Here is a 121,103-nt window from a genome sequence, read left to right on the forward strand (position 1 = left end):
CCTGACTGATGGACTGGCAGGAGCCTGTGGGAAGAGGTAATAGCTCAGTTTAGTTGAACTAAGTTGTGTTCTTTGCCAGCTCTGTAAAATTATGTTGGGTCCCAGCCACAAACTTTCCAGCCCTTAGACCTAGAGCTGAGGGAGAAGAAGTACGTGCAGCATTCTGATCCAGCCCTATCCCAGTGCCAGGTTAATGGGCCTAATCTAGACAGTTAGTTTTACATTGGTGAAACTGAGAGTTGCTCTGGAGAACCAGAGACATGGTCTCTTCATTTAGAGTAGTGCAAATGCATTGAATTCACTGGGCATCGTCTGGTTGCATACATAAAGGAGCCTTCCTGGAGGAACTCTGGGTAAGTCATTGAGGTCACTCTAGGTTTGCACTGGGACAGCTCTGAGCCTGAGACATCCTGGAGTCACAGCTGGGTACGTGAGATTAGAACTGATGGACCACAGGGGGGAAGCCCAGCAGCTGTAGCACTGTGCTGGCCAGGGGCAGCCTTTGTACATCTTGCAGAGGATGCTTGCACTTGCAGAAAGAAGTTCTTTTCCATAGTTTCATAGTTTCTAGGGTGGGAAGGGACCTGAGCAGATCATCTAGTCTGACCCCCTGCCATAGCAGGAAAGAATACTGGGGTCAAATGACCCCAGCAAGATGTTCATCTAACCTCCTCTTAAAGACCCCCAAGGTAAGAGCCTGCACCACTTCTCTTGGAAGCTGGTTCCAGATCCTAGCCACCCTGACTGTGAAGTAGCGCCTCCTGATATCTAACCTAAATCTACCCTCTGCCAGCTTGTGACCGTTATTCCTGGTCACTTCTGGCAGAGCTCAGGGGAACAGTGACTCCCGCAATGCCTGCTGATCCCCCCTGACTAGTTTATAACAGGGCACAAGATACCCCCTCAGCCTTCTCTTTTGGAGGCTGAACAGGTTCAGGTCCCGTAGCCTCTCCTCATAGGGCCTGCCCTGTTGTCCCCTGATCATGCGAGTGGCCCTCCTCTGGACCCTCTCCATGCTGTCCACATCCCTCTTGAAGTGTGGCGCCCAGAACTGGACACAATACTCCAGCTGTGGCCTGACCAGTGCCGCATAGAGGTGGGGGATCACCTCCTTGGACCTGCTTGAGAAGCGTCCGTGGATGCATGACAAGGTCCGGTTGGCCTTCCTGACTGCATCCCCACACTGCCAGCACATGTTCATCTTGGAGTCAATGATGACCCCCAGATCCCTTTCCACCTCCGTGCTGACAAGAGGGGAGTTCCCTTACCTGTAGGTATGGTGCTGGTTGTTCCTCCCGAGGTGCATCACCTTGCACTTGTCTGTGTTGAAACCCATCCTATTCTCGTCCACCCACCCTTGTAACCTGTCTAGGTTTGATTGTAGCCTGCTGCATCCTTCCAGTGTGCCCACGTCCCCCACATCTTAGTGTCATCAGTGACTTTTCCAGTATCATGTTGACTCCTCTGAGTAACTGGAGTGAGTCCCATACTGAAATGTAGTGCTTTGCTGAACTGGTGGCTATTTATTGTTCTTAAGGCTTCTGACTTTTCATTGCAAAGAACAACGGTGGGAAGCAAAGCCACTTTGCCCCATGGAACTGCTTCTTAAACCAAATCTTCCTCTGATGCCAATGTGAGTTGATAGAGGGACCTGGTCCCTTGCACAGGGACACCTTTCCATACATCACTGCTCTTGACTCACGGGCAGAGAACTTTGCCAGTTCTTTGTGGATTTCTCTAAAACTTCAGCACCACTGGCCTGCATGAAATACTGAATGGTTTTACCTTGCCCACTGCTTGGGAAGTGGCACAGCAGAGTGCATTTCTGTGGGCACAAACAATGGAAAACTCTGCTTACTCTCTTGGCAATAATGCCAGCTTTTCAGTAAGCATTTTCCATGGGCTTTGCCAGGTGTTGGCAAGTTACTCTGAGTCTCCACATACAAGTCCTTAATATATGTGCAAATCATTCAATGTAGGCAGGTTTGAAGGGAAAGAAGTCCTGGAGGGGACTGAATACTAAGGAGATTCAGGAATGAAAGGAAAAAGTGCAGTTGGCTAACAAATGATGAGTCCAGTATAAACACCTGCCATTATACTTAACAACTAATAAAGCCAGCTGACTTAGCCAGAGGTCATGAAGAAGAAAAACAGGCTGAGGGATGGCACTGGAATATTGCCTTTTCTTTTCTCTGGCTCATAGATAGTTTCCCATTACATCTGACTTGTCCTGGGCAGATTGGCTGTTTCAGGAGATAAATGCTGTTCGTTATTAAAGAGCACTGTTCCTGGCACCCTAAGTTCAAAGGGCACTATACGGAGAATGAAAAATGCAAACCTTCTCCCCTGGAGCTTATGACCTGAATCCAGCTTGGCAACAAATGTAATAAATCACACCCATTTCTGGTTGAAAAGATAAAAATGCACATTATGGCTTAGTTCATAATGATAACAGCACAGCTATATGACCTGCCATGACAGGGGCGGTTGTGCTAGAACGCTAGTAAAGACATGGCAACAGCCCACAGAAGGAGGCCAATCTTAGGAACTAAATGGTTTAATAAAACAACCCATAGTTCCAAGCATATCACAACAGATGACACCAAGGTGAGGGGAGTAGCAGATATGCTGGAGGATAGGGCTAGGATTCAAAGGGACCTCAACAAATTGGAGAATTGGACCAAAAGAAATGAGATTCAGTAAGGACAAGTGCAAAGTCCTGCACTTAGGACAGAACAATTCCATACAAAAACATGCCATGTATAGGCTGGGGGCTGACTGGCTAAGCAGCAGCTCTGTAAAAAAGGTGTTACAGTAGACAATAAGCTAAATACAAGCCAGCAGTGTGCTCTTGTTACCAAGAATGATAATGGCATCCTGGGCTGCTGCACTGGTAGAAGCATTGCCAGCAAATTGAGGGAAGCAATTATTCCCCACTGGAGAGGCCACATCTGGAGTACTGTGTCCCATTTTGGGCCCCCCCACTACAGAAAGCATGTGGACAAATTGGAGAGAGTCCAGTGGAGAGCAATGGAAATGATTAGGGGGTTGGGGCACATGACTGGTGAGGAAAGGGTGAGGGACTTGGTCTTATTTAGTCTACAGAGGAGAAGACTGAGAGGGGACTTAATAGCAGGCTTCAACTCCCTGCAGGGAGGTTGCAAAGAGGACGGAACTGGACTGTTCTCAGTGGTGGTAGCTGGCAGAACAAGAGCAACCATCTCAGCTTGCAGCAAGGGAAGTTTAGGTTGGATATTAGGAAAAAGTTTATCATGAGAAGGGTAGTAAACCACTGGAACAGGCTACCCAGAGAGGTGGGGAACCTCCATCTTTGGAAGTTTTTAAGGCTTGGCTAGACAAAGCCTTGGCTGGGGTAATTTAGGTGGAGATGGTCCTTCTTTGAGCAGGGGGTTGGACTAGATGACCTCCAGAGACCTCTAGATAACTTCTTTCAACCCTAATTTTCTATGATTCTGCCTGAATGGACAACATTTCCTTTGAACAAAGGAACAGATGTTGGCTTCAATCACCAATTTGCTGTGTGACACAAGTCTCTCATGGCCCAGCTTTTTGAGAACCGGTCCACAGGTCTGATGCAGTAAAAGAGTCAGTAGTCTCCATTTCAGATTCCCTGGTTTGAAGGCGAATGATAATTGCCAGTGGCTCTGAGAAGGACAAAGTGGTTAAATTCCTTCATCACTTTCTGTCCTGAAGTATGCATTTCTCATGGAACATGCTCAATTCTCCACCTAGAGAAGGGGTGAGAAAAGCTTTAATGTCTTGACAAAGCTTCATTCAGCATTGGCCAATTGGACACTGCTTCCTCCCACTGCCCACACCTGCTGGTGACAAGAGATACTATGTTCCTTGCAGCAATCTCACTAATTATAGAAAATGGGAACAGCAATAAAACATGAAACAGAGAGAACAAAATGCCAGGCACGCCTTAATAACATGCTTGCCTTTGGAAAATATCCAGGCAGTTGAAGAGGTCAACTCAAACAGGCTTCCAGGAGTTATAAAAAATGTGAAACTTTCCATATTGGGGAAACAAATGTCAGGGCATTCTTGAGAGGGGGAAAGTAAATGACTATTATTCAAATAATCAGCATTTCCAGGAGGCCTTTTCTTCTCTAATAATGGACAAGGACTAAACAGTGCACTGACATCATTGCCGTAGAGCACAGAGGAGCTGCATATGTTGGCAGACAGAAAAATAATACAAAGGGGCCTAGAGATGACAGAAATGTGGTCAGCAAATAAAATGGCAGCTTGGAAATCAATGTAGGCTATTATTTCTGGTGGAGTAATATCAAATGGTCTTTTCAATGAGAGAGAGGAAGCAAGGGAGCAATCATGTTTATTTGTCTTATGGGATCACTTGTGAACCTTACATGTATGTCTGATTCCTTCAGAAAGCCATTCCCCTCTGTTCATTGGGTTTTTATAGGTTTAGAGTTCCCAACCCCTGGTTCTTCTCTTTCTGGAATGGAGGTTCCTATGGGTATAAAGTTGGGGATCTGGTGGCAGACTAAGGAAAAAACAAAGTCTGGCCCTTGCTTAGGGAGGCTGAGCTCTTGAACAATCTGTCTGATAGAGAAATGGAGCACACCTTCTTGTTGAATAGTTCCCCTGGGTCACCTGAGAGGGAGTGGAGGATACTGTCTAGGGGCAGGACTTTCTTTGTTTCCCTGCTATTCCTGCTGCTGCTTTGTCTGTAACATCTACGGTGCCCGTTTTAATATGTACTATGTTGCACCTGAGGACCTGGACTGGCATTGTACTATAGAGCAGGTGCATGGCCTTGTGGAGGGAAAAGAGGAGGCATGTGGGAGTCAGGACAGAAGACAGACTGACAAGCCACAAGCTGGCCCTGATTACTTGGGTGGGCTTTCCTAATTTCATTCAAGTGGGTCAGACAATGACAAGGAAAGGTTGCTAGTACTGCCCAGGGCTTGGTGTAGGGGGCTCTTCCTGTAAAATGCTGCAGTGAGTTTTTGGATCAGAGGCAGCAGGGGCTTAAAGAGCACAGGTGAAAGGAGGCAGGGATGTTATCAGAAAACAATTAGTAATGTAAAAGCAGTAATGGCAGAGCAGTTCCCAGAATCCTGCAGTGTCTGCTGACCTCCCAGCTGACCACAGGCAGGATTGCATCAGGCCTTACCGCATGTTACTTCACATCCCCAGACTGATGCAATCTCCCAGTTTCTCACAGTCCGTGCTGCCTCTCTCCCCATCTGCCCCTCAAGAGTCTAGCATTACAAGTCAGCTGCTGCTAGGTGCTAGATAACTATTTGCCTGGAGGGACCACCAACTCTGTCTGGCCATTCTTCAGAATCTGCCCTTCTGTTGGCAAAGCTTCTGGGGAGCCCTCTTCAGCAAGCAGTCATACATTTCACTCCAGAAGTCCTCTGGGTACTTCTCTGTTAAGCATCCCCAGCCAGGCACATGCAAACCTTCATCTTCCCAGTTGCCAGTACTTCTCTAGTCTCCTGGTTAGAGTAAGTGAAGGCAGAGGCTTTGGTTTCTGATAACTGGCTTTTTCCCTCATTCTTCCCACGATCTGTTTGAAGGATTGCATACTTGTGATGTACAGTGAGTCAGAGATGGCACCAGTCATCTCAGAATCCAGCTGCCTGGGATGGCTTTTGAACCCTAGCCTTGCACACCTCCTTACCAGGGAACTCTTGGCCTTGTTCTTTTTCCTGCCCCGGTGCCAAGAGATGGTAGCATAGAAAAAAACCTATCACCTTGTAGGCCAAAAGACCTTGTATGCAGGGGAGACACACAGCTGGCTCCAGTCTGTCCATGGTTTATTGAGCTTGCAAATGAGCTAAGATGCAACTGGTGTGAGGAACTGGTGTCAGACAGCATAGCTTGGAAGTAACACCAAGGACAACAATCAAACAGAAAACAGGAGAAGATGACCTAGGAGGCTGAAAGTCTCTTGACCTGTTTGGTAAATGATCTGTGTTTATCACTCATCTGGTCTGGAACTTCTGAGCCTAGAACCTTACTGGTCCAGAGCAGATTGTGCTTATCAGGGAATATTGGCCTTTTGTGGCTGGCTGAAGAATGACAATGATAAAGGAGAATCCTCTTTTTTCAAAATTTCCTGCTATTATTATTATTGTTATTAATATTGGAAAGCACAATCCCACTGCTCTCTTGAAAATGGAATCTGCATTTTTTTTTTGGCCTGAAACTTCCATCATGATACTGCTCTTCTGGAAAATAAAAATTGTTTGTAGCTTGCCAGCTTATACTGATGACGGTGTTTGAGACTAATTTTCTGATTTGTGCACTCAGCTGTGTCCCTTTTGTCCTGTGCTTATACAATTAAATCTTAGCTGGTGACCAGCATAGATGGCTTTCCTGAAAAGATGTGAAACTGAGCACCACAGCTTCTGAAATTTGTCTTGTGGGACCTTTACTTTCTAGAGATGATGACTTGGTATCTTCTCTCACCTAGATCTGAGGACAAGTGCTTAAAAAAATCACTTGGCCTGTGGGATTCATACTGGCCACTGAGGTCTTCTGGCCTTGAACTGGAGGTAGCAAGTGCTTGAAAAGTTGGCCCTGAGCATCCCTGTAGGTCACAGGAATACCAGTTTTCAGATGCTGCCCCTAGCCATGATCTGAAGGGGTTACCTTAGTTTCACAGTTTCATAGTTTCTAGGGTCAGAAGGGACCTGAGTACATCATCTAGTTGGACCCCCTGCCATGGCAGGAAAGATTACTGGGGTCAAATGACCCCAGCAAGGTGTTCATCTAACCTCCTCTTAAAGACCCCCAGGGTAGGAGCCAGCACCACTTCTCTTGGAAGTTGGTTCCAGATCCTAGCCGCCCTGACTGTGAAGTAGCGCCTCCTGATGTCTAGCCTAAATCTACCCTCTGCCAGCTTGTGACTGTTATTCCTGGTCACTCCTGGCAGTGCTCGGGGGAACAGGGACTTCCCCAGTGCCTGCTGGTCCCCCCTGACTAGTTTGTAACAGGCCACTAGATCCCCCCTCAGCCTTCTCTTGTGGAGGCTGAACAGGTTCAGGTCCCGTAGCCTTTCCTCGTAGGGCCTGCCCTGCTGCCCCCTGATCATGCGAGTGGCCTCCTCTGGACCCTCTCCATGTTGTCCACATCCCTCTTGAAGTGCGGCGCCCAGAACTGGACGCAGTACTCGAGCTGCAGCCTGACCAGTGCCACATAGAGGGGGAGGATCACCTCCTTGGTCCTGCTCAGATTGGGAAATATTTTTAGGTTCTGTTGCCTTGCTACTGGATGAATAAGAGTGGGCTCAGCACTGTTTCCTTTGGAGTTGTGGTTCTGTTACTGAATTCATTCTTTTTATTCCCATGTGAGAAAGGATCCACTCTCTAGGGAAGCAAGTGGCTTTTTTTTCTTTTCTTTTCTTAATTTGTATCCGCAGCCGAATTAGCCAAAAATTATTTCAAATCCAAGTGTCCAGAACCATAAGTGGCCCTACTACTGGCAAACATCCTCCACCTGCACCTGGGGCTTCAGATGTTGCCAAAATCTTTAGTGGGCATCCTACTTGCAGGCCTAAGCAAGGGAGGAGACTCCCATTTCCATAAACTGGGCTTAAAGCTGCTGCACCTTGGCGGGTACTGAAGCACACCGGAAGAGCAGTTCTCTTGGGGTGCAATGCAGGAAAACTGCCTTCTTGGACACAGATACATGATATTTTCCCTGCCATGTTAAGAAGCCACTGTGCTTGTCCTGAGCCTTCAAGAGGCCAAGAAGTAGCGTTTGCTCTCATGTCCCCAACAAATATTTTCACAGCCATTACAGGTCCTCCCTTCCTCCTCTTTCCACACCAATAGGAAGAAACACATACCAAACATGTACCAAACATCCACTAACCCACCTCCCTACCTACATCCCGGTGTTCTAGCTGTCTCATACTAGTATCTAAAACCTAGCACCCCATGATCCCCTCCCTCTATTGGCTCACAAGCTATTTAAAAGGCTACTACCCTACTGTACACTGCAGTTCTCTTGGGCATCTTGTATTCTGACAGGATGTCATTGATTCTGACAAGCCTGGTAGATCTCCAAATTTCTGTTCTGTTTCACTTCTCCTTTGGAATTTCTTTATCCCTGTGGCTTCCCCTGGTAATTCCAGTCCCCAGCAAGATGGTAAGTTTCGATTGGGAAAGTTTCTCTTTCTTAGTCTCTGTTCTTTCTTTCCTTTTCCTTTTTCTTTCTCTGACTCAGTTGCAGCTGGTGCCACTGACATGCCATTTGCTGCCAAAATTATGTACAAAATTAAACAGGGCAGAAATCAGCCTGAATAGACAAGTGTGCTGTAGTAACTGGAGCTCAAACACAGTCAGGACTCCTGGGTTCTAGCTAGAACTGGTCATCGGATTTCCCTCTCTCTCTGATGGACAGAGAAACAATTTCAGTGAATTTAAAATATTCCATTTGATTAAATTCTGTGGGACCTCGTTAAATTTTGGCCTGTACTATCTGAGCACCAGTTCTGAGCATCCTGTTCTGAGATGTTCTTGCTGTTGTTTTTCTCTATGACCTTGGGCCCGTATCGCTTAGAACCTCATTTCCACACACCTGACCCTAGGAAGGCTGAGTACTCACATCTCCCTCTTTGATTTTAGTGGGCGCTAGTGTTGATGCTTGCATCTGTCCCCCACACTGGGTCACATGCACTTGCAAGTTACCTGAGGCTGGGTAGAGTCTAGCCACACTCTCATGCCCTGTGTCTGATTCCAGATTTAGGCCTCTTGCTTCCTGCTCTTCCTAGGGACATGGGTTACTTCTCTTTGACTGCCTCAGACCCTGAAACAAGGGTTTGAAACCTGATGCTCCATGGCCATTGGCTTTTTGGGCTTCTAGTTTATCCCATCAGGGAGGTGGGGAAGCAATGGGCAGACCGAGAGCACTGTGGTGAGCAAATACAAATCTGCTGATTGGGGTGTCAGAGAGAAGGAAGGACCTGTCCACCATAGGAAGCCCAGTGCATTCAGCAGCTCTCAGAGAGTTTGATCTGCTGATGTGCTTTCACCAGCCCCACAGTTAGCATGAGGCAAGATCCCCACACCTTTGGGTGTCTTTTCTCCTAAGGTGAACCCTTGTCTCAGGCAAACAACCAAGTGGGGTTTGAACAGCAGGTATAAAAGGCTGGTTTTTTTATTTCTCAGGAGGCTTTCTATGTGCTGACTGGCAGGTAGAGGACCATGCGCCAACATGCACTGCTAAGTCCTCAATCTCTCCTCACTTTTTCCTTAGGAGCAAGATTAACACAGGCAGAGTTGCTCCCATGAGTGCTCAGAACCAGCCTGCCAGCGTTTGATGTGGCCCTTTGGATGTGACTAAACCAGCTAGGAGGAGATCTGGCCACAGACACGGTTGCCCTTGAAGTGGTTCTGCTGCTCTGCATATGCAGCACTGATCAGAGGCAGCTCTATTCACCTGCTCCTCATCAGCATGGCACTCAACACCCTGCTGGCTTGCACAAAGCTGGCAGCCTCCTCGTGTTGTACCCGTCTGAGATAATGACAGGTTGTCCTTGGAAGGCACTCTCTCCAGCTGACCCAGGAGAAAGCAATCACTCTTCCTGAGTTGCTGACACCTACAAGCCAGTGGTTGTTAACTTTCTTCAGAGGGATAGCTGTAGCCATAGCATGTACCCCTGCCCAAGGAAGCCTGGGTCCTTCTGTTTGAGGCTGGCCAGAAGGGCCCTTTCCTGCTGACTATGCAGTGAGTTATGCAGGAGCTAAGAGGCAGAATGGTGTGCATGGAAGACAGGGATACAGTGGCTGTCTCAGAGATGTGAAAAGTGAAATCCACTCCCATGCAGAAAGACCACACCAGGCCTCCTAGACCTCCAGAATGGGTAGAAATGGAACATAAACTTCACACTGGTGCTCTGTACAAGCAAGAATTGCACCCTGTAGGGTAAGGTGAGACCTAGTTCAGGTCTTCCCTCCCCAGTGAACTTGTCTGGCCTCTGCTGTCCTGGCCCAAAGTGCAATGGGTGGCCTTCAAAGGAGTGGTGCAGGAAAAATGGTCTGCACAGCAATCAGCAGTTTTAGCACAGCTCCATTTGAGGCTCATGCTTCCCAGCTAAACCAGTCTTAAACCCACACCCTGTGGGCAAGTGGGGAAATTGAGGCACAGAGCTAGAGGGGCATTCCTTGAATGGCTCAGAGAGCCCATGGTAGAAGCAAGGAAAGTATTCTTGGTCTCTTGGCAGGTCATACAGAACTCCAGTGGCCAAACTAGTCTACCTGTAGGCTTTAGCTAAGTTACATCCATCTTTGAAGCTATCCCCACAATAATTCCCTTCCAGTATCTGAGAGACTTGATGATCATTATTAAAGCAGAGTTAGGGCAGCATGCGGTGTCATTCATCTTCCATACCAGCCCATAGCCATATTACGAATGACCCAGCCCAGTCTCTCTCCCAGGAGATAATCCGGTGAGGCACAGTGACTGATGAATAGCCTGTAAAACTTCACTGGTGGCTGAGAGGAAGAATCTGCTATAATCTTACTGGGCAAGGAACCAAGTTGTTTAAATTTCTCTGGTGCTTGCAATTAATTTTTAAAGGAGGCCTGGGTTGCAGCCAGTGGCCAAGAGGGCTCATTTTCCATCTGCGCCTGGCAAAGAGGTTGCAGCTTCTCATGGGAAGATCTGGCCAGCTTGTTTCCATCACTGCAAGGAGATTCACTTGAAGGCTATTCAGGAACTACAGGAGATTTCTCATGTGGCTGGTTGCCAACCCTGGCCTGCTCCTTCCCTCGAGTGAACAGCCATGTGATCCCAAGTGCTGCACTTCCATAGCAGGAGGCAGCTCCTATGCTAAAGAACTGTGCATCTAAAGAGATAATACTTCTTATCCTCATTTAATTTGGGGAAACTGAGGCATGGACAGCAGTGGACTTGCCCAGATGTCACAGAGGAATTCTGTCACAGAACAGAGGATAAAACCCAGATCTCTAGAGTCCCAGACTGCTGCTTTTAGTCCTGTGGGCTCATTCCAGACTGCATTGTGCATTACCTGACTTCATTGTATATGTCCCACCATCTGTTAGTGTGAACATGAAACAATGTCCTGAAGAGGAGAACAAACCCTAAAGAGGTCCAAACTGTTTCTTTCCTTGAGCTTCCCCATCCCACATGGTTGCCCCTGGCTCTGTATCTCAGATTGCAAGTAGCTGAGGATGGAAACTGGGGGCTTCCACAGCTAAGGAAATGCATGATGGTGGCCTCTTGGCTAGCAGGCAACAGGGGGATCCAGACACCTTCAGAGCTGAAAGTGTGAGGTGTTACCATGGGAGCAAGAGCTCAGACTCTGGGTTTGTACCAGGTCATCTCTGGATGGGGCATGGAAAGGTATCCATAACAGTGGGTTACACATGCAGGTCTATGGTGTGAATTTAGGGGCTAATTTCCCTAGTAAGGGCCAACATCCAATTTAGGCCCTCTGTGAACTGGGTCTCATCCAGTACCTAGGACACACACCAATCTATGTTATCCTAAGCTTCTGCAATTCCCAGCTGAGGTCTGCTCTTCAAACAAGCACCTTTGGAAGACTCCCCAGGCTTTTGGAGCACATTTGTCCTAGTTTCTGATTTATACTTGTGACCAGTGTGGAGACTGGAGCCAAAACTGCACGAAACTCAGCAGTTCTGAAAAAGCCTCAGGCACGGAGGAGACTTCAGCGAGTCTCGGAGCAAGCAACCACAAAGCCGAGGCCACGTAGGAAGGAGGGGTCTGCAGAGCAGCTGTGACACATGCATCTCCAGGAAAAAATAGATCTCTGCCTTATGCAGGGGGTTGGGTCTTGTCAGGGCTGATGAGATGGAGGCTGGTCAAAGAGTGGATATGCTGAGAAAATAACCACCAAAGAGAGCATGTCTGTTTGTAAGCAAGGGCTGGTACTGAGTAAGGGCTGCTAAAGCTCCCTCCCTTTGCAGCCCGGCCTTGGGATTTAGCATTGCTGCCTCCCATGCCCTGTAGAGAAACAGTGTCACCTAGCGAGTAACTCAGGGGACTGGCAACCAAAAAGCCAAGTTTTCTGGCTGAGGTGTGACCTCAGCCGGTCACCAAGCCTAGCGCCCTCCTCCTGGCTGGACAAGGTTCTTTGGGTAAATGGGATATCTTTTATTAGACCAACTAAACAGTTGGAAAATTGTTCTTTACAAGCTTTCCGGTACAAACACCCTGCTTCCTGGCTACTAACTTGGTCCAGAGATGCTCTATGTAATGTTGAGTCCAAGGAGGACTGGTTAACAGCTGCGTAAGATCCCTCATTCTTGCAAACATCAGGCACTGCATATTGAGCACCATCTAGTGGCATTTTCCCTAGATAGCATCCCTCCCAGGCTGAGGGCATTGGACCAGGCTTCCTAGAAAAGCAATGAGATCTCCATCGCTGGATGAGTTTAAGAGCAGGTTCGGCTGTCACGAATGAGGGCAGCAGACGGACTAGCAAGCCCTCACTTGGCCCTGCTTATCCTAATGGACATGGTTGTGCTGCCCAATTACTCCCACCTTGCCCCAGTGACCTGCCTCGGTAACCGAGTGTATATAAGCAGCAGCCATGAGGTGCTTGGTAGATGTGTAACTGCATAGATAGCTGTTTGTAGCATTGTTATGCTGAGCCGTGTTTCTGTCTGAATCCCTGTTTTGTTCCACCCCCATGTGATTCCCCTCTTCATGGTCTACCTGTTTGTGACTCCAGTGTAGACTCCTGAGGTTAAGCCCTGGCTGTCTGTAGCCCAGACCTTTGCGTGAACCAGCACTGTGATTCTGCTTTAAGATGTCTTCTTGTTGTTTCTAACGGTAAGTATCTGTGGTGTTCAATGTACAATGGGGGAAATCCATCCTTGTGGAGTTGGGCTACATAATGATCCACTTACATCCTTGCTCCAAGGTGTATATGTTCTGCCACTGAAGGTCAGATCCACTAGGACCCTACTTTTTGCTATAGGCTGTGCCCTCCTGCTTGCCATATACACAAGTTTCCAGGTCTGCTAGTAGCCCAGCAGACTGGATGGAGTCATATGTTTGATGCCCCTGTTCTATTTAACTGAAACAAAGCTGTGTCTTCTTGCATCAGTTGAGGTGCTGGCTCCTTCTCTCAGATATAGCTGTTGTGTAGTTTATCTTAGGGATGTATCAGGGTCTTTGGAGTTTGATGTTAGTACAATAGGAATCAGATGCCAGAGATGGAAACTCCAGTATCAGTGCTCAAACCCTTTAATCATCTGCAGCTTGTTTCCATGAAAACTGCAGTTTCCAGGCTACCACAAGAAGGCACCATCCACCCATCAGACAGCCTCCCTGTATCCACATGACATAACCCTCCTGTCTCTGGTAATCCATAGTGTTCCTGGCTTCCACCTCAGCTGTGGCTTGAAAAAGAAAGGAGGATAACTCTTTCCTTTGTGTTTTGCACTTAAATGATTCTGTATCCTTCTGAACAGCAACAAAACCTAACCAGCACCAGCAGGTACTCAGTGTGTCGGAAGGAAGAGGTAGCTCTGAAAGGTATTCTCTTGGCAAGACATGCAGGAGTAGAAACACAAATGCTATAGGTGATGAGAGAGCTTCTGGAGGAATGGCCAGAACATGTTGCAAAGGGATATGAGAGTCCTGCAAAAAAGCTTCACTGAATGCTAGTGACTTAAGTCTTCATGAAAACCCCCATCTGAGACAGGTGCACACTACTCTATTTCGCAGACGGGCCAAACTGAGGCCAGGAAGGGGGTCAAGTTGCAAGAAGAATCAAAGGAAATGGCAGACACTAAGTAACTGTGTGTTTTGTAATGATCCTGTGGCATGGAACAGCGCAGCTAGCTCTGGTCCCCCAGGCTTGTGTCAATTGGATTGTAGTCCAGCTCCTGAGAGCAGATGGAGCAAAAGTGCACTCCCTAGATCTGGCAGCAGAGGTCAGTGTTTCTTAAAGCAAGTGCCTTTGAGAGAGAAAGGGCTCCTTAGGGACCAAAGCGCCTTGACTGATTGGCTGGAGATGATGAATTATAGCCAAGGATATGTGCAAGCCAGAAAATCAGGTGGTCATCAGAACAAAATGTTACGAGTTAGTGATAGCTCTTGGGCAGTGACACTGAGGTGGGAGGGGCTGCCCTGAGAGACTGAATCTTACCATGTCTTGTGGGACTGTAATGCTCAATGGGTGGGGAGAATCTGAATGCCATGGAGCTCAGTTGGTCTCCATGCAGTAGGCTCTCTGGAAGTACTGGGTACATGGCTGCAGCAAGTGGCAGAGGAAGGGAGTTTGTATTTTGGTATATAATGACAGGATGTGGTGCTGATTAACCTGTCTCAGAGAGAGGCTGCACAAGCCTCTGCAGGTCTCGACCCTGGAGTTCATCTGGCCGAATACCCCTTTTATCAGATGAGCCCCTCCAGGTGGAAGGAGTGGAGACGAGGCAAATCCACCAGGCCAGTGCCAGCTCCTTTACATGGCTCCTAGCAGTATGCTGGGTTGATGGGCACTTGGCACGGCCGGAGTGTTATATTGCAAGGGAAGGCTGTTGATGAGTGCAGCCAAAGGACCCCTGAAAGTGAGTTCTAGGGCACAGACACTCTGCAGCAAGATCAGTTCATTCAAGGGTGACCCTGGTTTCTTTGAAAACTGATGCTGTGCGTCCTGATAAGGTTCTATTGATCACATCCCGCTGACTGAAGATTGATACTAGGCTGCTGGCCTTGCACAGGTCACAGCTCAGCATGCATTTTTTATTATATGTAAATCAGATATGCTTTGTTTATTAGCCTCTCTCTCCTCCCTCCCCTGCAGCTAGGTGAGTCTTCACTCTCTAGTAATCAATACCTGTGAATACCTCTGACAGCCAGCTGAGGGTCTGGCCCTTGGCTTCTTTTGTTGGACTGGATGTTGCATGATTAAATAGCAAGGATTTGAGCCCAGAGTCAGTAGCAGGAGGTAGCTTTCCCTTCTGATGCAATGAAAATAGCTGGGGAGGTATCCTTTTGCCTCATGAAAAGGTGGCTTGCAGGTACTAAAGCCAGAGAGCTGAGATATTTGAAAACAGAAAATATGGGGCACATGATACATAGGTGCAAATCTGTATAGATGTGTGGAAACTTATGGAGCTAAAGGTGAAACTCCCTCACAGGGGGGTAGCAAGTAACCTATGACTGTGGTGCTAAGGCGGGGCAGAAGAGATACTCCTACCCCAGCTGAATATTACACAGGCAGAGGGTAGTCTTTAGCTTGGCAGCTCCAACCAACCCTGTTGTGCAACTGGGGCAGTACCACAGCATGAGAGCAGGAGCAGGTGAGGACTCTGGCTGTACCTGAAGTCACTATTCTGTGTGCGGTGTCTTGTGAACCAAGTAAAACTTGTGTATTCAGATATAATTAAGACTGGGACATCCATGTTAAATGAGGGAGAGTGCTTCAGTGGATGTTTTCAAACAAGCCAATGAAAATGGTAATGAAAGGAGCAGGGATCTACAATATCTACAATAACATTCTGATTGAGCTTCATCTCTGGGTTCAGCAAATCAAACTGGAGTTGGAAGTGTGCCATTAGGATGGTGATTCTTGCTATGCAGATAGATGCTGTGTATAATTAAGCCATTCTTTCCATAACCTATCTCCTGTTGTCATGACAGAATAATTTGGGATTCATTTTCCTCCTATCTCCCATGGATAAAATATTTCTCTTGTAATTTCCTCCTATTCCCTGCCTTCCTGCTGCTAGTTGCTGGAGAATACACCTAGGACCAAGAGCTTTTTTCTATGGGCACAAGGAACTGATTGCAGGAGCCTCCTGCCTATGAATCTGCTGGAAGCTCCTGTCACTATGGCGTTCATGACTCTGGCTTGGATTGATTGTGCAGTGGTCTGAGTCTAAAGCAGGGTGAGTGAGCCTCTGCTTGCTGCTGTGTGATGCTAGGCTCTGGCACATTAGAAATACATGCAACTACACAACAAGCATCTCAGGAAGGATGCTGCTTGCATCCCTGACTTTGGTCTGTCTCACAGGACGGTGCTTGATAGAAGCTATGGATGGGTGTCCAAAAGCCTTGGTAGCATGTCAGGCATTCAGTAGTTTTTCACAGGGCATCTGCAAACCAGTCTTCCCATTACCACATTTCTGCTCTGTTCAGCAGCATCAAGGTAACAAGTCTGACAGTGTGAATTGAGTTTTTGTGTCTTTCTCCCCCTCCACACCCTAGCTGCCAGAATCCATTGCTCTGCAATAGAGCTGAAATAATAAATGTGTGTGATCTTCTACCCAGTTCTAGGGGCAAACATGCTTGAACAGGGAACCACATTTTCGCTAGAGTTGACTTCTTCCTAGAAATGTGTTCAGGCAACTGCTGCTGGAAATTGGAGACACCTAAAGCTTCCATGAGATGTGCAGTCTTGTGGCTTCTCCCTACCATCTCCCTGCACAAGGACACAGAAAACATGCACTCTCTCAGCCTTGCTTTGAGTATCTAAGGGTAGATTTTCTAGCTGGGCTGCTTGACTATAATTCATTGTCCTCCTTTCTACTTAGTAGGAAAGAAGACACTCAGTCATCTGAAGTTTCAGGGTCAAGGCTTTAAATGCATTAGCAGGGATGGTTAGCTCAGAATGAAATTGCAGTCTAATTCCAACCTACCAGAGTTCAAAAGTTGCCTGCCTGCCATGGTTTATTTTTTCATTGCTAAATGCGGTTCCTCTGTGCATGTAAAGGTTTTTAAGAACATCAGTCTGACAGCAAGTGAGGTTGTGTCTAGCTGCTGACGTCTTTCTAGGGAGAGCGACGTTGTTTTTTTCTCTCTGAAAATCCTCTAAATGCAAACAATTCATAGAACGGAGCCCACTAAAAATAGCTGTAGACTTCCACAGTCGGGGCTTCCACTAGCAACCTGCCCCATGGCAATGAACTCGGAAGAAGAGAGAAATAGGAATGGATGGTTCTCATTTTGCAGGACTGGACTTCTGATAAATGCAACAGCAATGAGGATCTGATTTTATTTCGTCAGAGTTCACAGCTCCCATTGTGGTTAGTCAGAATGCGGATTCATAGCATCTGAGAGTGCCAGCCCCTTATGCCCTTGTTCAGCAATGAATTCAGCTCTGAACTGGTTATATGTTCAGTTTGGCAGTGATAGTATCAGCCAGTGAAGCATCATCTATTTTCTTCTTATGTGTGCATGTTGTGGCTGGTCCAAGTAACGCACAGCAGGGTGGATTGGTAGGTAACAATGAAAACTGTCTATTCATTGGCAGGGTCCAAATCAATATCTCTTTCTCATTGCCACTTACCCAAGTGGTGTTTTAGGATTTTATGTCTAATGTAAGAGGGATGGGAAAAACAACGAATGCTTCTTTACCTCAATAATGCCTGCAAGGTCCAGCTGCAATGGAGAGAAGGTAGCTCCATTTCGGAATCTAAAACTCCTAGCTATCAGTACACATCAATCACTTAATTGACGTCAGTATTTGCCATGCAGCACCCACCAACACCATTCACTTTTGGGCCTGAAACAACCATGAGATGGTGATAGTTTTAGGTTATTATTACCAAGTTAGCTGGGGCTTGACTAATCCAAAACCACCTTCTATTGCTGTTCACTCCAGATACTCAGTCATCTTATATGTCTGAACACAAAAGGATCAGCAACAATCAGACCTGCTCATTAATTCAAAGCCCATTCAAGTTGTTGGAAAGACGCACATTGATTTCAGGAGGCTATGAATCGGGCCCTAAAGAACATAGTGAATGCTTACAAAAGCAATGCACCATCCCCTCTCCCCTCAGTAGCTTTCATAAAACCTGACGTGACCCAAACCACCACGTGTATTTCACAAATACTGTTTTTTGTGCCGTGTATACCGGTATTGCACATGTATGCATCATCCTGCTGCACGTAATGGTTCATTCTTCTAGAGCTTGGCCTTTATTTTCTGAAGGGTCAGATCTTGTGTCTGTAGATGCTACAGACATTTGATTTTTTTTTTTTAAGTCTAGTCCTGGAATGCTATATTGAGAATTGGCAGTTCTATTTTCGATGATGTATTTCTCTCACCTTCAGCAGTGTAAATGGGGTTAGTATCTGGCTCCTTGCAGTGGGGAATATTTGTTCAATTTAGGGGTCATCATGAGAAACAGAAATAATTCAGTGAAAAATGTTGCTTGTTCATGGTTTTGAAATGGAAAGCTGTCCCCATTAACACCTCATGGAACTGGCCCATTTCCACCTGAGTTTCTCCCTTTTCATGTGAAGAGGCAACATGAATTCTCAGTGCTTCCACAGTAACAATTTATAAATCAAGAGAGCTGCTATTGGGAGCATGTGTTTTATTTGTCTTTAAAAATCATATTCTTCTCCCAAATGGGAAAGGCCAATCTAACACACAGGTGCAAGAAACCCTCCTGAGTCAGCAAGAGCAGCTGCCTCTGACTTTGCCCCCTGCACACGTCTGCATAATGGAACATTGATTTATCGAATAAAGGTGAAGAAATTAATTGGAAGCAACCAAGCAACTGGCAAAACAGAAAGCTCTGGAGAATGGGGACAAAGCAAGATGGGCAGTGAAGCATTACCGTCTGTGAGTGAATCTTTCTCCTCTTCTCCTATAATGCTTCAATTTAGTTTCATGCTGAAAGCTGGTTGCTGATAGACACTGTGCCATTCTAACCTAGAAATGGAGCAAGGCAGGGAGCATCCCTTTTTGTCCCCACCTGATTCTTCCTCCCCTATCTGCGGGTCTATATAACACCTTAAAAAGAGAGTTCTGGCTGTTTGAGAGCCCACTCTATTCCCTCGCATACCAGTGTGATTTGGGAATACCTGCACAGAGATCGGGGGAGGTAAATGAGTGTAAAAGTACATCTGCAACCAGAATTGTTCCAGGCAATCCAGCAGCAGGAAACCCACATGCCTCTGCCATTGTGGCTCTGCTGGAGCACTTGCTATTCTCTCCTGCTTCTCTCTATCAGCAGGGAGGCTTCAGTCGGGTCGAGTAATGCCGCCACTTGGGAAGAACAGAGGGTGGCGGGGAAAGAAAGGGAAGAGACGAGAAAGTCCATATGGGAGATAACATGACGACATGCCTGTTCTGGCACTGCCAGAATGAATGAATTGGCACTGCTGGAGGGGAGAGAAGTCTGTGCCTGTATGAGACAGGGCAGTATCCAAGCTGTGCTTAATGCATCTTTTCATGATTGACAACATTCCTGCCATTTTGCTTCTGACTTATGCCTGCAGCAAAACTGGCCCAGCTGGGGGGAGTGGAGCTCAGCCTTCCTGTGCTTGCAGTGGGATGTGGCTGGCCAGTTCCCTTAGGCAGCCAGAGTGCTACAGTGCAGCCTCCCACCCAGAAAGATGCCAAATACAGCAGTGGATGAGCTCACCCCTCTTCTGGGCACACACCAGAAGCCCCCTGGCTCTCCAGCAATGCGGCCGCTGGTGTTGGCACTGCTTTGCAAAACCAGGATGCTCTGATTAACTAGCTATGCTGGGAACTCTGTAGCTCTGAGCACGTGAAGGGCAGTGCCTGGCTGGGGGAGAAAAGCCAAGGCGGTTGATATAACTCCTCTTCCTTGAAAGGCCAAGCTGGCCTTTCTTGTGTCCCCCTTCCATGGAAGCAGGGTGGGGGATCCAATCCCCCTGCAAGCAGAGCTGCTGCTCCTCCTTCCCACGGTGGCAGGGCAGCCAGAGCAGCAAGTGGGGTGAGACCCCCACGCCAGCAGCCACCTGGCTCAGACACCAACTGTGAAAAGCCCCAGCCTTAGCTTAACCTGCCTAATATCTGACTCCCCAGGTACCTCTCCACTATTTACCAGCTACATTCATTCCCCTTCCCCGAGCCCATCCCTCTCCCACTGACTACTGTTCACTGACTGCCTATCTTGCATGCAGACCAGCCTCTGCCTTTTATATTATCCATCCCTGCCAGAAAGAGCACACCGCGGCTGCAGATGCTTCCTCAGCCTGACGAAGGGGACTTGTATCTGAAAGAAGAATTTTTCCAAGGATTTGAGTTGGTCTAATAAAAGAGATCAGATTTACCCAAAGCACCTCATCTACCTGTGTCCTTAGACCAACCCCTCTATGCCCTACACCCCCGGCCTGGCTTAGGCAGCGCTGTCCGTGCCAAGACGGTCCCTCTCTGGGGGGGCCTGGGCTGGGAGGGCTTGGACCAGAGGTGGAAAAGACAGCCAGTAGGGCAGAAGTGTGAGATATCAGAAAGGCCACCTTCAGTGTGCTCAGGGGCATTGGTAAGATGGGAGCCCAGGAAGGGTGGTTTCCTGGAGGGAGCGATCCGAGCACCTGCCCCCTCCCTCCCTGCCTGCCCGCAGCCCCTCCTCTGCAGTGGGCTCGGGAGGAGGAGGCGGGTGCTTGCGGGGCTATAAAAGCGGCGCAGGCGGGCGCGGGCCCCTCTCCGCCGCCACCATGAGCTACAGCAGCGACCTGCTCTACTCGGCCACCTCCTACAAGCGGGACAGCTCCCGCCTGGCCGCCGGCCCCGGCCGCGCCTTCCCCGGCGGCTCTGGCCCGCGGGCCGCGAGCTACCGCGCCCCGCCGGGCCGGCGCCTGCAGCTGGAGCAGCTGGAGCTGCTGTCGCAGTCCAGCGCGCTGAGCAACGAGCTCAAGATCGTGCGCACCAACGAGAAGGAGCAGCTACAGGGCCTCAACGACCGCTTCGTCACCTACATCGAGAAGGTGCACCAGCTGGAGCAGCACAACCGGCTGCTGGAGGCCGAGGTGGCCCTGCTGCGCCAGCGCCAGGCCGAGCCGTGCCGCCTGCAGCAGCTGTACGAGCAGGAGCTGCGCGACCTGCGCGGGCGCGTGGAGGAGCTGCGGCGCGCGGGGGACCAGGCGCAGCTGGAGGCGCAGGGGCTGGCGCAGGGGCTGGCGCGGCTGCGGGAGCAGTGCCAGGACGAGGCGCGGCTGCGGGACGAGGCGGAGCGCGCCCTGCGCGACTGCAGGAAGGAGGCGGACCGCGCCGCGCTCGCGCGCCTCGAGCTGGAGAAGAAGGTGGAGGCGCTGCTGGACGAGATCGCCTTCCTGCGCCGCGTGCACGACGAGGAGGTGGCCGAGCTGCAGGCCGAGCTGCAGGACGCGCAGGTACAGCCGGCCCGAGCTGCAGGTGGCCCCCCGCCCTCGCAGGCGCGCGGGCCCTTGTTCCTCTCTGCCTCGCGGGTGCCTGTGTCTTCCCCCTCCCTCTGCCTTTGCAGGCTGCCCCTCTCCGCTTGGCAGGTGCCGGTACCTTTATGCCTCCCTGCAGATGTCCGGGCATTTGTCCCCTCCCTCTGCCTTTGCAGGCTGCACAGGCATCTGATCCTCTCTGCCTAGCGGGTGCCTGTGGATTTGTCCCCACTTTGCAGGTGCTCGGGCATTTGTCCCCCCTCCCCCTGCCCTTTGTAGGCTGTGCAGACACTTGCCTGTCTGCCTTGTAGGTGCCTGTGGACTTGCTCCCCCCTCCACCTGCCTTGCAGGTGCCTGTGCCTTTGCCCCCCAGCCTGCAAGTACCCAGGCATTTTTCCCCCTCCCTCTACCTTTGTAGGCTGCCCGGGCACTTGCCTCTCTCCACTTTGCAGGTGCCTGTATCTCTACCCCTCCCTGCAGATGCCCAGGCATTTGTCCCTTCCCTTCGCCTTTGCAGACTGCATGGGCGTTTGATCCTCTCCTTGCAGGTGCCTGTGGACTTGTCCCCCCACCTTGCAGGTGCCTGTGCCTTTCCCTCCTCCCTGCAGGTTCCCCAGGCATTTGTCCCCCTCCCTATGCCTTTGCAGGCTGCCCAGGCATTTGCCCCTCTCTCCCTTGCAGTTGCCTGGATGTTTGCTTCCTTGCCCTGCTGGTATCTGTGACATTGCCCCCTTTCCTTTCCCCTTTGCAGTCTGCATGGGCATTCACCCCTCTCTGTGTTGCAGGTGTCTGTGCATTTGCCCTCCACCCTGCAGGTGCCCCAGGATTTACCCACCTCCCTCTGCCTTTGCAGATTGCCTAGGTATTTGCTGCTCTCTGCCTTGCAGCTGCCTGTGCATTTAACTCCCCACCCCTGCCTTTGTTAACCGTGCAGACATTTACCACTCTCTGCCTTTCAGGTGCCTGGACATTTGTTTGCCTGCCCTGCATGTGCCCAGGCATTTGCCTCCCTCTGCCCTAGACCTTAAACACTGGAGGCTGCAAGTGGGAGAGGAGCAGTTGGGGGGAAAGCCCTGGTCAGGTCTTCCTGCGGGCATCTGTGCTCTGCCTCCATGTGACACGGGAGCCCAGGCAAGATGGACCTCAAGTCTGACCCAGGACAGGGCAGATATAATGTTCTTGTGCACTGAAGGTCCTGTCCTGTGCAGTGTTTCGCTGCCTCCAGGATGCTGCACTTCCTCTGCCATGCCAGCTCCCTTCCCACAGCTCTGCCATTTGTATTCCAGCTGCTCGGGCACATCCCACCAGCGCTCAGCATTTGACTCCCATGTCTTGCTGCTGCCCCAGTTTGCTGTCTGTCTGTGTGGCTCAGGGGCTGTACCTTGCTCTGCAGCACAGCCCCACTTGTGCACAGCATCTCCCCTTCCCTTTAGGCTGTCCACACCCAGTGCTTCTCTCTGTGGCAGATTGGGGGGGGGTGGGGTCTCCATCTGCCCTTGTCTGTGCTGGAAGAGACATGCAGGGCTCATGCGAAACATAAACTATTCCCCTTCTAAAAAGGGCATGCGTATGTTAGACGCTCTCAAGAGCTGTCCTTTATGCAGCACGTAGCGTGGGGTGTGCCTCACACTCGCCCAATACCCCCCTCCTTTGTGTTGGGCAGGGTGTGTCTCTAGCACAGTAGCCCTTGTCCCTGTCATGTAGCGCACACACTTTATATATTATGGATCTCAATTCTCCCGTATGCTAAATGGAGAGGGTCCTCATCCCCCTTCTCCCTGTATTTCATATATGCTAGAATGGGTTCTAGATTTATTACTCTGAGCTCCTGGCTCCTGCAGGCAGGAGGTCATTGGAAGGTTATCTCTGTGACGGTCGATATTTCCCTGGCTTCTCTCAAGTCGGAGATCAGATAGCTGCCCCTGTCCCACGTTTGTCTTCTGTGAATCAAAAATGTATAGCATTCTTCTGTCTTGGGGGTTATAATGTGTTGGGCATGAGGTTGTCAGGAGGGTAAACTGATCATCTTGCCTTCTCCTGGCAGGGTATTTCATAGCCTCACCCTAGGACTATTGGGCATTCAGTCTTAGGAGGCGGTCAGGAATTTGAGCAGCAAACCCTGTTTGTCATTGTTAAGCATCGTGGGGAAGAGAGCTTTCTGCTGCTGCTGTTCAGTCCCACTGATAGAGCCAGTGCTTCCTGCCCTGTGTCTTTATCAAGGCATGCCAAGTACACACAATGACAATCAGTTGCGCTATCACCATGTGCCACTGCAAAGAGAAGACCATGTGGGCACATAAATCTGAAGCCTGGACGGGAAAGGAAGTGCTGGGCTTTGTTTCATGCGGCATGTTTGCAGGGAAGGGGTGAGAGGCTAGTTCCTTAGCACAGGGAGAAAAGAAGTAAGATATTAATGCAGAATGCAGGTAGCTGTGGTAATTCCTTGGAAGTGTAAGAGAATCTCTTATTTCAGTGAGCTTATAGGTAGGTTTCTTATGCAGTTGAGTGACTGTGTTTGCCATGCAGCCTATTGTCCATTTGCAAGGTGTTGTCAAGCAAGTATGCTATAAAGGGATTATAACCCCCCCCCATAGCCCCTGGGGTCCACAAGGACCAGGACAGCGCAGTTCAGTGAAGTGACTTTCCAGCTGTAATTACTGCATTGATCTAAATGGGATGAGTTCCCTGAGCACTGAATGGTTCAGAGGTATCATAATGCATTGATTATTCCCGTGTTGTGGGACTCTGAAGACCTTAGAAATAATGAAGGGAAATGCTCATGTGATTTATGCAGGGGAAGCTGGGTGTGGTGGTCAAGTCTTTGTGTTGGGATTGAAGAGCAGGATTTAGCTTTCAACTCTGCTCATATTTTCTATGTGAAAATGGGTAGGTCGCTGAGAATGAGACTGCCTCAGTTTCCCATCTGTAGCAGAGGAGTCATAATCCTTTCTTTCTCCCATATTTTCTCTTTAGATTGTAAGTGCTTAGACTACAAGAAAGCCTCTGTTCCCTTCTATATACAGCATGTTTTAGCACAGGAATTACTGTAGCTCAACTATATACTGGCAGGTGAAGTCTTTGATATAATAGGGAAGTTTAGCTACTTAAATAATAACCCACTTTGCCCTGTATTTGTGAGGCATATAGTGAAACCTGGACGTCAGAATCTATCTCCATGTTTTTCCTTTGCATGCAGTCACATATTTGTTGACTAGCAATCATGCTATTTTGGAAATCTAGAGAGGTGCCAAAGCACCTGCTGTTCACCTTTAAAATGAAAGGGAGTTATTGGGTAGAGAACATCCAGGAGAGGTCACATATGCAGGGTTTTGATCCTGTTCCCCACACATCAGCTGGCATAAGATAGCCACATATAATTTCACACTGCATGTGATTGAATCCTGTATCCATGATCAGGGCAGGACTTTGCGCCTGAGATTGGGAGAGGGGAGAGCTTTGCTGCATCTCTACTTAGGTTTTACACAAATAGTTGACCAGGAAAGCTGCTCTCGCTAGCAGCTCTTAGTGATTGCTTTCAAGGTGATGAGCAGCAGGAACAGAAATGAGGTCACTGCTGAGACCGACTGCCTGACAATCTGAAGATTTTCAACTTGATTGTATCCTAGAAATCTGTAGCAGTCTGTTCCAAGTAAGATTCCTGAACAACAGTTTTGCAGGAGATTTGGAATCACCTGATTTGCTTTCATCCCCACACCTTCCTGTGTTCATTACAGAAAAACTCCTTTCTTTTTGTGTGCTGGCCATGTTGCCCTTAAATTGCAGGATGAACTGCACTTCTGAAATACCTTAGTTTCAGAATGTATATGTTTGCGTTTGCGGCCAAATTTACTCCTGGTAGAAACAGCTGCAAGTCTCCTCATGTCAACAGAGGTGCCTCTGCTTACTCCTATGGGGAATTTGGTCTGTATTTCTGTGCTAGGGACTGGTCTGATAGCATTGTAGTAAATACGTGCATGCTTCCATCAGCATTTGCCAAGGAAAGCCTGCAACCGAAAACTGAGCCCTCATAGCATGGCCCCAATCCAGCATCTGTATGGAAATTCAGTGATTGATCAATAAGTTTATGGCTTTCCTAATACTGCTTCATGGTGGATGGTTCAGCTGCCAAAAACTCACCGCATGTAAAATCCATAACAGGCAGAGCTATAAAAAATGCAGCAGCCCTTGGGGTTTGGATTGAGGAGGAAATAAATTCTGCTTATAGATTTGGCTGTAATTCTGTCATTCTTCCTTCATCAAAGGGAGCAACGGAAAGCCTATTACGTTCAGAAATTTGGATTTTGCCTGAACCGTGACTGGCAGGCCAGCATGCTACAGAATTGTGTGAAGATGCTGGATCATTTAAACAAATGAGTCATTTCACTTGTGAATGGTATTGCAATAGCAAGGCAAAAGGAATTAGCAGAGCTGGGAACAAGGTCAAAAAGGACTTTAAATTAAGCTGTCCTGGAGCATTCTCAGTTGTCCCCCAGACAGTTGTCCCACTCAGTAGCAGTCTGAAAACAGTGCAGCACCTCTGATGAATGTCTCTGACACTGGGTTAATTTGGAATGTTACTACAGTTACCATGGGGGTCTAGGTTGGTAACACAGTTCGTGTGTGTGTGTGTGTGTGTGTGTGTGTGTGTGTGTTACATGATGTCTCTCAGTTTTGATTGCATACCCACCTATCACTTGTCCATACCCACTTATCCCTCCATTTCTGCATGGGGGACAAGGGAAAAAATGTGAGACAGCGTTGAAGGCATGCTGTCTCAAACAGGAGGCAGCACCTAGCTGCTGCAGGAGCCATGTCATGATATTTGTATGCCTGTAATTCATGCCAACGGGGTGGTTTATTATGTATTCTCCAGGTCTCGGTGGAGTTGGATGTGAGCAAGCCGGATCTCACTGCCGCCCTAAAGGAGATTCGCATGCAGTATGAGGTCCTCTCTGCCCGGAACCAGCAGTCGGCCGAAGAGTGGTACAAATCCAAGTTTGCCAACTTCACCGAGGAGGCTGCACGCAGCAATGACAGCATCCGCCAGGCCAAGGAGGAGATCACAGAGTACCGGCGCCAGCTGCAGGCCCGCAACATTGAGATCGAGTCCCTGAAGAGTGCCAATGAGTCTCTGGAGAGGCAGCTCCAGGAAGCTGAAGAGAGGAGCAACACAGAGATCCAAAATCTGCATGTAATTTACACTCAACAGCAGATGCACTGGCTCCCCAGAGGTTCCCAAACCCTAGAGCTCAACTGAAGCCTCAGAGATGTTGCAGATAGACACAGTGTAGAGAGAAGCATCATCCAGGCTCTCTTCATTCCACCTTCATAGCTCATACAGTCCACACTTTTGGAAAGCTTTGCTCCGTGGAGTCCTTGCCAGTGGGTGGGCTGTGATTAGCAAACCTGAATGGTGGAAGTTAGTTGTAATGAGAGTAGGATGTAGGTTTATAGCCTTCCCCACCTATAGTCTTCAGGCACTTGGAAAACATTAATCCACTGCACACCTTCCTGGCAAAGTAGATTGTAAGGATGATTTACCTACTGAGGAAATGGAAACACCAGGCATTCACTGATCACGTCAAGTCTGAGGGTTAGGTCAGAGTCAGAAGTAGAGAGTCATGTTTCCTAGGCTTCACACCAAGCTAGCAGGAGAAATAAGTCCAGAATTTCTTGTCACTTGCTTTAAATGCTAGACAGATTAGCACTAGGAAAATAATTGTATTCCTCACAGTCCTCTGAGTTACTGAGTCACAGGTTAGAATAGAAAACTTCTGATGTGTTGGGCAAAAGTTCTCCACTCAAAACTGTGTGTGAAAGTGTTATACCCCTAGAGCAAAGGGAATATGCAGCGTATAAACAAATAGTGTGAGTGTCCCTGAGGTGAAGAGATCACTGTCTAAATAGACAAGACATATAATACGTCTGTTGCAGTTAGGATTTCATTAACTCCAGTGATCTGTCCACACTAGTATCTGACTGTAGACTAGTTTGAACTGCACATCTGGAAGCAGGGCACTGACCAGAAATGGGGAGAAGCCATTAGCATTGCTCAAGATATTCTCACTCCCATTTTTTTTGTTCTGCAGGAAACTATTAACCAGCTGGAAAATGCTCTGAGGACAACCAAGGGAGAGATGGCTCGTCACCTCCGGGAGTACCAAGATCTGCTCAACGTAAAGATGGCCCTGGATATTGAAATAGCTGCCTATAGGTAAAGCATTACTCTGAGGCCATCCTTTTCACAGGGCTTTGGAGATGTCCTTCAGACTCTGGAGGTCAATGGAAGAGCTGCAAATAACACCGTATCTTTCAGTGGTATAATAATGCAACTTAACAATTGCACTATGAGCTTTTTTGAATTGGGTTGTGGGGAAAAAAAAATAACAAAAATTGGACCCATTTCAACTTTTGCAAAAGATGACGACTTCAAATGTTTTTGTGAATTGGAATGTATTTTCTGGCCAGGTTTTACCCAGGGTTCCTGGCTTGATGGGGGCTGCTGATTATGTTGAAATGCTTTATTTCCATCTTTACCCTTTCTCTTCCATACACAAACTACACGTGGTTCCAGAGAAGTGCTGGTTAGAGGAAACAAGATCAAAAGTGCCCTCTGTCTGTCAGGATGTTCAGGGTGGGAATCTCCCATGGCCCAAGGGGCTTAGACACCTGCTTGCCATTGAATTTTAATGGGAAATGAATTCCCTTAGTTTCCCTTGAAGATCCTTACAGCACATTTACATACATACTTGCTAAGTGCTGGGGACACTTAGACTCTCAGATGCTACACAGCCATCCCTGAGGTCATGTGGTGCATCTCATTAAGGTTGTGCAGCAAAAGACTGACTGCACAGTAGCTGCTCTTTCTTGGACATGAAGGAGAAATCAATTGGTACATCAGTGTTTCCCAAGGGGGATGCTCCCTTTTGTCCCTGCTAGATGAAAGCAAGCTGATCTTGGTCAGATAACTTATAAAGGAGATGAGGAGGGTTGGAAATCTTGCTCCAGCCGGGGCTAAAATGCTCTTTCCTTGGGGGTTTGCTTTGCAGGAAGTTACTGGAAGGGGAAGAGACCCGACTGAGCACTGTCACCAGTGGGAGCACATATGGCCTTGGCTATGCTATCTCATCTGGCCCATTCTCTGGCGTAAAAACCTTCTCCAGCAGCATGGTCACTGTCAGGAAGGAGGAGAAGAAGGACCCACAGGACAACATCAAGGAAGCCGGGCTGGCTGAAGAGCCAAAGGCTGCTGGGCAAGACAAGCCCAGAGAAGAGAAGGCAGAAACAGCCCCAGCCAAAAACTAAACTGAAGTGAGCTCCTGTCTCCTCAAGGGGAGCAGGAGGATACATACTGCAGGGGAAGACATCATCTTATATCCTTCTGTAGCCTGTTACAGTAACATGGAGGGGCAGCACGGTCCAGTGGATAGAGCTCTTGACTTGCACTCAGATGCCCTGGGTTCTCTTCATAGCTCAGCCACTGACCCACTGCATGACCTTGGACCAAATCACTTCCCCTCTTTGTGCCTAGTTTTCCCCTCTCCCCCGTGGCCTATCCTGTCTCTGTAGATTGTAAGCTGTCCTGGGCAGGGACCTCTGTATAGTACTGAGCACAATGTTGGAACCTTTGGCACGACGTCAATGCTGCTTTAGGGCAAGGGCTCCCTGTGTCTCATGCCCTTGGCTCCCATGCCCTCAACCCGCTCACATAAAACTTGGTTGTAAATACGTGTGCTGACTTCAGTGGCATCAGATCTGGGCTCTTAATATGCAGACCAGGGCTCCAGTGTATTCCCACGTCCTTCCCACAGCTCTAAACCCTGCTCTTTGGACAGCAGGTTAGGATATGCATGTTTGCAATTGCTAGCTTCTGCAGCCAAACTCTGTTAAAAGATTCTGTTAATGCAACTTCTTGGCTCCTGTCAAGGTCCCTGTTGATTAAGCAGGACCATCTCCCTATCCTGATGCCTCACAAATTTGGTACAGTTCCCCCAAAAGGTTACAGACCACAACTTCTGAATACCCTGTAAGAGGTGCCAGTGGGAGTAACCGATTGGGTCTGGCAGTGGCAACTCTGCTTTTTATTCAGGGAAGTGCCAGGCAGGTCTGCTTCTACAGGAAGTAGCCAGTCCCTTCCTCACTCTGGTCAAGAGACCAGGCCTTCAGCCCTTCTCTGCTCCTGAGACTTCTTCCACTCTCTTCCTTTCCTTCCTTCCTTCCTTTTTAACTTTTGCTGTCACTGTCAGCTGAGGTCACTCTCTAGGTAACAGCAGGTACAGTCTGCAGTCAAAGAGGAGATAGAAAAGCTATGGTTGACCACCAGATTCTGATCCATTTACTTGCACTGAATTGCACCTTATTCCACCAGTAGTGTCAGTGGAGTTTGGACCAGATGATGCTTCCAACCCTATACTTCTGTGAGTAAGGTATCAGTAGGTATAAGGTTATCATGAATCTGGCTCGGATCTTGAAAAGAGCTTGCTTAGTATTTGTGGTGGTGATCACTTACAAATCTGGCCCCCTTGTGAGTGCTGCACATTTGAAAATGTGGCCGCAGGCTTTTTTATTTGGCTGTTTTTTTAGTAAAACAAAAAAGGGTGTTTGGGTGAGCAGAGGCGAGGTTACCTATAACTTTTCTGCAAAAAGCAAATAAAGATGCGCAAAGCTGAACATGCCAATGGTCTTGCTGAGATTCAGGTGTCTTGGTTATGATGTGGAGAGACCAGTTGACCATCTGTTTGTTCTTTCTCTCTCTTTTTTTTTTTTATATCCAACCCAAGAATGTACCTGGGCAGCAAGGGGAGGGGGGCATGTATTATGAAGGTGAATGTTCTGTAGGAAGGTTTAGCTTGATCTTCTGAATGTAGAGCCAATGGTGCTTGATTGCTAGGAATGTTGTAGCTCTTCAGCAGAGCTCCTGATGGGTTGCAAATGTCAGCTGAGAGCTGATCAAAATGATTTGGATTGTGAAATGCTGACAATTTCAAAAACTGGAGAGGTGGGAGAATTTGAAATGGTCATGGAATTTCCTCTCTGTTTTTGACATTTCAACCAGTTCCACAACTGGACAAGTTATCAACCCAGATGAGTGGAGTGAAATTTCACACCTTGTAATAAGATGTTTGACTAGCTTAACTTTAGATGGTTACTGAATGTAGATTTACTAGATAATGCAATGCATGGCCTTCTCTAGGGTGTGTTTGCGTGTATGTATAGTGGAATGTAAACTGGTTGTAGAACACAGTGGTTATGCAAGCATTTTTCTTTAATTGATACAACCTTTTGGTTGAAGTATCATTTTGCATGAAGCCACTTTTCACATAGTTTGAATGTGACTTTCCTCTTTTTGGACTAAAATATCCTTTGTTTATTTAAAAGACAAATAAATGGAAAAACAGAAACCCCAAGGAACAACGTTATTGTTGGTGTCTGAGCACAAATATGTGCAGGTTGTAAATTCAAATCCTCACCTTCAGATGTTCAACAAATATCAATTGAAACTCTTCTACTCTTGTGCCATCAAAGGACCCGGTTATGTGTTTCTAATAATTGTGTTTCATTGTTAGCCTCAGCATTTTTATATCCCTGTTTATTTTGGTTTTGTTCTTTTCCTACATCACCCTGGAAATAACAGGCCAGGTTTTCAGCTGTTGTAAACTATTATAACTCTTTAGAAATCAGTGGAGATGCACCATTCCATCACAGCTGAGGATGTACTGAATTATTTCTCCCCACAGCACAACACACGCAGTTTCACAGCAGCATGAAGCTGATGCACCATTTAAATACAATAAAATCTTCAAAATGTTGTGCACACTCTGGTCAGCTTCTCTGTGAAGAGGTGACTTTCACCCATATACTACAATGCCACAAAAAATAAAGTTGGAGGTAGAGGGAAAAGTTCTAGTAAAGAATAAAAACAATCTACATCTTATAATACCACTTTGTGCTGTCCATGCCATTTCATTCCTTAAAATAAAATTGCCCTCACAAAGTCAAAGGTCTGCCCAAGTTAAACAGCCTATTGGCTTAGTGTGGTGAAAGCACACTGGTTTCTGTAGCTGGCCAAACACAGGGAGTGATGTGCTCAGTATCGCATCCCATCCCAACTCACTAGTTATGGGCATGCACCCAGTTGTAATTGGGTAAATCCAGAGCACAGGGACTAGGCATTGACTTGCCATCTTGCTGCAGCTTCTCTGCCTTTCGTATCTATCCTAGCTTGGGACTGCCCAAATATTTTGTCATCACCACTTCAACAGCAGTGTATACATGGTCTGAATCCCATCTCCCATAACAGTACTAAGGGTACATGCTATTTACTAAATTTGTCATGCTATTGCCAACTCTTCTTCAGAGATTTCAAAAGCCTGCTGTTAGTGGTGGTTATTCTCATGTGTAATTATATATTTGTTCTCTCACCTTGATTACTTGCTTGTGAGAATCTCAGATGCAAAGTGAAATGTGTTATTCTTGGCTCTCACTGGAGGTATTGCTGGTGCTAGAACTGAACTTTGCATCTACCAGATGAGATACGTGAATATGGGTTATCTCATGATCTGCTATAAGTGGCATCTCACTCAGTTCCTCTGCTCATGGCCCAGTTATGAATAATGGGGATAACCTCTGCTTGCCTGTTTATTAGTAAAAGTGACTATTAAATGCATTGGACTAAAAACACAGGCTACATACATAAAATATTTTCTCAGTGTAACATCCATCTCCACTGGGCTATAATGACCATGGCAACTTGTTTGCTGGAAACTAATGGACCAAGATTCAGTCAAGAACCTTTCATGGGTCAATAATTCTCAAGAGGTTATTGCTAATATATTCTGAAGATGTCGGGGGAAAAATAGTCACGTGCATTTTTTTATGGGTAAAGCTATTTATTTATGTGTACACAAGATGTTTCTAAAGGATGAATGTCTTCTGTAATACATTAGTCACTCTAATCTATCATCGCCCAGGTCCCAATTACATAAAAAATTTCCAGAACCGTCTTGTGTCCATTCATATCTTTGCATGGGGCCAGCATTTGTGTCTTGGAAAGCTCAATAAAATGCAAGCAGAGCTTTTCCATTCAATACAATTCTGATTACTTTAGTTCTGGGTTCAATTTGATGAAAAGGAGCAAGAGCCAAGCCATGTTGATAATAGGCTGGAAATTATAAGCAGGTTGCTAACCTCTGGAACTCTGCAGTTTTGGAGCAGCCCACCAAGTGGAGTAGCAGAGAAGGAGAAAAGCCTCACTGGGTTAAATTAATTGAGAAGAAAGGATTATTGCCTGCAATACCAAAAAATGGATATGGCTACTCAGGAGATCCCCTCTAGTCAGATGATCGCTTGATACTAATCAGTCTTGATAACTTCCAACAATAGGCAATGTAGCCAAGCACTTGAGAAAGTTGCTGCTTCTCTGAAGGACAAGGAAAGACATATGAACAAGGCAGAGGAAAGAAGAGACCCCAGGTGATATTGCAGTTGCATACACTATCATTCAAATATGGCTATTGGCTTTATAAGCACTACATAGGAACCAATATACTGGTGCCCTTCTACCTTAGGTCCTGCTTCACTCATATTCCCCTTCTTTCAATTCTCTTAAAACCACTAGGTAGATCCTCAGCTAGCCCAACAGCTCTGCTCATTTTCAGTGCATACTGGTATGCCTCACTAGGCCAGCAGCTGGTGGTGAACTGCTGCATTTTAAGTCTCCTTAATATCTTCCAGGAAGAAGAATTCCTAGACTCCTCATTTGGGTGCAGTTGCTCCTAGGCCTCATTGCACCATGGGCCTGATTCTCAGTCATTCTCATAAGCATGAACCACTAGCAAAGGAGAACAGGAGCATTACATATAGGCTTGGCACAGGTGATCTTAATGCAAAAGGTACAGGGTTGGGAAAATTGGTGCCAGAGACCTGAGAAAAATGCCACCACCCCTTACCATTGCCCAGGAGCTGCTTTGTCATCCCCAGAACTGTTATGAAGTAACCGCTAGTAATAAAAATGCCTGATCCTCACAGTCATCACCAATGAAAGATTGCTCTGGAAACCTGCTTGTAGATGCAGGTGCAGGTGCAGAGAGCAAAACATGTCTTGTTTCAAAGGCTTTTCATTAGTAATAGAAACCTGGTCTCCAGAGAGGTCCTACATATAACAGTTAACACCTGACAGCTCCCAGAGCAAATAAAGGTCCAGCTTCTCTTCCAGGAATGAAGAGACCAAGTGAGGTCTTTCTTGTTGTAATGAACAGCTGAGAGGCTCTCTAAGTAGGGATAAACTTCAGCTTGTTATAGAAAAGCCTATGCCCTATTAACTTGCCCTTAACCAAGCAAGGTTTTGTTCTTTTCCCAGTTAACTAGCATACAGCTGGATTCTATTTAATATGACCGCTAGTTCTTCTCTAAGTAGCTCAGACATTGTAATGACTTGTTCCCCGATTAATAGACACTAGCAAATGAGTACATGATTAGACTTCACTCCAATTTTCTCTGTTACTTTCTACAGTAATTACATATTTTAGCCAGTTGGGTTTTTCACTCAGATGGAGCCAGCCTTGCTGATTTGTGAGATTTGATATGGAACAGGATGACCCTGTTGAAAACAGGCTGGAAAACTCTGATTTAAAGGAGGTCAGTTCCTTAAAGCAGAAAGCATGACTATAAAGGCAGGCTTACTAACTGCTGTACAGTCTCTGCCTAGAAGGGCCAGATACCTGCTGGTCAACTTCTCTATCTATTCCTCTCCACCTCCCCCTGCTGTTAATGCCCTGTGAAATGTTATATACTCTAGCAAAAGCAGCAGAGCTCCTCACGGGGCACAGCTGGCTGCTGCACATGGATATTCCACTGACATATCACCCCCTGCCAAAGCTGATCCCTTTGTGAGCTCCATGTGAGCAGACCCTTGTTTCTATTCCAGTCATTGGGGATCCACAGGGGGCAACAAGTGTGTGCAGGAACAAGATTTCAGTTTGAAAATACCCACTCAAGCAATTTACCAAGACACCAATAACAGGGAAGAATCTACCCCTGTGGTGCAGCCTGCTCTGGGAAGGAAGGGAGAGGTCACTTGTGTAGCACTGCTAATGGAGGTCAGGTACTTCAAAGAACAGGGCAGCTCTACGTGGGGAAGCTTAGGTAGGCAGGAGCTTGTTCACATCTTGACTAAGGAAGTGGCTTGCAGACCTTTGTAAGGGTCCTTGGGTATCATATACTGCTTAATCAGTAGATTTCAAAGCACTCTGCAAAGGATTTACATCTATACAAGAGAAAACTGAGGCAGGGGGAGGTCAAGTGACTTGCCCCAGATCCAGGAGGCCAATGGCAAAGCTGGGAATAGCCCAACCTGAGTTCCTAGTCCAGTGGCTTATCCACTAGCAGCACTATCTCCATAATGTTCAAATGTGGATAAAACTGCTGGGAAATAAACAGCTCTTTCATCTCTCGGTTTCTGAGATGAAGACAGGGTCCGGTTGTTAAAATGGGATCTCAGAGAGGTTGGAATTGTCTAGGGGATGAACCTGGTTGTGGTGTACATGTGTTTGGGTTTTTTTTTTTCCTGTGGTGAAGGTTTGTTTTTGATGTCGATGTCTGGGGATGAGAGATGCGGTCAGCTGTTCTGACAGAAGTGATGCTTGCATTATTGGACTGTCAAAGATGTCTTGGCATGAATCTTGTAAGGAGCTGTGGGTTAGGATCTAGCTGGTAGAGTCAATTAGTCTCTGGCTTGGTGCACACTTCTCTGGGTTGAAGCAGGACATCAGAGAAACCATGCATGAGGACCACTAACCAGGATCTTGATGCTGTTCTCTTCTTTTGCTGCCCTCTGGACCTTTGAGTCAAGCCTAGGTGAAGCTTGCAAGTTAGAAATGAATCTTGCCTCCTGGAATAAAACCACTGATATTTCTCTGACCCTCGAGACTGCTGTCTTCTCTGGGATACTTTCTGAAGTGTGGCAGTAACAGCTGGAAGCACCCTGCCTCTTCCACATTCGCTTGGTCTAGACACCATAACTTGTTCTTTCTTTTCACATTTGTTTTCTTTACCCCAGAATAATGGGTCTATGAGAGACAACACACAGTAACTTCTTTAGAAACACCCTGAGCTGAAGAGAGCTGCACTCTTTTCCTGTGCCGTGGGACCCTGAGTGCTCAGTGTCTATCTCCCATCCGCCAGACAGCATAGGGCCACCTGCTGCACACTCTTTCTCCATAGCTCCAACTGTTAAAGTCTCAGAATACGAATCTTTCACTGCTTACATCGGAGGACTATTCCATGATCAGACATGGTTCAGGTATTCAGTGTAAAAGCTCCTTTTTTCCCTTTCAGATTTGTCCCACCCTTGACTCCTCTGAGTTCCTGTCCTGTTGAGGCTTTGACACACATCTATCATGAATGTCTAAATCACCCATCTACATAGCTCTGGAAAATGGGGAAATTGTTCTTTTAGTGCATGGGATTTTCATCCATGGGTATGAAACATCTGCCAGTGCTCTACAAAGGCCAGAAACCTCCGGCTGTTGTGTCGTTGAGAACAGGCTTGGATATTTACCGTTGTTTCTAGGAAAAAAACCATTGTGTGTCTTGAGCAGTGCAGGGAGAGGGAAATCTCTGAGGGACGGGAGCTATTACAGGGGTGATAAAAGGGTGGCAGGCAGATAATTACACCATAAATCCAGGGGAAGAACTATAGGAAGGGGACAGACACTGTTTTCAAATACTAAGTTTAGTGTTTAGTGTGCGAAGCCACAAAAACGAGCTGAAAAGGATGAGGTTGAGAAGATGAGACGTTGGCCAGAGCTCACTGGGACACTGAGCATGTGATTTTACCTTCCGTTGGACAGTTCCCAGTATTTGGCAAGAAAGGTTGTCTTGTATTTAAGAAATTGGACTGTGAGTTGGAATATCTGTTTGTGTGAGCATTGTGTTGTGTGCTGAATGGTCATGACAGAAATTGTTACATGTCTATACCAGCATCCTTAATAGGAGATGATCCTCGAATCAGTTCATTTAGAATCCTCACATCATCTGTTCACGGCCTTTGTGTTTCTGTCGTTTGAGGAACAATCTGGTCTAAGGAGGGTATATAAATTCCTAAGGGGAACCTGAGTGTGCTCCACATTACCCTTGCTCTAGATGAACTGGAAACAGAATTTGTACTGGTTTGTTAAGATGACTCTCTGGTACAATAAAGCTGCTTTAAAAAGGATGCTTGTGCTGAACGGGAACATTCCCACATATTTCTCTATTTGTGAAACCCTGAAAACCATCTCCTGCAAATATAGTGTAATTATTTTATGCACAGCACATAATCCTTGTGGAGATGCACGAAACAGCAGCCCTGCTAAAGCCTCTCTGCTCATAATGTAGAGAATTGAATGTCATAAGCAACCAGCAATGAGGCTGTAATCTAGTGCTGCAGAAAAGCAGCATCGTTTTACCACCACCAGGAGAATTAGGTCACAGATTTGCTTTTTCAAGCCTGGCGGATGTTCCACTGAGACAGCCTTAATAAAGATGGTAGGAAGGGAAGGCTAACAAGGTTAGTTGAACTGTATTATATGCCCCCATTTTTTCAAAGCTTCCTGTCTCCTTCCATGTTCTGCCGTTTCTCAAGTTACCATCCAGCCGTTATTAGTGCGGAAAGAGATAACACAGAGCTGACTGCTTAATCATTTATGATACCTGCTGCTTTCTGCCTGTAAGGAGCACTTGGGAATGACACTGAGGGTTTTTTTCCCCTTCTTATCATTCATGGGCCTTAGTCTTTATTGTGGTACTTCAGATCTGATGCTTGTATATTCCCTTGGAAATTAGATGATGTTTCCCTGCCTTGAGTTTTGGCCATCTCTTAGAGAGACATGTGCCAAGAGACAGACTGGATGTTACTAAAGAAGATCAGGTATCAAAAGCCTAGCCAGCTCTGTGACTTGGTTAACCTCAGCCCATCTGTAGTTTACCATGGGAGACTGTGGTAGCTAACTGTGTCCCTTCCAGTACATTTTAGGGAAATTAAGACTGTTCTTTTCGTTTGGGATCAACCTGAGTAGTGGTCTGGTTCTTGAATGATCACTACGGTGACAGTGTTTTTAAAAAATGTTTGGATGTTCATATAGCAATAAGAATTTGACACCGATTCTCAACTGGCTCAATGCATTTCTTTAAGATGTCAAATTAAGACATGGTATAAACAGACTGAGACTGAGGCCAGGATTCATATTTCAGGTGTAGCGATATTACAGGGTATGGGTTTGAAGCTGCTCCCATCCCCAAGAGTTTGCAATCTAAAGAGATCAGAATGGATACAAGACTTTAACATACACAGTCAGGCAGAGAGATCAGATTAATGTGCCCAGAGTCACATACACAGTTCCAGGAACTCCAGTCACATAAATCCAAATTAGTGCCTAAACTACCGAACCCTTTATTCCTCTGCGGCGTCAGTAGTACTCTCCCTATCCTCTCTCAAAATCAGCAGGAGCAAGCACATCTATTTGCTGTTAGCCCCTGGTCCGCTCATAAGGGTGAGGCCATTTTACAGATGAGCATGAGCGACTGGTGCCTCCTGAATCTGGGGGGACATCCACAGAAGCCACTGATGGCGGTGGCCCTGTACCAGCCCTACCAACAGCATCAGTGTCGGCCGTCAGGGAGGGAACTGTCCCCGTCAGGGGGGCACATGCATCCCCGTGCACCCTCTAATAGTCACCTATGCAGATGTGGCAAAGGTTTTTTACAGATTATAGTTTGTAAAGTGCTTTGGGGCCAAGAAGTGCCATTCAGAAGAGAGTCTTCCTCCTCCCTCTTCCATTACAGTCCAAGACAATGGACAAAAGTAAAAAAGGTTAATTGCTTGTCTGCAGCTGATTGGACTGTGCGTCAAAGCAAGCTGCAGAAATAAATTAGAGATAATATTTTTCAGTCAGACTGTTCAATAATGAGACCAGAAAATTGCATTCAGACCTGACTTTCATTAGCAGCACACTCCATTTTGTTGTGGCAAGCCTTGGGAATTGCTGATTGCTCAGTCTTTAGGGAGAAGTGGTAGAGATGTTAAAATGATTCTGGAGCCATTTGTCCCAGATAAATTCTTCACTTGGAGACAATGCCTAATAATAAATGCTCTGAAAGGGGGTACGTGTATATAAACTTGTAAACAGTTGAGTTGCATAAGGGTTAATTTGAACCACTCTGCTTGCCTTTTACCAATAGCCAATCTTTAAGCCAAGCCCCAGTGGTGAGGGTTAAGCCCTACAGCTGAAGGCTATGTCCAAGCTGGACAAAAAAACAAGCTGCACTTGGCTTCTTGTCTTCCTGTGCAGTTCTAGCCCCAGAGTTATACTGTAATCACCCTACTCAGTAGGTCTCAATTACTATGCAGACTGGCCAGTCCTCAGCCCCATCCTACAATAGAATTGGACAAGTGAAGTTGGTGACTGTACATGTTTATGGGCACCAGAAGGCAGAGCTGATGGCAAAAGGAAAGTTTTTGAGTGGACAATGCAAGAAAAAAATCTTGTTTTCCCTTTGTCCCACAAGATTAGCCATGGACCATGCAGGCTGAGCAGCTGTGGTTCCTAGTCTCCAGTAATTTTAATGCCACATAAGCAGCAGCATCGCTCATACCAAGACTTGTCTCCATGTCAACAGAAATGCACCAGTCTGTGCAATTCAGGAGATGATCCAGACACAGAAACATTGAACACAGCCAACCCAGCCTGGTTGATTCTGACCAATGGTGTGCACATCTTGCTAGCCCAAGTTTAGCTTTATAAATCTAGGTATGTCTTGGTCTTCTCTGAACTCCAAGCCATGGGATAGATGGACCTTCCTACCAGGGCCATGCCTAGCTCCATGATTCGATGCCTCTGCATTTTGAAGACCCAATCCAAAGCCCTTTAGAAGGATCCCCACTGACTTCAGCTACTTATGGATCAGGTCCTCACAGCCAGGAATTGTATGGCCATCTGCTCCACTCCACCCCACAAAACTAGAAATGAATCATGGGCTAATTTCCTATCAGCTTGCTCTCTCTGGTCCTCCAGGGCCTCTGTCAGTATTCCAGCTGGCTCTAAGTAGGTTCCACAGTACAGAATAGCAGACAGCAAATTCAGTGCTTTGAGGGGGTGGAGGGTCTCTGATATATTAATTTTCAGTGACCTTGAGGCTTGCTTTCCCATCTACAAAGGGCCAACGCCATGTTATTTCACTCCTTGGCACTCCCATTCATCACCAGTAAGCGCTTTAGAAATAGAAATCAAATTAAGCAGGAGGCACAGTGACCTTGTCGATATATAGCATTCTGCAGCAGAGCAAGGCTCTGCATGCCTTTGAAGCGAGACGCGCATTACAGAAACATCTGCTGTGTGCATTAAAGGGGGTTTCTGAAGCAGCAGCTGACCCATGGATAAGAGAATGATCAAGGGACCTCAGAGCAAGCCTGTAATACACAGCCAGGATTAGAACCAGGAGCTCCAATTCCCCATCCCCTTCTTCAGTCACAGGGATGCACTCCTGCCAGGCATTTTCAATCTCATTTAAAATTTTAAATCTCCCCCAAAAGAGAGTAGATTGCTCTAGCAACAACTTGCATCCTTCCATGACCTCAGTTCCTTGGCTTTAAAGAGCATTGAAATAAGGCCAAACTGGTCAAAATAAAAAATAAACTAGTGCACCAATTTAGCTTCCAGTTTAGTGCACCAATTTAGCTTCCAGTGGCTTTGCACTGGCTTGGTTCTGTGTGCAGTCCAAGCCAGGGAAGCTTTTATGCCTTTCTTTGCATGACTTGGGGGCTGAATGCTCTCCTTAGCTCATCGTTTCCCAAATGGAATAAAAATTTAACCAGAAGCGCTGAATGTTCTGTCTCTGACCCCTCTACACATGACTGGTTATTTTTACTTGCTGCTGAAAAGTTACCACAGGGGACAGGAGAGAGATGGTATGAAGACAGAGTAGGAAACAAGTGACAGGGAACTGGCATCCTAAGAATTTTTCTGGGACATGCACAAGTTCAGCACAGAGATTATCCTGAACAACCAAGCGCAATGAACATACAGTGATTGCTCCGGTAGTCCCTAATGCTCCTGGCAGAAGCAATCTAAACAGCAGTATATCAGGAATAGCAGATCTTGACTTTCCAAAGGCCAGAGCTAATTTATTCCACAGATAAAGGGCAATATTTGTCCCCAGTCTAGTAGCATCACTATTCTCAGCTCTCCTAGGAACAAAGCTATTTGCAACATCGCTTCAGACAATTAGTCTGTCAAATCCTATATTGTCCGGCTTGGTCAGAACCTGATGCTTTAAAAGGAGGTAGAACGCCCGCCCCGCCCCCCGGCAGCTGGGCAGGTGGCTGTATAGAGCACGAGATTCCTGAAGGCAGCTGAGCCCAGAAGCAGAAACATCAGCGGCCCTCATTTTAGCTTTCATAATTCTAAATCACGACCACGAAAGATAGCCAGTTACACTTCCAGCTACCCTACAGCAAGAGTCACTTACTGGTAAAGAGCAGCATCTGTCATGGACTGCGTTTATGCAGTGCCTAGTACAAGGCTGAAGTCCACACCTCACAGAGAGCGGTTAAACACTGCAAGCTCTGCAACTGCTGTGAGCAGCATGAATGCAGCCAATATACGCCACAAAATGACTCATTCACCTGCTTGCGCCAGTGTGGTTATTCTGCAGCTAACATGGGGGTGCCTTGGCACAGCACTGCCCTGTCCTATGCAGGTGCTCCTGGAGAATAGCAATTAACATTTTTTTTTCCTTTTTGCTGCAGACAAGCAATTAACCTTTTTTACTTTTGCTCATTACCTTGGACTGTAATGGAAGAGGGAGGAGGAAAACTCTCTTCTGCAGGGCATCTCTTGGCCTCAAACCATTTTACAAACTATAATCTGTAAGAAACCTTTGCCTCATCTGTAAAATGGCCTCACCCTTATGAGTGGACTACGGGCTAACGGAAAATAGATGTGCTTCTGCTGATTTTGAGAGAGGATAGGGAGAGTACTACTGACACCGCAGAGGAATAAAGAGTTGTGTAGTTTAGGCACTAATTTGGATTTACGTGACTGGAGTTCCTGGTATTGTGTATGTGACTCTGGGCACGTTAATCTGATCTCTGTGCCTGACTGTGTATGTTAAAGTCTTGTATCCATTCTGACCTCTTTAGATTGCAAACTCTTGGGGATGGGAGCAGCTTCAAACCCACACCCCAGGATGTTGCTCCACCTGTAACATGAATCCTGGCTTCCATCTCAGTCTGTTTATACCATGTCTTAATTTGACATCTTAAAGAAATGCACTGAGCCAGTCAAGACTCGGTCCTAGGGCATCCGTGACTGTTGCTGTTCAACAGCAAATCTTAAATTTCTCACCTTGTAGGTATGGCAGCGTCTGGCAGGCATACTCCTGCCCCTAGTTTCAGCCACTGCTAAAAATAGACTCCTGCATTGCAGAAGCACAGCTCAAATAGTCTGTCTGATTTTGTTTGAGAGTAATCTTGTTTCGAGTCACATTTGTTTACCCAGCATCAGCTCCACTGGCATAAGTGTTGTCATGCTTAACCCGCTGCTGAAATGGCTTTCATTTCTTTTCATCTAACCTTTTGTGACTAGACAGTGCTGTTCATAGGAAAGAAAACAGCCCAAACTGAGCAGTTATACCAGGCTGACAGTCTGCAGCTCCAGTGGAGACTGGAGCTTCAGAAACGGACTGCCTCTACTGACAGAAAAGACAACGGAAGTTGCTTTGTCCCCATATTACAGGTGGGGAAACAGGTGCAAGTGGATTAGACAAGGCAAGGCACGCAGGGAAAATCTGCTCTCCTGACTGAGTCTGCAATTACGTTCTCTTTTCTCAGTAGCCTTCAAAGGGATCACACTGGCTGTCAGATTCAACCTCTACTTTTTTTTAAAAAAGGTAAAGGGTTTTAAAAGGTAAAGGGGTATTTGCCTGGAGCTCAGGAAAACCAAGCCCATTCCTATTTTCTCACCTAACTGCAAGCAAAGATAAGACTTGGCTCCCAAGTCAATTAGTAAACAGCCTTTGGGAAGGGATGGATTGCCTCTGGATGCTGGGAAGGTGCAGCCCGAGATCTGGATTCAAGCTGGCTCAATTTTGGGGGGACCTGGAGTTTCAGTGAAGGACTCTGCTCTTCCCTTTTCATCTCATGTGGCTGGAAGGGAATCGAGGCCCAATGTTTCTAACCCTCAGAGCGAGCGAGTCCATGAATGCCAATGCAGCTACACTGGTGCAAATACAGGAAATCATCTTGTGTCTGTAAACTGTACACCTAAAATACTTCCCCATATTGGACTTCCCTGAACCTTCCTCACTCTTCCCTTGGTTTCCCCCCTCTCAAAGCCCCTACTCTCTGTCACAAAACCCCTCACGCCCAGCGGCCAGCCTTAGCTCGCTGTGTCCTCGAGTCAGTAGGCCCGACCCCTGGGCCTGGTCTGAGGTACAATATTGTACGGTTGGCCCCCTTTGTGCACGGAAACACAGCCCGAAACATGGCTTCAGCCAAACAAATCCAATTTGACAAGCGATTAATTGGTAACTGGATCTAATGACTTTGGGGATTTTATTTTGAAACGGCCCGGCAAAATGGCTGAGGCACTTTACTCTGGCCATGTGGGGGTAAGCCTGCAGCACAATTAGCTTTCCTCAGGCGTTCCTCCGTGGCTTTCTAATCAGCATCTCATCGCCGGCCTAAATATGTATTTATACAGCACTAATTAGCACCTCTGGGGTACATAATGCCTGGATTGTTTTCTTCAGCACGTGTCTTAATTTAGAGGCCCCGGCGGTAAATAGGAGGTGGGAAGGAAACCATGCAATATCCCCCAGCAGCCACGTGCTCCCTGAAGTAAGGGTCAGCTCTCAGGTCGGGGTGCGTCTAGTTGTTAATTTGACTTTTCTGGGGCCTTCAAAATTCCTGCCAGTCCCTGAGGTGCGCTCCCTCATGAAGGTCTCTGCAGGGGAGCAGGGCCCTGTACCAACATGGGGCCTGAACACAGCCCCTGCCCCAGACAGCCGCCAACCCAGGGGGAGCTGAGAGGCCAGGACGTGGAGGGCAGATGGAGAACTGGAAAAGGCTATGGCTAGCAGTGGTTTCAGTGCACCGGCGGAGGCTCCTCCTGCCAGGTATGTGTTATCAAGCCCTGCAGCAAAAGGCAATCTGGATGGAGGAGGATCACGCCGCTGCTTTGCAAATGTTCCCAGCACACGAGATGTCAAAGGTGCTCAGCAAATGAAGGGTTGAGATGCCCGGCTGGCACAGGTGTCTGTGCATGCATTTATATTGTTTTGCTGCTCGGAAAATGCACTTCTTCTCTCCCTCCTGCTCACCGAGGTCTCCTGCTGCCTCTGCCGTGGCTGCCCTAACTCACTGGCACCTTCATTTGAACAAGGCAAATGACATTTTATGTTCCCCATATGGTGTGCTTGGAAGAGGATTATCTGGGAGGACTTCTGGATTTGAAGCTGTCCAGTTAGTGGCTGTCTGTATTCATTTTTCAGTGCCAGAAGGAAGCCCCTAATTGCCTGAATACATTCCTGCTCTCCGCAGCTGGTGTGGGCTGGTGGCAGCTCTGAGTTCCTTGTGGCCTCTTTGCAGCCTGGCTCTCGGCATTGTGTCTACTGCTTGGCCTGCTCCAGAGAACGTCACCAGTGCAGAGGGATAACGTGCTTGCTTCTACCCAGCCTGAAGAGAAAGCTGGTGCCCAGGAGAAAGCCAGGCTACATTAAAAGACCAGTGAGTTGCTGGAGACCACTGAGTTGCCCTCTTCTTTGGTTGTAACCTCATCTCTGAACATGCCAAAAACAGGTGTCTCAAAAATGTTCCTGCCCCTGTGGTTCAGGACTTGTTAGATACTTTTAAATATCTATCAGCCTTTGGATGCACATTCTGAATTCATGCTGGTGCTTACAAACGCGAGACACTAACGGGCTCTGGCATATTGCAGGCAGGTTTGCGGCAAGCTTCTTCCAACACATCTTGATTTTGGCCTGCAGCAACCCCAGCTCCTGTTCCACGACTGACAACTCTGTCAGAGAGCACGGTGGCTGTGACACAGGCACCGTTCCCCAAAGTGTTCCCGTTTCTGCGGGATATGGGGAACACCAATCATCCTATCCTAACCCCAAAGCTGACTGCTCTTAGAAGGGTGCAGCAGTCGCATGTGTTCTGCATGGGTGTTTTGTAGCTGGCTGCTTTGCATGCGGCTACTGCCTCAGTATCAAGTGTAGACTCTGGATGTCTTCTATGGAAAAACCAAAGCCCATATAGACTGAAGTCAAGGAGAATCTCTGCTGGCTCTTGGTGCTGCACTGCTGGGAGGTTTTATTCCAGCTGGAAGAGGCAGCAAGGTTCATACATACTGCTCAGCTTGTATATTCCTGACTAGTTAAGTGTACAAACACTCCTGGTTACTTACAGGTCAGGTCTTTGGCATGAAGACCCCAGGCAGCTGTGCCACAGGGGGTTGGCAGTTAAGTGGGTACCAGCACTACAGGACACCACCTGGCTCTATTTCCCCCAGTTCATCCCGGAAGTAATCCCCACTAGAGTTACTGTGGCTACTGCTTGCCCAGTGTACAAATGGAGTTTGCAGCAGAGCTGAGCATAACACCCACTCTCTTTTCAGACTTATGCCTTGGTCACAGACTTTGTTCTCTTCTCCCAGTCAGTTCACATTAATGATTCTGATCTTAACAAACCTCAGATACTGGATGCTGAGTAAATGCAATCAAAAAAAGACAGAACAGAAGCAAATCTAATTGTTTTGAAACCTATTTGGCAGCAAGGAAATTGAATTGACATAAATGCAAACTGAAATTGAATCCTAGAGTTGGAGCTCTTATCGGACTTACTGTCTGATCTGCTTTAAATGCCTAGACTTTGAAGGACTTCTCTCCTGGTCATTTCCACTTGCACCTAAAAATGTCATCATAATAAAGGAAAAGAGATCTTGCTGTGAAGACTATGAAGCACACTAGCTAAATTCCTGGTTACTAGGGCCTGCCCTTCCCACATTATTCAGTTCCAGAAACTAAGTTAATGTGCCTGGACACTTGGCTTGGTGCCTCCTCATACCATGTGACTTTGCTGGTCAGGGCCTCTAGCAATTGTGTTGTCTGATCCATTGTCTCAAACTGCACTGTGGAGCACTGAGATGTAGATCCTGGGAACTTCATGAGGACTTATTCATCTATAAAGCTGCTCTGTAAAAGATGGATGCCTCTTCTTGGACTGGGGACCTGCCAGGTAACTCCCAGGGCAGCTATTTACTGGTCTCTCCTTTTTTCCAGGCTTGGATAAAGCAACAATACCATTTTAACTCCCAGGAAACTGTGTGCATGTGCATAAGTTAATGTTGCCCAATTCCCTCTACAGTGTCAAGGCTCTAGTGAAACATATCTAATGATGCAGTGATCAGCTGAAAGCCAAAGAACTCACCAGCAGCCAGCTTTCTGGGCAGTCAGAAACAGCTGTGTCCCCCAGAATCAGGCAGAGGGGTGAAGCCATTTATTCATTCATACCTTTCTAATTGTTCTTGAGTGATCAGAGCATGGTTTTTGTCTCTGTCTCGTAGGACTCAAGAGTGCATAGAGAGAAGTAAAAAGGTGAACACAATGAGAAACTATAGGTGCTGTCCTGCTGAGCTCACTTCACCCACTGCATGCATGATTGGGGAACACTTACAAAAAATGCAAAGAACCTCTGCTTAAAATTCCCTCCCCAGGAGGGAAAGGGTTGAGAGAACCCCAGAATTTTGATCTGTTTCCTGAGTCCTGTATGAACATTATAAATGCTAAGTGCTACTATCTAGGGCTTAGACAGTAAGCACTAGTCTAGGGCCTGCAGGGGTCCAGGATCCTTTCTCCAGACTTGCTGTGTGTTCAGGGGATAATGCAGAAGATGACTCTTCTAACTGCAGTTTTAAAAAGTGATTTGTTCTTTGTGCAGAGATCTTCTCTTAGGATGCACATCAGCCCTGACTTGTGCTGCCCCCCTGTGGAGTTAAAAGGTAAATCAGTTTGTTCCTGGAATCTCATTCTAAATTTTTTAGCTAATAGATGTCCATCTATGGCACCTCACTTCGCAAGAGGGTTGCCTGTAAATTTTGAACCTAGATGCTGGAATCTTGCTCCAGCTCTTAAGACCAAAGCCAGGTGCCCAAGCTTTCTCAAGAAAACTTTGCAAGAAGACTCCTAGTGCTCCAGCTAGTCTTCTCTGACTAGTAACCTGGAGAGCAGCATCCCACTGTGTCTCTTCATTGTGAACATATTCACTACTGCTTTAGATAGACCAGGACTGTAGTGCCACTTGGACTCAATTCCCTAGTGGGTTTCTGTAGGTTTAGGTAGGTAGGTGCATTCTTCCTTTTCTGGCTATCTGATCCATACAATCCTTCTGTTTATGTCTGGCTAAACCCTGGCACTGTTGGTCTACCTGCATGAGAAACATTGCTGAAAAATATGAGACAGATATGTAAAGGGTTTGCTCTACATGCCACTGAAGACAATGGAAAGACTTAGCCTCTGGATCAGATCTCAAGACTAAAGAGAGGAGCTTCAGCAACAATGCTGAACAGTGTGAGAAGGTGAAAGTTTGACTGCTAAAGACCCTATGACTCCCTCTCCTCATTGCTAGAAGGTAAGTACATGAATGGTTTAACTCAAAGTGGTTCCTCTTCTTCCTCTCAGAAGGCTGGTTTGAAATCAGCAACTGTATTTTCTCATGTGCTTTATTTTAAACAAAAAAAGCATCTTAAAACCTGGTAGAACCAGTCTATGCCACAATAGTTCACAGGATAGTTACCAGTATCTGCACCTTGCTGTGCTACTGGAGAGCACTGTCTCCACTCAGCAGCAGATGCTTCTATTCTGCAAAGGGGAGTGAGAGAAACTACAGAGGTTTGAATGTGTACAAGTCCCAGGGAAATGCAGAAAGATGTGTTCACACCCCCAGCAGAGTACAGCACCATTCAAGTGAAGACTATAGAGCAGCACCAAATGCTATTTATGAAGGGAGCAAGGCCAGGGGAGGGGGTCTGTTTTCTAGTGTAGGCCCCATGGCTACTTAGTCAAAAAGCCTCACCTTTACAAAGCAGTTCAGTAAAGAGCCCTGCAGACAGTAAAGCAGGGCTGTGCAAATTTAGCTGTGAGTGGGAATGGGCCTTAATTTCATGGAAAGGTTATGGTAGTCAAAGGGGTCAGCTCCAGCGTCTGCTCCAGTGAAGGGCGCTGCTCCTGATATTCTGTGGTGTGTCCATTCCTGTGGTGGCCATATTCAAACTTGATCCTTAGCTCGCCAATCTTGGACTGTGGCAAGATGTCGGGTATCCACTCAATAATGAAAGGGGTTGGTTCCTTCTGGTCAGGTGATGTATTGCCTGGAAGAGGAGGGGATGCAGAAGGAGACACCACTGAAGCAGATCTGTCTCATTGTGTATCAAACACCCTGTTGTCTAAGTGGCACTATACACTGGCTACAGCTTAGAGTTTTGCCCAGAAATTACTAGAACACCTGCATCCTAACTCTATACCTGCAAACTCAAGTTGACAACTCAGAGAGGCCGGTTCCTGAGTTGGATCTTACCCATGAGACACCTACCAACTTTGAGGAAGGTCTTGAGTTCCAAGGGCCGGATAATAGGTTGCTTCTCCAGACGTCCATAAGTCTCTGCTATGCTCTCCACTTCCACTTTGGGACACTTGAACAGCTCGTAGGTCCCATCCCGGTTCTGGATGAAGCTGCGTGTGATTTCCAAGGGCATCTCAGCAAAGAAACAAACACAGTTGATACTGAGCACAAACAGTCTTCCAGCCTGCATCACAGTGCAAGGAGACACAGCAATCCACTTCCAGGTCAGACACCGAATACAGTTCCCCTCACAGATTAGTCAAAGGGAGCCAAATATGTGGGACTGGTGAGCCACTGTAATAAGCAACCAGGACATAGCTCATGGATGAGGAGCATAAGAGAAACTCCACACCTACAAGAGAGCAAAGCTGTTCTGTCAGGAGAGCACTGCTTCACAGGCGACCACCTTATACAGGGCTCAAACAAGCCAGGTTTAGATTTCCTATAATATACTGATGCCATTAGGCCACAGTATAGGCATTCAAGTGTAGTCTCGCTAGAGCTTGCCTTGTAGTGGGCATGCTGTGTTTTCCAAACATCACGGCTACAGGAGGCAAAGAGAAAGGTGCAGGCTGTGAGCAGGCTGTGAGCCCTAGCCCCAGGACAGCTGGGTGCGTGAGGCTATGTTTTGATGGTGTGGTAATGACCCTTTACATTCAGAGGCTGGCAGCTTGGCTGCAAGAGGCATGCAGGAGACAGAAACCTTTAGGTCTCACTTGTAGTCTGGTGGTGAGACCACTGTTGCTGGAGGCAGGGGCTGTGGGTTTGAGTGTCCGAAGACTGGAGTCCTCTGCTCCCCATCTCTTATTGGGTTTGCAGTCTAATTTGAAGTTTGAATCACCAGGCAAGGGGTTTTGCTGCTTTTTTTCAATGGAGGACTCAGAAAAAAACCTTTGCCTCAATCTTCAAATTGGACTGTGAGCCCGGTTTCCCTCTGGCTGTGCAATCACAGCTCATCTCAGGCAGGCACCAGAGGAGAGATGAACCCACATAGAAGATGGGGACCAGAGGACTCCAGCCTTCGGGGACTCAAATCCACAGCCCCTTCCTCCAGTAATAAGTGTTCTTACCACCAGGCTACAAGCAAGACCTGAAGGCTTCTGTCTCCGGTGTGCTTCTTGTAGCCAAGCTGCCAGCCCCTGAAAGGAAAGTGTCATTACCCCACCATCAAAAAATATAGCCTCATACACCCAGCTGCCCTAGGACTAGAACTCATAGCCCCATAGCAAACCTACAGCACTGTGCTCCACAGGCCATACTCAGAGCCAGCCCCTTTCTCTCTGCCCCTTTCAGCCTTGCTGCTTGGACAGCACAGCATGCCCAGTATAAGGGAGCTCCAGTGAAAGCTGCCCCAAGCACATGCCTGTTGGCCTGGTGACTGTGGTGCAGCCTAACATCCTGTTCCCAGTAGGTTCAAGACTGGTGTGGACCCCTGCCAGCAAAGACAGTTCTTCATGTTGCTGAGAGGCTGTCTAGGGCCAGGAGACTGCTCTGGCTCTGACCTAAATATTACAATGCTTCTTTGTACCTTTTAGCTCCAAGAGTCACCTCTTTGCCCCCAAGTGGCAGAAAAGAAGGGAACTGAAGTCATGCTGCTTATTGCCTCAGGCAAGTGATGAGGCACCAAAGAAGAAGCCTCCTACTGGGCCTGGCTACATGCGACAACAGACAGTGCTTTAACCTGGGGTCTAGTCCACGCCGGTGCCACCAGGACAAGAGGCAGGCAGCAGGGCTGCCCCCTCACCCAAATGTTCTAGCATGTGGCCACTGTACTGGCAGGAAATTGCACTTCCAAGGGTCCCAAAAGAAAGGACCCCTGCTGAGACCTGCCTTGGTAGCAGCGATATGGTTCCACTGTCACAGGAGGCAACTCTGGCATGGTCCTCTGTCTCCCACCAGAGCAGCCCTGTATCTTTGTCCCAGAAGTGCCAACAGCTGCTGAGAGATCTTCTTTTGCCCACAGCTGCTTAATGGAAAAAGAAAAGCCTCTTGCCCTCCTGCCTGAGCTGTGAGTAGTGACTCCTCTCCAGTTGTACAAATGTGATCAGTCCCAGAACCTAACTGCTCAGCAAGTGCTAGAAGGGAAAGTCAGTGTGGTCCCACAGAAGGTGGGGAAAGAGAAGAGTCCTGACTCTAAAGGCATAAAATCCACAAGCCTCACAAGACAGTGCCCTAGCCACTAGGCTTAGCACTAGGCTTGAGGGCTTAAGCATCTGATCCTACTTCATAAGCCAGGCCATTAAGCCCTCTGGAAAGTGAGCATCACAGGGCTCAAAGAAACTTGGTACCAAGTATGTGTCCCTGCAGCTCAGAACTGGGGCATCTCAGTCTAGTGTCAAGAGTTGATTCCCCCTTTTTCCCAGCCTTTAATGAAAGCAGTGGGAGGCATCAGCTAGTCCTGAGCATAGTCCTTGCTGATGGGTGGGCTCCTAGAGCTAAGGTCATCACTTAGAGTTTCAGTTTGAGAACTATTGCTGCATAAGGCATCAAGAAGGCAGGTTTGGCTGACAATATTAGTGAGACTCTTCAGCTCAGTCATTCTGAAATTAGCCCATATTTGTGAGCAGCCCAAGTGAACTCCAATATTCTTGCTTACCCACATGTGGGTGCTCTCTTCTCTGCAGTTTAGGTTAACAGAACTTGTTCCAGGCTTGGCCTTTATGAAAGGAACCACAAGAATAAAATACCTTACCTCAGGTGTGTCAAATATTTGTTTGACCTGCAAGATGTTGGTGATGTGCCAGGTGTACTTGGAGAAGGTACCCAGAGGCAGGGCATCTTTCCGGACAAAAGCTGTGAACAAGAAAGCCAATTATTACAGAACAAGCAGGGCTTTGCTACAGCCTATAGAGAAATATTCCAGGAAAAAGTGGAAGTATCGCTCAAAGTTAATGCAAAGACCTGGAGAAGCAAGACCACAGGTGGTAAAAACCACAACTTAAAAAAATTGTTTTGCAACAGTGCAGCTCTTTGTCCTAGTGAAATGAACTTTAAATCACAATGTTAATTCTTGGTCTTTTCACATTTGGTAAAAACTGCTTTCCAAGAGCTCTAAGAAAGGCAGCCTTGAGCTCAGCATAACTCCCTGGCAAATCTCTCATTCAGTCAGTACCTCAAGCTTACTCCTCTGTGATGTTACCATGTTGCAGCTCAAAGGCCTGCCCTAAGGCTATGTCCATCCACCTTAGATTTTGTTCCTTGAAGGAACTGACTTTAAACAAAGTGCAAGAAATCCCCAGCAGCTTTTCTGATGAGATATTGATGAGCTTAGAATGAAAAAATACCCTGCCAGCCAGAGAGGAAAAACACAGGAATCTGCTGAGTGGTTCCAAGCCTGGACATAGGAACAACCCACATTTTGCCATTCCTGTCCTAACCATTCCTAAAGCATACTCCTGCTGCTTAATATTAAGGAACCTCACCTGTGAGGCCAGACAATAAAAATCATGCACTATAGCTGCCAGGATAGGAAAGGACAATAAAAAAGCAATGCACTCATTACTAGAAAATCAAGAACATGTTGTAAAACATTTATACGTCTTCTCCTGAGACAAGTGGTGTGGTACCAATAGCTTGTCTACACATACAGCCCTATTAGGCCACAGTAAACTAATTAACTTTGCCACATGTTAGTACTTGTAAATACAAGTACTATCCTATGGTGGAGTTCTTTACTGTGCAGCAATGCACATGTAGATTCTGACAGAGCTGTCTGGGGCATGAGGGTGCTTCAGTGAGGGGGGTGCCTACCAGCTAGCCCCACAATGAAGCACACTTGTGCCACACTTGTGGCTGAGCCAGGTTGGAGCAGCCTCAGGCTGGCAGGCTGACCGTCCAGGCCCCCTGCCAGCCAGAGTTGCTCCAAACTGGCTCAACAAGCTGCAGTCTCGGGCACACATGTAAACGTGGTGCCTGGAAGCAATAAATTCTGGCATGATATGCACCAGAGTTTATTGCTTTGCATTAACTGCACGTGTAGACAAGCCCTGTATGTGCTACTACAGAACAATTTGCACTTTGCAATGCTTCATTTTTAAGATGCCAAAATACTTTGCAAATGTAAACCACACCTCATCACACCCCAAGTCATCATTAGTATACCCCTATTATCGAGTCAATGGAAACATGAGGGGTTAGCTTACATCAGCAGGCTCTCATGAGAGCTATCAATAGCAGTGTAAGTCCTTCTTTGAAGTCCAGCCAGTATGAGACATGGCTTCCTTTCATACACTTCAAGTAGTCAAGAGGCAGGTATGTGACTTAGGGCCTAATTGCAAGTTAACCATGAAAAAAATGCCCTGCATGGACACATTTTTATGGGGGAATTCATTTTTCCATTTTCTTTACACCCTAGTGTGAAACTGAAGAGCATCAATAAGAGCATCCAAGATTGCTGGTAACAGATATGTTATGCTGCTTAATAAGTCAGAACAGCTCTCAAAATAGCCACAATTTCCCCTTATTACATGATTCAAGCCAAAATTAAAGAGAATAGTCATTCTAGTGACAATTTATTTCCAACTCAGGTACATCAAAAGTAGTGGCAGTTTTCTATTCAGACCTCAGCCTCTTTATAAAGACTGTGAAGCTATCACTGGACATATCCACTGTAATGATGTGAACAGACCCGTAAGCATTACTGAGCTGTATAAACAGCTATTTTCACATATGCCAAACACTCCTACGGTGACTTGTGTCCATTGCTCACCTGAAACAGATCCAAAGTGATGACCTGGTTGGGAAAGACTCTGCTATCCAAGTCACTGGATGCTCCTTTATACTGTAACAGACAAGGAGGCACTGTGCATTGGAGCACAGTTAACAACAAAGCCCTCAACTCATCAAAGGCAACTACGCCTCATGCTCTCAGAGCATGGCCACAAAATGAGATTTTTCCAGAGACACAAAATTAACTGTGATAAGTTGTGTGCAGCCACCTCGTAACATCTTGTACCTGTAGTTGAGTTAGGCAGCCTCTTCTTTGTGCTCCCTATTGAAATCCTCTGCTGCAAGGCGTCGAAGAAAGACTGAGGTATGTGGAATACCAAAGGCTCTGGTTTGCCTGCACGGAAAATCAAGAAGGACTGAATTAGAGAAGAGGATGGGGGGGAAGAATGCAATAGGATAGGAGATGAACCACCTGCTATTTTGAGTGCTTCCATTAGAGCATATTAGTTCCACTGGCAACGGAAATCTCATTTGCTTTCCTTTTATGATCTCATGTCTCTACAAAGTATTGAGTCTGAACAGGAGAAGGAGACCTTGCCCATTGATGTGTGTGATGCATTGGCAATAATATACACTGAGCCAGGACCAAACCAGTGTCTCCCTCTAGCCTTAATGTGGGCATTACATTTGTAATTGCTTTGGGCCAGTTACACTTTGCTAACCAAGTTTTTCCGCTGCAGTTTCTATGGGCTGTGGTGCTTTCTGTAATGGCTGCATAGTGTTGCAGTTGAATAAATAGTGATGTTCTTCTAAGCAACAATCACACTTCCATGGGAGGTGGGATTCTGTGTTTTCCTTATGTACATGTGAGGCCAGAACCTCAGTTGACACAAAAACAGGTAGTCCATTGACTTCAGCAGAAGGGAATACAGTGGGCAGAGTATAACTGGACAGTCCCACATGACACTCTCATAAGTAAACTGGACAAATATGAGACAGTCAGAACTACTACCAGATGGGTTCATAATTGGCTGAATACCTGCAATAGGGTAACAATGACCAGTGGCAAGGGGGCTCAATTGAGGTCCTATAGGACCCTGTTCTGGATCAGGTACTGTTTAATAACGATGTGAATGACATGGACAAGAGCCCTCCTGCCATTTGAGTCAACAACACACTGATGTTGCAAAGAAGCCAAATCCAACGCTGGACTGGGTTAGCAGATGTATTGGACATAAGATACAGGAGGAGATAGTAGTACAGCCCTCAATGCTGATCATGCCTCCACTGGAGCATTGTGTCCAGTTCTAAGCACTGAATTTTAAGAAGGATGCAAAAAACTGGAGAGAATCCAAAAGGCAAGGGAGAGAGATGATACTGGATAGCAAGCTGCATGGAAAAAGGTTGAGAGGACTAGGTATGTTTACCTTGGATAAAAGGAGATTGAAGGAGGCATATGAATGTAAAGAAACACCTGCCCCATCCATGGCAAGTGTTGGCCTCCCTTTGCCCTGCAGATTATTCAAGCTGGCTAAACCTTAAACCACTTAACTCTCATTGTTGCTTTAGGAATGAAGTGGCAGCAAATGCAGCAAGGTTAAAAGCTCTGTGGGGCAGCTACAGAACAACAGCACTTACCATCAAACTGGTAATGCATGGTTTGATGGATTCGTTCAGTGACACTGGCCAGCCATTCTTGGAAGGACAAGGACACCTGTGATTCATCGAGCAACTGATTACAGGCTAAAAGAAAAAAGAAAGCCTTGATTAAAACTGCACTTGAAACACAAGCATTCTTCACGGCCAAGATACAGCTCCCAAAAAGAAAGACAAAGTTGTTCGAGCCACAAACATGGTGAGTTCCTATTAGCAGCTTTTCTGCATGTGTATATGAAAAAAGTATGTCCAGCATTCCAGTTCCTCGATTTGATTGCCTTTCCTGAGATAACAGAAAGAGAAGTTTAGAGGGGAAACCACAACAGCAATATTTCTGCTGTGACAGATTAGACCTTATTTTTGGTTGGCTTCTACGATTTAACTTTCTAGAGAATGTTTGAGATTTACGGGGCTTTAAGAACTGGCATGCAGAGTCAAACACGTGCTGCCCTTCAAACACAGCTACTAGCAATGTTGGGCCTGAGCACCCCCTACTCCTTGAGTACTCAGCACCACAGTGGAGAAAAAAATCCAGTGGAGAAAAAAATCAGGGCCTTTATACCACGAAGCAACTTTCATTAGAAACTTTAACCCGAAATAATTGTCAGGGTTCAATCCTGCAGACTTTCCACGGTGTGAAAAGTCTGAATGAAGGCAGTGACTAGACTGAGTGCCTAAAGATAGGCATGCAGGCAAGTCTGCAGGATTGGGGCTACTGATAATATTTTGCCTAAAGCCCCCCCTGCCCTGTAATTTCAGTCAGCTCTGGTGCTCTTTGCCCTCAGTTGCTGTGTAGTGTTATCATTAATCAAGTGATCACGTCCATCCCATGAACGATGACTCTTTACTGAAAGCGTAGGAAACTCACATCTGCTAGTAATTTCACTGAACTGCAACAGGGTGAGATTACAGAATAACACAAGAGCAGGGTGACAAAAGAGACAAAAGGGCCAAGATAATTTTGGCAAGATTATTCTTCCTACTTCAAAATTACTTCATACAAAAATATAATTAGTTCTGACTTCAGCTTTTTCCAAATAAACAAAGGACATTAAGACAATTCTACCAAACCACAGCATATCACCATGAGTTGCAGGTGAATAAGGAAACAGAGCAGGAATATAGTAGGCGTTCAAGGAAACAGAGTAGGAATATAGAAGCATTTACAAAAAGTCTGACCCCAAAATCAGAGAACGGTCCTTACAGACTTAAAGGGAAACTAGATGGAGCCTTGAAACTTAAGGCATCACCAGAATAAAATCATATGTATATATAGATACTCCAAAATATAAATAAGCAGTCCTAATACCAGACAGAAATGAATAGTTTTGAAAATATACCCACGTCTAAACAACCCTAAGAAAGCTGAGGGCTATTTGAGTTTGTGCCATTGCTGCTGGCGTGCACCACTGGGCATGTGCCAGACATGGGTGTTATACTGGTGGGGTTTTACCCAGTACAGGTCAGAAGCACGAGAGAGGAGAATCACACCTCCCAGATGTTAGAAGGAGAAATGACAGAACTGACTTATCTCTCCGACTGAAGATTTGTCTCTGTGTGGTTATCAAATACAGCTATGCACAGCTTCTAGCAAGGGATCACCTCCGACCCAGCTCTACCACTACCGGCGCTGCTTGTACACATGGACAGGGGAGACAGTTGAGGACCAGAATTCAGTAGTCCCATGCTTTTTTTGACTTGGCTGCTACTTTTACTTGTAACTTTACTTCATTTCCCTATGAAATAAATTTGTATTTACTTATAAGGACTATCCACAGCAGAGTCTTGATTTTTTTGACTTGGCATGAGAAGGAAAAAAAATCCATGCAACAGCCAAAAAAAAGGACAAGGTCAACACTAGCTGCCAGATGGACACTGCTGTCTGGGGCTACAGTTTACTCAGCTGGTAGGATATGCCACAGAGGTACAGCACAGGACCACTGCTTACCACAGGGGAGCTGAGAGAGCAGAAGAATCTGATTTTCATCTCACTGACTCCAGTGCCTAACTAGAGTGATTCCACTGAGGTTAAGCGAGTTATAATGGTGAAAGAGGAAATTCAGGGCCAAAATATTCCTTCCAGGTGTTTATATTCTAGTAATATAAATTACTAGAGCCAAACTGTCAGCAAAGCGCTGCCAATTCCATAGTGCAATGTTAGCTTACATTAGCCGGCTCTTCGCCAGCAGCATTTGTAGGTATGTTGGTATTTCAGCTGCTGAATGAAGGACCGTGGGAGATGGTGCTTACCTTGCCTTTTGAGTGAGGAGGCCACTGCTGGCTTTTTCAATCCAGTTTTCCTCAGGTTGCTGTTGGTGGCATCCTGGGCCAGAAGCGGACTGCCTACTTGTGCACCTTAAGTTCAATTGGAGAGCGCTTTAGTTTGCAAGCCAGTGACAGTGTGCTGCCCATGACCTGTAAGATTTAGACGGGTAGCTTCCGAGTGCCAAACACCATGATGGGGAGGTCTTCTCCCAGTGGTGGGAGTGGGAATCAGTGAGGCCCTTCCCATCTCTACCAACTCGTGCCTTGGGCACTGCTAATACAAGGGCCATGCCGGTGTGAAGAGAGGATCTTACAGATGGTATCTTCCACCTCCAAATCCCTTCACTGTTTATAGAACCATAGAAACATACGGCTGGAAGGGACCTCAGGAGGACACTTAGTCCAACCTTATGAGTTCTAGATCTGATCACACTGCTGTCTATCCAAATGACCCTTAATGCAAAATGCAGAAGCACCACTTGGAGCAGGTGTACAGGCATAGAACCCAGGACCTGCACTCTTGTAAGACAGCAACCATAGCACTGAGCCACTATTTCTGGCTTGCTCACCTCTGGTCAAGAGCTTAGGAACGGATTCTTTGATAATATATTCCCATATCTTTCCAGGTATTAAAGTTGGAAGACCCAAAGTATTACAGGTTTAAGGAAAAACTTACACTCTTGAATCCCATTTTCCCTTAGACTTGTCTCATAGGATCCTGCAGAGGACCAGCAAAAGCCCTGACATATGGGACTGCTGATCAACATGCCTCCACTTTATTGGCAAAGTCTTTGTTACTGGTATTTAAGTTTGTCACTTTGCCCCCCTCATGGTTAAATTTCAGAGCAATTCTAATGTTCCTGTCTAAGCCTTCCCATATAATAAAGTTCTCTTCTTTAGTGCAGCATTCCCAGCTTAGCGTTACCTAAAAATTTCTTTAAAAGATTCATAATGAGAATCTATACCTACAATAACTTACTGTACAGACAGAAGGCAGGGTTGAGTTTCACCTTATAGGTTAATTTTTTTCAGAGAAGCATAAGCTTTTGTAAACAACAGCTTATGTTGTCAGATGCTATGAACTTGTAGAGAGCAGGCATTCAAATGACACTCTCTGAAGCCACTGTTAAAAAACAGACAGGATCACTCACCAGAAGCATCATCTTTTTTCTTTTTCTTTGGTTTGGAAGCAGCCGACTCACCAGATTGCACAGTTGATTCAGGCTGGCAAACTAACTGGGGCACTATAATTCCTTTCAGACCTGGGAAAAGCAGAGGAAAGAGTAAAAAGTCTCTGAATCCATCATAATGTAGTCCTAAGTTGGCACAACTTTTTGGCTCTGCTCCTACAACAGTCATGGATGTGCTTTTCTTGTGAGGCATCTGAATGAACTCAGGAGGGCATCTTATGTGGGTGAAGTTCCTCAAATGCAAATGCCCTTGACTGCAGACACAGCTGCATACATGATAAATGGGCACAAATCTCTTCTCCCACAGAACATCTTCAAAGCCCAGTCATACATCCTCCACCCTTTGGACAGACTTTTAGCTGCAGAGTCCCTGTCTTTTTCCCACTCCCAGGGCCTTGGTTTTATTCTCACATTTCCCTGGAAGGAATGAAACAAAGCTGCAGCCATCAACTGCTTTGCTGGATGGCTGATATATCACTCACATAAAGTCTCTGTAAAAGTGCAAGGATGCTAAGGTTCTCCCTGCAGTAATACATTTACACAGAGAAAGCATGGAAAATAAAGCCCTGGTGGGGACTTGGGAAGGAAGGGAGGCACTCCCAGGATGGTGATCTATGGATCACATTTGCTTCATAAGCTGGGAATGAAATCTCTCTGTATCAAGTGGTGATGGCAAATGGAGAGTCCAGGACACCCCCGACCCTGCAGCAGAGACCACCTTTTCTGTCCAAACCCTGCCCACCCCAAGTTCTCCCCGCTCCCTTGCTCATACCCAGCTGTCAGAGCTGGCTTTGCGCTAGCCCCAACCTACCGCCTGCGTCGTAACTGAGGAAATCCGAGAACTCCTGAGCCAATGCCTCATCACTGGCAAAAGCAGAGATGCAGGCGAAAAAGTGGATGCATCGCTGGGTAGCTGTCTCCTTGGCTGTGCTGGCCTTGCTGGACTTCAGGGGCTGGCAGGAGCAGAGAAACCGGTGCTCGGCCATGTTCTTACTGCTCATCTTCTGAGCAAAGGAGGCATGCAGGTACCCCAGGCTATGCTTCTGGCTGGCCTTGCACTTGACCACCAGCACATTCTTGGTGATCCTCTGCACAAGGGGGCCGGTGGGCTCGGTGGCCAGCTGCCAGATGGTCTGCTTTGTTTCGGGGGAGGCCTGCATAGAGTTCAGGACAGAGCTTTTCAAAGTCAGAGGCGTGGCCTCTGTTTGGCAGTTCACAGCCAATTTGATATGCTGGCACTGGTTCTCCACCACACCTTGTGTGGCTGCTTTCAAGCATGAGGGGACATAGCAGCGCCCAGAGCTGAGCTGGGTGATGATGGTCCCATCCACAGTCTGGATGGTGGTCTCAGAAACGCCCAGCTCCACAAAGCACCGGTAATCCGGGCCCCTGTCCCTCTGCCGGACCGAGTACACCTGTAGGTCTGAGCCAGTGATGATCTTCACAGCATCGGCACCAGGCTGCTTGCGAGCGCCATACCGGAAGATAGTTCCACAGTTCTTGTTCTTGCAGCTCAGCCCACGTGTGCCATTATATGTGCCGCAACGAGGACATTTCCTTATCCCCCTCAGCGTCGCCTTCCCCAAGTCAGATAAGAAAGCAGGGACTTTCGTCCTCACAGAGCTCGGTTCCATCCTGCCGGGGGCCTAGGACATCAGAGAAGCCAAGAAGTAAATCTGAGTAATGTCTGGTCTCTGCTACAGAGCACTGCGGGAAGAACTGTGTTGGCCAAGGGCACGAACAAATCACTTACCCTGGCTGGTGAAGCTGGCAAAACCTGCCAGGATGCATGCAGCTCTGCCCACACAACAGGGGAAGTGACACATGCCTGAATTCTGCCAACGCAGAGACAGCAGCAGCTCCATAACTTAGATGAGCCCTGAGTTCATGGATGCAATGCTTAGCTAGTTGTTTAATTTGAGCTGCAGTGGCACTCAGAGCCTGATGGAGTTCATGCCACATAGGGCTGTGGGCTGCACAACTGCATCACAAGAGACCATCCCTGCCCTCCACTGCTCACAAGACACAAAGCATGCAGCAGGTGGGAGGGGAAATGGGGCCATGGGGTGGGGAAGGACACGGGGTGAGTCAGAGACTGAGCTCACATCCAAAACCAGAGGAGCAGGCCCTCTGTATGCAGGTACTTTGGTTCATGTATGCATCCCCACCTGAAACCATTTTTTCAGGCCCTCTTTCCACACAGCTGAGAGGCTCCAGATGTGTGCATGTGGGCACTGACATTCAGCAGCTGCCAGCATTTATGCCATGCCAACTACTCTTGAGAGCAGGCTGGCACAGGGAGGATTTCAAAGTGAGTGGGTGATTTGGATGCTTGATTCCTTAAATTGTATTGAGAGGGGGGTGTCTAAACCCCTTAGGCAGCCATGGAGATCTGTTAAAACATTGGTAGCTGACAGGCCCAAGGGCATCCATAGCTGGAGGAATACAGGTAGCAATGAGATGATGAGCAGCCCAAGGGGAGACAACACATACGTGCACCCTCTTGTGCCATCATATTCAGTCTCTGCAGCACCATCCAGATTTATCCATGCAGCAGAAAGCACAATTTAGTGATTCCCATGCTATTCACCACCTTCCCATGCACCCACTGAGGCTTGGCTGATAGATGCTAGTCTACTACTTTGGTTAGAAACGTGAGTTTTTACCACTGCAGTGGTACCGGTAGAGGCACTTATATCAGTTCAATTGTGCCTTGCACATCTAACTCTGCTTATGTTCTGCATGTAAGAGCGGCCGCCCTTTGGAAAGGGCTCTAAATATCCACTCTCTAAGGGCACATGCTGTACCAATGGCATATTCCTGTCACCGAATGTGTTTGAGTTGATTTAACTGTGCACTTCAGCAGCACTTGCACATGCAGAGAAGGCCAAAACTCCAAACTGCTCAGCACAGCAAACCTCTGGATCCTAATCCACAAACAGGTTTGCTAAAGACAGACGGCCTTCCCATGGCATTGTCAGAAGGCAAATCAGTCCATCCATATCTGTGTAAACTGGTGTCAAATGAGAATCAAGTCAGACTATTTGATGGTGAAAGGGCTGCAAGGCTCAGGTTCTTTGGCCTCTGGGCAGCAAGGCTGGATAGTGCTCCAAGCACCAACAGCTCCTCTAAGATGACTGCAGTGAGCTGTGCACAGTCTATACTTCACTGCCTGCTTACTTCCCACCCTGACAGCAGCCTCCCTTACCATGCAAGTGCCTGGACTCTTATCTCTATATACAAAGCTGGATAGCAACAGCTCTGCCTGAGGGCCGCAGGATGTGGTTGAGGGCAAAATGGTTTTGGGATCCTTCTGGATGAGGTACTGTGACCTTGGGAGGTGATCCAGTCCTTGCTGATTATCAAAAGAGAATAGGTGGGTATGAGAGCCAGGAAAAAAAAGCCGAAAGTCTATTGCTATGGAAGAGGAAACAGGAGAACACAGAGCGCAGAAGACAGTGGCCAGCAGCTGTGCACAGCTCTGCAAGGCAGGAGGCTGGCTTTGTAAAAGGGGTTACTAACCTGGGATAAAGGGCAGATGATCTCAGGGATACCCACTAGCATGTAGGTGGGTCAGATATTCTTCTGTCCTTCTGCAACTTCCCTTTCAAATGTCTGCATGCCAACCCTGTCCTTCAAGCTTATAGGCTCTTATGTGTAGTAATAAAGTGCATGAAGCTAGATCTTGAGAGATGGGAGGCACCATTAGGCCTTAAGTACCGTGGACATTAAATGAGTGCTATAGGCATTGCCACTACAGTTCCCAGCATACTGGAATCCCCTTCTGAAGGTGCAGGCAGGAAAGAAGTGTTACACAGTTGGCTTGTATGTCCCACACCTGTCTCCTGCCACAATCTCACCCACCACCAATGCTGATGCTTTCTTCAGAGGGAAAGCAACATACAAGGGACTTAACATGAACTCACATTTTTGGTTAATGCCTTATGTGGCTTCTGTGTCTGGGGTGGGAGGGAGATCCCAAGTCTTTGAGCCTTTCATAGACCAGCGACCAGTGCCTAGTTCTTGGACCGAGGTGTCATAATCGAGAAGTTCTGCTGTGTCAGTTGATAGTACACCATTGTGAGGTTTCCGAGAATTCACAGCAGCACAGAACCACATCAAATGGATCTGAATCTTTGCTTACTGCAACCCAGAATGACCTTTGGACGATACTGGGCCTTCAGAAGCACTGAGTTAGGCTGGACTTTAAAAGAACATGGGGTTCTAGCAGTTGAGCAAGAGAATGAAGAGACCTGTACATCATCTTCAACCACATCACATATGATACTTGGGGCATGGGAGCTGCATGATTCAGGACTGTTTCAATGGAGAGCAATGTATCAACTGACACACAACATTTTTTGCTATGCTAACCCAAGACTATAACAAGGCCAAGTCAGAGAATCCATCTCAGAGAATACAAGGGAAATCTGTCACAGCTTATTTTATGGGGAATTGAGCTAGCTAAGCCCTTTCAGTTCTGAGCCCCCTTCTTCTGCTTGTGCTTGTAATACCTTTCACAGGGAAGGCGGGTGTCAATTTATGTCAGGAGCTTTAAGGAACTGTCCCGTATAATTTGTGCACTGCCAGTGACACATGTGTGGGAAGATAAAACACACACACAGGCAGTTACGGTGCCCGGAGGCATTGCTGGTCCCAGCGAGAGAGAATAGGCAGGGGGCCCCTGAGATAAGGAAATAAGAACGTACATTTCAATTTGTAGGAGCGTGCTGTTGACTCATTTCTTGCAGGCATTAAAAAGTGAGTCTCAAGACTGGATCAGAGTGGAACAAGGCAGGTTGTCTGGCAGTGCCCTAATGGGATGGAATGAGAAGTTACAGAACCGTAAATATTAACAGGCTGGGTGACACACTACAGTTGTGTTATTTATATGCCAAAGACAGGGCCAAGAGTGACAAGTTTTAGAAAAAACTGGAGATAAAGATTTCATATAATTTGAAGGGCTGTTTTAATGGGAGTTAGTAGCTGCTAAAGGATTTAGATTAAAAATGGAGCTATGCTGAACCCCTTTTGTTTCAAGTGTCTGAATACAGCTGTTTCCTCACTGTCTTTGCTTCCCTGATCACGCGTGTTTTTTCAGTGAAATAAAAAAGTAGAAATTGTAAAAACCAGCAGATCCAAGCCATTTACAACTTTGAGATCTTCCTTAATCCAACAACTGCCAATTCTGTTGCATCTCTAAGACTCCTGCCAAAGTCGTAATGCGTTTGATTTGCACCACTGCACAGCAACTTGCATCAGCCTGTTAGAGGCAGAGTGGCTGGAACACCTGGGGAACCACAGCTGGCTCCAACTTTCTTCAGGCAAAACTTCCTGTCTCCTCACTATTGTGAAACGGTAACAATCGCTGTAATGTAATGCCTCTGCTGGCATCACGTTGTCCACGGCGGGTGATTCACTGGACGGTCACCTCACTGGGGTCACCTGGCCCCAGTTGTCTTTCCTGCCTGGTGCAGGGGGCTGGACCCAATGATCTTCCGAGGTTCCTTCCAGCCCCTCGCAGTCTATGAATATATATTTTTGTAGCATGTGTCTAACAAACCAGATGCATCTCTGTTGGGAGTTTCTGGCTTTACTTGTGGCAACAACACTGGAGGCACTGAGGTAGACAGGGATTATGTTTCTGGGACCCTCTCATTTAACAAATGCTCAGAGCAATGTTAGACATTACGGTGCTTGAAATGCTCCCAGAAAGTTGACCTGTCTGTACCAGCGCTTTCAGGTGTGAGGCACTGGTGGAGGTGCACTGGCTTGGCAAAAAATACCTTAGTATAGCCATAACTCCCACGGACCGGAGAACGGCACTATACAGTGCAGCAAAGACGCTGGAGTGCTGCCCCTTGGCAATGTCACGGGATGAAAGGTTGGGGATGCTGGGTGTCATGGTGAGCAACGACATTGTGAGATGGTCGAGGAGCAAAGACACAAGCGCTGGACTAACGCAAAGATGATGTGAAATTGCCTGCAAGTTCCCCACTCTGTAAGGGCCCAACCACAGAACCGAAGGTGCTGGGCCACGTCATGACCTCACCATGCAGCAGTGCCGTGGAGGCATGCACGTGGCACGTGTTGCGGACATGCTGAACACAACGAGGCCACGCAGATGTCACGGAAGGACGCACACTACAGCATCTTGGTCACCAGGCAGCGGGAGGTCACCAGCACAGCCACACCATCTGTGACGTGAGATGACGTCAGCGCCCCCCATGGCCGCTGGTGACGTCAATCCCACATCATGGATGACAAGGAAGGGCCATTCTCACTTTGCCACCCCTGCCCCCGAGGGACATCAGCGTGGCAGGTGACGTCACATGGTCGCTCGCGCGGATGACGTCGCTCGCCGAGCTAGCTTCCCCTACCCCAGCCCGGACCGGGAGAGGGGCGCGGGCTGGTGGTCGCCCCCTCCCCCTCCCCTAATTTCCCATCGTCCTCTGCGAGCGCCCTGATGTCACTTCCTGTTCCTAAGCGGCAGGGGCCCTGGCCCGGCCACCCCGAGCGGGCCCTTACCTGGGCGGCCTCGCCCGGCCTCGGGTCCCAGCCGGGCGACCCGTCAGGGGAGTCAGCGAGCGGCCTCCACCATGGCTCCTTACATCTAGCCGGGGGCCCCGGCTGTAACAGCGTCTCTCGTTGGCTGGTGCCGGCACGTGACACCCGCAGGGGCTGCTGGGGGCTGTAGTCTGGGGCGCTGCGAGACCACCAGGACAGGAAACGCATGCGCGAAAGGGGCAACTGCGAAGGCTGCAGTGGTGTGGAGGGGGATATGGGGCAGCAAAGGGATGCTGCCCCCATCCCTTCACAGGAGCAAGTGTGAAACTGGGAGAGAGGGGGGCACAGGCTCCAGGTGCTGCCCTTTAATGTGGAGGCAAAGGGTGCTGCAAACCTTTCAGCTGATCGAGCCTTTCATCCCGGTATACTTAGTCCACACAGAGCCAACACCAAGATACATCTCCACCCCAAAGCAGAGGAAGACTAGGAAAAGCCCAGCACGAACATCAGGGCAAATGATAGTGGGAGAAAGGATGCCCTTCCCTCCCCCCAGGAAAACAGGCAAGAGCAGGCTCACAGGGGTTTCAATATCAACTCTGTTACTGATTTTACAAAGTAAAGTGACTGCTGCTCATCCTTGCCTGACGGTCAATGAACTGCCAAGTACCAAAGGCATGATGTAACTTCTTCCCAGCCAGGGGAGAAAACCAGTGGTCCCTCAGGCCTTCTTCCAACAAGAAGTGATTTTAAAAGAAGGATGATACTAATGTAAATCAAAATAATATTAATTATTATCATTATAATGAACACGTGTCAACATAGAACAAGGCCTACCTTGAAGAACAAGGAAGCTAAGTACCCTATGATCTCCCTTGCAGGCAGCAGGAAACAAACTCGCTCCCAGTTCCTGCAGTACTCTGGCAACATCACAGTGACAGTAAGAGAAATGACTGCATCTCACTGTGGCCAACAGGTCCAACAAGTTCTGTTTAACAGCAATAGGAAGGACTACCAGTGAAGGAACTCTTTTCTCTTGTATTACCGCAACTTCCATTTGATCAGTAAAATAAGAGGCTGCAAGATGTAAGTTCAGTTATTAATATACTGACTTAAAAATCAACAGTTCCAGAGTTAAAAATGTCTCTCTTTCATAAGGTCTTGAAGAAAACAAATCCAAATGAAATGTTAGAGGGCTAGTGCTACAAAAACAATGCAGGTTAGAAAAACCTATTTCATCCTTTCTTTGTAGCATGCTTGCTATCCTATAATCCTACCCCTCCCGTTTCAAGGCAGCTGTCTTTTTCATTAATGGGTATGCACACTAAGAAGCAAAAGTGAAGTAAGAATCATTTGAACCGATTCCTTTCACACTAATTCTGCTTTACATCTTTTGGAATGTGAGAGAAGCAGGAAAAGGACAATGTTAACAGTGCTGACACTTCCAATCCACCTTACATCCAAGTGCAGCATATCAAGAGTTATTTCACTCAGCAAGCTTAGTACTGACCAATATTTAATATAACAACAAGCATTGTGCAACTTCCCCAAGGTGATTAGACAATTTATAAAGCCAATTTACAAAGGCCTATCCAAGAGAAAAGCTATAACATTTTGTGCCTTCACTTGTTTAAGAAATTGTCTAATTTCAGACCCGTCTCCACCGAAGCTTTTCAGGATTCTAAGTCCCAGGTCAAAAGAAAAGGTCAAATCTTCTGCATCTACAGAGGAAAATAGCCACAGTACATTAACTACTCACCCATTTCATTTTTAAGAGAGGCCAGCCCTTAGCTCTTCTCCAATGAGTTTACATATGGGGCCAATTTCAAGGCAAGACAAGGTTACTTTGCAACTGCTAGCCCACTTTGAATGACTGAACCCCCCACCCTTTGCTTTTAAATTAAGCCATGTGGTAATACATATTCATTAATGACAGGAATCACAACACATTTTAAAGATTTAGATGATGTTCATGCAGATAAGAGAGAGGTAAAAATACACATTATGCATATATATATTTAAAAAAAAAAATCTGTATTCAAATACAGCATTGCGCTGATTTTCAGAACCTACTCAGATTTGAATGCTCTTTGGGCAAAATACAATACAGCACAGGTAATCAACCAGTAAGTAAAAGAGGTGTTTGCGTAACCAAAGAGCCCTAACCTAGAATAATCCATAGAACCTAAACAAGCATTTTGATATACTTTATTCTGAAAGAATGCATCATTTCTAAGCTGCGTTTGTTACATGCCCTGTGTGCAAGTTACAAGGAGACAAAAAAGAAAAACTGTTTCCATGTAGAAAGAATTCATTTGTATTTACCTATCTTTAAAGCCAAGTTTTAAGAACAGCTGCATAGAATAGTTCTTCCAAGATCTACACATTTCTGGCCCGTCACACATTACAGGGTGTTTTCTAGAAGAAGGTACAGGCCAATGTATTTGCTCCATGCCTGCCTGCTTGCCTCCTACTCCATCTCCCCCTTCCATTCGCTAATAAAACAGGTCACAATTTTCAAACAGCCCTCCAATACTGGTAGCCTTACAAAATCATCCCTACCCCCTTTTTTGGAAGGGGAGAAGAGGAAGAGGAATGGAAGGCAGTACATAGTCTCCTGTCCCTGCCCAGTCCAACCCTCCTCAGCAGTATTACATTTATAGAAGACCCTGAAATACATTGTTGCCTGACAATATAGCAAAAGTTGAATCCCTTGATGCTTGGAGCTGCCCCTCTGCAATTAAAGCGCCATGAGAGAATTAACAAAAAAACCAAAAAAAACCAAAAAAACCAGAAAAGAAAACCAAAAACCCAACAAGAACAACAACAGAACTCTGGAAGCCAAAAGTGAATTGGGATAATAAATAACAGATCACACCATGAGAAATTTTTTGCTTTTTTGAAGGCTGGTCAAGAGGTAGGATAGAAAGGTTCTTTTTGGCCTCTGAACAATTAAAAATACTTCACTCAGCTGGTCCTTCAGGCCGTCTAGGAGCACTCTGTATACCCCATGCCTGATGCCTACACATACAATGCTACAGTTTTCACAGCTCTAATTGTACATGTTAAAAATCAAGTCAACTTACTCTAGTTGAGTAAAATTTACTAACAGTAAACAGCAAGACTGAATTGTTTTCTACATACAACCGCATCTTTTACAGTTTCTTAAAAACAAGGGCAGGTGACTTTGTATTCAAAGACTACCAAAATGTATATTTGATATTCACATGCAAAAACAAATTTTTTTAAATCTTATGCATAAATCATGTCCAAGGACTCTGCATCCTACCTTTAAATAAGGAAACATACAAAGTTTGCTCACTTTTGTGCAAAATATTAATTTGCTAAAATATTTTACATGATAATCAAATACATGTAAATGTAGAAATTGACAGATAAAAAAAACAAGCTGGTTCATAGGAATTTGTCACATTTTAGTAATATTCATAACAGGATTTTGCATTTCCCAGTACACATCACAAAGTTTCACTGAAGATAAAAATCCTTTAGAACAAACCCAACAGGGATTTCTCTAGGCACCTTCTCACGTAGAACACAAATGTGATATAGTTAGAACCATCTGAGTGTTTTGCACAAAATTCTATACCGATCGTCACATTTTCCCATTTAATGATAATTTAAGTAACTGTCATAAGGCAAAGACAACTGTTTGAAAAATGTCTAGATACAAAAACAATGTAAACTAATAATTTATATCTGAAAACCCTGGTATAACAAAAGTGGAGTGATGGACACTTTTTACAATAGGCTATTTTTAAAACAAGTTTGTGCAAAGGCTGAAGATGGCAAAGAACCTTCAGGCTCCACACAGTTTTGGCTTTTTTGTACAACTGCTTATAATACATTTTAAATCATTAGGAATGCAAACTAAAACTGCACGCTACTTCACTTCAGAGGAAAACAAGCTTGACATTGTGCAATTTTCTGCCCCAATTTAAAAGTGGCAGTAATCCCTGCATTTGTTGTGTTTCAAACAAGGATCTTAAGAAACACATATCAAAGGAGGAAAAGAAGGCAAAAGTTGGCAGACATCCAGCATCTAGTTTTTCCTGTGTTTTTTTTAAACAATGTGGATGACAGTTTCATGATTCAAAATTATTTTTTAAAATAAATACACTGTATCTGACATTTGCACTGACTTGATCTGATAAATCTTTAAGTAAACAAAGGCTTTAGGACACTCCTTGCAGCCTCAAGCCACTGGTGTTCGGTTCCAGAGTCCTTTGCTTTCTCACTGCGTTTCAAAACCTGCCATACGATATCCAGTTTGATTAGTTAGCACACTTCCATTCTGCCCTTGAGGTGGTTGAACTCCATAATTTGCACCCACCCATGCTGCAGAAGACTGCGGCTGGCTGTTGGGGGGAAAACAGACAGTTGATGTCATTTCATGGTAGATAGAAGATGCATACAAAAAACCCTAGAACTAACACTATGATCTTAGCCAGTAACAACAGCACCTTGTAAACTGAACCCAAGTACCTAAACTAGTGGTTCTCAATGTGTTTAGAATCAAGGCACCCTTCATTAGACTCTACAGACCCCTCTGAAAATGCTAGCTCTTAGTTTTTTTCTTTTCTTTTTTTTGGAACCTTGAAAAATAGAGCAATTGTTCTCTGTTACAAACACTCAAGTGCACTACATGGGCTTTAAAGCGAGTTTTTCATGTCCAGTTTCTACCATCTCAGAGTATGAACACATAGACATACAAATCTTTCACCTACCAGTCACAAGTAACAGCACCCCTTTGAAAGAACCATTTACCTAATTAAAAATTCAATAAAATTTGGAGAAGGCCTTGCAAGCTTACAGCTAGAATAAATGCAGGAACCAACATCCTTACCATGAGTCCAACTGCAGCTTTAGGTGAAGCAGACTAGGTAAGCGATTTCACTAGACAGTTTTACATTAGTTTTCACTAAATAAAACTGGCATTAATACCCCCATTCTGTTAAAAGATACCTCTGGCATTTTTGCAGAGATAATAAATGTTCTCTATCTTGGGAACAGTTCAACTCTGGTAATTTATTCCATCTAAAAATGTCCCTTTATTTTTAAATAAGTAGTGGGCTTGACCATCTTACCAAGGTAGAAGTCCCTTGGACAACAATGGTTTTCCAGAATGCTTTATCATGTTCCTGTTAAAGCATGATCACTCTCGATTATTTACTTATGGCAATGGCTCTCAACCTTGCTAGACTCAAGACATCCTTTGCTAAAATCAAGACATTCCTTGTTAGGCTCAAAGCATCTCTTGGAAAACACCCACTCTTTGTTTTTACTCAAGTTTTGGACTACAGAAAAATGACCGAGCAAGTCTTCTGGTGCAAAGAACTCAGTAAGACCACAACAGGTCAGAATGTTTTTAACCCTAATGTTCCTATTTTAAATATTTGGGTTTATACTGTCAATCATGTTTGCACACCCCACAGCACCTCCATAAACATCTCGAGGGTCTAGTCCCCCCTGGATGCTTGGCACCCTGGTTGAGTGACTTAAGGCATGAAGACTAGATAGGAAGTGTACTCACTTAAAGCCCTGCTGATTCCAGGCCTGTCCATACATTCCATATGCAGGGACTTGCCAGCCATTAGGCATGTACTGACCAATTTGTTGTGCATTTCCATACCACTGGCCCCACTGCCCGTAAGCAGGTGGATATCCAATTTGATTCTGCAAATAATGTTACAGTCTTGAAGTTCATGTGCTAAACACTGTCCTAAGAAAACAGTTTCTTCATCAACAAATCATCCAGCTAGTCTTAAAAAAACCCCCAAACCCTCCAAATCCCCCTGTATCCCTCCACATAAACAATGCTGGTAATGTTGTTCACCACAGTGTTTACTTTTCTGAGTGCTCTGAAAAAAAAAAGAGCAAAGCTGAAGCCATTAGCTGCATGAAACAGAACATGTGGGAAAGTTTTAATGCTTCCAAATGTTTCACACCACTGAACTTCCCATACACTTTAAAAAATTATCAGATATGTTAAAGGGCAGATATCTACAGTGAAAGAAAGAGTTGAATATGAGAAGTTATGTTGCTACAGCAGCCTAAAATCCAGAACCCACCACTCCAAAAATCAACATGCAGAAAGAATCGTATGACACACACGTATGACACACATCTGTTAAGAATTAATTTAAAAATGACAATCACCATTTTAGAAATTAAGAGGGGAAAGTTTCCTGACCTGCTGGATTGGATTGATCATATCTGGAGTTTCCTTGCCCCAGTAGCACTTCACAACATGCCCTTCTATAGTAGTCCCATTAACAGAAACAATTGCATGTGCAGCACTTTCATGAGAATTGAACCTGTTGAAATAAAGAAGTTAGATCAAGATAAATATATCTCCCAGTAAAAAAGAGACACTTCCCAACCAAAAATCATTTAAGTAGATCTATTAAGTAAGACAGACCCAACATTTTAGCTTTGTTAAAAAGTTAGTCTGTTTTTCTTTTAATTTTTTCTTCTTCATTTGTTTAGTTTCTCTTATAATCCTTCCAATACTGCAGTATTATCACAGATTCAGAATTCACAAAGCCAAACCTGAGCAGCTTGTTTTGCACACACATAATGAGTGGCAACTGTTTTACAGCCCAAGCAAACCTGAAGTTTTTAAGTTACATTTTTTATTATCTAGCTTTAGGACAGTAGAAGAAAACAGGAACACTATAAGGTGTGCTTCAGGACTTCAAAAAATTCTATTCAAATTCAACCCCAAGGAGTTTACAAAAAAGGAAATTCAATACCAGATTGTTAATTTGGATCAAGAGAAAATTATCAAAAATGAATAAAACCAGCCACACAGACATGAAGCTTAGTGCAATATCAGGCCAACAAAACATACTTCTGCCAGCACAGTTAGGCCTGTCAGATGCATGCAGAGGTGCTGTCCCTGACACAGACAGCTCTGCTGGCTGAGGACCCCAGAAGCAGACCCAGGCAAAAAGTGCTTCTCCTGGAAAAGCCTGTTTCACTAGTAAGGCTAGTCATAGTTTCACTATGCTGGCATGAAATGCAGTCTTGCCAGTATAGATGCATCAACGCAAGGATCTTTTCACCCATACAACCTAACAGTACAGCACACAGCCTTCTAAAGTACACACAGGTTTTATTCATCTAGGCTACTGCTATCAGAAACATTCAGGTTATTTGTCACCACTGCTTTGGACAAGTCAACCAACTATGTTACAACTTCAAGCGAAAAACAACCAACCAACCTACCGTACAAATGAGTACCCTTTATCTGGGAAGACTCGAATTTCCATTATCTGCCCAAATGGAGAAAAGGTCTGGCGCATCAGCTGTTCTACAAGGTACAAAAGGAAAATAATCCAAATTAGGAAACACAGTGGTTATTCAGAGACACTTCTTTGGAGATGATCAACAGTGAGAAAACACCATACCTGTTAGTCCTGATGTGACACCACCACAATATACAGTGCAGTTGCTTGGGCTGGACTGATTTACAACATCATCATAAGACAGCTGTTTGGTGTTGGCTGAAAGACAGTTTCAAAATAAACACTTTTTACCTTTAAAGACTCGAGAGATTTTTACCTAGGCAAGTTACATCATCTGAAGAGGTTCACAAATACAAGGATTCACAGGATTTTTGGGGCAGTGACTAAAGAGACCAGTCCATTTTCTCCTGTACATTTTAAATTTTACCCTATTTGAGCAATCACTAAAACCAGAATAAAGAAACAAGAGGGTATGGGGAAAAAAAGTAAAGACATAAATACAAAATACACAATGACTTCAAAATTTAATTCCTAACACTGAATGGAAGAATTGTAGACATGTGAAGTGTTAAGAGTGGCATTCTTTTAACCTAAGCCCATAAAACCAGGTTTAGACACCTAAAGCAATTATTCTATTCTACCAGGTGAGATTTGAACAGTTTCCTGCCGTATCTGCACCAACCCCCACCGAAACGCTGCCAATGCATAAGAATGAGGAACTGAAATTAAACCCTACTTTTTTGATCCAAGCTGACTGAAAAGACCACAAATTAAGGGCTAAAAAGCAACTGAGGATTTTTTAAATATTAAAGGTTAACAACAGGATTATAGACATTTGTTTAAAGTATTATTATTTTTTTAATTATTTCTTCAAGCAAAAGTTTGTCTGACATGCATACACAAGATAGAAGGCTAGTATCTTCAGAACTATGAGGTCATATTTCTACTTTAATTTGGATAGAGGGCCAAGATGAAAAGAAATCAAGTAACCTACACTCATATGTACTCTTTGGAGCTGGAGGTTTTCGTGTTGCCCAGTTGGTTCTGATTTGTCTTCCACCAAGCCACTGTCCACCCATCTGCTGAATAGCATTTTCTGCATCCTAGCCGTAAGGAAGAAAGTGAATTAATCATTTGGAGTAACAGTATTGTTACAGCAGTGGCAAAACACCCTAGAAACCAAGACACTGCCAAATTACCACAAACAAGAACGTAAGAACCCTGCAGGATTAATAAAGTTATCAGACAAATTGAGAATTACCCAAGGGAGGGTTATATACATCTACTTTGTAAGCCTGCTCTATGTAGTTTATAGGAAGCTCTCTTTCAAATGACATTTCACTAACTTACCCTCAGCCCTGCACAGAAGTCATCCCTCAGACCTAATATTTTAACCTGAGTTAGCCTAACCCCCCCACTTTTTTTTTTTTTTTAAATTCTCCCCCCTTCAAAACAGAGAGACCATGTAACCGCTTGCCCTACACTCATCCCACCCTTGAGATGTTCTTCTTTTCAAAGGAGAATGGAGATCTGGAGACAGCCAATGTTGTAAGCACCCTGACTTAAGCAAGCAGTATGCTGGAATCCTTGTTACATATGGATTCCATGTTTAGTCAAACTAGTAAATGGAAGTGAAAAAAAAAAAGAACTAACATTTACTAATGTTCATTCCGTGACAAAGATAATTAACAAGCATGGCAATCCTGCATAAATGTCCCCCCTACGTAACAGGCAAGGTTCTTTGAGTAGATGTGATATCTTTTATTAGATCAATAGAGTAGTTGGAAAAAAAGTTCTTAACAAGCTTTCGGGCACAGTCACCCTTCTTCAGGCATAGGGATTCTCTGCTGTTCTGAGACTCCAAGACATGAGAGAAGATAAAAGTGGCAGGATGTCAATAAGAATGGAAATAGGTAGAAATTAGGAAGACAAAAAGTAAAGCAGAGAGGGGAGGGGGAGAGAGCAAGGGGAAAAAAAAAAGGATAAAGGGAGATATAGCAGTGATAGAATACAAGGTAGAAAACAGGCTGTCAGTGAAAAAGAAAATAGCTGGAGATCAGGAAAACAGGAATGAGGGAAGCTCAAAGTGTGAGAGAATGTAGTGAAAATATAAATAGGTAGAAGCAAAAAGGTAAAGCAGGGGAGGGAGGGGAAAGCAGCCAAAGGGAAACACTACAGAGGTAATAATACAGGGTAAGAAAGAGGCTCTCAGCTGTCCTAGAGGTTAGTTCAACAAAAGTGTAAGTGTTTAAAGACATCATTCTCCCACAACAAATATTTTAGCCAAGAATAATTTGGATTTAAAGTATAAAAGTTGTAGAAAAACAGCACAACTTAAAAGCTGTGGAGAGTAGCAAGTATTCTAGCCGTTGTTTCTCAAAGCACATATTCTGCATTTTTATACCACTTCTCCAGAGTTTTAAAAATGTTGGATATGCTTACACAAAACCTCACAGTATTCCGTATTTTATAAGATGGCAAGCTGCAGCAAAAACACGATTAAAAAAAATCAAAACCATTTACTAACTTTTCTTCAAATTATCTGGTATCATTTCAGACACCTTAGTTCTACAATACTGTCACTTACCCATTTATTGAAGAAAGAAACAAAGCCATATCCTTTGGATTTTCCTGTTGCCATATCTTTCACCACTCGTGCATCTCTAAAAAGCAGAAGCAATGGCCAGTTTAGAATGTTTTAAAAAATATACAACAATAAAATGAAAATTTAAGTCACACACACAGCACATTTTCATCTTTCGCCTTCTATTTAAGTGAACACTTTAATTCGCCAGCAACATTCAAAGCAATTTTCTCCTTTTCTAAACAGAACTTAACTAATATCTTGTTATGTAGTAGCAAAATTAAACTTAATTTTGTAAACATGCAAATCAATAGCTTCTCTAATTAATGTAAATGTTACAAAAGTTGGTTCCCAGTTCAAAGTGCGTTTACATACTGTTAAGACACTAAGCATGGTCAAAGCAGCTATTCAAATGAATCACTAAAGCCACAAAGCTGACTAACATTAGCTGAATGGCTCTCTTTAACCACGCAGTTTTAAACTTGCTATTTGCCAACACATTCTACCTATTCATTAAAAATATAAAAGAGAAAAAATGAAAAAATAGGAATTAAAAGGCATACGTCGCCTGTTAACTGAATTCTTTAATTTTCTCAGGTCAATTCGTTACCCCCTTTTTGGACTGTGGGCAGCTGTAAATTTTGAAAAATCAACATTTTCAGAAATGGTTGCATTATTGAAGAAAATAAAACACTAAAAACATATACGTTTTAAACTATATACTAATATAACTTTAAACTGCATTTGTAAACAGCAATCATACAAGATTGATTGAAAACTACAAAAGATAAAGAGCAAAAATGTATAAAAGTAAATAAGAAAACTACAACGTTTGTCCACTGTGAACTGTAGCTTGTAGTTAGCCATGGCAATTCTGTCCATTCTTCAGAGACACTCTGCAAAATAACCAGAGCCCTATTATTTGAGATTGAGTGAAAAAATAAGAGAGACCCAGCTACAATAGCTAAACCCCACTTGTAGAATGTCTAATTAAATTGTGTTTCTCAGGCGATTTGTGTACAAGTTAGCCAAGTATCAAGATGTTAACCCACATGTGTTACCTTACCCTGCCCTCCCTACCCCCACACACAGAGGCACTTTTGATAAAACAAGACAAATCAAAACAGTCAGGAAGTCATGCAATGTAGCTTCAAAGCTTCATAAAATGAGATGGTTTAGATCAACTCGTGTAAAATGTGCAACACACTTAGCAGGGCAGAAAAGAGGATATAAGGCTTTTATGAGACGAGTTTTTTCCCCTTGGAAATACAATAATTACAATCTATATTAAAATCCTAATACTTTCCCACACGTCCACAGGCTTTGTAGATCACTGAAAGGCCAAAGTAAAAGACCACTTCCAGACACTACAAAAAGAAAAAGTAGCTTAGCCCTTTTGAAACAACAAGAATTACACTGCTTATTCTTTTTTCCATCAAGAACGCTTGAATATGGGTAATATGTTACAAATTGCCTGAGAACAGACATCTGTATAATTTTATTAGATCAGTTTCTCTGAACAGCCTAAAAGAGGGGGAAAAAAAACTAGTCTATACTTACCCTCAACTGAAAACTTAGAAAATAAGACTTGAGAACAAGTGAAAACATGCATATACCAAGTTTAAATGGGAGACCGCAATTAAAATGTATGTATGTGTGCATAAAAAAAAGATAGAAAAAAGTTACCAAAAATACTTATACGCTGATCATGCATTAGTTCACCTTGAATTTTATAAGGAAGACATTTAATCAAAAACAATCAAGATATCAAAATAAAAAAGCAAACAAACAAACAAAACCACACCAATACCCACCACATTTCCAGAAAATAGCTGTTAACCAAGATGAGTTACATTTAAGACTTGAAATCTCCCTTTTTCTTTCTGTAAACAGCATGGATATCTTCAAATTGAACTTAGTAACTATAAAGTTCCATCCTCCTGCAACTAACCCCTTCCTATATGAGAACAACAACCGACAAAAACCCCAAAAGCTAGGATTTTAAATCAGTTATAGTCATTGGATAAAACAATATTCCATTGTGTTTTCTGACAAATTAGCCCCAGCCAAGACAATCTGTAGAAGTTCTGCAGCCATGACAATTCAGCCAGTTAGTCTTACAACTGTGCTCTGAATACCCCACAGAGGAAAGCTATAAGAGTCACTCACACGAAGTATTTTAAAGATGACTGAAGAAAAACCTTAGAATCTGGATAAAAATGCTCTATCACTACATTGTGATTCAAAACTATCCAGAAACTTCCTGGAACACAAAGAAAAGCCCAGAAATCCTGCATGCTTTAAGAGCTCTTACAAAGTTTCAGTTCCAGTTCAGGACAGCCAAACTCTTTTCTTAAGGCTGCACTTTAAAACAATAATCAGAACCGCCCTATTCATACCATGGTCATCCACAAATTATTGAAGGGTCTGCTAGTTTATAAAAAACCTCTTTCAGAGTTTCAGGGAAATTTTTCCCACATTTCATTCTTCTGCCTGTGGATCTATTTTAGAAGTGACCAGACCCCCTCAGCTATCCATGAGTGCACATGTTCAGCCACATAGAGCAACACACCTAAGAAACAGGCAGGCTGTATTTATAGCATTACACTAACTAAAACTATGTGATCTGCACAAAGGTAGCATTCTCTGACACAAGGATCTCCAGATCTTTTTTCCTTAATTCCCATAACAGGAAATCTAGCAGGTGTCAAATCTAAGGCAGTGTTTCTCAACCTTTTTGGACTGAAGGGACCCCTCACTGGGCTGGAGGTACTCCCCCATACCTTATTTGAACAAAGTGGCATCCTATTTCAAAAACAAATGTATATATTAGAGTGTTTACCTTCTTACGCAGGGGCTGGGCAGCCAGGGTAGGGGGATCATCTAGACAGGGACAACCCTGAGTATGGCTTTTCGGCTTAGCCTATCTGCTTATCTCCTCCCACCTTGTGGCACCCTTCAAAGGATCTGGTGGCACCCCAAGGGTGACTCACAGTCCTGGCTGAGAATCACCAGTCTAATACAGCAGATTTTGTGAGAAGAGAGTTATTCTGATTAAATGTTTCAAAGTACTCTGCTTATTATCACAAAGCATCAGGCCCAGTATAATTAGCATCACAGGGAATCAAAAAGTTGTTTAAAGTTAGGAACAAAAAACTCTTCAACTCTGAAAAAACAGACAAAAATTCAAGCTTTACAGCAAACACTGAATGTGGCAACTGTACAACACTGCAGTAGAGAGCTGCAACTTCTATTATCAATCACCCATGACTTCACACAGGCTATTCTCCTTGTTGCCTCAGGTCACCTGTATCATCCACCCAAGAGATCCCATCTTTTAGACTCTATGCTCCTTTGTTATAGAGAATTTTCTGACAAAAGTCCAGTACAATGAAGCCTAACCTCATTATGGTTTTTGCATTGCCACAAGGTGGGTATAAAGCCCCCAGCCAATAAAATTATTTAAGTAGAAATATAACTGACTACTTACTTAAGTAAACAGAACACTTGTTTAACACATCTAGACTATCAACCCCAAAACGCAGTCTGACAGGAGTTCAATATGCTGATAGAATAGATTCCTATTAAGCTACTACTAGGAATCATTACACATCTGATTGTCAGTGGTGAATAAAACATATAACCCATGGTTACAAGCAAAAAGCTTCCAGTATGAAATTCTGAGTTAGACAAGAATTTCTGCAACGTGAACCAAAAAAGAAGGTAAATACATCATTTTTCTAATGAAGCAGATCAAAGTGCCAGTAGATGAGCCTATTTATGCACCTCTGCTTCCTCCTCAACTCAAGTCTCTTTAGGAACGAAAGATTAAATGTATACTCCAGCGTTGCAGGGATTTTAAAAACTGAATGAATGTTTACTTACTGAAACACAAGCTCGTCTCCAGTTAAGAGGCATGTTTATTTGATCTGCCCTATGCAATTACTTACGATATTCTCCCAAATGGCGCAAAAGCTGCTTTTATATCTTCAGTTGTAATTTCTGGACTGAGGTCTCCAACAAAGACATGGAAATGGTCTTATTGGGAAAAAGAAAAAATGTGATTTACACATTTGAAGACTATTCCCGGTGACAGTAGCAGCATAGCAATTTCACATTATATCAGCTTCCATATATTGAGAGAGACATGGAAACTGGCATCCTTTTTCTCTAAAATACTTTGAAAAATCCTTATCACTGTTTTTAATACAGCCATCACTTGGTGACCTTACAGCAACAGTCTTAAGGATACTGCTGTGATGACACAAGTCTTTAATTTGACTTTGGTATTTTTACAGTTGTGTTCATAACCAGTCACCATTTTGCTATAAACACATGTAAATGTTTACTTCATAGAAAAAGTTTACTTCAAAATCTTAGTACTGCCATGCTAATGTTAAAATTAAATGTTATATACAGCTCATTAATTAGGCAAAACTTTACCAATTGAAATGTCTAGTGGCTTTGTGAGCAAAGTAGAAAAAATTTGCTCCAAGCAGGACAGCTATTAAACCTAGCTACAACGTTTGGCTTAAATCATATTTTGTGAAGAACAATCAAAGAAATACCTTGCATTGCAACAGTTTGATGTTAAAGAATATGACAGTTTTCTCAAAAGCCAACAGTTTTGGTTGCCCAGCCATTACACCATGTGAATCCATGTGAATTCAATGTATGTGAATCCATGTGCAAGTGAACTAAGACTGAAGGCAACAGAACGGAAACAGTAATCCCTTCAGTTTGTGTCAGAGCGATTATAAAGAGCACTGGAGAGAAATAAAAATCCCTTATCTAAGGAGTTTTTGCATTTTTTTAAACATTTTTTCATAGAGCACTTTTAAATACTACACAGACTCATTTGTATAAAAGCAGACAGGAAACATAAACCTACTGCAACAGTAGCTCAGTAAAACCCAACAATTTAAAAGTAGTTTAAGGCTGACTAAGTAGAGAAGCAACACACTGGGTTGCCATGAAGAGGGATGAAAGGAAGAAACGAACAAACCCAATTTCAAGAGCCATTTAGTTACTCTTGTATGGAGCAGCACAGACAGCAGCCTTGAAGAAAGCTAATAATCTTGCCCTTACATTGAAAGAAAACTCTAGAAGTCATGACAGATGGGGTCAAATGGATAAGGAGGCAGCACCAGAGTGAAACAGTGGCTACTAGATCACATTCTGATGCAATAATAGGACAGGAGAGGGAGGCCTTACCAAAACTAAAAAAACAGAACATAAAACCCATATATAGCTTTGGGTGATTAGTGGAAACCCTTGAGAGATTTCATTTTATGTTTAAGAAGATACAATTACCTTGTGAACGCTGTGTGTTGACAACGGTACTACCTGATGACAAAGATTAGATTTGTTCTTAAGTTTATTAACACAAACACATTAAATAATATCTTAGGATAACGATCAAAACATTACTGCAAACATTAGTATGGTGCTTATGGCTTATACTTAAAAACTATTTGTGCAAACATAGCAAGAACTCAAAGCATAAGGGACACTTACTGCTGGTATCTTTCTTCTGGCTGCTGGGGGTTGTTGCCCAGTTCACTTTGACCTCCTGCAAATATTATTTGCTAACGTTACAATAAGTATATTACAACCAAATTCAAAGATTATTAGCATTTATTTCTTATACTGCAGGGGCACAAGATACATCAGTCTGTGATAAAAAAAATAGCTGAGAAGTTCCAGTTTCTTGGACTATTATGTTCTCTGTCAAGATATATTACACCATTCCACAGCAAATGTAACTTTTTTTTTTGAGTAATCTTACTCTGCTAGCCTCTTACTCTCAAGGTGAGCAAAAGTAAGATGTTTATTATGACATTTTTGACTCTCTGTTCCCTCCCATTTATGAACCCCAGCTTCCCTCTCAACTGGAACTGCACAACAGAAGTGGGATACCTCTGAGGGCTGTTGACATACTAGAAGGGGAAGTGGGCAGGGATAAGATTCTTTCCCCAGGACAGGATTTAAGCACACTGGAGTAGTTGCAGGTGAAAGATGAAAGAGAGAGTGCAGAGGGAACAGCAACAAGGGGAAAGATTTTTGTAGTGGTGGGATGAGAGAGTGATTAGTCTCACATGCACCTCTACTCAACTCTTCCCACAGCTAGCATTCAGCTTTACCACCAGAATGGGGTGGACGGAAGACTTGCATTAAGTTCTAATGTTACATAACTAACAAAACACAACAAAGTGTTTAACTTGTGATGCAGTTCTGGTTCGGTCTAAAGAGATATTTCATGCACATCATTTGATACATCAAAACACATACTTCCACCACAACTCACCCTTTAAACATGATAGCTTACCTTACCCATTATCTTCCGTCCATTCATAGCTGCTAGCGCTGAAGCTGCATGTCGATGCTCATAAAATTCCACAAAACAGTATGGATCATTTCCAGCCGTCTGTTTGAAAAGCAGGTTATTAAAACCCTTTCAGATTTCACTAACTGTATTTGGCATCTGCTTCTACATCTGAAAGACTTAGTAATTGAGATGAAATGTACAGAAAAAAAAAACTTCTCAAAGCCATTTGGTTTCTTTTGTTTTTTAAGTAACTTCCCGCTGAAGTAAAACAAACAAACAAACGTTTGCAGCTAGACTGCTCTGCCCCTAAAAACATCCTACCCATCATTACACAGTAACAAAAATGAAGTTGAAATTTGCTTTAACAGGCCATTATGCTTCCCAGGACCCTCCTTTATAATCAAGCTGGTTTTCTAGGAAGATTATGAAAAGTTAAGCTTGGGGGAATGTTTTAGAAGGCTGTTATGTTACAAGAAGGCAAACAGCTAGACAAAAAAGAGACGCTTACATCCATGATCATTTTGCAGTTTTTGCACGGTCCAATCTGACTGAACAGCTGGAGGATCAGGGCTTCTGTCACATCTCTTGACAAGTTCCCTACGTATCTAATAGAATAAAGAGAAGTTTAGCTATTTAAGTGTCCCTTCTATTTACCCCTTCAGCATAATTAAACATGATAACAGAGAACTTTTGCTAGTTTGGTACATACAAAAGAAATGGTTTGAACAAAGCACAAATCCTCAGGCACCTCAATTCTGTCTTAAATTATAGGAATGATCTGTCTCCATATATATTACTGAACTATTGTAATGTCTGGAGTCAACTGAGTTTGAAACCCTGTTCCAAAATACATGGCACCAGCATACAGCAAAAGAAAGCCTCTGACTTACAGAGCCTATACCATAAGCAAAGTTGGGGAATAAAGAAGAATGATAATCATTCATTAATAAACCGACCCTAAAACTGATTAGCATCTCTTCTCAAGTATTTGAAGATTTTATTTAATTAAAGTATCATTTTTATTATTTACAAATTCCAATTACTGGGATACAAAATGTAGTTCCTCCCCCAAAAAAGCAAACAAAACCCTGACCCCTGAGGAAATCAAAAGTGAATGAATAGTGCAACCCTCCACTAAACACATGGAAAGGCAAGGAAAGGAGAAGTATCAGATAAAAAACGCAAATGCAAACAAAAAAACCACTAGGCCAGTTAAACAGGGAACCCTGAAGTCCTGGTCCCTCAGCCCCCTTCACAGATCACTAAGCAAAACTTTTTAACATAGTAACTCCCCATCTCCTCCTAATGGCAACTTAGCCTGCCAAAGCAGAAATGCAAGACATTTCAAATGACTGTGTTTTAAACCAGGACAGAAACTTAAATCAGCAAAGGGAAATGAAAGTCTGTAAACAAAGGGCATTTCCTACTGCATCCCATATGCCAATACTGCATTATTTTTATATTTTTAGACCCTAATTTTAGTTTATAGTTGACCGAAGTGCAGGAAATGGGCAATTTCCAAAAATACCACTTGAACCAACCAGTGAAACCCATACTGGTTAGATTCTTATGCAAAATGTTTTACAGTAGTTGTTCAGTTATGCAGACCTTGCTGGCTGTCTTAATTTGGTGTTATATGCCAGATGATTGTAAATAGCATGTGATGGTGAAAAATTCAGAGGTCTGTTAACTCTCTTCTGACAAGAGTCATGATTTCTTAATGGTCGTAACATGTGCTTCAAAGCAGAAACCTCACAGGGTTGAAGCTACCAGGCTGTGCTGAGGGACAGCCTAAAGCTCCTCTTCACCTCTGTCAGCATCTAATGCCTTTTGAACAGTGCTTCCATGGCATTTTTGCAACCTCAGCAATAGAAAAAAAGGAGGTCAAGCCACAAGGAAGGTCAAAAGAAAATTCCTGAGTCTGAAAAGTGTACAGAAAATACAGATTTCTCTAACAGTACTTTTCCTGTGTGGCAGATGACATTACAAAATAAACTAAATTAAATCCTGTCAGTACAAATAGTGATTTTCTTGTTTATACCTGTGCTTGCTAGCATAGCACATGAGCTCCAAACAGGTCATGGACCTGTACCTACTTTGGAAATTGCTTAGGTAGTAATTGCATTATGGTTTGGAAAAAAAATGCAATAAATCTGAACTATAAAGCGAGAGCTCCTTACCATGCTTCTCATAAACAAAGAATGACTAGACAAGAAATGGGTGAATTATGCATGCTGGCTAAAGCAATCACACAAATACCCTCTTTTGTTACTCCACAGAAGTCCATGCCTAAAGACCTGATCCATTATGAAAAAATAATACTGTACTCTATATTTAGTGATATTCCTGTGGAAACTTTCATCACAATCAGAATCTGCTTTGCCAAGGCAACATTGTCCCTGTGGCTTAGCAATATTTTTCAAATAAGGCAGCCAGGTGATTGAGTGAAGTTAAGATGAATAACTACTTTTTGATGTTTGATAACCAAGTTAAGCAGCACCCCTTAGTCTATGTCCATCACATACACTGATAATAGCTAGCCTCTTATTTAAAACTTGGCTTTGAATAGGATGGCGTATCAAGTAATTCAAGCCACTTAAGCAGTTCAACCTTCACGTGGTTTTCTTCATTAACAGTTGGCTTGTAAGTCAAAGTTGCCTAAAAAGCCAAAAATCTACAAAACTGACTTCCGCCTGGATGGCAGCTCTTCAGCTGGATAGTTACACTTGAATCCCTGCCTAAGACTGTATGTTGTTAGATAACTGCTTGGCAGCCATACAAAACTTTACATTAGTGCACATGGCAAAAATGCATCCCTGCAGGATTAATAACTGTAACATGCATAATCACGCTACCTGTTTTCCTAAGCCTTAGCGTCAGTGAGGTTAAAAAAACAAAAAAGTTAACATCTCCTTTCTCTACGCACAGACTTGAGAATGTCTTTGTAGATGTGCAGAAAGTCTGAATAGGCATACAAACAGCATAACATGCACAAGAAAAGCCAATGCTTTCCTAGTGGGCAAGGATAGCTGCTGCAAAACCTTAAGGTAGGATGTTTAAAACGTGCACGTATGGTCAGAAAAATGAAGACAAGTATAGTAACAAAGAACTATTTCATTCCCTTATTTCTCATCATGGTCTTCTTGAGTAGTTAATAACTTTTCCTCTCTGCCCAACTTACTGACTGAAGCATGACATACAAAGTCTGGACTGATACCAAGCATGTCTAGAATATTAAAACTTTTTTCTCAAAGAGTTAACAAGAAACAGGTATGAAAGGTGTTCAGCATTCCAACAGGTAGCAGCTGGCCCAAGTTAATGGAAATGGTGCTTTAAAGAAGCCTATAGATAGCTTGAAAGCAGATCTATACATCAGACAACTATTTCATATACCTTAACCCAGCTAGTTTTAAAATAACGTTTGCTCTGTTTTCAAATGTTTAAAAAAATGTGCGCTATGACAAGCTATTTAGAAGACACTATAGGAAAGATGGCTCGCCACAGCAACCACTTCAGACTAACTGAATGTGAACAGCTGTTCTATTTTAATGCCAGGTACTTATATTCTGAGAAGTAGCACAGGACTAATATTTTGAATCCATAACATTCTAAATATATTCTCTGATATGTTACTGGGAAAGCTTAATGGAAGGGAAGGCACAATTATCAAGCCAATCATTTGGAAGATAGATGGTAGATTATATTATTCTGACTATTCAGCAGTACCAATTTAAAAAAAAAGAAAAAAGACAGACTTAATGCCAGCCTGTTAAATGCATCTGTGCTGAATGCAATGCAAACAATAGCATTCCAAAGCAGATAGGGGCATGAGTGGCGCATGTGATGCCTTGGAGGAAAGAAGTTAACGACAGCTTGCGTGAAACAACCAGAACTGGACAATTGGTGAAATAAGATACTCTATTGCAGGGATGTCAAACACATAATCTGTCTTTGGGGCTCCAGGCAGTCCCAGAAATTCAGGGGTGGAGCCTGCTGTAGAAATCAGAGTTACAAGGCCCCACTGGGGATGCCCATCAGCAGGGGGGAAGCAAGGCTGTGCACAGTGCTACTTGCCCCACCAAGGGGAAAATAATCCCATGCACCGGTACAGGCTGTGGACTGATTGGCTGGGCAGCAGCTCTGCAGAAAAGGCCATGAGGTGACAGTGGACAATAAACTGAATATGAGCCAGCAATGTGCCCTTGTTGCCAAGAAGGCTAATGGCAAACTGGGCAGCATCGGTACAAATGTTGGCAGCATGTCAAGGGAAGTGATAATTCCCCTCTCTTCAGCACTGGTGAGGCCACATCTGGAGGACTGTGTTCAGTTTTGCCCCCCACTACAGAAAGGATGTGGACAAATCGGAGAGTCCAGCACAGGGCAACAAAAATGGTGAGGGGACTGGGGGACATGGCTTATGAGGAGAGGATTAGGGAACTGGGCTTATCTATCTGGAGAAGAGAAGACAGAGGGGATTTAACAGCAGCCTTCCCCTACCTGCAGGGAGGTTCCAAAGAGGACAGAGCTGGACTGTTCTCAGTGGTGGCAGATGACAGAACAAGCAGCAGTGGTCTCAAGCTCCAGCAAGGGACGTACAGGTTAAATATTAGGAAGAATTTTCTCACTGGGAGGATAGTAAAACACTGAAACAGGTTACCTAGGGAAGTGGTGGAATCTCCATCCTTGGAGGTTTAAGACCTGGCTAGACAAAACCTTGGCTGGGATGATCTAGTTGGGACTGGTCCTACTTTGAGCATGGGTTGGACTAGATCAGTGGTTCTCAACCTTCTTTGTACTAGGACTCATTTGTAAACGCTGATGGCTAGTCCTGATCTGGTGACCCTCACTCCTGACCTGCTGCTGCCCACCCCAGGCCCCCAGTGTGAGGGATAGGGCAGGTATATGTGGAACATGGGTAGCCCAAGCAGTACCTTGTAGGCTGGAACTCTGCCAGCCTGTAAGGGAAAAGCCACCATTTCCCATATTTTTCTCAGAGAATCCATTTTTAAATTTTGTTTGCAACCCTTTAATATGTTCTTATGATCCACAGCATGATAAATGCTGGACTAGATGACCTCCTGAGGTCCCTTCCAACCCCAATTTTCTGATTCACTACCACCATTTGCCCCACCAGTATTCACTATGCTACTGCCGTTTGCACCCCCTACTTATCCTCCTACCTACTGTTCATTCCATTGCCACTGCTCACCCAGATACTGCCAGGAACCCAATGGTATGGATCCAACCCAGGGGACTCCATCAATTTGACACCCCTGCTCTATGGACTAACGCTGAAATAACTTATGTAGACTTAAATGCATGAAATCAGACAAATATGTAGGCATGAACTTGAGTGTTACAACTGAATGAACAGTGGAACCTAAAATGGGTCTAAAACATGCTACATGCCTATGAACTGCAAACAGTAGCTATGGCAGAGAGAGAACACCAAGCTTCACTGGGGGGAACCTCACACTTTCAAACTGGCCACCACCACCTGCAGCCTAAAGCCTCCTTAACCTTAGTGACCTGGGAAGGACAAGATGGTTGCAACCCCCTTCCTCTCCCAGAACAAAAATACCCATTTCATTGGCACTACGCATGTTTGAGGGAGCGTAAATTAATTTTATTTGCTATAGCTCAACTGCTTGACTTGCTAATGATGGATGTTTGTCTCATCCATTTCTATGCTCTACCACGTCTACTGGTTTTATTCACATGTAAATTGAAGCGCAAAAGAACAATTAAAAACACATTAAAAAATAAACAAGGGTCCAGTCTTGCATTTCTTGTGTGCCATATCCAAGTCAGAAATAAATGCGTCCACCAAATGCAAGACTAGGCATTAACACGTCACTGACCATCAGGTGGACTGGCTAACATTGAGACAGGAAGATTAACTGCATGGGAATGCAAGGAACTTCCATCTTCCCTAAATGGTATGCCTCTTTGTACTTAATCTGATGCTCATTAAGAGAAGCTACCTAGTACAAGGATGGCTGCACACAAAAAACCCCACACCTCATTTTTATCAGTGTGTAGATCTCTGAATAGCATTGTAGAACAACAGAACATGAACCCTATCTGATCTTTCTGAGGAAAATATTTTTTATATTTTATATAAATATTTTATATTTTAAATAAAGCAACAGCTATACAGGCAATCTGTCCTAGCAGATTTCAAGAACATTGGCTGTACTGTAATTAATTTGTATGTTCACATTTAGAAAACTGTGGTTGTTATATGGATTTGTGTGGGAAAAAATCACCCCTAAAAGTGAGAATTATATGAGCTATCGCTATGGGAAGAAGGTGTTTTAAGCTAACCTATGACCTCCAGAAAGAGCTTAAAGAACAAGATAAAATTAAGAAGCTGGAAAAAAGACCCTGGTGTCCTATCACACTGTTCCAAGACCATATGATTGAAAATTAGGATGCAACCCATCCCTAGAAAGAATTTTTAGTAAAACTATTACTTTACTATATAGTAAGACTCTTTGAGTGAGTTTCAGACTCTCATGCTGGAAAGTGTGTTGCAGCAAAAATGAGAGGAGTAAATTTGTTTAATACTGCAGATTAAATTAAATTTCAATGACCATTTTCTAGATGACCTAATTGTAATGACTTTCTTGAAATGGATTCATGGCAATAACATTCTCAGTCTTTTCTGTAAAAGCAATTTTTGCAGTTTGGAAACACACCTGAGTTTTCTCCCTCCCTCCAACAGGCCATACGTATTTAAAAGAGCAAGCTATTCATTCTTCAAAGCAGAAGTCATCTACTCAGAATAAGTAAAGACAGCATTAATCAAGACTCCAGAGAAGAAACTCACCACTATGGGAAAAATGAAAGGTATACCAGTGAAAAATTAAAACATGCATATGTGGGGTGGGATTGAGAAGCTCTGACCCATTTGCTTCCAGATGTTCCAAGCAGTTGAAATCAATTAATCAGAAAGTTCATTACTTTTACAATATTATCTAAAAGATAATATTCTATTTTTATAGTCAGAGTACTTATCATGTAGGCAAACTTGGACCAAAAGATTTGGCACAGGTCACACTAATCTCATTTCGCTGTGTAGTGATTATTTATTGCGCCCATGGGATACGTGCAAAGCATCATCTAAGGGCAACTGCAGAAATTCTGCCCTCACCTTGAGGAATAGTCTCCCTCAGCTATATTAACACTAAGGGCAAGATGTGATAAATAGCAGCAGCTTACACAAGAGTCCAAGTTAGTAGGAAATAGTGAAATCATGAGGTGTAAGCAGCAGAAATGACTTCAGATAAAGTCTGTCAGAAGAAGGAAGAAACCTAAATAGATTAACACTGCCAATTCTTCCATGACTTTCACATGGAGTCAGCTAAACAAACAACTGCTAACTAGAATGATAAAGCAGCAGGATTTTCAGTGCAGTGCAATGAGCACTAACCCAATGAGAAAGGTCTGGTCATTACAGCTATCCTTGATTCCAGCTCATTTCAAAAGAATGTTATTCCATGACCATGGTGAATAACTCGGGATCTATGTAGGTGGATCCCAGCTGGACATTTCTGAAACAGCTGGGCTGGCAGTTTTCATTCAACGTGACCCATTTCAAAGCCTATCGCATACACATGCATATATACACACAAACAGGCACCCACACGGACACATGAGCAACACAGGCATGCACATACACACACACAGGTATATAAGCACACACACAAGAGGCTCTGAAATACCGAGTTCTTGAAACTTGTCTGTGCAACTGTATATACAGTACTGGGGACTCAATTAATTACACCGTCTTTTAGGGAAAGGCTCCGAAACCCACTGTGTGGTATTGGGCTACCTATATAGGCCTTCAGTCAGGGCTCAGGCTCACACTGAGACACTCCATTTACAGGACCCTTTTTGCAGGTTTCCAGGGCAAACTAACATGGCCACAGCTGCAGGCAAGGCCACCCAGGGAGCCCGAGGAGCAACCTGCAGAGAACCAAACCCTCCTGGAAGAGAGGAGGCAAGATCAAATGATGCCTAGAGGGAGAAAAGGAGAGGAAGAAACAGGGAAGCCCCTGTGTGCTGCCCTCCAGCTCCCCGCAAGGATCCAAAGCCTCTCCCCTCTGCTAGAGGCTTTGCAGTGTCTCAGGCCTCTTTGCAATACCCTGCAAGGAGGTAAGCCAGACTCCCCTGCAGCAGCAGGAAGCTCTGCCAGGCTGCCTGCCCCTCTTTGTGCATGGCAGGGTGCAGGGCAGAGCACCCCCCTCGGAAGGCAATGGATAGGGCTGGGGCAGGAGGCAGGGCTGGACGGAACCAAAGCAGGTGTGGGGGGGGGGGGATGGGGCCATGCTGCGCCCCCCTGCCACGGGAATGAGGAGCCGGGAACCCCGCGGGGCCGTACGGAACGCGACGGCCCACGGGCGCCTGAGGGGGGACCGAGGAGCAGCAGCCAAACCCCGCCCGGGGGGTGGGGGAACCCGGCCCGGCCCCTTCCCACTCACAGGGTCTTGGGCATTTCATCCTCCATGGCTCCGCCGCGGCCCCCACCACCCACCCCGGGTCTTCTCGCCGCGGCCCCGCCGCGCCCGCCTGGCGGACAATGAGCCCGAAACGCGGCTCAAGATGGCGGCGGCGGCGGGCGAAAAGGCCCGGCGGCCGGAGGAAGGGAACCAAGCGCATGCGCGAGGAGCTCTCCACCCCGCCCCCGAGGGCGCATGCGCACTAACTCTCTTGCTGCGCGCATGCGCCAAAGTTAGGGCCTAATCCCCGCCGCCATCGTCTGACGCATGCGCAATGCGCCTCCTTTGCTTCCTTAATGCAGCTGGTTCTCGCTGTGTTTTGGGGTAATTGCATTAGTTGCGGAGCGCCTGTCTGTTGCTTTTCCGAGCGCGGGAGGTCTGTGGAACTGTCGTGCTACTTCGACAAGAAAAAAAAGGGGGAAAAAAAATTCCTGCGCCGCCCGGGAATCGAACCCGGGTCGCAAGAATGGGAATCTTGCATGATACCACTACACCAGCGGCGCGGATGAGATATGTGGTTCGGCCCGGCCTCATGAGCCTTTTCCTACGGAAGTGATGAGGGTGGGGGCGGCGCCGGGCTGCAGCGGGACTCCGCGGGGGCAGGCCAGGAAACACCTTCCCCCCTGCCCCTGGCGCCATTTCCTATTTTGCAGTTTTTTTCTGTTCTTTTTTAAAATCTCACGTTATGGCTGTGGCGAAAACCGCCCTTTTTGCACAGAGATTTCACAATTTCGGGGCAATCCGGGAAACCGGAGTTGAGTCACTTATCCGTGACCTGCTCCTTCCCGCTGCTTGCAGAAGCCCCCCTCCCCCCGCACACGCACCCGGACTCACTGAAGTTGCTCGTTTGTGGCTGAAGTGCAAGACACGTCCTGGTCCAGACCCCTACAGGGGCCATCCCCAAGACCCACCGTCACATTCATTGCAGATGATCCCACCCAGCATTTCTCAAGCCAGGCACGACAGCCCTCCCTGAAAGATGGACACAGGCCTCCGCTGGGAAAACAGGGCACTCGCTCCTTGCCTGGAGGACGGACAGCCCAGGGGCCTCCAGTTGGACCTAGGACTTGAGAAAAATCCCCCAGGACAGGACCCAGCCCCGCTTCCTCCTCCTGGAAGTGTTACACGCTTGAAACTTTATTAAAACTAAGTCTGGGTTCACCTTGGGCCTACCCGTGACCCAGGCAGCACTGGCCACTCAGCCCTGCTCGGCGGCTCGGTGCTGCCAGCCTGGCTGGGGCTGCGCTGGGGCAGGGGAGCCGCTTGAGGGCAAGGCTGGACACACCGGGCACAAGGAGGTTGCGCCAGGCAGGCCCAGCATCCCTGCTAGGCCTCCCTGCCGCATCGGGCTCCTCAACAGCTGTCTCTCTGCCAGGTACATGGCGGCCAGCGCCACCCCCATAACACCTGCACTTTCTGCGGCATCCCCTGTGCCCTAGATGCGGAGCTGCCGTGCACCTGGCTGCCACTCTCCTGCTCCTGCTCCTGGGCTGCGTGCAGGGCCACGTGCCAGACAGCCCTCCACGCAGGATTGGTACCGGACACCGCGCTCCAGACATGCAGCAGCCGTGGGGCTGGGCATGGGGGCTGCCCGGGGGAGCACATCCTGGTAGGTAGGGGTCATTGTAGGGTAGCGGAGCCAGATCCCAGCCGCTTAACCTTTTTTCATACTGTAACTCATTTGCAGGGGTCCAGGTTTTCCCCGATAAAAAAACTAAGTTCTGATAAAACCCCCAAAATCCATGATTAAAATGAAAGGTCCCCCACAGCCCCTTACCCTTGCTGGTGCTGCTCATTCCCCTATACAACCTCCTCAGCCCCACTGGTGCCCCTTGCCTTCCACCTGCCCCCCCAGGAGGCACCCCTTTGGGGGCATTGCCTGGCTGTACAACAGCCAGAGCCCAAGGGCCAGGCCAGGGGAGCGCAGGAGCCGCTTGTGTGGGAGAGGCCAAGGCTGAAATCAGTCCATCCCCTGGAGACACTGCCACTTGGCATGGGCCCCATTGTCCATCACACAAGAAGGCTCCCGAGGCCTTGTGGCCCCTCTAACAGGCTGCATCCAGTGCTGCAGTGGCCTTGCACCCAGGAGCATGGGCAGCCCTGGCTTGCAGGACAGCACGTGGCTCCTTCCATGCCACCCCCCACCACGCGGGTGGGGCTGTGCATGGCCATGGGTGGGGCTGTGCATGGCCATACTTCGAGAAGATCAGCACTGAGGGGTGGGATCAGCCAGGGTTGTGCCGGGGCCCTGCTGCTGTGAGCCATGGGCCTGTCCCTATATGAAACTCCCTTCAGTGGAGAGAAACTGCTGCTTCAGGTCCCCATGCAAGGAAAAGCGAGATCTCCTTTCTCTTCAATGGGTGCAGACAGAAATGACGTTTGTTGTGTGTTCAGTCCCTTGAAAGCACTCTAAAGCCTTGCCCAAAGAGAAGAGCAGGGCTGGTTCTGTGACAAATTAATCCTCACTGCATAAGCATTCAAATGAAACTTTTATGGGGAGTGACTTAATTAATTTCTGGCTGCAGCACAGTGAGCTGCAGCTGCTTTGGATGGGAAGGGGAGAAGGCAGGGGAGGGAGGTCCCTTCTGGGGTTCTCAGCCCGGCTGCATTGGAGGACCTGGTGGACTGGAGCCCCTCACCTGAGGGCACCAATCTACCTACCCCCCAACTTTAACTGGACTGAGAAACCCCCAGAAGACCTCCCTCCCCTGCCTTCTCTCTCTTCCCTCCAGAGACAGTAGTGGAGCTGAGGGAGGAGGGCAGAGGCAAGAGAGGACAGCTCTTTTCTCACTGGATCAGCTCCAAATTGGAGCCAGTTCTCAACCCTCCCATGCAACAGCTAATGTCTGTTGGATGGCAGGGATGGGACTAACTTTCTATGACTCACCATGAGTTAGATCTGGGAGCTGCACTTCTGTCTGCACCCATTATTTTCTGAGCTGTCAGCACCAGCATCCAGCAGCAACTTATCCATTTCACTTCCATATTACCTGACTCTTTCCATATGCACTTGCCCCAGATCAGAGCAGCACAATATCTGCTGTTCTGCTTCACTAGCATTCCCCACCTGCAGCCGCAATGGGCGAGACCAGCATGGTGCAAGAACAAGATTGTGGGAACCAGGCCGAGGAGCCTCGCTCAGGGAGAATGGGCTTCAGCGCTGCTCGTGTCACCTGCAGCACACCCAGGCACAATCACCTGCTCCAGCTGCCCAGACCTGGTCCCTAGTTTGGGGTGTTGCATGAACACCTCATCTCCATGGGGAACACTAGGGCCGCAGTTCTGCACTGCTGTGCTCTGGTACAAGCTGCAGAGATACCACTGGCAGCTCCTGCGTCGCCTTCCCCTGCTCCAGGGAAGGCTGCACAGCAAAAGCACACAGAGTATCTGAGCCCTGATTGTGCTACAGCTGCAGCTCCTGCTTATTTTGGCTTGGAGACTCTCTCTCTAGATGCACCTCCTATACCTATACCATCTCCTGAGCAGCCAGCATGGTAGCAGAAAGTAAAGACATTATTTTTTCTCATTTATTTTCCATGTGTATAAATGTTTATGAACAAATTCTGTTGCAAAAAAACTCTGTTTACTGATGGGCCTGGGGAAGCTCTACCAGGACATCAAAATGAGCATTTACTGGATAAACAGGACACTAGAATGAGGGCTGCCTGACTTCAGAGCTTGTAGCAATGACCTAAATGAGAACATGATTTCTGTCTGAAATGTGCTTTCAGTCGTTATTGGAGCTGGTATCAGTGGCACCTCAGCAGCTTATTTTTTTTACACAGTTTGGGAGAAATGTACAAATGGACCTGTTTGAGAATGAAGCAGTTGGGGGCTGTTTGGCTACTATCAGTGTGGAAGGTAAAGAGTATGAAGCAGGAGGATCTGCCACCCATCCCATTAACGTGCAGAAGAAAAATCTTTATCAAGGAACTCAGTCAGTAACTTTTCCTTAGGGATTTTCTTTCCTCCCTTTAAATTTACTAGCCTGGGGGCATTACTCATAGTTTCAAGTGTCAGCCACAGTGGTAGGAATTTAAGAAGAAAATAAAACCTCAGTGCTATAAATGGCTCAATTAGAATTGTTGCATTCTTTGTTTTGGAGGGTCCTTTTATAATCCTCATGCAGTGAATGGAGATTTGCCTTTTTGGATTATGCTATCAGTTCTTGCTAGTTTACAACAGGTACTTCTTCCCGATGTAGGACTGTCTCCTGCACAAGGCCGGGCCCACATGGCAGGCATTTACAGTGGAGAGTAATTTGTATTTGAGGAGAGTGGCTGATACAGAATCACAGTTCTTAAGCTTCTTTGGCAGTACTGGTTGAACCCTCTGCGAATGTACATGTGGGTAGAAGAGATCTTGGACAAGTTCATGAGGTAACTACCATATGAGGCCTGTCCTAAATTCATGCCACTACCCGAGTGACTTGCATGCAACAGAAGCTGTGTTGATGAATGCTAATAAAACTAAGGCAGCCAGGCTCATTCATGTAATTAAGGACCAGTGGGGGCTAGCTAGCCTGTCTACTGCCTTCTCTCCTACCAGCCACACCTAAGCCAAGTTACCACAGTCATACAAAGATGTAAATCTCCCTTTCCCTATGCAATCCTATAAAGACAAAAATCACCCCTTTCTCCGTGCAGTGGTCTTTATACTGTATGATGTAATAGTAGCATATCACTCAAAAATATTGCTAGGAGCATAAACATTTTTATTGATTCACATTCCTCTCTCCTTTGGGATAAAGGATCTACCGCTACCAGTCTCACAACTACACCTTCACCAGCACAGAGTCTACTCCAGGGGTGGACAAAATGCAGCCCATGGGCCGGATGCAGCCCTCCAGGCCATTCTATCTAGCCCACAGGGCCCCTAAAAAATTAAAACAATTCATATTTATCTGCCCCGGCTACCTGTCATACTACCCTTGATGGCTTGCCAAGACTCAGTAACCGGCCCTCCGCCCAAAATAATTGCCCATCCCGGTCTACTCCATGCCTTTGGAGAGGATGGAGGTCCTGAACAAGACTATTGCCCAGGCTGTGCAGAAGACTGGCTTCTCCCAGAAGCTTATTAATGAGGTGGTAACTCCAGCCATTAGAGTCAATTACGGGCAAGCTGTGAACATCAAGGGTTTTGTTGGTGAGCATGTAATTTGCACTTAAACCTTATGTGGCTGCATTCCCAGTGAATCCTTTTAGTGCTAGCACAGTGACGTTGCTTGCTGGCCTAGATACTCAGCTTCAGTTCTTGTTACTTGTTCCCTGGCATTTTAGTATTCAGGCCCAGTGAAAAGGCCTTTCTCTGTTCAATAGAGCCTGCTCTTACTCTTAAAGAAGAAAGAGCTTACCTTAAAGGTTCATCGGTGGGGGGAGGGAGTAAACTGACTTGTAAACTTCCCTGTTTACTTGCCCTCTGGTTCCTTGGGGAGTCTCGTTTTATACTCCGCTGGGCATGGACTAGGTCTGCCCCCTTTTTAGACACAGGCAGCAATCACCTAGCAATCAGGCAGCAGTCACTGTGTTCTGTCAGGACTGCAGGGACATACCTTTTTCATTGTTCCTGGAGCTCTCACAGTCCAGTCCCCTGCCTGCTTCACTGAATGGTACTGGGATGGTTGAGTGTGGGTTTGAATTGTTTTTTCCATTTCTCTGGCAGGTGCAGACTCTGAACTCTGGTCAGCTGAAGGAGGTAACAAATGTGTCTGTGATGGTCTTCTTTCTGCTTCCAAAGCACAACTTATCCCTGGCATGGTAGAGCTGAGAACACTGCTCAGATCATCAGGTGAGGCTTAGCTGAGTTCTTTGGAGGAACAAGCTGTGAAGCTAGAGGTGGGCTTATGCAGTGCAGTTTAACACTAACAAGCCCCTACTCTGTTAACTAGGGTGATGATGAAAAACAGTCAGAGCCTGCCCTCTCCTCTCCCCCCTTGCACACCTACCCTTCCTATTACTGTGTCAGCACCTCCCAGTCTCCAGCCTCACACCATGCTTACTCCAGCTACACACACACACTCTCACTCTCTCTCTCTCTCTCTCTCTGTCTCATCCACTTATCTGCAATACATGGTCAAGGCTAAGGGGTTTTGGGGTGTCATCATGGCAAGGATCCACACTGAGGCCCAGTAACTGCTGAGTGTAGGCACAGGCAGGGCTGATTCATTGATGAAGGGTAACTGTACCTGAAAGCTTGCGAAGAAGAATTTTTCCAACTATTTCAGTTGGTCTAATAAAAGATATCGTATTTACCCAGAGAACCTTGTCTGCCTATGTCCTTATGCCAACATGGCTACAACCTACATCTCTGTCCCTGCCCTGCTTTATGCTGATGGCAACAGTAGTAATATCATAATCACAAACAGGCCTCCAAAGATTCCTAGATGCTTTTCAGCACTATTGCACCTCAGTTTAGAAATCAACGCATCTAAAACCGAAGTATTGGTTTTTGGGAAGGAAAAGAGGAAACCAATTAGGTTCTTATAGCAAAAGAAAGTAGGATACGTTAGAATCCATTTTAGCAAAAATATGAGCTAAAATAAACATGCTGAAAATGTAAAGACTAAAGCAAAACAAGCCATAGCCAGAGGTTTATTTTTTTTTACAAAAACATGACCAGAAGAGTGGTGCTGGAAGCACTAAGGGCATTTATGTAAGTACTACAGAAGTTGAGGGGGTAGCGGGGTTTAATTAGAGTGGCTCTCAGAGCCGCTTTAATTAAAGTGCCTGGAGTGTCATGTGCATAAGCAGCATCCCTGCACTGAAAAATGGTGGTGGGGGCACTTTAAATAAAGCTCATTGAACAAGCTTCAGTTCAAGTACCCCCACCTCCATTTGTCATTGTGAGGAGGCCGAGACGGGAGGTTGGAGTATGGTAACTACTGCACTCCAGCAGACTCAATTCAACAAGTCTGCTCCAATGTGTCATAATTACAGCACGTCAGAGCAGCCTTGCTGCACGTGCGTAGGCACCTTAAATATCCATGGTTCAAAGATAGAGTTCATTTTATTGTATAAAGCGGAACTCTGAAGTGCTGACTCTGTAATGAAAGCTAAGTCTTTTATGCCTACTAGATAACCAAGATGTGCATTCTAGAATTTCCTTTGTTAAATGACCCCTGGTTTAGATGGTTAAATAACATTTGCATTGTCCTCCAGGCAAATGGCCTGGGAAATGTACTGAAATTCACAGGTCCAATATTTCCCCTGTTTTTAAAACAAGATGTCAGATTAAGAATTGAAGATGCCAGAACACAGCTGGATATACTAACAGTGAGACTACCACAAACTCCTCCTTTTTAAGATTAATAAAACACTGCTTTAGCCTCGAAACTTACCTATCTGTGGTACAAAACTACAGCTCACTAGATGCCTTTACTAGATTGAAATTCACTTGATGAGATCTGCAGAGTGGTGTTGGACCCTATGTTTGGGCAGAATATGCTCTTGAGGGTAGAATGAGATAGGTGACTTGAATCATTATTTGGGGGCATGTTTGTTTTTTGAAGAAATGAGGAAAAAACAGATTCCTCCATTAAATTAACACTCTGTTAATGAAGAAAAAACAATTTGGCTTCTTTCTAACACTTTGGAGCCTGTCCTACGGTCCTTAAATATATTTGCATTACTTGTTCAAAGAAAAAAGCCGACATGAAATAGAATTCAATGTTAATGTTCATAACATTTTATCATTTTTGCATGCACTATGTCATGTTTAATTTGATATAAGCTTATAGAATGGATACTTGTATGTTTTGCACAAAAAGTATATATTACATAACTGTTATTTTAGTGTATATAATTTGTGCTGCTTATTTTATTGTATTGTCTTGATAAAAGCCATAAATAAACTAGTGCTACTGCTACTACTACGGCTCCAGCGCAAGATGCACGGGTGAAAGCCCGTTGTGCCCCCATAAGCCCAGGCATCCTCTCCAAGAGACCCCAGGACCCTGATGAGCCCCAGCCTGCCTGCAGGTAAGCAGGGACCCGTGGTGGGAGGAATGTAGCCCAGCAGGGAGGCAGCTGAATGGAGCCGAGGAGAGTCATGCCCCCCACCTGAAACCTACTTGGCCCAATCTCCCAGCGAGTCACACAACTGGGCTGCCAGCACATGAGACAGTTTTGGGGAGCACTTACCTGTCCCCTCCTTCGGTGGGGGGTAGGGACCCCCTTAGCCCCCTGAGAGCAGCACGGTGCTGGCCGGCCCTTCTGCACATTCGCACGGTTTAAAAAGGGCCCAGCAACGGCAGAAGCCGCACGTGGGTCCTGGCTCCGGTGCAAGAAGCACAGGTGAAATCCTGTTGCACCCGTATGAGCCCAGGGACCCCCCAAAGAGACCCTAGTGAGCCCCAGCCTACCTACAGGTAAGCAGGGGCCCATGGTGGGAGGGGTGTAGCCTAGCAGAAAGGCAGCTGAGTGGAGCCAAAGGAGGGTCATGACCCCCCCCACAGTTCCTACTTCACCCAGCCCCCCAGGGAGCCACACGACTGGAGCCTTGCAAATAGGATGCACAAACAGGCATGCTTCTGGGCCCAGTGCCTGAGTTAGTGCAGGAGTTCACACATGAGGGGTGCGGGAGGGCCCGAGGCCCTGCCAGTGAATTGCAGGGCAAGTAGTCCCACCAGTACGTGGCCTACCATTTGGCACGATGCAGACGGGCACACGCTGCACCTCAAAGGTCCCTTCGGAGTCTGTGGCCTCCCCCGCTGGCACCTCAGAGGCCTCCATAGACGGAGCTTCTGGCTCTCAGCTGCGGGGGCTGCCTGACATGTTTCCAGGCTTATGGGACTGGGAGCACGGCCACCTCCCCTTGCGAGGTTTGCTTCACTTTGGAGTCTCTAGGGCACCAGATAGAGGAGCTCCAGGCCACAGTGCAGAGACTGCTTGCCATCAGGGATGGCGAGCAGGAGATAGACTCGTACTGCCAGGCCCTTCACCCCCTGGAGGTGGAGGGTAGACCAAGGTCACCTTCCAGGACAAAGGAGGACTCAGGGGTCTCCTATGCTGTCCAGCCAGGGGTTGAACCAACATGGTCAAGGGCCCCAAGGCCTTCCACACGAAGGTTCCTCCCCTCTGGGGCTTTGCAACAGGTATGAACCTCTTGCAGCCCCAGTAGAGCCTGCAGAGATGCCAGCTCCTGCAGGCATGGGAGGATCACCCACCCCTACTCTCCCTGAGATGAAACACAGAGTGGTCATCATGGGAGACTTCCTCCTGAGGGGGACTGAGAGGGCAATCTGTCGCCCTGACCCTCTAGCCTGGGAGATCTGCTACTTCCCAGGGGCCTGCATCCGGGACATAGCAGAGAGGATCTCAAAGGTTATCTGGCCCTCCGACCGCTCCTTATCCATGTGGGCATGAATGACACAGCTCGGAGCAATCCCAACCAGGTCATGAGAGACTACAGGGCTCTGGGAGTATGGCTTATGGGGTTGGGGGCACAGGTGGTCTTTCCCTCACTCCTCCTGGTTGTGGGTCATGGGCGGAAGAGGGAGAGACAGGTCGAGGTAGTCAACCAAAGACTGTGGCGCTGGTGTCATTGGCTTCGGCTTCCATGATCACAGTCTGTTCTTTAGTGAGAGAGGCAGTGGTCTGCTGGGGAGAGACGGCCTCCACCTCACTTCACTGGGGAGGAGTCTCTTCTCAGCCAGACTGGCTGATCTGCTCGAACGGGCTTTAAAGTAAGCCCACTGGAGGCTGTGGGGATTACTGCCACTGCAAGCCCACTGGGCAGCCTTTGTAAATCCAGCAGGCTAAGGCACTTAAGGGAGCCCACCCCTACCCTAGCCCTAGAACGATGTGTTGGGAAGGCAAGGGCCCCCAATAGGACACTTACGTGCCTGTACACCAATGCCAGGAGCTTGGGGAACAAACAGGAGGAACTGGTCCTCCTGCTAAACAAGAATGACTACAATCTTACAGGGATAATGGAGACCCACCTGTGACTGGGCCACAGGTATAGATGGCTATACCCTGTACAGGCAAGATCATGCAGATAAAAGGGGTGGGAATGTAGCTTTCTATGTCAAGGACAGCTACATGTCCCTGCAAATTGACATTGGCACCCGGGAAGGATGACTGGAGTCTTTCTGGGTTAAAATACGTGGGGAATGTGGCATGGGGGACATCATGGTAGAAGTCTACCACAGACCTCCTAACCAGAAACAAAAGCTGGACTAGGAATTCACCAGGGAACTGGCTGAGGCTGCACGCTCTTGGTGCATGGTTGTCACCGGAGACTTTAACTACCTGGACATTTCATGGGAAGAGATACTTGGCCAAATCCGATAGGTCACAAAGCTTCCTCACGTGCATGGCTCAGCTCTACCTGACTCAAGAAGTCAATGGGCCAACCAGAGGTAAAGTGTTGCTGGACCTGGTACTGGCCAAAGGGGATGATCTAGTCAGTGACCTAAGAATCAATGGAAAGCTGGGCAATAGTGACCACGAGCTGATCACCTTTACTATCCATTGCAAAGCTGGCAAGTCAGTCAGCAATACAGAAGTCCTCGACTTCAGGAAACCACGGGGTTTAATCCCCATTGAGTTAAATAGGTTCATAAAATGTAAACCTGTTTATTTTGGAGCTTCACATCAGACTTTTGCACGGACTTGGTTTTCAAACGAATTAATCCTGGTCCCCAGCTGACATCACAGGGGAGGAGGATAGTCCAGCACTGCCCTCCTGGCCCAGGGCCCCTCACTCATGCCCTGCCATGCAGCTGTGGGAGCATGGAGACGGCAAGCTGCACAAGAACAAAAAAATCCAAAACGGAAGCAATTCAAAAGTGGAAACAATTTGAAGGGGTGAAGTACAAAAAGGGCACAGTGCCACCTGGTGGATAAAGAGGCTCTTTGAATGCCTGTGTTTGCACACAATGAATCCATCTACACTTTAATTCTGAGTGAGCCAAACTAATTTACATCCAAGAAGTTTTACTTTAATGAATCCAGAAAGACTTTTAAAGTGTCCAGAAAACCTGCTCGTGCACACAGTCATGTTGTTGCAATGTAAGAAAGGCAAAAAATATGGCGTGTACAAAGGCCCAAAGACTATAAAGCCTTTAGTTCCTGTTTAAGTGCAGTACAGTATACGGGTGTAGGTTGTAGCCGTGTTGGTCTAAGGACATAGGCAGACAAAGTTCTTTGGGTGAATCTGATATCTTTCATTAGACCAACTTAAATAGTTGGAAAACAAAAATTTTAAGTCAGCTGTCGAGTTCAAAAACCCTTCATCAGGCTGAGGACCCATCAGCTCTAGGGCCCTATGCACTAATCCATGCTCTGGTGGCCTAGCTCCTGCTTTGTGCAGGTTTGGGGATCCACGCCGCCTCGTGCAGCCACTATAGTCCCTTCCAGCTCTCCATCAGCCCTGGGCAACACTCTGTGCACTGAGGAGGTTCAGCTCCTGGGGACGGTGTTTTACTACGTCCCACAACAGAGCCATCAGCATTCCTGGATCTTACAGCTGCACCTCCGGAAATGTAATACATCTCATCCAATGCACCAAATGCCCTGATGGAAAATGCACAGGAGAGACCAAACAACAACTGTGGACCAGAATAAATTCACACTGGAAATCTATCAAAGACAGGAATACTCAGTTACCTGTGGGGGCACATGTCTCACAAGACAACCGCTCTCTCTCCAATCTCTCAGTCCGGATCCTCAAAGGAAACTTACAAAACACTTCCCAGAGACGAGCCTATGAACTCTACTTCATCAGCCTCCTGGATACTAAAAATCATGGACTAAATATAGACATTGGATTGATGACACATTATAGCCTGCCTGACATCTGACTCCCTAGGTATCTCTCCACTATTAACCCCTCTTCTCTCCCCCACCACCCAGCCTGTCTCTCACCCATTGACTCCTCAATCTACATCTTCACTGACTGCTTGTCTTGTATGCAGCCCAGCCCAGCCCAGCCTCTGGCTTTGCTTTTCATTCCATCCAGAAAGAGCACACACCAACTGCAGAAACTTCCTTAGCCTGACGAAGGGTTTTGAATCTGAAAGCTTGCTTAAATTTTTTCCCCCCAATATTTAAGTTAGTCTAATAAAAGATATCAGATTCACCCAAAGAACCTTGTCTGCCTAGTACAGTATAGAGCACCTGTCTGAAATGCTAGGAGCCCTTGATAAATGCTTAAAAATATGCATATTATATCACCACTCCTGCAATTTCCTGCACTTACCACCACTCTACCAGCAGCATAAAACACAGACAATGACTGCCCCTTGCCTAGCAAGACCAGTAGCAAAATGCCGTCCTACCTGCTGCAACCTCACCCCAAGGCTAGGGGGCAAGCTTGAACTTTCGGAGAGAGTCTTCAAGGTAAACAGAATTGGACTGCTGTGGAGGCAGCAAGAGATGAGGGGATCTCTAAAATGAAGGGTCCTTAAGGAAGAGGTGGCATGCCATTCTGTGCCTGTTGCCCCCTCCCCGTGGCTTTACGTACTGCAGGGTCACTGGTGTTGGCGGCAGTGTGGTGATTCTGCTACAGCTGCCATGCTCTGGTGGCTCAGTATGCGGCGATGCCACCGGTGAGCTCTTTGGTTGGGGGGGAGAGGGGGCTTTTGCTGTTGCTGCCGGATCCCTGTGGCTTGGCAGTTTCCTTTGCCCCTGCCACACCATCCCTGGCCACAAGTCAACTCTACCCTGTTGTCTGCTTTCATCTCCTTAATCTGTCCATTTTCTGTCCCCTGACATGCAAAGAAAACAAATTTTCACCACATCAATACGCTTTTGCATTTTTCTCTGTTACCTTCTTCAGAGTGTCTGAGCATCAGCCAGGGGAGCGCTGAAGAACACAGGGCAGAGGGAAGGGGTGAGCAACAACAACACAAGAGAAAGGCAGTCTTCCTCCCCTCATTTCCAGGGTTTGGGACCACAAGTGCTGTTGACAGTGCTGCTTGCTCCAGTCTGCTCTATAGTGCGTAGGAATGCCACATGCACACAAAGGAGCAGGAGCTCATGCAGAGTAGCGGCAGAGAATTTAGCTATTTAGTTCCAGTGAGCATCTCCTGGGCATGTGCAAACCACATTTATTCAAAGGTTTATAATTCAGGTGGATTTTCACAGGGAAGGCAAAAAGGTTTCACCCTGGCAAAATGGGCTAGTCCTCTGGCCACTGCCGAACTTCAGGTCCAAGCTCTAAGACACACAAGCAGTACTGATGTTCAGGTAAATGGGGCTTACTGTTCTATATACTAGGCCTGTGCGAGTAGGCAGCTATTTGATTTGGCTTCGGATCCAGCAGCTTCAAATGCCAGGGATCCGATCTGGAGCTCCGGACTGGTTTCCTGCTTCGATCCAGCTGAAGCAGCTCCAAAGCTTCAGAGCCACCTCGGAGATCTGGCCATAGGATATAATGAGGAATCAATGAAATATTTATAACTTTTTGTCTGATTTGGATGAAACATGCAGGAGTGGTAGCTTCTGCTGAGAGCATGAAGCCTGCCAAGTTTCAAGAAGATGGGTGCAGGGGTTTGGGAGGAACTGTACCCAAAATTCTTGAAAGCAAAACTCATGTCACGTGTACGTGCTACGCCACGGGGAGGGGGTGAAAACTGCAGGGATGGTAGCCACTGGTGAGACCACAAAGCCTGCCAAGTTTGAAGGTGATAGGTGCAGGGGCTTGGGGGGAACTGCTCCTCAAGCTTCTGACAGGCTAAGCTTGTGACATAGATGACCCTGTGTGTGTTAAGGCACAGTGGTCTAAAAACTGCAGGAGAAGTGGCCCCTGATGAGGCCATGAAGCCTGCTGCTGTTAAGGAGATAGGTGTAGGGGGGTTCTGGGGCCCTGCACCCCTAGCTGCTGACAGACGAAACTTGTGCCATGGGTGCTTGTGCAACTGGCAGTTAATTGTCTGTATTGATTATTTCCTCTCCTTAGTCTGTGGTTTTGTAGGTGTTAATTCTTGCTCTTTAACTCATGTAGTAGCTAGGTAGTGTGTATTGAGCTGGTCCTTGAGTGAATTGTGATTAATTGGTAACTGGTAACACAGTACCTTAGGAGCCAGGCCTGCAGTAGTCCTCTGTGTCCCAAGAGAGAGGCAGTTGCACAAGCACCCATGTCATGAGTTTTGCCTGTCACCATCTAGAGGTGGAGGGCCCCAGAAGCCCTGCACCTATCTCCTTCACAGCTGGCAGGCTTCGTGGCTCCTCTCCCCTTCTGGGGATTACACTAACCAAATGCAGCTGGTTTTATAGGAGCTCAGTCAATTGGTAATTTTCAAAAATGCCACTCTCCGGCACTGGACGGTCCCAGTGGAAATGACATAATTTCCCCAGCGCGTTCTGTGGCATCCAGTAAATTTCTTTGCTCGGTCTTTCTCCATAACAGGGTCATTGGCTTCCTGTTACATAATGAAATAGACCATTTCTTTTGTGATTTCTCCCCACTTCTGAAGCTAGCTTGATATGATACTTACCTGTTTGAAATGGTTGCATTGTTTTTCTCTTCTGCTTTAACACTGGTTCCATTTCTGTTAACTACTGTGTCCTATAATTATATCCTAGAAGCCATCCTCAAAGTCCCATCCACCGCTGGCTTGCAAAAGGCCATTTCCACTTGCTCATCTCCCCTTATTGTAGTTACCATGCTCTATGGGACACTGATTAAAATGTATGTGGTACCAGCTGCCAATCATTCCCTGGATCTGAATAAAATCTTATCTGTCTTCTACATTATTGTGACCCTAATGGTCAGTTACTTCATTTATAGTCTGAGGAGCAGAGAAATACAAGAAACCTTGAAGAGGATGGTGAGTGGAAAAAATGGTTTTCCTTAAAAGATAAAATTGGGAAAGTGTAGCTGCCCAAAGTGTCATTAAGTATTATATACTTAATTATCCCCTAAACTGGTTTTCCCCATCTCAGCTTTCAAAGGCATGGGCCAGATCCTTGGTGGATGTAATTCAGCAAATCCCAGTTAAAGACTCTAGGCCTGAACTCCAGCTGGTGTGAATTAGTTGTGGCTCTGTTGTGGGCAAAGTCCTAGCTGCCCAGACAATGTAAACCAGATAGAGACCTACTGACATTTCCAGCTGGTGTGAATCATCCACTGCTCCACTGGAGTCAAAAGGATCAGACACTAATATGATCTTATCAGGAGCATCTCAGTTTGAAGTCTGGGTAACATCCCAACTGGTCTGATTAAGCATAGTACTACCAGAGTCTTTGACTGCCAGGGTCATTTTGCACAAGTCACTTTTCCACCTTGTGCCTCAGTTTTCCCATGTGTAAATAAAGATAACAGGTTATCTGTCAAGGAATTTTGTCCAGGAGACTTAATGGCATGGACACCCCAAGTGTTCACACATTAAAGCTCAATAATGTATGCTAAGTGCCCTTTGAGGCCATATTCAAATGAGCGCTGCTGTGCATGGGGGAAAATGATGGGGTTCCCTGCCTCCACCCCAGCTTGTTGATGTCCAGGAGACCATGACTCTGCTTTAGTCAAGCAGGATGTCCTGGCTCCATGGACATGCAGAGGAAGTGGGGTAGGATTCCCCACCTGTCCACATGCTTGCTGGTGCCTGGTATGCTCCAGCATGGCAGGGGTCCCTGTGCATCTGCTCTGTGCTCACATAGTGGGTAGTTGTATTTCTCCTTCTGGGTACTGCTGTGTAGGGAAAATGAATTTAGGGGTCAGAACTATGCTGGAGAAGGGGTTTCATTCTTGTTCTTTTTCAAAGAAGTTTACACTGAAGATGGGGCAATGCACCCTGGGATGCTGGAGGACCACAGATTGCTATCGTGCAATGTATTCCTTAGTACACATACAAAATAAAGCTTGATAGCAACCAGCTGTAAAGTTAGTATGCAATTTCAAGTCTAAGTTTATAGCTGGTAGGAGATTTTTATTGTGTGATAGCTACTTTGCATGTGTAGCTGTTCTCAGTTAATTGTGCAATAACTAGTATGTAGACGGTGTCTTTGAAGCATCAACAAAGGCAAAATTCTCTGTAGAAGTATTGATGTTATGACTGGCTTAAGCCTGTAATGCTCTCTCACACCAGATTTATGACCCAGATGCCTTGTTCTGGGGGGACCCAAAACCCTCAAACTGACCATGACCTTTCCATTTGATAATAGACAAATTTATTGATACACAGTTACAACATAAATGAATAATACAAGCAATTCTATAGCTACTAATCCTAGGGCTGCCATCAGAGCCAAGATACATCTGGCCAAGACTTAAGCTTCACTCTGAGGTTCTTTCTTGAATGTCAGATGTCAGCAGCCTGGAGGCTGGAGGCTAAGGCCCATCCCTATAGTGGGGTGGATGAGACAGACCAGTGGTATGCCCTCTGTCCATGGTGGCCTCAGGAACCCTTTGCCATTCTAAAGTCCTTTCTTTTGTATTGTTTTCCCCTCCAGATGACTCTTCATCCATGGCTGTCACTGATTAGTCTTTGTGTGGTTATCATACTGTCCACATTCTGTCCTGTCAGCATGTGCCTTTGTTTTACAAACCCATCACATGTACACATCCTAATTTGGGCTTTCCAGGCTTTCTCCTAATTTGGTCTATTCCACCCAAACCAGGAAACTCAGGCCCCCACTTTGGGGCCTTGTGGGCCAGTGTCAACTTATCTCATGTTATGGAACAGTGTGGTATAGGCCCAGAATTTCCCAGGCTATGGGTTTATCTTGTAGTGACACCCTGTCTGCCTTAAAGTCTGTGAGAACTGTGTGACTGTGTGACCAGAAGGGCTGTGTGAGTCTTCGGATCCTGCTTCAGATCCGGACCTGCTTCGGAAGCTTTAGCGTCCAAAGCGGTACTTCCGGATCGAAGTGGGATCCCAGTAATGGTGTCTGGAGTGGGTCAGGGACATCCGAAGCGCTTTGGACCCACTTTGGATGCTTTGGACCCACTTCAGCCATTTTGAGGGAACTAGAAGAGGGAGGGGGAGCAGGGGAGGGACAGAAAGTGGGAAGGGGGGAGGGAGGGGGAGCGGGGGGGGGGAAGACTGATGTCTGTAGGTAGCCAGTGAGAAGGATTTCTCCCTGGCTACCTTTCCAATGGCAGCGTCTGCGGGGTGGGACTAAAAAAAGTGTAAAAGCCCCTGTTTCCAGCCCTTCTGTGCCTTTTGCAGCTCATTCCCTGTCAGTAACTGTGTGGGAGAGGAACACTGGGACTGAGACCTGCCTGCTGCTTTTTCGTGTTATAAAGAAGTGGTTAGGATTTAGCTTAGCTTAGTTTAGCTTAGCTATTCTATTCAATTAGTAGTAGTATTACACAGTAGTATTACAATTTATTTCTTTGAATTTTGTGGGGGGCACTTGTTTTGGAAATTTTGCAAAAAGGCAGTTGTGTTTTCCCAGCCAGTGATATCTATCACTGTGCATGGAGGCACAGATTGCTTGCACTCACACACGCACATACACAGAGACCCCAAATATAGAAAAAAAATCACAGCGGAAGAAGACAGACAGTTATTTACAGAAGAGCAAGACATAGATAATATATTGAGACACAAGAAGACACAAATAATTTCATTTACATCACAAGATAGACAAAATCATGAGAGCCACAAAGAAGACACACAAATAATTTCATTCACAGCAGAAGAGACAATATAGTGAGAGCCACAAAGAAGACACACAAATAATTTCATTCACAGCACAAGATAGACACAGATATTCACAGGAGAACAAGACAGACAGATATCCAAAGGATTCACACACACACAGAGACCTTTTGCAGCACTTGAAAGATCAATATGAAGCATACTGGAAAGGCAGGTGCCAGGTCTTTTGGCAGGGGAGGGAGAGGGGGTAGAGGGAGAACTAGAGCTGCAAGCTGTCCCCTGTCTCAAACACAGATGCATTCTATTCCCGAGCAGCCATGACATCGGTGCTGCCTGTGGAAGCCAGGAGGTGGGAGCAGTGTCTGCACCTGACGTCCCTGCACCTGCACCACCTCCACTCAGTTCAGAAGTGGGCACCAGCAGTGGAATCACTGCCTCCTCCAGCCCAATTTCAGCTCTCAGCATGAGCCTCCCACTGCCAGAGGAGGAGCTGGAGCTGGAACTAGGGATGCTGAGCACACTGGCTCGGGCAATTCTGGGGATTGAGGGTGAATCAGAGTTTGTGCTCCACACCTCTCAAGTTTCCCCTAGACCCAGGTCTCCTCCAGAAAGCAGCACCTTGGAGGAGGCTGAGGTTGTGGAGGCAAGTGGCTCAGCTGAGGTAGATACCCCTGCTGTTCAGCCTCAGCCTACTGAGAAGGAGAAGGCAGTCACCCAGAGTATTGGGGAGATGCTTACTCTGGGTAGCCAGTCCTTCTCCCTAGATGAGCAACCAGGGTTCAGGTGGTTCGTAGCACTTCTGGCCCCATTTTACAAAGTGCCAGCATGCAGCATCTTTAGCAGGGCAGTGGTGCCCTCCCTGTATGAGGCATGCAGGGAGTACTTGAGGGAGGAGATGGACAAGGCAGGGTCGCAGGTAGCCTTGCACTTCACCTCTGACATCTGGAGCAGCCGGGCTGGTGATCACACCTACCTCTCCCTCACAGGGCACTGGTGTGCTCAGGCCTTCGGTGGGCTCTACTGTAAGCCGAGGTGCTGGATGAGTCCCACACAGCAAGGGAGATCATGGGGGCCATGAACTGCATGGTGCAGGGCTGGCTCGTTGGGCAGGCTGAGCTCACCCGTGGGTTCATGGTCACCAACAATGGGGCCAATATGGTGAAGGCTGTCCGTGATGCCAACTTTGTTGGCACCAGCTGTGTGGCACACAGGCTGCACCTAATAGTGAGGGATGCCTAGTGAGGGAACTGGAGAACCAAATGGAGAAGCTCCAGGGGATCAGTGTTCCTGGCTGGGGCAGGCCACTATCACCAGACGTGCAAGCACTGGTGAGGTGGCTGAAGGATGGCATCAGGAGATGGCTGGATCCCTTGTGGTTCAGTATGGTCCACAAGATGGTGGGTATGTGCAACCTGAGGGTGATGGGGAGCATGTGCACTGACAGCTCCAAAACCCTTGATCACTGGACGCAGGTGCTGGTGAACAAAGTCAGGGAGGCTGAAGTGCAGAGGTGAGGGGATGTGGAAGAGGGGGATCCACTTTCCCATGCCAGCACTCCCAGCACTGGTGCCAGCACCAGCACCAGCCACTCTCCTCCATGCCATCCACTGCCAATGTGGGCCATGGGCATGGCTTCAATGCTGGGGTCCAAACGCACCAGACCCCAGCCTCGGGCAGGTAGCGCTGAGGCTTTGGTGGCTACCTATCTTACTGAGGATGTGGAGCCACTGGACTGTGACCCCTTGGCCTACTGGGCATGCCGTAGCCAGACGTGGCATGATCTGGCCACGGTTGCCCAGCAACACCTGTCCTGTCCACTAACCAGTGTGCCAAGCTAGAGGGTGTTCAACATTGCTGCAGATGTTGTAACACCCCACCGCACCTGCTTGGATCCTATGTTGGTGGAGCAGCTGGTGTTCCTAAAGGTGAAACTCCCACTGCTGGGGTTCTCCAAGCTCCAGCTGCAGACGGACTGAGTGCTGCCCTCCTCACTCTGTCTGCACCAATTTCCTTTTTTGAGTTTTTGAAAAGCCAAGTAATGCCCTGCTCTCAGCTGGAGGGAGCACTAACTGCATCACCAGCCAGCAGGGGGAAGAACATGTCCCTGCTGAGCTCATTCCCCTGCCAGGATGAACTAGGAGGTATGGGATTGGGGCAATGGGGAAGGAGGAGGCCCCAGGTCCTGGGCATGACCACTAAAACTGCACCCTGCCAGGGTAGGAAAGCCTGGTGGGACTGCTGGCAGCGTGGCAGCCCCATAAATGCCAGGACCAATGATACCCTGGTGAAAGGTGGGTAGGAGGCACCATAACCTCCAGCTAATGCACGCACGCACAAAGTCTGGGGAACGCCCAGACTTGTCATGTCTTTGACAGGCCTGACACTTGCTGTTTACAGTGCAATTGTGAAGCTCCCGGTGAGCTCAGTTTAGCTGCCTGGGATGCCAGCTTTAGGGTTGAAAACCCCTTTGTCAGGCTGAGGAAGTATCTGCAGGTGGTCCTGGATGGAAGGAATAGCAAAGAAGCCAGATGCTGGCCTGGCCTGCAATGCAGGCAAGAAAACCAGTCAGTGAAAATAGAAACTGAGGTGTCAGCGGATGAGGGACAGGCTGGGGTCAGGGGTAGGGGGGAAAGCGGGATGTAGCAGCGCAGGTAAAAGTGCAGAGGTGCCTGGGGTGTCAGATGTCTGGCAGGTCACAGTGTGCCAGAATTCCACTGTGTATATTGAGTCCATGAGTTTCTGTACCTACTACCTAGGAGGCTGATGAAGTGCAGTTCATAGGCCCAGGTCTGAAAAGTCGTTTGCATCGTAATTTGTTCCCTCTCAGGATCAGGCCCGAGAGCCTGGAGGTAGTGTTTTTTTGGTGAGGAATGTGTCCCCACAGGTAGTTGGGTTTTGTTGTCTTTGATAGATTCTGGTGTGCAGTTTGTGGGGGTAATGGAGATAGTTGGCAGGTTTTGTGTTTTGAGCTGTAGGAAGTTGGGTTCAGTTCTGGTGATGAGGTTAGGTGCTTGTTTGAATGTACAAACCACTTTTCAGAGCTGGGCCTATGAACTGCATATGTATGATATAATGTCATTTAAAACCTCTCTATCTAGCTGAACATGTCCATGTATATCAAGACTCCAGAAACATTTTAACATGAACTCATAAATAGAGAAAAGCGAGCAACTGTTGGACATAAAACCAACACGCGGGTTCAGCAAATCAGGGTTTATTGCATAGTAATGCGCAATCAAGTCAGACTATTTAGCATCACACCACACACTAATGTCATATATTCGTCATGCACACCATTTACACTATGTCACCAATCTGTGGGTCTTGGAGTCATGCTGTGATGGGCAGTCACAGGCTTCTTTAAGGTGATGTCCAGTCAAGAGAGGGCACCAGCTCTCTCTTTCTCTTGATGTGTGGTTAGGTTGGTGTTGGTGTCAAGGTGCTCATCAGGCTACTTTTTACTTCCTTTTCATTTCCTGTAGGGCAGACCTCGACCAATGCCTGGAAACTTCTGGAGGGTTCTACAGCAATCACCATTCACCTTTTTGCATATATTTATTTTGGACTCTGTCACCAGTTACATGCTGTCTTTCACATTCCAGTCTGTTTTTCAGTCCTATGTTGTACCATCTCCACATTCCTAAGATGCCTGTATCTTATCTTGTTACTTACTATAGCTGGTTCATACCAGCCTTCATTCAGCCATTACTCCCACATTATTCACAGCACACAGACTTACACAGATTCACGTGCTGTTTTTCCAGAAAATGGTTGACACAGTTGAGATGGCTTTGTGCTTCATGTCTTTGTGCTTTTTCATATATTACCACTTCCATAGCTAGGACAGGGGGGTCCTCGGAGACAGAGGCTTCCCATGTCCCAGAGCTTGGAAGGGAAAAGTTGTATGCAAAAGTGCCACAATTAAACAAGGGACACTCTTTTTCACAGCTAGTGGCATTTTGTGTGAGGTTTTCATGTTTTGGTACTGGCTGAGTGAGATTAATATAGAGACGTCCTTGTGGAGAGTTTACCATTGCCTGCACTACATTTGGGAAGCTTAAGCTTGAACTGTTGCTGCCTGAGCACACCCGAACCTGGAAGAAGGGATACAGATATGGGTGAGGTGACACCAGCCATGGAGCAGCAAAGAGGCCCTCCACCTGGCTGAGGCAGTCTCAGTCTTGGAGAATGAGTCCGGCCATGGTTGCTGCTCATGTGCCCTGGTCATGAACATCAGATAGGAAAAAGAGAAGAAGATAGGGCCCCAGAAGGGGACAACAAAGGGCATGGTCTGCTACCACTGTGGCAAGACTGGCCATGTTACCAGAGAGTGCAGACTGGGCCTGAGTGAACTGGGCCATGGGCTAACGCCTTCCTGAATCCCCGGAGACAAGCCCAGGGAAGTAGAGTGTGGAGAGCCCATTGACTGGAGTTTTGGCATGGCCTTGCAGGAGGGAGGCAGGGAATATCCAGTAGTTATGGCTTGGATCAGTGACTGGGTGGTGCAAGCAACCTTGGACACTGGATGCTTACAGTTGCTGCTCCATGTGGACCTGGTCACAAAAGCCAGTATGAGGAAGGCTGGACCCCTAGTTATGCCCTGCATCATGGATGGAGCAATGTGTTTTGAAAGTTGCTACCTCTCATGGAGGATGTTGGAATTCCAGGGCGAGCTGGGGGTCAGGATGGCCCTAGCACTGGCTTGCGAGATGGTCCTGGGCCATGAATGGGACCCAATATACACAGTACTAGAGTGAGTAAGAGCAACAGAGAAAGAGAAGAGATGCCTACAGAGAGGCGAGGGCTGGGCTGGGGAAGTGAGCCCCCAGCAAGGAGATCACAAGGAGACCACCATAGACTTGGATCAGGTGGCCAGCGCGGCTCAGTTTCAACAGACCCAGCAGGAAGACCAGGAGTTGTAATGACTGGTTGTTGAGGACCCAGGAGAAGGGACATCAATGAAGTAAAGGGAGGGGGGTCTTCTGTACCAGGTTCAGAGGGGGCAGGAAGCTGGTGCCAGAAGACATCAACTGGTAGTACTGAGCCTATTCCACCAGCAATTTTGGTGGTTGGTACATGACACCCCATTGACAAGACAAGGGCATGTCTTGTTTGTGACGTCTTCTGGCCCTGGTTGCAAGACAACATGGATAGGTGGGGTGTGGCATGTCCTGAGTGCAAAAAAGCCCAGGAATGGAGGCCTCAGAAGACCCCTCTGCAACCCATGCTGGTGACTGAGACGCCCTTCTCTCGAGTAGCAGTGGATATTGTGGGTCCCTTTCTGAGGTTCTATGCAGGGTACCAATATTTATTAGTATTGGTGGACTATGCTACATGTTTTCCAGAAGTGATACCACACAGGTCGATTACAGTGACCCAGGTGGCAGAGGAACTATTAAAGCGGATTGTATGTGTAGGGATTCTTCATGAAATACTTACCAACCAGGGAATCAATTTTATGTCAGGAGTGATGAAGGGCCTGTGCATCACCCTGGGCATCAAGCATCTAAAGACCTCCGTATACCCCCCTCAGACTAACGGGTTAGTGGAGAGGCTAAACGGGACCATCAAAAGACCCAGAGCTGCACGCAGGAGGACCCGTGGAAGTGGGATACAGTACTAACTCCGCTGTTATTTGCACTGCATGATGCAGCCCAAGAGTCCACTCAGTTCTTGCCCTTCCAGCTCGTATATGGACACAACCCAAGGGGCCTGTTACAGATCAGAGAAGAGTGGGAGAGGCCAGTGGGGCCAGGGATCACTGCTGAAAGATACTGGTGTGAACTACAGGAAGCACAGTGGATCGTGTGTCAAAATCTGAGGATGTCACAGGAACAGCAAAAAACCTGTTTGCTTCCCAGTACATCCAGGGAGCAAAGCTGAGGAAATTCCTACCCAGAGATATGGTGCTGATTTTGCTTCCTTCCTCTACGATCATGCACCTCACCATGTGGTAAGGACCCTTTAAGATGATCAGGCAGGTAGGGCCTGTGGACTATGAGGTCTTTAAACCCGGGCACCGACAAGAACACCAAATCTATCACATCAACGTCCTCAAGATGTCAAAGACACCACAAGGGTGGATGGTGCAGCACGATGATGAGAATGAGCAGCTAGGACCCCTTTGTTTGGAACTGAGGACTAGTGAGATCCCAGGACACAAGTTCAGTTTGGGGAGGACCTGAGTACTGAGCAATGATGGGAACTGATGGAGATGGTGAGAACCTTCCAGGCTGTGTTCTGAGAGATCCCTGGGCAGGCCCAAGGAGTGGGGAACAAGATTAGAACTCCACCTGGCACACTGGTCAGAGAGAGGTGGAGACCCATACCCCAACAGGTGCAAGAAGAAGTATGGCAAGAAATAAATAAGATGCAGAGGCAGGGGATCATCTGTCCATCACAAAGTCCCTGGCACAGCCCCATACTGCCCATCACCAAACCCGATGAGTAAATTCGTCTGTGCATGGACTACTGGAAGTTAAATGTATCAATGACTTTTGACGCATTCCCTATGCCCCATGTCGCTCACCTCCTGGAGAAGATAGGAGAAGCGAGGTATATATCCATCATTGACCTAGCCAAAGGATACTGGCAAATCCCAATGAGACCTTCAGACTGTGCCAAGATGGCCATTGGAACACCCTGGGGCTTATATGAGTTCCTGTGGATGACCTTCAAGCTCAACAGGGCTGCAGCCACTTTGCAAAGGCTCATGGACTCCCTGTTGGCCCCACACGTGACCTATGCTGTTGCCTACATTGATGACAATAGTCATCTTCACTAATGAATGGACACAGCAACTCCACACCCTGAGGGCCATCCAAGGAGAGCTGGAAGTGGCTGGAATGATGGCTAATCCCAAGAAATGCAAACTGGTCAGGCACTAGACCAAGTACTTGGGATTTAGTGTAGGTTGGGGAATGATCAGACACCCAAAATACAAGGTTGAGGTGATACATCGCTTTCAGAAGCCACGGAACTGGCAACAACTATGTTCCTTCTTGGGACTCATTAACTATTATTGGAGGTTCGTTCCACACTTTGTGGAGCTTGCTGCACCCTTCTTTGATGCCCTGAGAGCAAAGGCTGTGAAGGCCTCATGATAGCCCCCCGAGATGGTAAAAAGCTTTGAGCCTAAAGGAGGCCATGTGTAGAGATGTGGTAGTGCATACCCGTGACTTTTCAGCACCTTTTATCTTGCAGACAGACACATCCAGCAGTGCCTTGGGGGCTGTCCTGCTACAATGGTGAGGAGAAGACGAGCATCCCATCGCGTTCGCTAGCCATAAACTTAACTCGGCAGAAGTCAGGTACACTATGATAGAAAAAGAGTGCCTAGCAATATGTTGGGCAATTAAGTATTTGAGATACTACCTGATGGGCCGGAAGTTTCTAGTAGTCACAGATCATGCCCAACCCCAATGGTTGATGAGGGCCCATAGAGACAATACCCAAAGAACTTGCTGGGCACTTCCCCTACAACCTTTCAGATTCATGATGGTGGACCACCTGGGCAAAGACAACCTCGTGGTGGACTTCCTTTGCAGATATATCAACCCAGATGACCCAGCCGAGGAAGCGCAGCAAGCACACCAGGGACATCACCAGATAGTGCCAGAAGATGGGCAAAACATCAAGACACCACAAAGAAACTTAGTGGGGGAAGTCTGTGGTGGTAGGAAACACCCGCGGGGGTCAGAAGCACAGGGGGCAGACCCTGATGCCTCCAAAGAAGGGAACAGGGACACCCCTCCCACGGAGAACTTACCCCTCAGGCAGGCTGGGGTGGAGAAGAAGCAACAGGAGTTGGTGTTTTGCTGGCTTTTTAAGTGTCTGCCAATCAAGGTGGGGGTGGCCAGCTGATAATGTCAGCTAGGGCCCTGCTGCGGGAGATTTAAAAACCCCACCAGAAGTTAAGTGGGGGAAGGCCAGCTGGGAGAACACCAGGTACGGCAAGAGCTGGCGGACCAGCAGGAAGGATCCCTGACCCTGCTCCATGGCAGAGCAGCAAGGGCAGTAGATGGCATCCGGCAGGGAACTGGCAAATCCTGGCCCTGGAGCATTAGAGGATCCAAGACAGTGATTCTCCTTAAGCAAATTGACTGTCTCCATCAACTCAGACCCTGAAGGCTTCAGGGTCAGCGTAGGGATTACTGTGGTCAGGCTGATTGTCTGAGCCTTGCTGTAACCACGATTGTGGGGGAGATGCCCCTTTGGCCAATTCCTGTGTCATAGCTCTGAGTTGGGGCAATGAGACAAAGATCTACGTGGTTGGAAAGTGAATGGGATGTAGGGAGATGGAGCCCCAAGAACCACCACAGCTGAGTATCCTGTCTTTGGGTCAAGAGGCCCAAGGGGGCATGTTCAAAAAGGAGCACTGGAGAAAGGGCTGGACAGTGTCTGGCCTACGGTGTAGTGGTGAAACTACTGTTCTGGGAGGTCAGCGATGCCCAGATCCAAACACCCTCTTTTTGAGTAGGACCCAAGATCTCTGGCTGCGCTTGTGAGTGCCCTAGGCACTCAAGTATTGGAATGAAAAGATGGGATGTCTTACACACTTTTTGTTGCCAGTTCATATGCCCAGTCTCTGTGAGGATATAGTCATGTATGGTTGTCCACACACCCAGGTACAGAATGCCAACTTGCACTTACGTGGCATTTTTGGCCTTAGGGGCCCATGCAGGCAACCCAGTTGTAACACCTAGATCTTCAGGAGAGACTAATGTCACCCTAAGTTCTTTGAGTTTTGTCCTGTGCACAGCTGATGACATTTCACTCTAAAACATTGAGAAAAGTGGCCATTAATTCATCTCCATACATAGATTCTATTGCAACCTGCCTGAGTCCCTGAAAAAAATGTAATTGCAAAAGGTGAGTGAATCTTCCTGCTCCTCATTGGGTTTTTTTTGTGACTCAGTCTTACAGTCAAGTGGCACTCTGTGACAAAACCCCATGTAATACGGATTATCAGGTACTTGAAGAGGATAAATTAGAATTATACCCAGGCTAGGGACAAAAGTTGCACATAAACTGGTATAAATGATCGGAAACTGGTTCAAATCTGTAACACAACAGACATTCAGTGCTTTCACAATGACTGAGCCCAATTTAAGATAAAACTGGATGGATGTAGACTTAACTGATTTAGGATAAATGGCTGTTGACTTGCTGATCGGTTCAATCTACACAGTTTAGACTAACCTGCAAAGATTGCATCAGTTTAGCCTCAGGGTTTTTGACTGTCTGTACTTTGTCCCAGACACCTTAAATAGACACCCAATAGGTGAAATAGAATCAAGCTGTAGGTGCTTTTCCATTCAAAGGTATAATTTTGTTCCCAATGTGATGAAATGTAAAACTCTTTGTCCTGAAACGCAGGAGTCCATTCTTTTCATTTCACTTCCTAATTTTTAGTTTCTGATATCAAGAAGATGGAAGAACACTTAGAAAAAATGTAAGCATTAGCACCATTGTATTTAAGTTTTATTTTGTGGAAATATTCTCAAACTATCCCTGCCCCCACTACACCCCCTGCTGCCCAATTAACAAACTAGCAAATAAACATTTGAAAACTTTTATTCATACCATAGGAATGATTACAATTCCCTTAAAAACACTGATATCTGTGTGGACTCTACAATCTCTTAGAATCAAACCCCACCATGTTATTTTTAAAGCGGACATTTTATGGAACAAAGGGATGGTTCTTGACAACATAACTCAGACCAGATAAAGTAAGGCTCCTCCTTGACTGGTCCCTGTTCCTCCCTCCCCTGCATTGCCCAATCCCTGCATGAGTAGATAGAGGCATTCTGCTTCCTGCCCAAGCACCCCTCATCTGCCCAGCCCACTACTGCTTGGCTGCTATGCAATAACAGAACCACAGCGATAAGTTAATAGTTTAAGAAATAGACTGGTGCTCAATTCCCTCTCTTTAATTTAAAGATGGCAAAGTTACCTTTCTTCTAATGAAAGGTTAAAAGTTCAAAGCAGTGTGGAGATAGTACTGTTTGTGAAAGCATTTGACTACCCAGGCAGATATTGTATCCATCAGCAATGGGTCCAAGCACTGATCCCATTGACATGAACGGCCAGACTCCCAAAGGAAGTCAGGCTCTCTAGCTTTCAGGCCTATATGTAGTAGTAGCTGATGAATTAATACACAAAGACTGTTGTATACAGTGATCTTACACAGAGATACAAGCTAAGTCCCAGGGGTGGCTCACCTCCTTTGTATTTAGGAATTTGGGCAGGCAAACAGGAAATCTATGGAAACTGATCTCAGTAGTTTTATGAAGTGAAAGAAGTGAATACAAGCGATTTTTTATTCCTTTATATAAGCAGTAGATGGCAGGAAAGGACAAGAAATGAGAAAGAAGCATCCATGTACTAAATGAATAGAAAAAAAAGGATTACTGAGAAGATGCCACCCTTCTCTGCCTCCTGCCTGACATAAGCCTAACATGGATACCTACCTCTCTTTGTGAAGAAAACAGATTTTCTAGGACATGAGAATGATAAAAATGAATAAAAACCAATGAAGCTTTCAACAACACAATCAATAAATTATAGTAACAATAATTATTTATACAATACATAAGGTTCATGGTCATGATGATGATGGTGACAATTAGTTTAAGGTTTATTTGAGATGAGCAGACCATAGTGTATGGAAACAAAGTAATAGATGGTCCTTCCCACAAAGATCTTACAATATAAGTATAGAAGGAAGCAGGAGGGGAGAAAGTGGGAAAGAAACTTGGGCAGAGAGAGGGAACTTCTGTTTGCTATCACACAGGCTCTTAGTCGATATTTTATCTAGCAGCAATGGATCCAAAACCTGATAATTTTGTCATCAAAGGCCTAACTTCCAGAGGCAGCCAGGGTTTCTAAGGGTGAAGTTACATACAGTATTACACTTAAACCATACTAATGGCACTGAAACCTCAAGTGTTCACACATTAAAGCTCAATAATGTATGCTAAGTGCACTCTGAGGCCATATCCAGATGAGCGCTGCCATGCAGTATGTGGTGCTGCAGACCCATCCATGGCACCACACACCAACATTGTGGGCTGCCTGTGGACCAGCAGGGTGTCCCCAGCTTCATGCATGCATGGCGGGTAATGATGGAGTCCCCCCCAAACTCACCCCAGCTTGTTGTTGTCCAGGAGACCATGGCTCTGCTTTAGTCAGGCAGGGTGTCCTGGCTTCATGGACACGTGGAGGAAGTGGAGTATGATTCCTGACCTACCCATATGCTTCCTGCTGTCTGGGATGCTCCAGCCTGGCAGGGGTTCCTGTGCATCTGCTCTGTGCTCACATAGTAGGTAGATTTTATTTCTACATCTAGGTGCTGCTATGTAGGAAAAAATGAACATAGGGGTCAGAACTATGCCACGGAAGTGGTTTTATTCTTGTTCTTTTTCAAAGAAGTTTACACTGGAGATGGAGCAATGCACCCTGGGATGCTGGAGGACCACAAAGTGCTATTATGCAACATATTCCTTAGTACACATACAAAATAAAGCTTGATAGCAGCCAGCTGTAAAGTTAGTATGCACTTTCAAGTCTAAATTCAAGTCTAAATTTATAGCTGGTAGGAGAATTTTATTCATCAGGAACTTGGTCAACATCTGTTCACTAAGGCACCCCCGGAGAAGACCAAGACCAATGGATACAAACTCCTGGAACGCCACTTCAGGCTTAATGCCAGGAAAAACTCCTTCATAGTCAGGGTGGCCAGACTGTGGAATAAACTCCCTCCAGAGGTGGTGTGGTCATTTAGCCTGGAGGGTTTCGAGAGGATACGGGACAGTCACCTCGCTGGGGTCACCTAACCCCAGCTGTCTCCTTGCCTACAGCTGGGTTGTTGGAGCCAGTGATCTGCAAGGTCCTTTTCAGCCCCTAACAATATATGAACTATGAAGTCTTTCAGTCGTGCTCTGACAGCCTGTTGATACACCTGTAGCTGTGCACATGGCACAATGTCTCCAATGCGTAGGGAAAGCAATTCTGCAACTGGAATAATGTCTAGAGGCCCCCATAGAAATTCAGATGCCTTGAGTTGAAGATCTAATAGTAGGATTGAAGGGTAAATCTTTTGTTCAAAGATTTCATTGTCTAAAGGTGAACATGACCATCAGATCCCTGCTTAACAAATACCAGATGATTCCACCCAGTGAGTCCAGACTACTGTAAAACCCATATTTATTGTGTATTACAACTTGTATATGTGATAACAACTCTTATACAACTACTTGCAAATCCATCAGTAATGAAAGGAAATGAAACATATTTGTTTTTACAATTATGTAGATGTTATTACTTAGTTATGCAATAAAAAGCTGACAATCTTCTGTGACTTTAAAAATATTGCTCTGAGTGATTTTCCACTTGTTTCCTTGCATATGAATGATAGAATGTCATTTGAAACCTCTGTATCTAGCTGAACCTTTCCATGTATATCGACTCTAGAAACATTTTGATGTGAACTCATAAACAGAGAAAAGCATGAAACAATGTACAGAGCAGCCTGAAAAGCAGGGCGTTCCCCTTAGAGTCGGAGACCCCAAAAAAGGAAGAGTTCCTATTCCAGCCCCACTTGCTAACTCTAATGTGCAATCTTACCTTAAGATCTTAAACCTTGTACTACTTTATACACAATGTCCCACCTTCTACTTAAGAAATAAAGACTGTGCCTTTACATTTAATTCCAGCATCATCTAGAATCTACTCCAGAACAAGAACAACAAAAACATCTATATCTGGAAGTGTGACTCCTTCTGTGCTGTGACTGGGTGGTCTGTAGGGATGACTGAGGAGCCCAAGCCCACAACGAAATGCTTAGCACATTCCTGAAGAAAGTGGCTAAGTTTGGTAGAGAGGTGGGCTTTCAATGCCACACCCTCTCTTCTCTGTTATGCCCTGGGTGGCTTAATAATCGCTCCCACTCCATGTCACTGGTGTGAGTAGCATGCTTAAATGCCCACCCATTCATATGCTGTGTAGGGGAAATGCACGTGCAAAACTTGGCTTTATGAACTTATCCAGAAGTCTGTAATTAGCTTTGGTGATAATGAACAAGGCTATTCAGATGTTCCTTTGTGGATCTGTAACTTAGTCATCAGGAGCCCATGAAGAGGAATATAGAATTGGCCAGTGCAACCAGGGTGGTATGTGGAAAGGTACCCCCTTGCCAGTCAAACGGATGTCAGCAGGTGCAGGTATGCTGTGGGGAGTGTGGCTGCCTAGCTGTAGGCCAGCTCACCTCCTTTCCTTACAGAGCAGAGAGCCAGGACACCCAGTGATATTTAACTGTGTACATGTTTAATGATACAAAATAATAGAAAACTTATAACCATAAACTTACATACATATATCTATAGGCATATATATACATACACATAGGTTATTTACAAATATAGGTTTACACCAGCAATAGCTCTTTTCAACCCTGAACTCTGGCACAGGTCTATCCCCTGCAGCCTTCTGATTAGACTGCAGCTCCTGTCCCCTGGCAGAGCCCTCTAGCAGCAGACAAAGGAGCACTTAGGATAAAACACAGGTTAATTAACAATGCAACAAAAGGAATAACTAGCAATGAAGGGACAATAATTGAACATACACAATGACATTACGTCAGTAGAGTCACCAACATATATAGCTAACCAATACAATACATTTAGACATAAACAGCTTACAATCCTCTCATATATCAACAATAGGCATGCAGTATTACATACAGAATCCCAACAGCATAAGTATCCAGACTGTAGCCATTGACACAGCAGCTGTGCCCTAAGAAGAAATGGCAATGCAGGAGAAGATCCTATTACCTAACAGACCATCATTACTCTCTCCCAGGTCACTCACCTAGGAGGGACCTGTAACCATGACACCACCATTAACAAATAGGGGCCCATTGTCCCCACTCCTCATGGACTTCCCCTGGATCCCTGCAGTGAGGAAGGCTTCTCCTCCCCTGTGGGAATCCCCTTTCCAGATAACTCATGACTCCTAGCATCCTCCATTGGAGGGGTGGTCAACCTGTCCAGTCTCTGCTCATGGCAAGAAGACCCCAGCTGCCTGGTGCAGTCATGGAGGCCTATCAGCTCTCTCTCAGCCTGCTGTGGACTGCCCTGTGCCTGGGACCTGTGCTGCCTCATGAAGCTGCAGCAACCTGTCAGCTCTATGGCACTGGGCACTGATTTGTACACTGATATGTCGGCTCATCTTGCCCATCTTTCTCCTGTCTTGCTTCTGAAGTAACTCTGACATAGTCTCCCTTTCCCTCTGGACAGTTTGTTAGGTTGACCTGCAGCAGTCTGGGCACAGGTCTCATTGCTTTCCCTTGATTGTTCTGGCACAGTTGTGTGGGTACCTTATTTATGACCCAGATACCTTGTTCCAGGTGGATCCAAACCCTCACGCCAATCATACCCTTTCCATTCAATAATAGGTAGATTTTATTGATGCATAGCGATAGCAGATAAGAATAATACATGAAATTATATATCTACCCATCCTAGGGCTATCCTGAGAGTCAAGGTACATCTGGCTACGACATGAGCTTCACTCTGAGGTTCTGTCTTGAATGCCAGATGTCAGGAGCCTGGAGGCTGAAGGCTGAGGCACACCTCCCCTTCCTTGAGTGGGGTGCATGAGACGGACCGGTGGTATGCCCTCTGTCCATAGTACCTCAGGTTCTGCCTTTCCTTCAAGCAGGATTTAATTTATTCAGGTGCGTATTACAAATTACACACTTTCCTCCCCTGCCCTCCTAATCCCCTTTCATCTTCTTATGCCTTTT

The 121,103-nt window shown here is 46.0% G+C and overlaps 3 protein-coding genes and 1 non-coding gene across 9 annotated transcripts; 1 reads left to right on the forward strand and 3 right to left on the reverse strand.

Moving 5' to 3' along the window:
• The first annotated feature begins 20,424 nt into the window (after window positions 1-20,424).
• On the forward strand, window positions 20,425-30,420 carry LOC149862160 (low molecular weight neuronal intermediate filament-like). The gene is made up of 4 exons (XM_090053495.1): window positions 20,425-21,099; window positions 25,994-26,311; window positions 27,210-27,334; window positions 28,170-30,420. Exons 1-4 carry the CDS (start codon window positions 20,425-20,427, stop codon window positions 28,423-28,425), a joined length of 1,374 nt encoding a protein of 457 aa, XP_089909621.1. The 3' UTR covers window positions 28,426-30,420.
• A 16,439-nt stretch (window positions 30,421-46,859) lies between these two features.
• Window positions 46,860-64,190, reverse strand: C6H2orf42 (chromosome 6 C2orf42 homolog). 2 transcript variants are annotated; one of them, XM_090053161.1, is made up of 10 exons: window positions 64,084-64,171; window positions 62,265-62,369; window positions 58,367-59,201; window positions 57,517-57,627; window positions 56,351-56,455; window positions 54,083-54,187; window positions 52,731-52,838; window positions 50,469-50,569; window positions 47,747-47,909; window positions 46,860-47,525 (listed from the first exon to the last, which is right to left on the reverse strand). In XM_090053161.1, exons 3-10 carry the CDS (start codon window positions 59,187-59,189, stop codon window positions 47,317-47,319), a joined length of 1,725 nt encoding a protein of 574 aa, XP_089909287.1. In that variant the 5' UTR covers window positions 59,190-59,201; window positions 62,265-62,369; window positions 64,084-64,171; the 3' UTR covers window positions 46,860-47,316. The 2 variants fall into 2 exon arrangements, with proteins under 2 accessions (XP_089909287.1, XP_089909286.1); XM_090053160.1 differs by lacking the exon at window positions 62,265-62,369 and having other exon boundaries at window positions 64,084-64,190.
• A 2,061-nt stretch (window positions 64,191-66,251) lies between these two features.
• On the reverse strand, window positions 66,252-88,898 carry TIA1 (TIA1 cytotoxic granule associated RNA binding protein). 5 transcript variants are annotated; one of them, XM_090051562.1, is made up of 13 exons: window positions 88,726-88,884; window positions 80,748-80,844; window positions 80,240-80,338; window positions 79,429-79,483; window positions 79,225-79,257; window positions 77,862-77,949; window positions 73,915-73,990; window positions 72,322-72,430; window positions 71,490-71,585; window positions 71,308-71,392; window positions 70,271-70,394; window positions 69,611-69,753; window positions 66,252-68,435 (listed from the first exon to the last, which is right to left on the reverse strand). In XM_090051562.1, exons 1-13 carry the CDS (start codon window positions 88,749-88,751, stop codon window positions 68,312-68,314), a joined length of 1,155 nt encoding a protein of 384 aa, XP_089907688.1. In that variant the 5' UTR covers window positions 88,752-88,884; the 3' UTR covers window positions 66,252-68,311. The 5 variants fall into 5 exon arrangements, with proteins under 5 accessions (XP_089907688.1, XP_089907690.1, XP_089907692.1 ...); XM_090051564.1 differs by lacking the exon at window positions 79,225-79,257; XM_090051566.1 differs by lacking the exons at window positions 79,225-79,257; window positions 79,429-79,483; window positions 80,240-80,338; window positions 80,748-80,844; window positions 88,726-88,884 and adding an exon at window positions 74,475-74,543 and having other exon boundaries at window positions 77,862-77,912.
• A 277-nt stretch (window positions 88,899-89,175) lies between these two features.
• TRNAG-CCC (transfer RNA glycine (anticodon CCC)) lies at window positions 89,176-89,246 on the reverse strand. Its single transcript has one exon. It is a non-coding gene; the product is annotated as a tRNA-Gly (tRNA).
• Window positions 89,247-121,103: the final 31,857 nt, after the last annotated feature.

This window comes from Crocodylus siamensis, chromosome 6, assembly GCF_052110815.1.
Source record: "Crocodylus siamensis isolate JL-2025a chromosome 6, ASM5211081v1, whole genome shotgun sequence".
Lineage (NCBI taxonomy): Eukaryota > Metazoa > Chordata > Crocodylia > Crocodylidae > Crocodylus > Crocodylus siamensis.

Excerpts from the sequence above, each read along its gene's own strand:
- LOC149862160 (XM_090053495.1), top strand. The coding sequence starts at position 20,425 with ATGAGCTACAGCAGCGACCTGCTCTACTCGGCCACCTCCTACAAGCGG. Across the intron at positions 21,100-25,993 it reads CCGAGCTGCAGGACGCGCAG|GTCTCGGTGGAGTTGGATGT; the intron begins GTACAGCCGGCC and ends TGTATTCTCCAG. Across the intron at positions 27,335-28,169 it reads ATTGAAATAGCTGCCTATAG|GAAGTTACTGGAAGGGGAAG; the intron begins GTAAAGCATTAC and ends TTTGCTTTGCAG.
- C6H2orf42 (XM_090053160.1), bottom strand. The coding sequence starts at position 59,189 with ATGGAACCGAGCTCTGTGAGGACGAAAGTCCCTGCTTTCTTATCTGAC. Across the intron at positions 56,456-57,516 it reads GAAAAAAGATGATGCTTCTG|GTGCACAAGTAGGCAGTCCG; the intron begins GTGAGTGATCCT and ends ATTGAACTTAAG. Across the intron at positions 50,570-52,730 it reads GCTGCCTAACTCAACTACAG|CTTTTGTCCGGAAAGATGCC; the intron begins GTACAAGATGTT and ends TCTTGTTCACAG.
- TIA1 (XM_090051562.1), bottom strand. The coding sequence starts at position 88,751 with ATGGAGGATGAAATGCCCAAGACCCT. Across the intron at positions 79,484-80,239 it reads GACGGAAGATAATGGGTAAG|GAGGTCAAAGTGAACTGGGC; the intron begins GTAAGCTATCAT and ends TAATATTTGCAG. Across the intron at positions 72,431-73,914 it reads TTTCTTTCTTCAATAAATGG|GATGCAGAAAATGCTATTCA; the intron begins GTAAGTGACAGT and ends CCTTACGGCTAG.